The 144,179-nt window shown below is 36.0% G+C and overlaps 2 protein-coding genes and 1 long non-coding RNA gene across 6 annotated transcripts; 2 read left to right on the plus strand and 1 right to left on the minus strand.

Annotated features, from left to right (window-relative positions):
- Nucleotides 1-18,128: 18,128 nt before the first annotated feature.
- LOC126827207 (adiponectin receptor protein) lies at nt 18,129-45,837 on the minus strand. 2 transcript variants are annotated; one of them, XM_050556445.2, is made up of 7 exons: nt 45,673-45,837; nt 29,235-29,583; nt 27,711-27,990; nt 26,353-26,533; nt 24,981-25,168; nt 24,073-24,266; nt 18,129-23,230 (listed from the first exon to the last, which is right to left on the minus strand). In XM_050556445.2, the coding sequence occupies exons 2-7, from the start codon at nt 29,490-29,492 to the stop codon at nt 23,105-23,107; spliced, it is 1,227 nt and encodes a 408-aa protein (XP_050412402.2). In that variant the 5' UTR covers nt 29,493-29,583; nt 45,673-45,837; the 3' UTR covers nt 18,129-23,104. The 2 variants fall into 2 exon arrangements, with proteins under 2 accessions (XP_050412402.2, XP_050412403.2); XM_050556446.2 differs by lacking the exon at nt 45,673-45,837 and adding an exon at nt 39,693-39,793.
- Nucleotides 39,873-44,598, plus strand: LOC126827208 (uncharacterized). Its single transcript, XR_007682606.2, has 3 exons — nt 39,873-40,027; nt 43,066-43,231; nt 44,437-44,598. It is a non-coding gene; the product is annotated as an uncharacterized LOC126827208 (long non-coding RNA).
- Nucleotides 45,838-55,816: 9,979 nt separating the features above from the next.
- Nucleotides 55,817-93,840, plus strand: LOC126826686 (macrophage mannose receptor 1). Of its 3 annotated transcripts, XM_050555683.2 has the most exons (8): nt 55,817-55,994; nt 79,538-79,810; nt 80,463-80,621; nt 83,273-83,497; nt 85,270-85,506; nt 86,429-86,485; nt 89,125-89,206; nt 90,558-93,840. In XM_050555683.2, exons 1-8 carry the CDS (start codon nt 55,928-55,930, stop codon nt 90,967-90,969), a joined length of 1,512 nt encoding a protein of 503 aa, XP_050411640.2. In that variant the 5' UTR covers nt 55,817-55,927; the 3' UTR covers nt 90,970-93,840. The 3 variants fall into 3 exon arrangements, with proteins under 3 accessions (XP_050411640.2, XP_050411641.2, XP_050411643.2); XM_050555684.2 differs by lacking the exon at nt 83,273-83,497; XM_050555686.2 differs by lacking the exons at nt 83,273-83,497; nt 85,270-85,506.
- The last annotated feature ends 50,339 nt before the right edge of the window (nt 93,841-144,179 follow it).

Here is a 144,179-nt window from a genome sequence, read left to right on the forward strand (position 1 = left end):
TAAAAGGAAACAGTCTATGCTTAGTAGGCCTATAGATGAAGGTTGCACTGTATCGTTACTGAGGAGTTCAGTGATAATTTGTATTCAATTCATTCGTTATCTCTATTATTTATTTATCTTTGATCATTAAGAACGACGAATGTCTTACGTAACAAAGTGACGAAATTAACATGGTCAAATTAGTGACCCTGAACAACATCAGCAAATTTCAAGTCTCTATTATACGATCACAGGAAGTACTAGGTGTACGAAAGTGCATTAGCAATTAATTACATGTATGGTCTCATATATTAAAACTGTTAAAGAGACCACCAAGGTGCTATATTATGATCTCATGTATTAAAATTGTTAAAGAGACCATCGAGGTATACGACATGGTCTCATATATTAGAATTGCCAAAGAGACCATCGAATTATGTGACATGGTCTCATGCATTAAAACTGATAAAGAGACCATTAAACTTGGTGGTATTATAGGCCCTACCGTTGACCGTTTTTATGAAAAATCGGGGTCATTGAGCTACCGCGGGGAGTTATATTCGTAAAGAACAGCTGCTTAACAAAATGACGAAAATTGTTATTGTTATTTATGGTGTTCAGCAGGACATATTAGTGTCTTGGTATTTGAGTCTCAATAGTAAACATCATTCATGGCCGGATGATTATTACCTGTGTGTGGCTGAATCATTGAGAAGTAAAAGTTGTATAAAATCAAAAGTTTTTGACCGATTGGTCTGAAATTTGGTGTGAGATCATAGTTAACATCATGGCCGGATCATTAGCTGTGTGTGGCTGAATCAATGAGAAGCAAATTTCAAGTCTCTAGGACCACGGCAAGTACCAGGTGTACGACTACGAAAGTACATTCGCGCCATGAATTCTTTACTTATTTTGATGGCGTGTCTCATCTCAGCTCATGCAAGGAAAAATGTTCTTTTTCTTGTTTCGGATGATATGAGACCACAAATAGGGGCTTATGGGGGTCCAGATTTTCCTAGCCCTGTTCATCCTAAGATGTACACACCCAATATAGATGCATTGGCCAAGAAAAGTCTTTTGTTGAAGAAAGCTTTCGTACAACAAGCTCTGTGTAATCCCAGCAGGTCATCTTTGTTAACAAGCAGACGACCAGATACTACACATATTTACGATCTAATACATTACTTCAGAAAAGTTGGCGGTAATTTTACTACGATACCACAGTACTTTAAAGAGAATGGTTACATGACCGTTGGTATGGGTAAGATTTTCCATCCAGGAGAAGCAGCTTCGGATAACGATGATCCTATTTCATGGTCTGTTCCATATTTTCATGCCAAATCAGGTCCTTATGTTGAGTTAGAACACAGTTGGATGGCCATTCCGAGGTCGGAATATGAACAGAAACCGTTACCAGATATGATTTTAGCAGACAACGCAGTAAAGGTTTTACAAACTGTAGCACCAGCTGCAAAAAGCGGCCAACAACCATTTTTCGTTGCTGTTGGTTTTCATAAACCTCATTTACCATTTGTGTTCAGGGAAGAGTTTTTAGATTTATACCCAATGGATGATATTCGGTTGCCTGATAATGAATACGCACCTGTCAATATGCCGGATGTAGCTTGGTATGACTTTAGCGATTTGAGAAGTTTTGGTGACATTGCTAAACTTAACGCTTCTGGAGAAATTAACAACATTCGCGACATCTATAGTCAAAGATCTCCGGAGAGCGTATTACAGCGCCGTCTCATACACAGATTCTTTGATTGGGCAAGTGATGCAGGAATTAAATAATTTAGGACTTGCCAACAACACTATCGTGTCTTTCTGGGGAGATCATGGATGGGAGTTAGGAGAACATGGCGAATGGTGCAAAGAATCTAATTTTGAAAATGCTGTTCATGCTCCCATGATGATTCACATTCCAGAAGTAACGGATAATGGCATTATTACAGAGCAGTTGACGGAGTTTGTTGATTTATTCCCTACTTTAGTAGAAGCTGCTGGGTTGAAACCATTACCCCTGTGTCCTGAAGATTCAACTAAAACCATTCTATGCACGGAAGGGAAGAGTCTTATGCCCCTAGTTACCAACCCCAACATTCCCCTGAAGAAGGCGGCATTTTCACAATATCCAAGAACGGTAGGAAATCAGGCTGTTATGGGTTATACCGTACGTACACAGCAGTATCGATACACGGAATGGCCAGCATTTGATGAATCACCGATCTATAAACCGGACTGGAATAGATTATATGGTATTGAGTTGTACAACCATACAGATGACCCTGAAGAAAATTATAACCATGCTTATGATTTAGGATATGTAACATTAAGGGCCATGTTAAGTTCGCTTCTTCATAATGGTTGGCGCAAAAGTTAAGTCATAATTTCAAAAATGTTCTGTTCATCCTAAGTATCAGAACTGTAAATTTAATAAAGATAAGTCACATTTGGCTCTGGGGTTTTTTTTCAATTATGAATTCAACGGATATTTAACAGGTTTTCATTGCCTTCACTCTCTCATTTGCTTTGATATTATGATTACTTTATTACCAACAGAACGTACACAACCTTATGAAATAGAAGGGAGAAAACCACTCCTACAAGAGTATAGGTGGCATTATTTTCTGATTTAATGCGTTGAAGTATCTCAGTGGCGAATCCATGATTTCTGAAAGAGGGACTTGTGGGTCACAAAATTGGAAAGGGTCGTAGATTTTTTGAGGGATTAAATCTATGATTTTCAGTTACTGTCATTATCATGTTGAAAAGGAGGCTGCTTGAGCTTTTATTGTATGGGTAATCATAGAAGAGCTAACATATTGTACTTCAACAAAAATGATACTTTTTCAAGTAACATAACATCATCGATGAGACTAGTTCTTTTGGAATTTGCAGGTCGAATAATCGGGGGAGCCGAACTTTATTAGATCAATTTATATCCAGTTCGTCCATCCCTACCTCCTATATTCAATACAATCAACAAATTTATCAAATGATTAGCCAGCAAACTAACATTTGACACCAATTTCCGTTGGTGACCAGGAGCTAAAGCATTTTGGTAATGTGCATCCTTCTAAATTACCATAATCGTATTACCTCCGCGACCTTGAGAGTACTTGGCTTAAAATAACTGTTCGACAGATAAATAACAGTGCCCATAACCTCTCGACCACAGATAGCGTGAACGAGCACCTCTTGAAATTTATCACGACCGATTGGGATTTGCTATGCCATTTTTTTTTTTATAGAGATCCAATCCAAATGGTGCTTCTAAAATAATAATAAACAAAACAACAACAGATTTCTCGAGTCTATTTTAGATAAAGGTAGCCTATATGCATACTGATAGGAGGTGGTGATAAAGTGCGCTGCATTATTTTTTGATATCATTTATTTATCTTTACATTAATCATTTGATCTAGAACAGTGAATTTCTAATGCAACAAGGCGACCACGTTAACACATGGTAAAATGAATTCTTTACTTATTTTTATCGTGTGCCTCCTCTCGACTCATGCAAGGAAAAATGTTCTTTTTCTTGTGTCGGATGACATGAGGCCTCAAATTGGGGCTTATGAGGGTCCAGATTTTCCAAGTACTGTTCATCCTAAGATGTACACACCCAATATAGATGCATTGGCCAAGAAAAGTATTTTGCTGAAGAAAGCTTTCGTGCAACAAGCTCTGTGTAATCCTAGCAGGTCATCTTTATTAACAAGTAGACGACCAGATACTACACATATTTACGATCTAATACATTACTTCAGAAAAGTTGGAGGTAATTTTACTACGATACCACAGTACTTCAAAGAGAATGGTTACATGACCGTTGGTATGGGTAAGATTTTCCATCCAGGAGAAGCAGCTTCGGATAACGATGATCCTATTTCATGGTCTGTTCCATATTTTCATGCCAAATCAGGTCCTTATGTTGAGTTAGAACACAGTTGGATGGCCATTCCGAGGTCGGAATATGAACAGAAACCGTTACCAGATATGATTTTAGCAGACAACGCAGTAAAGGTTTTACAAACTGTAGCACCAGCTGCAAAAAGCGGCCAACAACCATTTTTCGTTGCTGTTGGTTTTCATAAACCTCATTTACCATTTGTGTTCAGGGAAGAGTTTTTAGATTTATACCCAATGGATGATATTCGGTTGCCTGATAATGAATACGCACCTGTCAATATGCCGGATGTAGCTTGGTATGACTTTAGCGATTTGAGAAGTTTTGGTGACATTGCTAAACTTAACGCTTCTGGAGAAATTAATACAACATTCGCGACATCTATAGTCAAAGATCTCCGGAGAGCGTATTACAGCGCCGTCTCATACACAGATTCTTTGATTGGGCAAGTGATGCAGGAATTAAATAATTTAGGACTTGCCAACAACACTATCGTGTCTTTCTGGGGAGATCATGGATGGGAGTTAGGAGAACATGGCGAATGGTGCAAAGAATCTAATTTTGAAAATGCTGTTCATGCTCCCATGATGATTCACATTCCAGAAGTAACGGATAATGGCATTATTACAGAGCAGTTGACGGAGTTTGTTGATTTATTCCCTACTTTAGTAGAAGCTGCTGGGTTGAAACCATTACCCCTGTGTCCTGAAGATTCAACTAAAACCATTCTATGCACGGAAGGGAAGAGTCTTATGCCCCTAGTTACCAACCCCAACATTCCCCTGAAGAAGGCGGCATTTTCACAATATCCAAGAACGGTAGGAAATCAGGCTGTTATGGGTTATACCGTACGTACACAGCAGTATCGATACACGGAATGGCCAGCATTTGATGAATCACCGATCTATAAACCGGACTGGAATAGATTATATGGTATTGAGTTGTACAACCATACAGATGACCCTGAAGAAAATTATAACCATGCTTATGATTTAGGATATGTAACATTAAGGGCCATGTTAAGTTCGCTTCTTCATAATGGTTGGCGCAAAAGTTAAGTCATAATTTCAAAAATGTTCTGTTCATCCTAAGTATCAGAACTGTAAATTTAATAAAGATAAGTCACATTTGGCTCTGGGGTTTTTTTTCAATTATGAATTCAACGGATATTTAACAGGTTTTCATTGCCTTCACTCTCTCATTTGCTTTGATATTATGATTACTTTATTACCAACAGAACGTACACAACCTTATGAAATAGAAGGGAGAAAACCACTCCTACAAGAGTATAGGTGGCATTATTTTCTGATTTAATGCGTTGAAGTATCTCAGTGGCGAATCCATGATTTCTGAAAGAGGGACTTGTGGGTCACAAAATTGGAAAGGGTCGTAGATTTTTTGAGGGATTAAATCTATGATTTTCAGTTACTGTCATTATCATGTTGAAAAGGAGGCTGCTTGAGCTTTTATTGTATGGGTAATCATAGAAGAGCTAACATATTGTACTTCAACAAAAATGATACTTTTTCAAGTAACATAACATCATCGATGAGACTAGTTCTTTTGGAATTTCAGGGTACACAATATTCGGTTAGTCTTGGTGCTTGCAGGTCGAATAATCGGGGGAGCCGAACTTTATTAGATCAATTTATATCCAGTTCGTCCATCCCTACCTCCTATATTCAATACAATCAACAAATTTATCAAATGATTAGCCAGCAAACTAACATTTGACACCAATTTCCGTTGGTGACCAGGAGCTAAAGCATTTTGGTAATGTGCATCCTTCTAAATTACCATAATCGTATTACCTCCGCGACCTTGAGAGTACTTGGCTTAAAATAACTGTTCGACAGATAAATAACAGTGCCCATAACCTCTCGACCACAGATAGCGTGAACGAGCACCTCTTGAAATTTATCACGACCGATTGGGATTTGCTATGCCATTTTTTTTTTTATAGAGATCCAATCCAAATGGTGCTTCTAAAATAATAATAAACAAAACAACAACAGATTTCTCGAGTCTATTTTAGATAAAGGTAGCCTATATGCATACTGATAGGAGGTGGTGATAAAGTGCGCTGCATTATTTTTTGATATCATTTATTTATCTTTACATTAATCATTTGATCTAGAACAGTGAATTTCTAATGCAACAAGGCGACCACGTTAACACATGGTAAAATGAATTCTTTACTTATTTTTATCGTGTGCCTCCTCTCGACTCATGCAAGGAAAAATGTTCTTTTTCTTGTGTCGGATGACATGAGGCCTCAAATTGGGGCTTATGAGGGTCCAGATTTTCCAAGTACTGTTCATCCTAAGATGTACACACCCAATATAGATGCATTGGCCAAGAAAAGTATTTTGCTGAAGAAAGCTTTCGTGCAACAAGCTCTGTGTAATCCTAGCAGGTCATCTTTATTAACAAGTAGACGACCAGATACTACACATATTTACGATCTAATACATTACTTCAGAAAAGTTGGAGGTAATTTTACTACGATACCACAGTACTTCAAAGAGAATGGTTACATGACCGTTGGTATGGGTAAGATTTTCCATCCAGGAGAAGCAGCTTCAGATAACGATGATCCTATTTCATGGTCTGTTCCATATTTTCACGCCAAATCTGCAGCTCCTTATTTTGAGAAGGAACACAGTTGGATGGCCATTCCGAGATCGGAATATGAACAGAAACCGTTACCCGATATGATTTTAGCAGACAACGCAGTAAAGGTTTTACAAACTGTAGCACCAGCTGCAAAAAGCGGCCAACAACCATTTTTCGTCGCTGTTGGTTTCCATAAACCTCATTTACCATTTGTGTTCAGGGAAGAGTTTTTAGATTTATACCCAATGGAAGATATTCGGTTGCCCGATAATGAATACGCACCTGTCAATATGCCGGATGTAGCTTGGTATAACTTTAACTATTTGAGAAGTTTTGGTGACATTGCTAAACTTAACGCTTCTGGAGAAATTAATACAACATTCGCGACATCTATAGTCAAAGATCTCCGGAGAGCTTATTACAGCGCCGTCTCATACACAGATTCTTTGATTGGGCAAGTGATGCAGGAATTAAATAATTTAGGACTTGCCAACAACACTATCGTGTCTTTTTGGGGAGATCATGGATGGGAGTTGGGAGAACATGGTGAATGGTGTAAACACTCTAACTTTGAGAATGCTGTCCATGCTCCCATGATGATTCACATTCCAGAAGTAACGGATAATGGCATTATTACAGAGCAGTTGACGGAGTTTGTTGATTTATTCCCTACTTTAGTAGAAGCTGCTGGGTTGAAACCATTACCCCTGTGTCCTGAAGATTCAACTAAAACCATTCTATGCACGGAAGGGAAGAGTCTTATGCCCCTAGTTACCAACCCCAACATGCCATTGAAGAAGGCGGCATTTTCACAATATCCAAGAACGGTAGGAAATCAGGCTGTTATGGGTTATACCGTACGTACACAGCAGTATCGATACACGGAATGGCCAGCATTTAATAAATCACCTATCTATAAACCGGACTGGAATAGATTATATGGTATAGAGTTGTACAACCACACAAATGACCCTGAAGAAAATTATAACCATGCTTATGATGTAGGCTATGTAACATTAAGGACCATGTTAAGTTCGCTTCTTCATAATGGTTGGCGCAAAAGTTAAGTCATAATTTCAAAAATGTTCCGTTCATCCTAAGTATCAGAACTGTAAATTTAATAAAGATAAGTCACATTTGGCTCTGGTTTTTTTTTTTCAATTATGAATTCAACAGATATTTAACAGGTTTTCATTGCCTTCACTCTCTCATTTGCTTTGATATTATGATTACTTTATTACCAACAGAACGTACACAACCTTATGAAATAGAAGGGAGAAAACCACTCCTACAAGAGTATAGGTGGCATTATTTTCTGATTTAATGCGTTGAAGTATCTCAGTGGCGAATCCATGATTTCTGAAAGAGGGACTTGTGGGTCACAAAATTGGAAAGGGTCGTAGATTTTTTGTGGGATTAAATCTATAAGATTTTCAGTTACTGTCATTATCATGTTGAAAAGGAGGCTGCTTGGGCTTGTATTGTATGGGTATTCATAGTATAGCTAACATATTGTACTTCCAACAAAATTGATACTTTTTCAAGTAACATAACATCATCGATGAGACTAGTTCTTTTGGAATTTCAGGGTACACAATATTCGGTTAGTCTTGGTGCTTGCAGGTCGAATAATCGGGGGAGCCGAACTTTATTAGATCAATTTATATCCAGTTCGTCCATCCCTACCTCCTATATTCAATACAATCAACAAATTTTATCAAATGATTAGCCAGCAAACTAACATTTGATACCAATTTCTGTTGGTGACCAGGTGCTAAAGCATTTTGGTAATGTGCATCCTTCTAAATTACCATAACCGTATTATCTCCGCGACCTTGAGAGTACTTGGCTTAAAATAACTGTTCGACAGATAAATAACAGTGCCCATAACCTCTCGACCACAGATAGCGTGAACGAACACCTCTTGAAATTTATCACGACCGATTGGGAACTGCTGCGCCATGTTTTATATTTATGGTGTGCCTCCTCTCGACTCATGCCAGGAAAAATGTTCTTTTTCTTGTGTCGGATGACATGAGGCCTCCAATTGGGGCTTATGAGGGCCAGATTTTCCTAGTCCTGTTCATTCTAAGATGTACACACCCATTATAGATGCGTTGGCCATGAAAAGTCTTTTGCTGAAGAAAGCTTTCGTGCAACAAGCTCTGTGTAATCCTAGCAGGTCATCTTTGTTAACTAGCAGACGACCAGATACATTACTTCAGAACAGTAGGAGGTAATTTTACTACGATAGGCGAAGCAGCTTCAGATAATGATGATCCAATTTCGTGGTTTGTTCCTTATTTTCACGCCAATGGAAGCCATTATTTTGAGCATGAACATAGTTGGGTTGCAATTCCTAGGTCAGAATATGAAAAACAACCGTTAACAGATATGATTTTAGCAGACAAAGCAGTAATGGTTTTACAAACTGTAGCACCAGCTGCAATGAGTGGACAACAACCATTTTTCGTTGCTGTTGGTTTTCATAAGTCTCATGTACCATTTATTTTTCGAGAGGAGTTTTTGGATTTATATCCAATGGAAGACATTCGGTTACCAGACAACGAATATGCACCCGTGAATATGCCAGATGTCGCTTGGTATAATTTTTGGTATTTGCGAGGTTTTGGTGACATTGCTAAGCGTAACTCGTCAGGTGAAATTAATACAACATTACCAATAAACACAGTGAAAGCTGTTCGGAGAGTTTATTACAATGTTGTTTCATACATGGATTCCCTGGTGGGACAAGTAATTCAGGAATTAGATAATTTAGGGCTTGCCAACAACACTATCGTGTCTTTCTGGGGAGATCATGGATGGGAGTTTGGTGAACATCGCGAATGGTGCAATACATTTTTATTGAAAGTGTGATTACTTTCGATCGTTTTCAGCTTATTTTCATGATACAAGAATGACCGCGCATTCACTTTCAGTGCAAATGAACCCATTTGACCTTTGCCCCCGAAAATCTCGAAAACGCCCCAACGGCGGACTGATTACCACTCGGCATCGTATTCTACGCAAAATTTTACTCTAGAAAAGTTGGGTCTGGTTTTGTGCCCATTTGATGGACACCCCCCACGCTGAGCCTCCAGACTATAATTGGATAGTCACTAATCAGGCAACAATTTAATAATGTCAATAGTCAATGGGGGTGGTGGGAGTGGGCATTGGGTCGTAATTTTTTTTTTCATCTGACACATCGTTTTAAGTCCCTTGCTTTCATAACATCAGCAAGTATAAACTTTTATCGATTGTCCTTTTAATATCTAATCTGCAGAAATATGAAGTGCTCAATGTAACTGAATATGAAATTGATCTCATAATTTTCTTCTGTTCCACCAATAATTCAGCCCTCCTAGGGTGCTACTAACTTGGAATTGTCCGGAAGCTCGTATATATGGTCTTCTAATGTACGGTTGGTGCGATATATTCAACAAAATAACATACATGTACATATGTATTGTTATGCAAGAATATTTTCGTAGATATGACAGACAACTGTAACTAAACCGAGCTCAATCAGCCAGTTTGTTGGGGGCGGTTTATATTGTGTCCTTTCTGTATTTGCAGAGTCACATTTCCTTGTATTCAAAAAAATGTATAAAGGCGCATACATATTTTAAATACTCTTATTCAAATAATGGTCCTAATCAACCTTATCGTGGTCCCATTCAGCCACATACCATTTACTTGCAACGTCATCTTCCATGAGCCTTGGAACGTGGGACATAATATGTTTTTCAAAATAAATAAAATATAATGGCCTAAATCCGAGGAGAAAAATTATGTATGACTGGAGTGCAAGGTTAACCAAGCTAGTTTCGTTTTCTCGTCATGTCATGTACAGGCAATATTTTCAAAAATGGTTGTTAAAATTTAAACATTTGCTTTCAGTAATCTCTTCCAAACAAACAGGGCCTAAAATAGGGTTTAATTCTCGTAGCACGGATTCTGTGTCCGCCGAGTTGCGGTCTGCCTGCCAAACCGACCGCCCGCGAGCGCCAGCCTAGGGGTGTGAAGCGCGCCGGCGGGGGTTCTGGAGAGCCTAGCCCAATTTTTTTTAAAAAAAAATTTAGAGCTGAAAAACGGCATCTGTGGAATAATTTGACACAGTTTAGATAGGAGTTTATTTGGCTGTATTCAGATTTTTTTTTCGCATGAAAGCTCAGCACTAGGAAGATATCACACCGCTTTTGTTACGATAATATTATTTTAATTATAATTATAATTCCAATTCAATCATAACATCAACATCAAAACTCAAATTCTATGACCACATCAACATCAAAACTCAAATTATATCAGTAACAAGTATACAAAATAATACAAAACTAATTATTGGCTTTTAAAGTCTCTTTAAGGAGTGCATCTGGAGGTCGAGACTGGAAACGAGGCGAAGTATTTCTATTTGGCCCTCCAGAAATACTTTTGTTAGAGTACTACACCATTTTTTTTCAGAGCACGGTTTTTATTATTTTGAAGCACGGATTTTTCATTTGGAAGCACGTTCGTTCTCCAAGGCACGTTATTTTAGGGCCTGATTAGGTGATTAACCATTGCAGAACCAGTGGCCAATTAGATTCTCGATCAACTTTCTCGGCCAACACCGGGAGCAAAACCGCTATCTCCAGACTAGGGATTATAACGCTAGCCCTGTTTACATCTCGTGACCTACAACCTAAAACTGAGCAAGCCTTATCATTTAGCACCAACGCGGGTCCGGATAAAGGGTGTTCGATCCCTGCATTGGCTGAGAAAGTTCATCCAGATTTTCCGGCGTGGTTCTCCCTTGTCAGTGATGCAGGACGAAGGGCCTGACGAGGACATGCTGTCTACTCGTTCGGATGGGACGAAAAACCGAGGCCCCGTGTACACATTGGCGTGCACGTAAAAGATCCCTTGGCGGTTGGAATTCGATATAAGAGTAGGCCGTAGTGCCGCTGCCCGGGCAAAATTTCCCTCATAGCACACTGTATGCCCGTCTTCATTAGCCCAGTTTAGGATCAAAACAGTAGGACGTTAAACCCCATTTCATTTCATTTCATTTTCTGTCCTATATCTAGCATGTGATCGAGGTAGTTAGTACTGCAGGGAACGAATGAAAAAAAAAATAAGCAACCTATAATTATACGTGTACACATTAAGCTAAAGTGAACAGGAAAAAGAGTGATAAAATACATTTCGTTTCGGTTTAAATTTGATTCTTCGTTTTTAATGGATTGTATAATTAATTAGGTCAAACTATTCCAACATGGAAGCCAATGGAGTTGTACACAAGCCTGATATTGGATAAGCGTGTTTTACTGGACCGTTTTAGTTTTAGTGGGTTTTATTGTTGCCCAGTGATGTTTAATTGGAAATGCTGTGACATGCGTATCGAATTTATCGATTAAGACCTTTCTTTCCGTGAGTATTTCTTCCTTCAAAATGTCAGTGGGAACTTAAACTTTACACAGTTTGAGTTACAGCGCAGGGAATCAAGATACAGACTATACTATAGTCAATATTGAACGAGAACGGCCTACATAAAGGTAGTTTTGAGTGGATGCAGTTCGAGTCGATAGTTTAATAAGAAATATTTCATGCAAGAGTTACCGTACCTTGAATGATTGACCTGCGTAACTATTTAAATATTTGATCACTAATGTAAACTGAGTGATATCTAGAATGACTTAGGCAGTTTAAGCCAAAGGCTGTCGATCAACACTTCTTAAACCTATCCTTATCCAGTGATTGTTTGTTTCTGTTCAAAAAAGGTATAGTTTTTATTATGAAGTAGATAAAGCTACAGGTTATGTGCATAATAATTTATTGTAAAAAGATGTGGAATATTAATTATTAGATACCGTATGGATTTAGGCCTACTAGTACTAGTAGTACTAAATATTTTGGACTTTCCCCTCTTAACAACAATCGGTCATAACTATAAAATAACAATGGTCCTCACATTAATTAAGTTTTGTTTTATTGAGACTGTGGTGTGAAGATAGACCCTGCCTCATATGAATTTGAAATGAAATGCAGCTACCTTAAAATCTTATTTTATGCACCAAGGGCCATGAGGTAAAATATTGCCAGGAGTGGAAACAGCATTTCCTCCTACTGTTATGGAATTTCAACTACCAAAATGTGCACACAAATATATAGGCCTACACTGGACTTTTTTTCCCTTACTATCTGAATAACTAGACATTCTTCTGGGACAGGCCCTTTGTCCTTAACCAATAAAACCAGGCTGGAAAATCCATAGGACTTTTATTCTTTAGCCTGGGACCTCCTGGTTAGTGTGTCAGCCTGTTACTCACTGAGCCGCCATTCCTCTCATAAGCAGTTGTACATGTAGTATACTGTTTGTTAGCTACGAGAACGTAGCTAAAAACGTTGAGATACATGTATACTGATGTGTTTGTTTTTAGCTACGATTGGATGCCTTTAGTTCCAAGTGGCAAACTCAATTTCTTTATTAATGCATGTAACATCTTTAAAATAGATAAGTTTATGATATTATGATTAATTAAACTTACAGAGGCCAATGTAGTGGCACAACTGTCGCCTAACTCCAAATATTCGCGTTTAAATTAATGAAGCGTTGTTTTTGTCTGACATTTCACCGCCATCGAAATCCATTCATAGTTACTGTGCTTTCGATTTTCCTTTTGATTGGCTGTTATAAAAGCCTTATATTTAGCCCCGCCTTCATGATGACAGCGTATCGTTTAAAAAGATGGCGGTCTTAGTAACGGCTTAACGCCTCGATTTTAAAAACGACGATTTGTACCCGTTTCAGGTAGGATTATATGCTTAATTGTAGTTGGGTGTTGTAGAAATATTATAAATAATAATAATCAATCGTTGTTTTGATTAAAACTATTGTCAGTTTTGTTTAAAAATGCCGGGTGTGAATCGCTCCGGCAGCTGCAACGTTATAGGTCATGGCCTCAGTTCTTAACTCGAAACACGGAGGGTTGAGAGATTAAGGTTTGTTATCTAACTGTTTGTATAAATGTATTGAGTTGTCTATGTAATATGTATTATTGAATGTATATGACTACAAGTATGTCTAAGTGTATATGTATGCATGCTGTCCTTCATGGATGTTTTGATGCAATAAACATCTTATCTTATCTTATCTTGGGCCACAGTGGCTTTGTGAGTAAGGGGCTGGCACACTAACCAGGGTTTCTGGGGTTCAATCCCAGTGTTGACTGAGAAAGTTCAGTGGTGCAGGACAATTTAATACACAACTTATATCTTATAATATATATATAGTATACCCTGCGGCTGTGTGATAATTTGTGACTGACAGGTGCCTTACATGTATATCCAGGATTGCATGTAGTGTAATATATCAAATATTTTTATTTTATTCAGGTGAAATGTCACAAGTAAAGTCATATCCTCTGCCATCATGGGCCAGATTCTATTTTTACGGGATGCATGGCTTGTTGGATGAAATTGTCTTCACAGCATTGTTCGACTTTATTCTCAAACCAGAAGGAAACTGGATGCTGAAAGGATACTCCACCATCTTTTCTTTCTTCATATATGGAAGTTGCAGTTTCTTCGTGGAACAAATTTATAGTTATTGTGTCAAGCACGACTACACTATAAAACATAGACTACCTATTTATATCCTATTTATTTATGTATGGGAGTTCACTTGTGGGTTGGTTTTACGATATTTTGATGCTTGTTCATGGGATTATAGTCATTACAGATTTAATATTATGGGATTGATAACTTTAGAATATATTCCTGGATGGCTTGTCCTTTGTCTGTGGCAAGATCTAGTCTTTTATTATTTATTGAGTTTAAGAATTAACTTGTTGTTTGCGCTACCAGACAGCAAAATTAAATCTTGCAAATCGGATTAATACTAGGCACATGGGTACAAGCTGTTCCTCCCTTTCTGTGCAGAACAAATATAATCTTAATAGATTTTGGCCTTTGGGCTAAGAAAAAACACCCTTCTCTACTAGGCATACTAGTTTCTTTGGTATATCTCTTATCTCTCCAAGGAGCACGTGCTCACGGTTGAGTTTGAATCTCTTTTCTATAGTTTGTTTTTTTAAAGATTTTTCATTAATTATCAGATTTAGATCTATTCATTTTCTACTCAGGCTATCCTAACTGAAACATGATTACACAAAGATTCTCTATAAAAGAAAATTATGTAAGAACTTCAGAAAATCATATTTTCAAAATTGTGACATCTCTTTCATTTTCCTTTCACACCAGTCCTTGCTACTATTAGTAGTATATCTCTTGTTAGTTACTGAGAGAACGCAATTATTAACACTATCATTTGTGTAACATATCATTTTTATACATGAAATATAAGGGTACATGTATATTGTCGTCATTCCGTCTGACAACGTACCACAGATCAGAAATTTTGATCTGTTAGAAAATTTTGTTACTCCTAAGGAACAACTATATTAAAAGTCAGATTTCCAGAATATATACTCTTCAAAAAAAGTAGGGGATATTCAGAAACAATACAAAACTGTGGAAATGCACTACTGTTTTTATTAGAGGTAACCAATGAATGTTCATAACAGGCCAATTGCCTACACATGAACATAAACAGTTCATATGGGCGGCTTATCTGACGGCCCCATTTCACTCGCAAAGCGATACACCGTCAAAAGTGAAAATGGACGTTTTTGATTTTTGTCTTAATAATGGGCAATTGCTCCACCAGTCCACCAGCAATTTGTCGTGGCATGCTCCTTATCAACCGTCCAATCACGACCAATTCTTGCAGTGTTGTCGGTTGACGTTGACGTCGATGAACACGTCTCCCGATCAAATTAAACGTAACACACTAAAGCAAAGATACGCTTAACAGTATATCTTATGCAAGAACCGATAGGAAAGCAAACATGGATAGATAAACCAGCACACAGCAGTTTTCATCACCCCTTCCTTGAAGTGTCAAATTTGACAATGAAACCCTCCCACGTGTATGGCGCTATTGCGTGTCGCATGTGCAGCTCAGCGGTTCTGTAGGGGGGTTAAGTTCTTCATCTGTGAACATACTCTCACAGCATGTCAAATGTCCATGACTATTTATCATATCGCAACCTGCATAGGTATTTGCATTTCAATATCCCCTACTTTTTTTGAAGAGTATATTTAGAGAGTTATTGCCCCAATCATCAAAGCTCTTCAGGACTTAATATTTACTGTTAAGAGTTATTTCCCTTGACTTTGATACTCTGGGGATGCTCGATTGTCAGTTCGGAAAGTCATAAATTGCAATCGTTTGGCGTGTAATTGAATTTGTTTCCTGTTTCAGCAGATATGGTAGGTCGAAATATTTTCTTACTGCATAAGATTCTTATGCAGTTGACACATGCGCTGTGCACTATTTTTGGGATTTTGAGAATTAAATTCCGAAAAGTTCAATCAAGTATTCCCTCTGTAAATACTCAGAATAGACGGTTGGACTTTTTTTCAATGGAGTAATAGTTGCCAGTTTTCTGTCAGTATGGATGACAAAGCTGCTGGTGTGCGTATTTTTGGTTGCCTGGCAATACTGTTAAAATATATTATTAGAAGAATTATTGACACTCAGTGATAATCATATACAATATTTATATCGATTCTTTAATCTTTTTTTTATACATTTGATATATTTACAGATATATTTGTTTTGTTGTTCACTTAATACACATTATTAATGTTTTTCATTTCTATAGTCTGTTTTATTTTGTTGTATTTGGATCGAATTCTAAAGTACATTTAGATGAGTCAGAATCTTCGTAAATATTAAGCTTTCCCTTTCCATGATTGTCACTGTTGCAGTGGAACTGGACAACCAGTTTTCAAGTCTGGTTCTCATTGTCAAATATTGGAAGCTCTAGGATTGATAAGGCAAGTGTGGAGCAGAAAACCAAGATCAATCTCGATTTCCAACAGTCACAGGTTCTTTTTCATGTGGACCCAATTTACAACTAGTAAAGTAGTAAAAGGAAATGAAATGGGTTTTAACGTCCTACTATTCTGTTCAGACTGGGATAATGAAGACTGGCACATTATGCCATTCAGTGTGTTATGAGGAAAATTTTGCATGGACAGCGGCGCTACAGACTATTCTTATATCAAATTCCAACTATCGAGGGATCTTTTACGTTCATGCACATGTGTACACAGGACCTTGTTTTTTTGTTCCATCCAAATGACTAAACAAATGTCCTTATCGGGCCCTCTGTCCTGCGCAACTTTCTCGGCAAACACCGGGATCGAACCCGCAACCTCCAGGCTAGCTAGCCAGCATCTTACTCACTTAGCTACTATAGCTCCTCAGGAGTAGTAAAAGCTACATGTAAAAGAAAACCGTCATTTTAGGATAATTTTTATTTCAAAAAGTAGCTTGCACTTTGGGTCTTTATAGCTGTGGGAAGAAACTGAAGGACTCTCAGAAAACCAACGATGTTGAACAGGCAACTTTACGGCTTGTTCTGTACAAGTCTGAAATCATCTTCGAAACCAGAGAACTTTACAGACCTAAAGTGCACTCGTTACACCACTCTTACAAGAGTTACCACTACTTGACTTGAAGTTTTTCAGTAGTGGTGTATCCAGGATTTCTGAATGAGGGACTAGGCAGGATTCTTAATCCATTTTCAGGGGCAGATCCAGGAATTTTTGCAGGAAGGGGTTTGCCTGGTACCTGAGATACATATAATGCCCCCCCACCCACTGGTCTTGAAAATTTTTGAGAAATACATAGGCTCTGTGGTCATTTTGGCGTATATACATACACACTGAGCTTTTTTAAGAGAAATCCAACACCCCCGTTTGGCGTCAATTTTATTAAGAGGCATTATGGGAGATTAGATAAAGAGTTGACTGTTATCGCTATAATAGTTAAAAAAATAGATAACGTAAATAGAATATAATGAAATTTCACTCAAATGATCCACTCTGAACCAAGATATTATCTTTTGAATTTTCAGCCTAAAGTAGTACGATAAAAAACATTCTCGATTATCCATTTTTGGATTTAATCATCAATGAGCATTGAGCAGCAAATCGGATTCAAATCCAGTGAAAATCTGACACATAAGATGACATCGAGAGTTGATTATGGTTTGAATAAGTTAATGTCTAATTAATAGTTTATATAACATTTCAGGCCTAAAGAAAGACCTGCAATATGCAGATTTAGCTCTTGTATAATGTATGTTTATGAATTATTATAACATTGTGATTCAATTTCATTAATGCAAAGCATTAATTGTGATATCACATATGCCTATATCCCACCATCTGATGATAAAGGCTAAAGCACACGACCTGACACTTTTCTCATAAAAAGTGTTGTTTTACAAATTCTTTATGTAGCTGATCCCCCACCCCCTCTGGATCTGCCCCTGAATTGGGTCAAAAGAAGTCCTGGTAGGAAATAGGGTAATTAAGCCCCCATTCCATTTAATATAAGCCTGCTATAATCAGCCGATTAAGATCCCTGGACTAGGGTACAATTTGAAGTTCATATTTTATAATCAAATGACTATTTTAATACTGTACCTGTAACTAATCTGCTGACCTGGAGTATAAAATAATATCAGTCATTAATTTTAGAAACATCAATACAGTCTATAGCATATTTCTTTTATTTAAATAAAACATAAAGACACTTGGAATTTTACATAATTTATTGTTAAATTAGAACTTATTCTGTTTTACCATATAATAATAATAATAACTTTTTTTTTTTAAAATTCAAGTTCAACATTTATACATATGTATTATCAACATCAGTCTTCAGGCCATACAAATCAAAATACTTCGGTCCAACCCTTGTTGTGTTAATTTCTAAGGTCAAATAAAATGTGGTTTGTTATAAATTTAGGATCTGAACTGTATTCAGGATGGTATTTAAGATATACAAGTCAGATTTTTCATCAATTTAAGATTAATTTTTTTCTAGCCATGCCAATCATAATTGTCAATTTTTTGTATGATAATTCTCCTAATACCTGTCGATAAACTACTTCTAAAGTTAATTACTCCCATGAAGGCAATAAGAACTAAGTAAAAATGTACACCAAAGCTTTTTTTTTCACATTTGAATCCATAACTAAAGAGTTTTTATCAAAATATCTGTGGTTTAATGAAGTGAGGGAGCTGAAAAATCAAATTAATTCATTCAACAATTTGTGATACACTTGGCATCAAGTGACAAAACATTTAAAATATTTACAGTTAATACTATGTGCATAATACCCTAACATAAACAGTCAGGATTAATTAGCTCCCTTACAATTTTATTATATTTGTCACATACAACTTCTTCTTTGTCAAGTTATATTTAGCAGACAACTTTACATCAAGCGATCAATTACACTCATGAATAAGAGCCAATAAGTTGGTTTAAAGATATGTGTGGTTATGAAGTTCTATGTGAAATTTCCCCCCTCCTCGCGCCTGTCCAGTCAATAACCAATAACCATAAATGCTTTAGTCATTGATTGGCGTATATCAATTATACGGATCCATGAGAATAGTGATTAATATTAGGTACTTCTGATTAATCAGGCCATCTGGATAAAAGAGACAAGACCAGGAGATTAGACAATGGGATAAAATAAATATACACACATATCTACTCCAGCTCTAATATATTCAAAATGTACTTATACTATACAGTGTATTTCAAATCAAATGAATCTATATAGAAATTCATTTACTGAATCTTGCTTATACATATTATGAATATATCTATACAAACTTCATGAAGGGATATATATATAATGAGGGACATAGGAATGGTATAATATTGTGAGTATTGAAGTCATTAAAAGTAGGATCATTGATGAGACCAAGACATTAAGCTGCAAAAAACACCTGACTCCAATCAACTCATATCGAATAAATGATTAAAAAAAAAAAAAAAATCTTTTTTAATATTTTTTTTTTACATGTTGCACCAAGCATAAATCAAATGACTCTCTAAAATAAAAATAAAGATGCCCTAGATTGATTTGAACTTTTCTTGTTTTTCTTTCAAGCATTAGTCATTAAAAGTAGGATCATTGATGAGACCAAGACATTACGCTGCAAAAAAACACCTGACTCCAATCTACTCATGGAACAAATGATCTAAAAAAAATTAACATTTTTTAATAATAATTTTTTACACTAAACATAAATCGAATGACTCTCTAAAGTAAGACACCCTAGGTTGATTTTAATTTTTTCTTGCATTTTTTTCAAGCAGCAAATATTTGACATTTTAATACCTTAAACTAATAAATCTTTATACAATGCTTTCTACACACAAATATATATATATATGTATATATCTTTATTAAACTTTTATTCTATATCACATGTTAATGTAAGTAAAAATTATTTATATATTTATAGACGCTAAACGAGATGCTTAAGAAATGTGACAGCAACTACACTTAAGTTTTTAAAAACATCTCCTTTGTATACCCAGTGATAGCTACTATTACTTTGTTTTATATATGTAATTAAATAGTATATACTGTCTGTTTTGCTCCTATACTATTCTACTAAAACAGTACAACTTTTGTGAGATAATGATGTCATAATGCATTTAACATGATATATTTAGTAAGTGGTTTAGGAACATATACTCTGATAATACAAATCAAGATTAAACAATTTTTCACTTTTCTGCTTTGATTTCTTTAAGAAAACTTAGGTTTCAATATTCTTAAACCGTATCTTGTGTCTGTTTCAACAATTTATATAAACCTGATGAAGGGAAAATCTTATAAATCTGTAATAACAATTTTTTTTCTTTTCATAAAAATAAAGTACTACTAAAACCATTACCACTAGATCTTAGTTTTGCAAGAATTATAATTAAAAGCTAAAAATAACGTGATAACAATCAAATTACAAAGTTATTTTAGTTTTGAAAACCGTCACCTAGCATAAGTGTTATAAAAATTGAAACATTTGATGCCAAAAGCCAACACTTTTTGTCATTTATAGCAAACTTATTTGTCTTCAAAGACTGTGTTTAGAATCTCAAATAACCATTGGAAACAGAAAAAAAAAATTCTAATAGACAAATGGTTTTACATTTCAAAGAATATAATCACCACAGTATGCTCAAAGGTCTATTTAAAAGACGAATTAAGATAAACTATATTGGATAAATCAATAATGTAATCGTATAGGAAAGATCCTAGATCAACTTTCTACATGCTGTAACTGTATTAACATCATATCTATCAAGTTTTGTTATAATTATCAAGAACAAATAAACTGAAATTCCAGTTTACCCTCGGGTATCACTTCTACAATACAATACAATACTTTCAAACAGTTAAAGATAAAAAAAAAAAAGGCAAGTTGACGTATATATGGTAAATTAAATCTAATTCTAAACTCAATTTTTTTTTTATTGCCAATTATGTACACAAGCATATCAAATCATAAGTCATCAAGTAATATTTTGCTCATCACAACTTCAAAACAAAAATGAAATCATTCAACGATTTTGTTTAAAGCCGTATCTGACCTGATATGAACACAATTTATCAACACAACCATATACAGATATATATATATAGAACTTTTAGGATATTTTCCCTTTATTTACATATCACTATTTACTATTTACAAAATCAATATATATCTTCTGTTTATTGCTAAGAAACATTAAAAGAACAAACAAACAAACTTAAGCACTATTTATAATTCTGGGCCCTTATTCACGAAAACTTAAACCAAAATACAATCGAAATTTTAAGAAATAATGCAATTCGATTGGCTGACCAATATGCAAATTGGATATATGCAAATTGATTTTACTGGTCAGCCAATCGAATTGCAGTATTTCTTAAAATTTTGATTGTATCTTAGTTTAAGTTTTCGTGAATAAGGGCCCTGACCTCTGCATATGTTGTGTATGTATCATTTCAACACCAATAGTCTGTGTACGTACTTGACTATTATTTCTGTATGTGTGTGGATTCTCTCTTCGACTTTAAAAAAAAGTCTCATTTATTTTATGTTACTCTTGTTAATGGCATCAAAACTATCAAAATGACTTTCATATAGCTAACAGTTTACCAATTAAACAGCTTTAATCAAAGGACACAAGAATGGGAAAAGCTTATCATTAACTATGCTCTCTTTAAAATGACCTTCAAACCAATGAAGAGCCCAGACAAGACTTTTTTTCTAAGAATTTCAACCAATCCATGCTCCTTTTACATAATACTATGTGATAAAAATACATTCAAGAAGCCAATCCATATCTTTGATTAAAAAAAGCAAAAAAAAACCAATTCAGTAATCCAGCTATGTTATACTATTCAACTACCATAAAAAAAAACCAGGACAAAAAAAAATATCCAAATAACTAAATTAAGAAAAAGAAAAAAGAGCATGGCATAATTACGTGTAGTCAAAATCTAAATATTTAATAGCAGTTGCTAAGCTAAAACAATCCATAGTGTACCACACGTCCAATGTCTGCATATTGATTTCACAAACATTTCTAAAGTAATCAAAAAACATACGGAAAAACACCAAGGGCAACTTCTCACCTGCTTGTTTTAGGTCAACAAAATGTCTACCAAAATAACTCAGGACAATGTACGATTATATACATGTGTAGTCATTCAGACAAATCATCTATTATGGTCATATTTTAAAAACAGATAATAAGACAAGTTTTTTGGGTTTTTTTTGTTTTTAAATTTTCAATCAAGTTCTCTTATAATGTACATGGTGTGGTATAATTTTCTCTCAATAAACCATGCACTGGTCAATAATGACGGAAAAGTACTAAACACATAATTAACTTTGTCAAACGTTGATATGGATCACAAACAGCCTTACCCAGGAGAATGAAACCAGCGTCGGTTCCAAGCTAGCTTCAGGGTCATCTGTTGCAAGTGACAATACTCAGATTTCACATTTTCATGTTTGACTCTTAACCTTGTATTACAAACTAATTCATCAGTCCAACAAATGATAAATTCTTAACCAAGAACATATTGTGTGTAAACCGTTGTTAACAAATAACCTTTTTGAAGGCCACAAAACATTCAAAAGTAAGCGCTTATTAAATAAAATAAAGATTGTGCTTTTTTTCTCCAAAACATTAATTAATCTGACACAGTATACATACAAATATAAATAATGATTTAATTTTAAAATAATGATGCATATTCTACACAGTGGTCAACTGATGATATTTTCAAAATTAATTCGAACAAAAAATGAAACAGTTCAACAAAATTTGGGGATGGATTCAAAAAGACAAAACAATTCAAAATATGTTACTGCGTCTTTGAAAATTGAATAAATGCAAATATTTCAAAATTAAATTGACCGTAATTCAAATGACATCGCTGCCATTTTCAAAACTCTAACTGTAACAAACAAACTGTATGTCATGACCATTCAGCGAAAAAAAATGAAATAACAAATGTTTCACTCCGCAAATCCCCCTGTTATACGTAAGAGTTACAATTCATATGATTATTTACTTTCACTTTTGTGGATTTTTTAGGCATTTAAAAGATAACAATATGATATAATAACAATTGATAATAATAAATATAGGTATCTATTATATATCTATTCTATCTCTGATTCAAGACAATCGCCTAATGTAAGTCTGTAGTTGGCTATTTCTGAGATGCCATGGTAATGAACAAAAGCTGCTGCTATCACAAACATGTGGAAGATTGTGTGACTCTGGAACTGAAATAGAAAGAGAAAGGTTATCAAAATTAATGTCCGAAAGCCCACACGTTTTCTTCAATTGTTGGTTTCATTGCAGTCTACCATCATTATATTGCAAATGTAACAAATTACAATATCATCATATTCTTTTTTTCCTCCAATTACCATGTAAATGTAAGCATTAAAATTAATAACTTTCTAATTTTAGCAGTGTGATTAATCACCAATACCACTGTAATTTAAGATTTATGCTATTTAAATAAAATGTATTGGATTGGAATTGTGTCTAATTTATATAATTTTCTTCTTTAATGTTAAAATATGGGGCTTAACAAATTGTAAATGAATGATATTTTCTGTATATAGTAATAGACCATTACAGGACATTTACTTTTGTATTATCCCATTACTGATTACATATCCATTACTGATTACATATCCATTACTGATTACTAATCCATATAATTACACATTACCCCAGATCTATTGTCTTCTCTAATCCAGTAATGTTTTCATTATACAAAATGTACTAAACATTATTTTCTGCCATATGTAGATGCCTGAACTAATGTGGGCACCGGATAGAAATGGCAAAATCACTTTGACCATAGTTACCAATCAGGAAAAACTCCTTTTTTTTTTAATTGACGTAGTTTGACTATACAGTTCAATCATTCTTTGCCAACCCATGCCGAGATATACATGTTGTTTTCACGGAGTTCAGCAAATACTAAAGCAACCTGAATTTCTCTGAATAAGCCAGAGCTTGTATATTAATTTATCAGGGTTTCCAGTATTTTGAAACAAACAAAATATAATCATTAATTACATTTGTACAATAATTTGGTAACATTTCTTACCCAAATATCAAACTTTCCGGGGAATAATCTTTCAGGAATGCGGAAAGCGTAAATAAGAGCTCCAGTGATGTATAAGACCGCCATTAAAACCAACCAGCCTAGAGCTGCATCATCTATGGCATGGAAGAAACCATCTGTTATCACATAATGCATAGCTGGTATAACACCACTTAATCCTAGAGCTATAAATACCCCTGTAAATAAACAACAAATATACAATTAGTCTCTTTAACTTTCGCTGCAGTCTTATCTCTTTTTAGATACTAAACCTTTATTTAATGAAATGAAATGGGGTTTAAGCCCTGTCAGGAGAAGTACAGTAGGACGTTAAATCGTTTAACGTCCTACTGTTCTACTCCTGACAGGGCTAATGAAGACGGTAAACCTTTATTAATGAAATAAATGCTGACCAAGTTTTATCCCAGTGTTGGCAGATAGAGTTCCTCACGATTTTTCTCCCAGCCTGGATTCCCCATGTCAGTAGTGCTGGTCAGAAGGCCTAGCAAGTAAAACCATCTCGTCATTTGGATGGGGACAAAAAAAACAACCTGAAGACCACCCATGACAGTCCAAGTCCAATCAAGAGTAGGTGTAAATGCCACTGTCAGGGCAAAATTGGCAAAGGGGAACCATGCCGGAAAATCCTGATGAACTTTCTCAGCCAACACAGGGATCGAACCCGGATCCTCCAGGTTAGCGAGTCAATGACCAACTCAATGAATCACTGTGACTCCTTATATGAACACAAAAGCAACAGTGTCTGAAAATTTTCATTGTCAGATTTGAAGCACTTTTCAACCCTACTTTAATCATGCTCAAAGAAAATAGCCATTTCAATCAGCAATTATGGTCTTAATTCATGCTGTTCAACAATCTTTCCACGAATAGATATAAGATAATGGACCTACCTGCTCTAACAGCTCTGAATTCTGGTTCTGAGAATTTATCCCACATAGAAACAATAATACATGCTGTTCCCAGTACGAATATAAGAACAAGATAGACAACTTTAGGTCCCAGTCGACAATAAAAACTATAATATAACCATGGTACAAATGATCCCATTGTTAATAAAGCTATACCACAATAATCCAATCTGAAAAAAAAAAACCACACACCATAATCATAAAATAAATTGTCTCCACATACATCACATTTATCAAGACCACTAAGAGAGAGAGAGAGAGAGAGAGAGAGAGAGATAGAGAGAGATATTTAACATCCACTCAACACAAACTAGATAATTTTTTGGAACCAGCATATGGCTCAATTTTATTTCATTAATTCGCATGCAGGTAAGGATCCTTTAGCAGTGGGAGAAAACTGGAAAACCTGGAGAAAACCCACGAAATTGGACAGGTGACCCGACTCCTTGTAACGTACAAGCGGGGAATCGAAACCATGCCACCTGTCTCAATGACAGACCTTATGATCTAAAGTACATGTTAAATCAATCGGCCAGCCCCGCCTCCCACCAAGATTAGCTTATAACAACTGCAACAGACAGACTAAATATAAATATAAACTTCTGCCACACTTATGCTTTTGCTCTATCCAATTGCTTGATTTTTTATAAGCACAAATTTCCGATTGCATCAGAACAGTAAACCTCTCTATTAACCAATTAGCACCTGGGTATATCAAAATGTTAATTACAAAGGTTCCTAGCAAAAACTTAAACATACATTATGCAAGAGCTAAATCTGTCTATTGCAGGTCTTTCTTTAGGCCTGAAATATTATCTAAATTATTAATTAGACATTAATTAACTTAACCAGACCATAATCAACTCTAGATGGCCTCGCTAGCCTGCGATCTTAAGTGGATGGGAGTCGATTTACTGCATAACTTTCCTTCTCGATTAAACGATTAAAATAGATAATCGAGACTATGCTGTTTGTTGTACTGACTTTAGTAATGATGACCGAGGCTAGGCAGAAATTTCATTCGCTTAGTTTTCGGTTCATAATGGATCAATCTGAAAGAAATTTTCAGCAAATTGCCTTTACGTTATCTAGTTTTTAACTATTATAGTGAGAACTGCCAACTCGTTATCGAATCTCCCATAATGTATCTTTAAGAGAAAAGTGATCTTCTTGCACAACTACAGCTTGATAGGCAGCCTCAAATGGACCAATTCACAGAACTAGCATACAGTACTTAAATAGTTCACAAATATTCACATATGTTAGGTAGTTTAATGTTGCAGTAGTATCAGGCAGTTCAAGTGCTAAATGTTTAACTTTGCCTGGGACTGATGTAAAAGAAAATAAAACTTACTTATTAAAGAGTTTGCCAACTTTTTCTGAATGACAAAATACTGTGTGGAAAATCCAAGAAAAGGTCATACATAAAATAGCTCCAGCAAAAAATGCTGAAAACACTGCTTTTTCCTGCCATTGTATCTCTAAAGATGGTCTAGTTAGGAAATAGGTTGCTACACCTATAAAGGCTATCATACCTGAAACAATGTACATATATTTTGTTATTAATCAAAAAAAATCTGTTTATAATTACTAAGACTGATTCTATTTTAATGATCAACTGACTTTTTTAAGATTTTAGAAATTAAACTAAATTTGTTCAGAACAAAATTTATAATTCTGTCAAACCATTTCTCACTGCCTGAATGGGCAGCCATTATTGACAACAATCTAAAATCTCCTCTTCCCAAAACACCAAACTAAAGTTTGACAAAAGCCAAAAATGGTACTAAGCAATCCTTATAAAAGTTACCATGATTCTAATAGAGCAAAATTGGAATCAAAAAACCCAGGAAAAAAACTGGTTTTGACATGCACAACCCCTCAAAACATTCTCACAAATTAAAGACGTTGGGCTAGTTCGACACCATTTACTCGTTAAAAAATCGAGTTCAACATTAAATGATTACATGTATTTAAAGTAAATTGTTATGTACATATGTATTGTTATATTTCCGAAGATGTATTATAATAATACTTTCAGTATTCAAGGGTACAATAATACTTCCGGTATTGAGTATTCCGTCATGCTGTGTTATCCGGTATAGTTTAATGATCCTATACAATGACAGATTCCACTGTATCAGTGTTTTTATTATTCATAATACAAAATATCTGGGACTAGTTCGTTAGCGCCTGTCATTTGTAAAGCAAAACTAAAATCATTCTTCCAGACCTGTCTGTGGGCTTTTGACACTTTAAGAGATTGAAAATTTACTTAAAGATACATTATGTAAGATTTAGATAAAGAACTAGCCATTCTTGCTATAATAGTTCGAAAGTAGAGGATGTAAAATGAATAATTTGAAAATTTCATTCAAATTACCGGTACTCTATTGCAAGTGAAGATATTAGCCTTTGAAGGTTTGACAGACGTGTGCAATAATTTCAACCACTGTACTGGTTGATCAAAGCTATTTCTCGGTCCTCCATATTTGATTAAATCAAAGTATCGCTGAACCATTCTAATCTATTTAATATCGGAGAAATCTGATGCCATCGAGTGTTAATTAAGGCCTGGATCAGTTAATTAATGTCTAATTAATACTTTAGAAAACATTTCAGGCCTAAAGAAAGACCTGCAATAGGCAGATTTAGGTCTTGCATAATGTATGTTTAACAATAATACCATTTATATAAACTGTGTCTACGAACCTAAAAGATGTGTCCATATATTGCCTGTTTCTGTATGGATTGAAAATATAGATTTAAAACAAGCAACAAACGAGTATGTGGGAGGTCTATGACCCCTGAGCAAAAAGTCATTATCTTTGAGCCAGCTTGGTAACGAATGATGATGAACAACACGCCATCCAGCTTCCCAAACTTTACGCACAAACTCTTCGGCTTGTTCAGCACATTTACTTGGCAAGCTTAAAATTTCCATCGACGGATCGTGAAACTCCTCTTCTGTGTCGCTGTCATGGGGTCGACCCTGAAAATATTTAGAAATATTATTTTTAGAATACAAATAAAATGAAATGAAATGAAATGGGGTTTAACGTCCTACTGTTCTGCTCCTATACTGGGCTAATGAAGACGAGCATACGCCATACAGTGTGCTATGAGGGAAATTTTGCCCGGGCAGCGGCACTATCGCCTACTCTTATATCGAATTCCAACTGCCAGGGGATCTTTTACGTGCATTCCAAAATATACACGAGACCTCGGTTTTTCATCTCATCCGAAGGACTAGACAGCTGTCCTTGTCAGGCCCCCCGTACTGCATCACTGACAAGGGGGAACCACTCCAGAAAATCTGGATGAACTTTCTCGGCCAATGCAGGGATCGAACACCCAACTTCCAGGCTAGCGACCCAGCGTCTTACCCACTTAGACACGTGATCCCCTTTTTAGAATACAGTTTCATACAATTAAAGAAGGTTATGGAATATATATACAAATGTGATATTGAATGTTTTGGTTTACATTCTAAATCTAATGTTTGCACTTTTATTTCTCACAACATTAATAGGCATATACATAAATCACACATCCCCATTTTTAAAATATCAACACAATATAATATATTTCTAGGAAAATAGCATCGAGACAAAACACAAGTGACATAATTAATGTCAAAGATATATCAGATCTGACAGAGCGAAAATTGACTATGGTATCTAAGGCTCATTTACACAGAGCTAAATATTTCTATTGGGAAACATGTCCTATTATTATCACAACTACGTTTAAAGCCACTTATCGTAATTTGATGGATTTTTAATCCATTGCAAACTACCCTAGTGTGAAAGAGGGATGTCTAGTAAAGGGAATATCCATCCAAAAATAGTTCAATTCTGTTTAGTAAATAGTATTTTATTGAACATTTGGAATATAATATATCTCTTGTTAGTGGTGCAGAACGGAGGGTCTAACAAAGACAGCTGTCTAGTCGTTGGGATGGACGAAAAACCGAGGTCATGTTGACACATTCGTATTACGTAAAAGATCCCTTGGAAGTTGGAATTCGATATACATTTAAGAGTAGGCCGTACATTTAGCTTGAATCAATAAAGTTATATTGTCCGAATAACGATCATCAGCTTGAATCAATAAAGTTATATTGTCCGAATAACGATCATCAGCTTGAATTAAACTGTGAAAAATGAGATAGTGTCGGAATAATGAAAGTGACGATGATCAGCTTTAATTACACATTACACTATAGAAACCTACCTGTTCTGATCTGAGAAGATGACCAACTTCTGATCGACGGACACCGACATGCATTTTTTTAGGACTACCAATATCAAAATCTTCTTCTGCATCGGAATAATCACTTTCTATTAAGTCTGTATTCATATTAGTGGCGCCATTTAAAGTCACATGTGAGTTAGCACTAGTTTGTTTCGATGTTGAGGGCTGTGTACTGATTGGTGCCGAAGTCGAGTCTGTTGTTTCAATAAACGCCGTTATAGGACCACAGTTATCCATTTTAAATGTTTATTAGTATCACTTGGATAATTAAACTAAATAGTCTTATAAATAAACAGTTGTCTTTAATCTATTTTCAATCAATGGGATCCTGAAACAGAACAGAATGTTTTAATAATACATTATTATATTTGATAAATTTAATATCATGGTCAAAGTCAACACAAAGACCTAGTAGTCAATCGTTGTCCCATGTACATGTATATCAAAACCTACGTCAAATTTGTTTCTATGGATGCAAAAAAATTGTTTCTACTCAGTAAAAGGCACAACTGTCAACTAAAACAATTGGCTGCTATGTGTACAAATTTTGAGAAAGATATCTTGAACGTTTTTTTTATGACCTTTTCCAGAAACCAAACCGTGAAGAAAGATCCCTGCCGTCACATCATTCGCCACAGGATAACAAACCAAATCATTCACCCTGCCAGTGACAGTCCGGAACAAGTCATCATTGCATTAAATTTTCACTAGAAGCTGTAAATCATTGCTTTTGTAATCGACTTGATGTTTAGGTGAGCTTCTGTAGAGTTACTGTATAATTAATTACTGATGCAGGAAATCAAGGATGTCCATGTCACAATTATTAATGTATAGCTATTACACAAAATTCAAATTATTTATAGCATGACAAAATTCATGTTGTCTCGACAAATTTACAAACCTTCTCTGGACTACTACCAGACTTCTAAAAGAATATTCGATCATATTATAAGTAAAATATCTTGGCGAAATTAAAATATCCGACCATATTTAAGTAAAATATCTTAGCGAAATTAAAATATAAACAGATAATCCAAAAGCGCTTATTAAAACTATGCTTGATCTTCTAGTTATACTAAATTAAAATCAATAAGAAAAGAAGCTCAACATTTTATAGTTAATCAAATCAAGATAAAAGCAGACAGATGTAACCATAGCTACCATTTATTCTGATTAAATCATTTTGTGAAAATAAAAACCAGCAGTATCAAATCAACAATTACTAATTGTAATCATTAATACAAAGTGCTATATATTTGTGAAGATAGAGAAACAGATCTAGGTGATGCCAGCAGTTTTGGCATGAACTGATTAGATCTATTTGATAAGGCCAACTTCGAGTTTGGTTAAAGGTCACGAGATGTACATGTAAACAGGGCTAGCGCTTATCCCAACCCTAACCCTGGACCTAGCCCTAATGCTTACCCTAACCCTAACACCTACAATCTTGCCAACAATCACGTACCCTAACCTCATTTACACTTTGTACATCTCAGCTGCTTTGATAAAAATTGAGCTGGCCTTAACAAATAGATTTAGCCAGCATGAACCAGCTCTTAAGGCTAAACCAATTTATATTCAGTTCTTTATGTTTAAAATAAAAGTTTTTTGAGAAATGCAACATGGTGCTTTTTGTTTTTAATTAAATGTTTAATTTTCAATAAGTAAATTATAATGCAAATTAAAATGTCCGAATGACGATCTGTGACTTTAATCAAGGGTAGCACTTTAAAGGGCATATGGCTTTATTCTTTTGAACCGTAAAATAGATGAAAATGGGTCTAAAAGTACACATGTGTATCAATTTAATATGAATGTATATAAAGTGATTTATATTGAATTTTTTAAAAATTTATTGCAATTTTTAATCAATATTTATGTTCAGTCAATGCTTGATAACGACTTGTGAAATCTTGTTGAAACGTCGCAGTGAAATAAACCACAGTAATTGTTATCCATAAATAGTGTGTTATTTGATTATGTTCCAATTACTAAATGCCATTTAAAGAGAATATTTATGTTCAGTGAAATTCATGAACAGCCTGAATTGAACGGCAGCTGTTTTATGCGTTTTTATTATTATATTATTGTTTGTGAATCCGCCATTAATTACTTCCATATTGTCGTGTAGTGTAGGATATGTTTTTCTTTGTTCATTACAAATGGCACCTGAAACCATAGAATACACAACTAGTGTACTGATCAAATAATGATCACACCGCGCTTAAATATTGGATATTAGGATCCTATATTTTCACGGCAAAATAACAACATCAATATGGATTGAAATGGACCAATACTGAATTCTAATTTGTGTTTTTTATTTCGAATATCATGGAAAATACTGAGTTAGAGGTTTAGCCCCTTCAACAGAAGTACCTAGGACTATTTTAAAGGTTGATCCAAGTAGCTGCCATCAATATCTATCTTCTGTTGAATATATAAACTGTTTCTATTAATAGCATGAAACCAGTGACAACAGGTATCAAGTGCATTACACCATAATATTTGTATCTGTATCAATCACAATAAAACTGCCATAACTTTAATAAACCCTATATTACTATTCTTATTATACATCTATACTTCATGACAGGTTTAGTGTCAAATCAAATTTATATTTAATTAAATAATTTCCATATCAATCTATTATTATACATAGCTGTACTTCAGGCCTAGTTTAGTGACAAATTAAATTTCCATTTAATTAAATAATTTCTATAGGCGTATCAATCTGTTATCTTGCTGTATGGAAAATTAACAGATCATCCATGACACATGTATTATGTATATAAAACAGCCACAAGTGAAATCATAACTAAAATTAATTCATTTAATGATTTTATGAATCTTAGATTAAACTGACAATACGACTGAAAAATATCATATGCATTATTTAAAGCCGCTGGGAATCATCATTTAAAACTATATTGAAACTATAAACACAACATTCTAAAACATATTGTCCAAAAAGAGTTCCGTTCAATATTTTGAAACAAAATTTAAAGATGCATTTTGTAAGATTTATGTGAAGAGCTGCCAGTTCACAGTTTCATGCTATAATAGTTTAAAAATAGGTAATGTACATGTATGACTGTTTGAAGAATAGCATAATCTCAATATTCATTACTACACTTGTTATGATACTAAATAAATTCTCGATTGTCTATTTGAAATCATATTATTAAATGGCACTCATTTTTCAATCTGTTCAAAATCACAACAATCAATCCGACGCTCTAGCTAGTTGATTATGTTGTGAATAAATGTCTAATTAATAATTTATGTAACATTTGAGGCCAATAGAAAGATCTGCAATACGTACATAGATAATTTAGCGCTAACATAATACATCTTTAATCCAATAGCTGTTATCAATATTTATTAGCTCTGTATACCAAATATAAAGTCAATATGTTTCCTAGTAACAACCAGGATAGAATAACAGAAACAATGTAGTGACAAGAGTTCATTTCAACATCTTTCCCTTAAAGTGATGTTTATAAAAAAGCCCTGAAAATACATGACATATATACACAGTCCTACACTATTAAAGAATAATTCTATTACTGTAATCCTATAATTCACTATTGTCAGTTGAGAAATTGGCAAATATATCATTTTCAAATTGAAACATCAATGTTGAGCTTTGCCAATTCCATGGTTTTATTATTAGAACAACATGATGTGTGTGGGTCGTCTCGGTCAACCAGACATTATTATCCACAGACTTTAACAATTGAGACAACTCCTGCAGATTTCCCCACTGCCATTATGTAGACTAAGTTTTCCAGTACCATTTCCAAGTACCAGAGGTAAGTAGAAAATATTTCAAATTTTCTGTGAATGTTTTTTTAAGTGCCTATGATTGCTTAAAAGTGACTGGACAAACCTTTAAGCAACAGATATAGAAATAATTATTTATGATTGGACTTCGAAAATATGCAACTATCGCTTTAACTTCATTCGGAGAAGGATAACTAGTATCATCAGATCAACCGAATTCAATACTTTATTTTGACTTGATGAAGATGGTGAGATTATATTTAATTTATCTGCTTTTAAGTAGGTGAAAGTCTGTGTTCTATTCTCCTCGACCCCCTAAAATAAATTATCACATGTCAGAGGAACATGTATCAGATATGCATATTATGCATATCCGCTTTTAAGTAGGTGAAAAATTGTGTTCTATTCTCCTCAACCCCCTAAAATAAATTATCACATACATGTCAGAGGAACATGTATCAGATATTAATATTATGCAAGAGGAACTTCTATTACATGCCAGATATAAATAACCTAATTAATATCTGGGTTGTCGGTTGTACTAAACTGATCACTTAATTAAGGTCATAAAATACTAATTTTCTTAATGATCAGTTCATCAAAATCTAAAAGTCATTTAGTAATTGAACATACATGTAATGATGTATTAACACAAGGTCGAGCGTTGGGAGGCCGAATGGTTTGACATGTGCGTTTTAAATCGTAAGGTCTCTCATTGAGTCAAGTGGCATGGTTTCGATTCCATGCATGTGATAAGCAGTACGGTCACCTGTCCAACCTTGTGGGGGTTTTCTCCTGGTTCTCCGGATTCCTCCCGCTGCTAAAAAAAATCTCTACATGTATGGAAAAGATAGGTTGCCAGGCAACGAAACATACGCCCACAGCAGCTAAATCGTCTGAGCAGTCAACAAGAATTGTCACATATTTTTACTTTTTCGGTAATGAAACATTTATAATACATTAAAATCTGATTAAGAGTAACAACTCATTAAGTAATTATCAGAAAACCATTAGAATTGGTTTGGTTTTTATAAAGTTTTGCCCCATGCTAACGTTTAGTATAGGAAACTTTTAACATCATGGATTTAGCTGTTCAAGTCATAAAAATTCATTGCAAATCAATATACAGTACTTGTTTGTCTCAAGACCTTAAACTCTGTGTATGAATCTGAAGTCAATCGGATGATAACTTTAGCTTCTAGAGAGTCACAATGTTTTTAAAAGTGATCAAGGGCCATAACTTTGGCAGTAATTATCGGAAATCGTTGAAAATCAATATTAACTTTAGCCTCTAGAGCATTTACAAGATTTTTTGAAGTGATCAAGGGCCATAACTCTGGCAGTAATTATCGAAAATCTTCGTCTCATGACCTTTAACACTGTGTATAAATTTAAACTCAATCGGATATCAACTTTAGCCTCTAGAGCGTCCACAAGATTTTTCAAAGTGATCAAGGGCCATAACTCTGGCAGTAATTATCGGAAATCGCTGAAAATCAATAGGCTTCTTCGTCTCATGACCTTAAACACTGTGTATAAATTTAAAGTCAATCGGATATTAACTCGGACCTCTAGAGCGTCCACAAGATTTTTTGAATCGATCAAGGGCCATAACTCTGGGAGTAATTATCGGAAATCGCTGAAAATCAATAGGCTTCTTCGTCAATCAGATATTAACTTTAGCCTCTAGAGCGTCCACAAGCAATTGTGGACGCCGGACCGCCAGCCGGACGGACGGGGGCAACGACAATATACGACCACATTTCAATGTGGTCGTATAATAAAAGTTGAACCACATGATGGTCACGAAATGATCTAGTTTGTGTCACTTGGACGTTAAATGGGATACACAATTACTGAATTTATTACTATTCAACGTTTTGACGAGAATACTCTCGACTTTTATCAAGCAAATGATACAAATACATCTGTAAATGGATGGTACACAGAGACAAAAATATATAGAATATGCAACAACAGTAACAATGGAATACATTTATCCTAATTATCCAGAAGTTGTGTTCAAAAACCCATTAATATTTCGCAAATATTCTGTGTGTCACAATTACTGATACAATATTCTTGTCTACCGGTTGCTTATTAAGCTTTAGTTACAGATTTTAATGGCTTGACAGATGATAACAAAAAACAATCATTTTGAGCAAAAAAGACATTTTGTCTAAATGTTAAAATCATTAGTGTTTTCCTGTTATGAAGCACACTACTGATTTCAAGCTATGTTTTTATAACTTCACATCTGAATGATATATATGTACATTTATATAATTCATGACAAAGTTTATAATATCTCAAAATTTCAAGCTATATATATATATCAGTAGATAATACCCAGCAATAAACTAGACAGGATTATGTACATTGTACAATATTTATATCAATACAGTTCAGTTTTGTCAGCTTTCTTGCTGGGATTCAGATTTTATGATCCCAATATGCAATTAGTATCACTGAAATGTCTACTGCAAGACTGGTAGAACATGGAATTCAAGACTTGCAGGAAAAAAAACAGCAGGCTAGAGATTGGTCCATGCATGAAAAAATATCCAGATTGACGACTTGGTGTAGTACAGTACAACTAGTCAGCACGTCATGCAAGTTTGTTTTCAGTCAAGATTCGAGTTTACAAGTTTGCTTGGTCAATATGAACAATGTTTGCTACTAAATTAACAGTGGAGAGACAAAATATTTGTTTTTCTGCACACTACATTATATCTGGACTCGGGAGATTCAGTGGTCAAGTATTTTAAGCAGAACTTTTGGTAGGTCACTCACCAATGCAATCATCAAGAAGGGTTGCTGAAGACCTACATGTAATCTCCCGGGCTTTGACATTGCTTAAAAAGTCCTGCTTATGAGCAAAACAATCAAATAAATGAAATGAAATGAAATGAAATGGGGTTTAACGTCCTACTGTTCTGCTCCTAAACTGGGCTAATGAAGACGGGCATACGCCATACAGTGTGCTTTGAGGGAAATTTTGCCTGGGCAGTGGCACTACGGCCTACTCTTATATCGAATTCCAACTGCCAAGGGAGCTTTTACGTGCACGTCAATGTGTACACGGGACCTCGGTTTTTCGTCCAATCCGAACGACTAGACAGCAGTCCTTGTCAGGCCCTCCGTCCTGCATCACTGACAAGGGGAAACCACGCTGGAAAATCTGGATGAACTTTCTCGGCCAATGCAGGGATCGAACACCCGACCTCCAGGCTAGCGAGCCAGCGTCTTACCCACTTAGCCACTTGATCCCCACAATCAAATAGGGGTCTAACTAGTCCTAAAAGACGTATTTCCAAGTACATGTAGATTCCTGTCCTGGATCCATTTACTTCATTTTAATTTATAGTAATTTTTTTGTTATTACTTGAATTGCAATGTCTGTGCATACGGGTAATACATACCGGAAAACACTGGAAAACACCAGCAAACTAGCGGAAAACACCATGTTATACTGAATACCGGAAAAACACTAAATACCGGACCCTAACCCTAACCCAACCCTAGTATTTAGTGTGTTTTCTGGTCTTTAGTGTTTTTCTGGTGTCTTCCGGTATTCAGTATAACATGGTGTCTTCCGGTATTGTGTATAACATGGTGTTTTTACGGTATTTTTCTGGTGTTTTCCGGTATTTTTCTGGTGTTATTCGGTGTTTTCCGGTATATAGTATTATCGGTGCATGATGTGTTTTATGTTTGAGTTTGTTTCTGCATGGCACCGTCTACTAATGTTAGTATCAAGTTTCTATAATATATAATCTGACCTACAAATATTTCATCAAACAGACATTTAATACAAAACAAATCAAGGAAAAACCAGTATTTATATCTCTGTTATAAATAGAAATGATAGTAAAACCTATAATTGAACTAATAACCCTTGTCATACCTTATCTTATCAATATAAAGACCTATATAATTTTCACTCTTTTACTTACACATGACATAGAGATGATGGTCATCTATAAAAAGAACACTTGTGTGTTCATATCATTGTTTAAAATTTTAAATGGATTCATAAAATCATTGGGTGTACATGTATGTATGTATTTATTGCCCAAAGTAAAAAGAAAATATGTATACATGTACGTACATTGTAAGCCTATATACTCTAGGCCAACAATGTATGAATTTATATTATTTGGGGTTTACCAAACTTTATAAACATGGCCAATGTACAATAATATTACCTTAAAATATAAAGCGTATTTGTTTCTTTTTTTTTTTACTCTTAATAAAATAGAAAGAAACTAGGACGTTAACGTGGGGTGACACAATCTATTTTTACTTTCATTAATTACACAGGACATCCACTGTGTACTATGTCAAAATATTTTTAAAAAAAGTCATAATATACTATACATTATACCCTACTTTATAAAGTGCTGAACAAATCACATTAATATGAAAAGACCGTTCAGGTCAGGTGGTTCAGAATGGTTTGTCTATTAGGTATAGGAATCATGTACCGTTCAGGTCAGGTGGTTCACAATGCTTTGTTTATAAGGTATACCAAACATGTACATGTACATGTAACTACAGTCCCTTAAAAATACTAAAAGCCTACCTACATCCTACAGTCATGAATGAACAATTAATACATAACTACACAGGAATTGGAGTATACATGTATTCTTTATTTACTGAATTTTGTTGTTAATTTCCAGTGTGATTGATACTGTACGTACACATATATTATAATAACATGTAATATTTACAGGCTAAACTCATCCCATTTTAAAACATTAAAGATGTATTACATGTATGCAAGAGCTACATGTACATCTGCCTTTTTTTTTTCATTTCTTCAAATTCAAATGTTATATAAATTATTAATTTATTCTCATAAAAAGCCCATAATCAACTCTCTAGAACATCGGGTGGCTGTGGTATTGAATGGATTAGAACACCCAAGCCTTTTAATAATTTAATGTTAAACTGGGTAATCAATGTTTATCATTGTAGCCATGATACATATACTTGACAATCATGACCATCTTGTCAAAACTTTGCCCAGAATGAACATAATTTGAATGAAATTTTCAATATATTAATTTTTCATAGTAGGCCTAATCTAAATCTTACAACAAACTCACCTCATTTTAAAACATTAAAATCAATGTTACCTCTCAAGTGCTACATAAATTACGCAAGAAAACATGAAAAGTCCTTATTGATTTAGTAGGAAGTTAAACCTCATTATAATTCAGTTCCAAATTGATTTATAAAAGATATCATATAAAAAATCCTCACAAACCAAATTGATTTATAAGAGATATAAAAAAAATCCTCACAAACAGGATCATTTTATAATCAAGATTTCATTAACATTTAATCAGTGGTAAGCTCATTATATATCAATTATTAATAACAAAACTACATTACTAGTGTAACCTAGATACCAACACATCTCTTACACGTACATACATGTATAACACAGAGAGAGAAATAGGGTTTAACATCCACTCAACACAAACCAGGTCATTTCAGGTCTAACATATGTTGGATAAAAAAAAATATTTAGTGTAAATGGGTACATATACATAGTATACTAGAGTGTAAAATGAGCAAAGGGTAGCAGTTTTGCCTGGACCAGTTTGAATTATTACATCGGATGTAAACAGCACACCTGTTATCGACGCCATATGATGTGACATCACATACAGTGGTTAAAGAAGGCTTTCACATTACCGCTGTGAAACAGTTTGCCATTTATGGTAGAACATCGTTACAACTGTGTGTTTACAAACTATTAGTACATATTACTTATAAATACTCATACTTCATTGTGTAATTAGTGACATCATTTCTGTAAAAATAAAATTGACTGACGTACAGTTTAGCAATATATGACAGGCATAATAAACTACTGTACAATCATTGCAACGAAAATATGTATTACGAAAAAAAATCTTTGAAAGTAAAATAAAATATGTCTACCATTATTAACATGTAAGATATGGCTTTGTTTTCCTATTTTTCCTGTCTACACAGCTGCGTTGATCAATCGGGAGAGAAGGGATGACAAGGTGTGTCCCTGTACCATATTTTAACACACTGCTACAGGAGGATAAACTATTAACTGTAACATATTAATTTACAAAGGTACCCCCTGAAGGATAATATGAGTACAATTTTAATTTCCAAGATTAATTTAAAAGATCCCATGGCTCCCTCTGTCTCTTGGGGGTTGGATGGCCGAATGGTTAGCATGTGCGCGCTGTATCATACGGACTGTCATTGAGTCAACTGGTGGGGTTTCAATTCCCCGGTTGTACGTGGCAAGGAGTAGGGTCACTTATCCAACCTCGTGGGTTTTCTCCGGGTCCCCCGGTTTCCTCCCACTGCTAAAGACCCCTACACGCAAGCAAATTATTGAAATAAAATTGAACCATGTGTTAGACCCAAAATGACCTAGTTTGTGTGAGTGGATGTTTAACCCTCTCTCTCTCTCTTTCTCTCTCTCTACATATGTTCACATGAATGTATGTATTCAAGTGGCAAAATCATTATTAACAGGATGTCAAACAATGATTGAATATGAAGACAATTGTGACATTATATACATGTACTGTATTATTAATAAGTCTATTATTATACAGATTAAGAGCAATAAGACAATTTAAAACTTACGTTCAAAATACGTAGTTTGAAAACAGATTTAAATACATCCAGCATTATCCACATTCATAAGTTACTATACACACTGATGGAGACCACCTATTTACACACTACTAATGAATATTCATAAGTTCTCAAATCATCATACGATCCAACACTAACTGCACCCACTGGTTGCCATACCACATGTAAACCCACATGTCTACATGTTTATTTTCTGGACTTTGTACCCTGTACTCTATCACTGGTGATCACCAATCAAAATTTAACATGACACAAATGAAAGAATATTCTGAATGGAAATTACAGGAAGTTGACATCACATGGCTACAATCAATATACTTACTGTACGTATACATGAATACTGTATATAAATTAATGATAAAAATCAATCATGTCTTGTGATCTAATTACGTATGTGATACAAAAATAGAAACTAAAATGAAAGTAGAGATATGGTGACATTATTAATACACAATAGATTCATGTACGGTAATTCTAAAATGGGAAAATTTCATTAAATATTGCAAGAAATGAAATGATGATACTAGCATGATAATAGTTTCTGACATGCAGGTACAATGTAGGATATAATCTACATTAAAAAAAACTTCCGATATGTGAAACTGGAAATTTAAACCGGCATTATTCAAGAGCTAAATCTGCCTATTTCTTTAGGCTTGAAATGTTATATATAAATTATTAATTAGACAATAAGGCCCATATTTTTTAACAGTGTCTAAAATAATCTGTGATTGGGTCTAATCAGTAACTAGCTAATTAGAGAATAGTAGTTGACTAAGTTTGGCATTCTCAAAAGTCAGATTAGATAATCCTAGACTAGAATTTCTCTGTTAATGATTAAAATTAAGTTTTAGAATTTGATTGTAAATCAAACATTTAAATCACTGATTTCATATAATCATTGATTAAAGAGTTTTTGTTTATCATTGACGAAAGGGACCAGTTACAGGAAGTAGATTACAAAAATATGACAATGTGTTTGAGAACAGTGTTTCCCAACCTGGCGTTCAAAGGGATCAGTAGGGTGTAAGCAGAGAGAAAATGTGGGTCCATGTAAAAAGACATCCAAGTAAATTAGAATATGAACTTTTTGGTATTGGGACAGTGAATTTCAGTAGTTCTTATCCGTCACATTTCCCAGAAGCGACCTAGTTGAGTTCACAAAGTAAATTAGAGTATGAAATGTTTGGTATTGTAGAAATTTTTAGTATTGGGACAGTGAATTTCAGTAGTTGTTATCCGTCACATTTCCCACAAGCGTCCTAGTTGAGTTCACAACGGAGGTGTAATTGTCTTCATTACAATAGAAAATTCTCTCGGATTAACGTCCAAATTTATCATTTTTTGTCAATTTTGTATAAACTTGCAATATTTCTATTTAAAGGGAACATCCTGAATTTTAACAGAGTCTCAGAAACAAATGTGTATGCATGAAATTTAAGCGTCCGGGTAAAAACCACTTATCAAGATGCATAACCCTTTTAAATTTTCAATATTTTTGTTGGGTGACTTGATAAACTATTGCCGTTCCTTTAGAGGTTTATACATTCCATGACCCATGTGCTGTACTTGATAACGAAAGGTACATTTCACCTAAACTTATTCTTATAAAATAAACATCCGTATAATACTGCTTGGGACACTGGCCTACATTTCCAGATGAATACTGGCAAGTTTACGTATCACGTATAATAAGTTAGATGCTCAGCCCAAAGGTAGAAGCTTTTAAGGGCTTTTAACACAAAATTAAGCAGTTTTATTCTCCACAATATTATTGAGATTGGCCCTTTAAATAAGACTCCAGGCATAGGGCGGTCACTTGGAAGACGAAAATGTAATTATCACTTTTAATAAAGTTGTTTGCATCGCCCCGCTTGCCATGTCATTATATAAACATAAAATGTGTCTATTTCATGTTTTGATAGAATTCAATTGGCTGTTTAGATACTGCTTTTGCAATTTTTATACATACAAAGGAATGCCAATTTCATAAGATATATGAGATATATTAAATATAATATCGTTTATTGTATAAAAACATAAACAGTAAGCTTATATTTGCAATTATCAAGTTTCAAAGACCTAAAATACAATTATTGAGTTAGTTCCGCTTTGAACTTGGCTGTTTTTCATTACTTACATCTCTTTGGCTCGCATTGTTGGGTGAGAAGGTTCATATGGATTTTCCTGCCTGGTTGCTTTCCCTTTGTCCGTGGTGCAGAACAGAAGGTACAAAGAAATGAAGTCCTGTGGACCTAAAAAAACCACTTACACTTACAGTCGGAATTTGAAATAAGAGTAGTCTGTAGTGCTGCTGTCCTTGATAAAATACTCTGATGGTTAACTGTATTAGCCCAGCAGAAGCAGATAAGAAGGACGTTAAACCCCATTTCATTTCATTTCAAAATAAATGTCGTTTCATGCTTATTTGGTACATAACTGCATAATTGAATGCATCTTAATGGCATATCCATGCTAAATCCTTCCTTCAACTACCCCGCTGAGATGACTAATAGTTGAGGTGACTTAGTCAAAGATTAAGTACAAGTCAGCGTTCCAGAATATCCCATAATTTTATGGTATTCTCGAACAATGATTAACTCAATGATTGGGCTAATCAATATTTATAAAAATCTTACGTTAAAATTTAGTCAGTGTTCCAGAATATGACTGGTCAGAAAATCAGAGATTAAATCTATGATTCGCACTAATCTACCTTCAAAAATATGTGCCTAATTAACTTACCAAGCCAAGACCATAATCAAGTCTCGATGCTATCGGATGGCTGCAATAAGTAAGTTAATCAATGATGGTAGTAATGACAATCGAGCCTAGGCTATAATTGTATCGCCAATATCTATGCTCAGTGTAAAGTAATTTGACTGAAATTTTCAGCATATTCTCTTTTCATAATCTGTCTTTTAACTATTATAGCGAGAACTGTCAGCTCTTTATCTAATCTTACCTAATGTCACTTTAACTGATGTAATATCATTAGACAGATTCTTGAATTGATAAAGATAATGTGTGATCTAATAGTATTAAAGTCATCCTATTAAAGAAATTTAATACAGACTACAGGAAAACCTACATTTGCTGTTAAAAGAAAACATACATGTATTACTAGATACGGATGGGGAACCTAATCAATTTCAAACTTAAAAGCCCCCTTATGCATCCTCCAGCAGCAAAATCTTTCAAGGTATAAAGGAGACAGACAGAGAGAGGGATGTGGGGGGGGGGGGGGGGGGAGAGTTTAGCTCCACTGAAGTCTATTCGACACAAACAACAGGTAGGTCATTTTAGTAGGCCTACTAACATATGGTTGAATTTTTTATTTCAATAATTCTCTATCTCATAGTGGTCTTTAGCTGTGAGAGGAAACTGGAGGACCCAGAGAAAACACATGGAGTTGGACAGACAACCCTACTCCATGGCACGTACAAGCGGGGAATGAAACCACACCACTTGACTCAATGACAGACCATATGATTCGGCCACCAAATCCCCCTTTCAAGCTCTAAAAGGTACCAGCTCTAAAATCAAGCCTGGACATAGGCACCAGTCATACACTTTGTCATACAAATTATATAGATATACATTATTAACATCTGAAGACACCTATAGAGGGCAGACAGCTAGCTTATGATGTGGTTGGTTTTTTACCTGGACGTATTTTTTATTTAATATACTTATACTTTATCTACTTTAATATAATGTACATGTTCAAGGTTATGTGATAATTTGTGTCTGATAAAGTCTGTGCCAGGTGCCTGATGTCCAGGCTTGTTTATATATATATATATATATATATTGTGTGATAATTTGTGATAAAATCTGTGAGAGGTGCCTTCTGTCCAGACTTGTTGCACTATGAACTCTGTCCTAGCACTTGAACAGTTAGTTAATTCTACCTTTAAAATGGTAATCTGTGAAAATTTGAGATGTTTCAGTTAATTTGGAAGGCACTTCGTGTAAACACGTTCATATCACTTCATGATTGTAATTCCTCCACTTGTTCAATAGTAAAAACAATTTCTAAAGCATGCCAAAATACTCCAGAGAGGTCTTCTTTCTTAATCGCATGCCAAGTATTCCTATTAATCATTTGCTTGATATCAACAAATGAAAGCTGCAAATAAATATATGGCCCGAGATGGCAAACATCTAAATTATCATTAAAGTACCTAACCCTTGACGTACATTGTAGCTTTCTACATTTTTTAATACAACTGCAGGCAAGTTATTTTTTTATTATCTATATGAATCTAAGGCCTTGGGAAATGAGTACCCTCTCGCCTGAGTCGCTTCATTGTCCAAAATTTATTGATATCGATCAATTCAATCTAGGTTATGGCCATTTAAAGTTTACATTATTTCCTATTGATTTCATATTTCATATTGATTTCAGATCTTCATGTCTCTTAGACAAATAAAGTAATAATAATTCTATCTTTTTTTTACAAGCCAGTCCATTAGTTCACGTTTTGTTTTTAAATAGTTGCATACTTGCATGTACCATTACAGTCTTGTTTCTAGACTTACACTGAAATAGTACTGTAGGCCTATATATTTTCAAGTTTGAGATAGGCTACATGTATACAATGTATGTGACAATACACATCTTTTAACATATTTTGTGCAATACATGTACATAATTTCTTTTCTTTATAATACATAAGCTCTCTTATTCTGAATGATGTTTTTGACAATAGTGTTGGATTTGTTTCAGATATGGAGAGAAATGAATCCTGGAAGGTAAGGACTCCAAAATAGCCTTATATCAAATGTGGGCTAGAGCGATACTTTCATACTGCACAGCTTAATACTCAGTCACTTATTAATATTGTCAACATTATTCACAACACCGATTATATCTCAACCCTGGCTTGATGTGGGGATGTAAAATTTTCACAAAAAGAAAGTTATCCTACAAAACAAATCAGCAAATTCAGTGATCGAAATTTTTAATTTTTTTTTTACCCATTTCAAATACCCTGGGGATTTTAAACCAGTATATTGTTGTGTTCACATGTACATATCCCAAACCAGTTTAACTATTAGAGTTAGCCAACGACACATGGGTAAATGTTATTTCCTAGGTAGCATATATTTGTAAACATCAGGTCAAAAATTCCGCGAAAATATATGGAACTATACCTTTCCACTAGTAGGTACTGTTGGATGGCTTCCTCTCTCCACACAGAAATAAGGAAAAGTGTTTCTCATCGCCCCTCTATTTTAATTGACAATGTCGCTTCGATGACACTTGCCCTGCATGATGCTGCCATTTTCCCAAGAATATTAGTTACTGCGCACGTAAGCGAGCTATCGCCGGGGGTTCTAAGTAAGCCTACCCATTCAGACGGCCAAGTTAAACCAGTTTATAATAAAAATCCTTCTCAAAGACGTGTCGAGAGCTGAGGTTTTTAAACTGGTTTATAACTGCTGGGCACCTTTGCGTTCAGTCGGTCAAGTTCAACTGATTTAATAGCGATCGCTGGGGATTTTACTAGTTTAACAGGAGCGCCTGAATGGGCTAAAAGAGCATGTTTCATTTGACGATCTACATGTAGGCAATACCTAGTTTATAGTATGAATTTGGGGTTCATGTTGCACACCCTGACAAAATTATTTAATATTTAGGCCTAAAAATGGTACATTTCTGACACCAGGATGTCCATGGTTTCTCTTTTCAACTGCCACATAAGATTAAGATCCAAAATCAATATAGTGGAATAACTGTAATATGTTAGGCTACCCGTTTCATTTATTTATGTATAATAGCTTTGTACGCGTAGGCTGACGTGTTAGATTTATAAAATTTATAAACGATTCCATCCGACCATCCATCCATTCAGATCATTGCCCTGGCTGATTGACAACACTCACCTCGACAAACTGCTGATGTATGCGTTTTACTCAATCTAAGTTCAACCAAATAAGAAGATAGGCCACTCTTACTTACCCTCGACTTCTATGGATACGCCATTTTTTACTCTATCTGTTCAGGAACGGTTCAATTTACTGACGTTGTTTACGTAAATATAAGAAGAGTTTTCTGTTCACTTACACCTCCATTGACCCACTGTACACATAAAATGGTGACGTCACTTACCACCTGAGAAGCAACGTAGTATGCATATTTGTCGAGATCATAATTTGCTACTTCTGAAACCCTAGAAATTAAGCCCTTACGATTAATTTGTACTACTATTTGTTTATGTCAGGTTAATCTTGAATTTCTTACTATCTTTTACATAAACGAAATAGAAAATTAATGTTTTGTTAAAGATCGTAGAATGTTCACAGCGCATGCGTACTTCCCTTTCGGAGCAGCTCAAAATCCGATGTGAGCCAACGTAACCTAACGTAACTTGGCAGTATAAATTCTACCTCCCTGGCGTACTGTAACATTTGTCAGTACAAACTATATTTTAATAATGCACTATATATACAAGCAATCAAGTGCCCTATTTGAAGAATCACGACTTTTAGAAATTACACAGCCAACATTCCGGTCAATCAGGACGGATCCGGTGTAGAACAGTAATGACCCTTCCAACATTTACACTACGAGGCACCGTTTGGAGCACAATTAAATAATCATTGTATAGTTTCACAGACCTGAACTATATTTTTATAAATCATACTCGTATTGAAAACTTTGGTTTATATTTTGTACATGCATGCCTACGTGCATTTTTCATGCATAATGTATACTTTAGGCTAGCCTACATGCTGCCCGAAAGGAATGTTAAATTAAGTATCTATCTATATACTTCAATTGATTCAATCTAGCCTATTAGCTAATATAACGATTATCGCCTTTATAATTTCACATCTGACATTAAGGACATCGAAAATACTGCATAGATAAAGCAGCCTACCGGTAACGAAATTTAAAGCGGAAATTGCAAATTTTCTAAGAAAGTCAAAACGTAATTATTTCTATGTCTTTTGCTCAATAGGTTGTCAACTCACAATTATACGATCATAGGTTGTCAACTCACAATTATACGATCATAGGTGTCATTCTCACACTTAAGATTCATTTAGACAGGAAATAATAACACAATTACCTCCCAATTACCTCCCTTGTTTTCTATTCTCCACCATGAAGTAGCGATATTCAAACGTTTGAAAATGAAGATGAAAATGATATTTTTGCCAATTTCTCAGCTGGCAATAGTGAATTATAGGATTAATAGGATTATTCTTTAACAAGGTAGGACTGTTTATGGATACCATCTATTTCCAGGCTTTATTTTCATAAATTTTAAAAATATAACTTAAAAATTTGCAATTTCCGCTTTAAGTGAAAATATTATTATTTCTTTTTGAACAATGACAATTGAAACATAGGCGTGCGAAGTGCCAGAAATCACACAATTCCGATTTTGATTTATGATGTCTATTTCTTGAATTCAAACCGCAGTTTCAGAAAATTCGCTCAGCTAGGAGCTACTTGTTATTTTTTCGAGATTTTACTCTTGCGGCTGTGACAGGCTTTTACCACCCGCTGATTCATTCTTTTGGCCGATGCGGAATTTGATTCACTGCATGCAATTCGAATTTTGCTCTCTTGTCAAATGGATTTTCGTAATTTCCAATATAATTTCATACCGATAAATGATTTTTGCTATTATAGTCTGCAGTATATTTTATTAGGATAGAATTATTGATACTTTTGCTTGTCAAAAAATTCTTAAAGGACAATATTGGTGCCAGTCATTATCACATATGTGATAGAGCTGGTTAAACACATTCCAAATATAATTTTAACACAGAGATCATTGCTACGATAGCTGAGTAATTGAATGTCATTAGATAAGAGAACACGAGAAAAATAGAAATAGTCCGTACATTCCCTTGTTTATATTCATTCTATACCTTATAAAAACATGGTAATGCACGGACTTTTTCTGTTTTTCTTTCGTGTTCACTTATCTAGTGGCAGTCACTTCTTTTTATGAATTGTCAGATATCTTCTCACAATCTCATACAACAACTGTTGGTCTTCGAATAAATTATTAGTGAGCAGAAATTCGGCCGTATATCCGTTATCACTCGTCACATCAGTCAGTTATATAGAGAGAAGACTCGGTTTTTCCTTTGGCGTTTGTCACTTCCGATTCTGGAAACCTGTATTACTCAGCTATCGTAGCAATGATCTCTGTGTTAAAATTATATTTGGAATGTGTTTAACCAGCTCTATCACATATGTGATAATGACTGGCACCAATATTGTCCTTGGAGTACAGTAAGCCACGAATTACAGTTACATAAACAACTGTTTTTAGTTGTGTATATTACAAGTAAATAAAATTTAGTTCTCTTTTATTGATGATTTAGTAATTAAGAACTTATTCATCGCAAAAGAGATATTTATGTAACATACTAAGAACCTAACTACATTTTTGGGGCACCAACCACCACCCCCCCCCCCCCCCAGTCAAAAATTTCCCCGTACGCCTATGCCGACAAATATTATTTTTTAGCTGCCATGACAGATTGAGATATTATCTTATGCAGTCGTTGGTTGTGTTGTAGCCGGAAATCACCATTTTCACTCGATTGTTTCAGAACGTTCAATCGAGTATTCCCCCCGTGTGTATTCCATGGGAGGTAACTCGTCCATCCCTACGTTGACGCGAGCTACAAAATAAAGAAACATCCCCGATGTAACCTATTTGTGTAATCCATTTGCGTTAAACTGAAAATTGCACATGTTTAAACCGAAGAGTGAAGATCTAAACTTAAATATCTGTACTAAAGATCTCTGAACAGAAGGCTCTATATTGTTGTTAACAATAATTGTATATAATTCCAGTAGATGCCGCGAGTGTGTGTATTTCAAGGGATGTAACTCGTTTGCTCTTGGCGTAGTTGTTCAGATGGACCGGAAACCTGCAGTCCACCTGTGTATACATTGGTATGTACGTAGAAGAACACGCGGGAGTGTCACCGCCCGGAAAAAAAATCACCCCACACCCTCACACCTTTGGCGAATCAAGGAATTATTGCAGGAGGGGGTTTGCATTCTCTATCGTCTTTTTCACGTATACAATACACACTGAGCTTTTTAAAGAGAAAAACCGAACACTCGGTTTGACGGCAATTTTTATTATGAATTAATACGATAACATTTTGATTCAATTTGATTGATTAGGTGCAAAGCATTAATTGTGATACCACATATGTCTATATCATTATCTCGCGCTTTGGATGCCCATCCCATCCCATCCCATCATCTGGCGATAAAGCATAAAGCAATTAATTGATGATACAAATTTGATCTTACCACACCTAATTTAAAAAATTAGAAAAATTCAACTAAATGATTTGAAAAGCTTTTCAAATGTGACTTGGATTTAAAAATATTTTTGAACCCTCTGGACTAGTACAATAGGATTTAATGGATAATTTATACAACAGGTAGGACACTAACACATCTAGTACTTAGAATAAGGCTATTTTTTATTTTCTGGAGCTGTCAAGCCAGCAAGAGTGTTATTGTCCCTTTAATATATAAATTGTCTCTTCTTTACACAAGAAAATACCAAATTGAACGTGTCTCGCTGTAGTGTATCGTTCCCCAGGGAAGGATTAAGGGGACAAAAACCTTAAATGACAATAATATTCACACACATACAAAATGTGTCCTTTTATTAATTTGTTTTTCCATTTATAAATAGCGCTTCGATTAATATGTTAATTTACTTCACTAAATCTGTTTTTAAAGAGATAATTAAAAGCTGAATCGAGTGACTTCTTTGATATCTGGATGATAACATGTAGAACACAATGTGCAGAACAATCGTTAAGCGTTTTAAAATCACCAAGTTCGACTCGCAACACTTCCGTTATCTGTGGCGACATTGTCCTTGAGAACTACGAAGGAAATAAAATTGCACGAAACGAAACCAAAACCCTTCTTTTTTTTAGCATTTGTGATACGCATATTGTGACCCTTGACCCTGTTAGACAGATAATCTGGTAAGTTTTAATGATTGAAAACTAGATAAAATACAAGACTATATCTCAGATTAGTCCGCTTATTATGATGTTTTATAAATGTATTTACTAAAATAAGTTAGACGAGTTTCAAATATAATATGCTATATATGGTTAAACTAATCAGTACACGAGTCGTGTACCCTATGGTTTCGGGTGCTATTTTGTAATGAACAAATAAAAACATATCCTACAACGCAGTGTGGAAGTAAATAGTAAAGTCTGATTCACAAACGACAAAATAATAATTTAAAAAAGGTGTAGAAGGCGTAAACGACTGCCGTTCAAACTGAACTGTTAAAGTATTTCGTCGAACATAATTGATTAGAAATTACAATATTTTTTTCTGAAATTGAATGTAAATCACTTTATATGCATTCACATTACATTAATATGTGCTTTTAGAACCATTTTTGTCTATTTCAAGGTTCCAAAAAATAGAGCCATATGTCCTTTAAGTGGCATTTACCGATTGAGGAACACATTAAACAGAACACAGTTTTTATATAGGATAACAGTAACTATGGTTTTATTCTAAAAGCACGACGTTTCGACAAGTATCCTCTTATCGTTATTAAGCACAATGCCATTTAGTAGATTAGTAGTATAAGCGGTACCTTGCTTCTTTAACGCCTGCTCTCACAAAAGTGATATCGGATGACATTTAGTGTGGAAAATATTTTTTATTTAACGTCCGCTTCCACCGAAGTGACATTTAGTTCGTTCGTTCGTATGGTTTTACGCCAGCTTCCATCTTGGGTGATATCGCAGGCAAGAAGACATTTAGTAAACTTGAGGTCAATATATATGTGTAGTAATATGGACCATATTATGTCTTAACTGATTATTGGTTCCATATATTCATATTTGACGCACTCAAATTGAATGAGTGATAATTTGGTAAACATTTAATTCTGGGTTAAAAAAACCCAACAAAATAACACGCCTGTCACTCCTGGTGGAAAGTTTCCACTATCCATATAACGGTGTTTCTCGACGTCATTAGGTTTAGTAACCAATCCTCATAATTAATTACGTAATATTTGTCCATTTAAATAATTAACAGAGAGATTTGTTCGGAGATACCGTTGGGGCTGAAAAGACACCATCTGGATTCAGAATGCCCCGTTAGGTCGTAGGAGAGCCATATGAATTAGAAATTCCGTCAGTAAGTTGCGAAATGGTGGGGTTGAGAGAGTAGATAATGACTTTTATTGTAATCTATGCTTGTAACCTATGTATCCGATGCTTGATATAAAATGTTAAAACGAACTGTTGTATTATTTTCCCTGGTAGGCTGGGATACAAAGACAATACTAGACGATCACAAGGCTAATAACATGTGTAGCAAGAGAAGAGAGTATGCGTCACACTTTGGATGTGGGGAGCTTTTGACGGCGCGCTTTCCGCATCTGACCGCTAACGCATATGTGTAGTTTAATGGTCGAGTGCGAGACATTAAGTAATATCTATTAATGTCTTGCACGTGACCATTAAACAATTTAAATAAAGACACTATCCAGCACGTGCATTTCAATGAAATATGTCACGCGCGTCCAATATTGCAGCTAGTATAAATAATGTACGCTTGAGACACTGAAATAATGGTACGCCAACATCAAAGGATGACGTCACATCTGTATTTTAATACTACATACTGTATGATGTTCATGGTGAAATCATTTACAGAAATTAAATAACAGTAACAATAAAAGATAAAAAAGATAAAAGGTTCCATAAAACATAACAAGATAATTGGGTTGCTAAATAAACAATTGTGACTAAAGAGTAATAAATAAAGGACGCAAGCCTTTAACTCAATATCATCCACAGTCTTCGACATTACAAACAAGACTTATTGGTCAATTTAAATCAACATTGATGTTGTTATCTTACCGTGAAAAGATGGGCTTCTGATATCTAATATTTAAGACAAAATGAAAACTTTAAAATTGGCACAAGAATCGCCTGCCAGAATGCTTTCGAATGCCATATGTAATGAAGCGTCTCAATGAATGAGATTACTACCGGTGTAGACGACCACACCAGTAGCCAGCCCGGGGCAAGGGGGGGGGGGTGCAACCCACGCCCCGAAATAAATTTCCGACTATAGTTCTGAAATACCTACTGTTTCTAGGCCTAATAGACAGCAGTCAGCGATCAAAATATGGAGTATTGATTTGAGGACGTGGCACCCAGTCTCACATATTGACGGATGTCCTCTTTGACCCCCTGACAGGTGCGCCCTCAACCACACAGCCCATATTATTGGTTATGTTCTGATACCTTTAATCTGTCCTGACTTGTCTCAATGTTCATTGTTCAGAGTTCGCTAGAGAACAATTCTCTGGGTTGGAATACGCGTTGGCAACCGTTCTATTTCCAAAAAAATAAAAACAAATGGAGGGGGGGGGGACTCCCGGACCCCCTCCATCCGGGGAGGAGAAAAACACCCCACCCCCTAAAATGTTTACTGCCAGCTGGCTATGGGCGTGGTCGAAGACTGCAATTCAATTTGGACTGATTAGAAATTACATCTGCAGTAAAAACAGAAACGATTGAATGTAAATCAGTTTATATACATTATTATATGCGTTGCTACCCATTTGTGTCCATTTCTGAGTGCCAAAGATTAGAGATTTAGCTCCTTTAAACTGGGGGGTCACGGTGGCTATGTGGGTAAGACGCTGGCTCGCTAGCCTGGAGGTCGGGTGTTCGATCCCTGCATCGGCCGAGAAAGTTCATCCAGATTTTCCGGCGTGGTCGCCCCTTGTTAGTGATGCAGGACGGAGGACCTGCCAAGGACAGCTGTCTAGTTGTTCGGGTGGGACGAAAAAACGAAGTCCCGTGTACACATTGGCGTGCACGTAAAAGATCCCTTGACAGTTGGAATTCGATATAAGAGTAGGCCGTAGTGCCGCTGCCCGGGCAAAATTTCCCACATAGCACACTGTATGACAGTTGTCCGTCTTCATTAGCCCATTTCGGAGCAGAAAAGTAGGAAGTTAAACCCCATTTCATTTCATTTAATTTCCTTTAACTTGAGTAATGATTATAACTAGTTTCGAGGATCTTTAAAGGATACCATAGGTTAGATGTAATTAATCATCACACTTGTAATATACTATTCAAAAAAAGTAGGGGATATTTGATTTTGGGGGCATAATACTAAAATATGCAAATGACTACGAAAAAAGTCACTATAGAACCTAACAGAAGAAACATTTCCAGTTACATGTGACGCCCAAACGCACCAATAGCTACCGCATGGAATGCAGGTGATGCTTGGGATCATCATGGGGGTCCAACCCAAGATTTGCACGACTCTGACTTTGAATGTTACAGTCATTGTGGCATTGAATTCCAGGGTGGAAACATCAGTTTAATTGTTTTAGTGACCAGAAAACAAATTTTGATATGCGTCGGCTTACCCAAAATGAAAGGTTACGTGCCCTTGGCATGCTACAGATCGGCACAACACAGGCGGTTGTGGCGCGGACGATGAATGTTTCTCAGTCTGTCATAAGCAGGCTATGGTCCAGATACCGTGATACACAATCTGTACAGGACAGACCACGCTCAGGTCGACCTAGGGCGACAACTCAAGCCCAGGATCGATTTATCCGTACCTTGGCCTTGAGAAATCGTGTCATCACAGCAAATCAGATCAGCGCTCGTCTTCAAAGAGACACTGGTGTGAGAGTGAGTGGCCAGACGATTCGGAATCGACTGCATAGGGGTCACCTTCGCGCCCGACGTCCTCGCGTGATCCCTTGTTTGAGAGATCATCACATTCAGGCAAGACGTCGTTGGTGTAGGGATCGTCAACACTGGGATAATCGACGCTGGAGCAATGTGATGTTTTCAGATGAGTCAAGGTTCACTGTTGATTTTTTGGACAGACGTAGGAGGGTGTGGCGTCGTCGAAACGAGCGCTTCCAAGACGTTAACGTCATCAGACATGATCGATTTGGGGGTGGTTCTGTTATGGTGTGGGGAGGCATCACTGTTGCTGGAAGAACGGCTTTACATGTTGTTGCAGGGCGTGTTACAGGCCAGTACTACCGGGACAACATCTTGGCAGTCCATGTTGTGCCGTTCGCACGACGTCATGGCTGCCGTTTCATCTTCCAGGATGACAACGCAAGATGTCACACTGCCAGGATCGTTACAGGTTACCTCCAACAACAGAACATCACCACATTACCTTGGCCAGCACTGAGTCCCGACCTCTCCCCCATCGAGCATGTCTGGGACATGCTTGGACAGAGGTTACGTCAACGTCAACAACGTCCTGCCAATGTCTAAGAACTTGCTGCTGCGTTGCAACAGGAATGGGACAATCTGGAACAAAATGACCTTAGACGTCTCATTAGGAGTATGCCATGTCGGATTAATGCTTGTTTGGCAAATAGAGGAGGATTTACCCGTTACTGACTTGGTTGTGATGCTGTGGTAACTTTGCTGTTTGACCCCGGGTATCATTTTACCCTTATAATGGTCAGTCTGTGCCTTACTTAGTCTAACGATCATTTGGAATAAATCGATGAATGTGAACTTCATTTCATTTTGTCATTTGTTTCTTCGTCAGTTTCATTAGGTGACTTTAATAACACTTAAAAATCAAATATCCCCTACTTTTTTTGAATAGTATACAAACCACAAGGCGTTAATTTAAATCCTAAAACTATACTAGGGTTTCCCGAAATTCACAATTCAAAATAGTTCCCCTTCCTTAAAAATGAGGTAATAGAGCCGATTATAAAATAATGTTATCAGCTTTAAAAGTTTTTAATATAATGCTTTTATATAATATTTACCTTTGCCAATATGAATTATCACGACAATTTCGATCCAGTTCTTACTTTGATACAATAAAATTCTACATGTATTCTATTTTATTTTATAATCAGTAGTGGAATACCGCGTTTTATCAGTGAAATAAAAGTGTTATTTCACTGGCTAGCAGTAGTCCATGTTGTTTTTACCTAAAATGATTGTAAAATCATAAAATAAATAGAATATTTGTCGTTTTGTCGTGAATAACATATTTTATTTCATCTCTAAGCAAGAAAACTTTATATTTTCACTCATGCTACGCATTCGTGAAAATATAAGTTTCCTTGCTTCTCGATAAAATGAAATATGTTATTCACTCTAAAACGACAAATATCCTCTATATATTATATTCTATTCTATTCTATTCTATATACAATTTTGCTTGCACAAAGTAATTCATAACATAGCTGATTTATATACCCCCCCCCCCCCACCATGCACCCGCCCTTTTACAAGTGTTCCAAAACTCTAGAATAAACTGTGTGATAAGAAATTGTATTGCTGTCAATACTTTTAAATCTCAGTTGAATTATTTGATTTTAGCATTGACAACGCTCATTTCCCGAGCGTTTTAGTGGCAAGCGCAGCGTGTTTGCTCTTAAATTTGCTTCTCTTCCATTTTTAATTTGACCAAAACTGTGAAATGCTAACCATTCGGCCATCCAACACCCCCCCCCCCCCCCGGTGTTGATTTATGGTCCCGGGGATCACGGTGGCTAAGTGGGTAAGACGCTGGCTCGCTAGCCTGGTGGTCGGGTGTTCGATCTCAGCTCCATTGGCCGAGAAAGTTCATCAAGTAATTCCGGCGTGGTTCTGCCTTGTCAGTGATGCAGGACGGAGGGCCTAGTCGTTCGGATGGGGTGAAAAACCGAGGTCCCGTGTACACATTGGCGTGCACGTTAAAGATCTCTTGACAGTTGGAATTTGATTAAAAGTAGGCCGTAGCCGCTGTCAGGGCAAATTTCCCTCAGATAGTCATAGCACACTGTATTAACTATTATGTATAGATAGTATGGCGTCAGCCCGTATTCATTAGCCCAGTTCGGAAAAGAATAGTAGGACGTTAAACCCCATCTCATTTCATTTCGTTTTACGGTCCAGTATTCTTTTGCTGTTTTGTATTGCGCATCTCTTTTCGGAAAGGACACAGAGAAGCCCGAACCACCAACTCTAGTCATTTTCTGAGTGGCGATAATCACAGAAAGGTTATCTAAAAATAGTTCAGCCAATCACAACGCTTTATGTGGGTTATCCATTGAAAACAGGGCAATAACGTTGATAGACACCAGTTGGATCAAGTCAAATATTTTAGCGATATTTTCATTCCTATAGAGAGTGAGGCCTTCCCCTCTTAAAAGAATATTATTATGAAAATGAATATATACGTTTTATCGTCCATCTTCTTCATCTGTGGATTATTATCTTCGGCAATTGGTGAGTAGTCTCTCTATGTTTTAATAGGTCATGGTATGGTTTCATTACATAACAATAATAACGGTACTTCGTCTACTTTCTACTAGGATGCTCAATGTTTACAAAATACATACATGCACGTATTAGAATTTCAATGACGAAATGCTGTTACTAATACTAGTAGCATATTACAACATACACGTACGCACGCCCAACTGCTTAAATACAAATATATATATATATGTGGTGAAGTAGCCCCTATAAATTAGTAATTTATGGGGGGAGTGAAGGCGATCACTGAAAGTGAAAACGTCAATATATATATCATAATATATGGGTGAATTTGGAGTAGACTACAAACAAATCGTTCTGTCCTTCACTCCTTGTTGAGAGTATCCATTTGTCCTACGTACAGGCCGAGACTTACAATAACAATAACAGTTTTTTAAAATAAATGATGTCATAGAACATTATCTGGTGTCAAATGGGTTTGAAACATTTTCCAAAGATCATTTATTCCTCGGGCTCATTGACATAATACTTCATAGAGACATGTCTGTACTTATATCAGTATGTGACCTATTGTAGCTTACCTAAAGATATAATAAGATAAACTTATCAATTTTAGATTTGTTCTCCAATATATCTACTACCCCATTTAAAATATGTCTGGGGTCATGTTTAATTTTTTTAGTCCACTGGATATGAATGAGATCTACTATATGTTGATAATACACACACATTTATATTCAATAAAGACAGAAGATAATATATTTGAACTTAAGGTATTTAGTTCGATGATGTGTGTGAATAATAGTTTATTAATGTCCACTTCCGCCAAGGTGATATCGTAGACATTTTTAAATACAACCTCCTTCCTCTTCTATTATTAGCCTAGTGTTTAATGTCTGCTTCCACCGGGGGTGATCACAGATAATTTGTCTCATTTTATTATGCTTAGCGCACACTCAGGGGTCTTTCCTGTGGGAGGACAACAGAGGAAACCCATAAGGTTGTGATAGTACTCCTTTACCCCTCACTCCAAGTCACATGCAGTCACACCAGAGATCAAAACCCACACCGATCAGCAGTGAACATTCACTAGGCCACGACAATCACTGATAAGGATTACATCGATGAGACTTAATGAGCCACAAATATTAACTTTTTTCCTCCGACAAATTAAATTCTAAAACATTTTTTTATGTATTAGAAAAATAAATAAAGATGTTTGACGAATTCGTAAGTAAAAATTATTTCCTATTTAGTGTAAATGGGTATTAAAATGAGTAAAAGGCTCCATTCCGCCCGAACCAGTAATGTCTTATGTAAACAATGCACCCGCCATTGAGCCAATGATTGACGCCGCGTGATGAAAAGTCACGTGATGAAGGTAGTCATCTTTTACAGAGATATTAGAAGACTTTCGTAATCCTCTGTGAAACAGATTGATCGGAACCACGATGGCAAGCCAGAGCTGACCGGCCTGCTAGAGTACGAAGCTCAACACTCTAAACCATTGTAGGTCCTCTTAAATACTACCTACATGCTTAAACATGCATTTTGCAAGAGCTAAATCAGCCTATTGCAGGTCTTTCTTTAGGCCTGAAATGTTTTCTAAAGTATTAATTAGACATTAATTAACTGATCCAGGCCTTAATCAACTCTGGATGGCATCAGATTTCTCCGATATTAAATAGATTAGAATGGTTCAGCGATACTTTGATTTAATCAAAAATGGAGGACCGAGACTTAGCTTCGATCAACCAATACGGTGGTTGAAATTATTGCACACGTCTGTCAAACCTTCAAAGGCTAATATCTTCGCTTGCAATAGAGTAATTTGAATGAAATTTTCAAATTATTCATTTTACATCATCTAATTTCGAACCATTATAGCAAGAATGTATCTTTAATCTTTATATACACTGTAGGCTATATATATTTTTATGTATTATAGGGCTACAACTGTTATTTAACAAACTTAACTTATTTCATATAATATCCATTAGATGTAAACAATAGTCCATACACTGTAATTATCGAAATAAACATCAATATTACATGTATATGAATGGTTTCACACTAATGGCTGAGCAATTAACCTAAATGACTAATATGCTTTCGCAAGATTTAGCTTTTATAGAATTGTTTCCAGCTAAGGATACTTATTTATAGTCATTGAGATTAAGATTATGAACTTAGACAATTCTGTTGCTCGTTATTATTACAATATTTATTAAATTCCATAGCTTACTGATAAAGTCAACATGCCAGTTTTACTAGGGACTAAGTAATAGGTTTCTATTAATACTGCTGACCAACCTGACAGTGTTTATTTGACAATGATTGTGTTTGTTTTGTTTTCACTTTTATTATCATAGGCAAGCTGCATTTCAAATGTTATTATACCTATATTATATAACAACTATATAACTGTCATGATGATGATGGGGTGTCAAACAGTTCATTACATCTACATGGATATACAATGAAATGAAATGGGATTTAACGTCCTACTCCTAACTGGGCTAATGGAGACAGGCATATGCCATACAGTGTGCTATGAGGGAAATTTTGCCCGGACAGCGGCACTACGGCCTACTCTTATATCGAATTCCAACTGCCAAGGGATTTTTTTTGTGCACGCCAATGTGTACACGGGACCTCAGTTTTTTGTCCCATCCGAACGACTAGACAGCTGTCCTTGTCAGGTCCTCCGTCCTGCATCACTGACAAGGGGCGACCACGCCGGAAAATCTGGATGAACTTTCTCGGCCAATGCAGGGATCGAACACCCGACCTCCAGCCTAGCGAGCCAGCGTCTTACACACTTAGCTACCGTGATCCCCCATGTATATACAAACCAGTTTATTATGTACAAGCATACAGATACAATCTGTAATAATGAACAAGAGAGAGAAATGGGGTTTGCTTGCGCATAGGGGTCTTTAGTACAGTAGTCATTGAATATGTAATTCTTGGTAATTGACTGAGTCATGTGATTTGGTTAATGTTAGAAAAAAGCTGCAAAATATAAAAAAAACCCACATGAAAACATCCTGTGACACCAAAGGGACTGCATTTAATATTTTAGTTTTTGCATGACATTTTGAAATCACGCAACCAGTTGTTTTGTAGTGCCTCATGTGATTTAATGGAAAACACATTCTTCTCAATGTTAAAAGCTTCCTGATATTTCCTCAAGTTGGCATCAGTATTCTATATATTTCCATAGTGTGCTCTATCCGGATGACAAGATCTGACATATGGAGTTATATGCCTGAATTCATTTAGACTATAAAAACATAGCATATAAATGAATGAAGACAGCTGTTGGAAATGTCAGGATATTTCCGTTGAAGAAGTAGTGTTTAATACAGTTCACTAGCATGACAATAATGAGTATTGATAAAACTATTATGTAAAGATATTGTTGATAATCTGATTATTAAGTACAAAGTACAGCTGTTAGTCGTGTGAACTTCTCAAAATAATAACAAGTGATATTAAGTGTTCAAGCAAGATTAAGCATATCTTGACTCTTACACAACATATGTCACTGTTTATTGAGTATGTTAACCATAAATTTTTCCCGCAGATTATAGCGCCCCTGGCCCTCTCTATCCACTGCATGTAGGGATGTAAAAACCTTTTACTGTATGGCAAAGGTAGTGGGCAGTTGCCACCTGGGTGTTGGCTTAAAAGAGCCCACATTTTCCCCTGGGGTCTCATGGCCAAAAACATTAAAATCATTCAGTGAAATATACCAAAAATATTTGTCTTTGCTACTGAATGCTGAGAGTCTTTGCTACCCACTGGTGCTTAAACATGTATGTAGTACAATGTACATGCACCAATGTACCCATTCTACAGATAGTCCGGTGTCAGTCGAACTCAGGATTTCTAAAATTCTGGGGATGATCCTCCAAAGTAAAAGTATTTGCAACAGATACATATACAGTACTGTATGTACCGGTACATGTAGAGTCAACCTCTCTTTGATGGCAAAAAATTAGCATTACAATTATTATGGGGTTCTTGCTGCCTTGCATGTTCATTCGAATTTAAGGAAATCACTCAAAAATACTGGGCATTGTTGATTAACATTATGTTAAATCTTCATCACAGATATTGTTGATGAACATTATGTTAGATCATCATCACAGATACCGGTATATATTGTACAGACATTAATCCTTGAATATGTACATGTGCTGTCAAATGCCATACAATTTATGTTGAAACTCGAGTTGTTGTAAATGTGGTAGTCATCTGAAGCTTAAAGCCTATTTAATGGGTTATATTTTGGGTGTGTTGAATTTTAGATAGAGCATGACTTCCGTTAGAGAAAATTAAATGCAGTGCTTTAAAGGCATAAAACCCAGTTTTTATCCCATCACGTTAACAGCAATATAATAACACACAACAAAACAAACCCACGCTATATGACACTGTAATGAGGAAGATACATGTATGTACTGGCAATACTTGAATTGCATTTAGTGATTAAAGATTCATTATGTAAGATTTAGATAAAGAGCTGACTGTTCTTTCTATAATACATGTACTTCAAATAGATAATGATAAGGAAATATTTTGAAAATTTCAGTCAAATTACTCGCTTCAGAGCGAAGTTACCAGGCTTTGCAGTTTCACTGTCAAGTATCATTGTTGCAATAATAAACAAAGTCTTGATTATCCATCTTTACGTTAAATTATTAAATGGCAATCAGGTTTCAATCCATTGAAAATTGCAACCATCTGATGGTTTATTGAATTGATTATAACTTATCATGTTAATAAATGTAATTTTTATAACATTTGAGGCCTAAAGAAATGCCTGCATTAGGCAGATTTAACTCTTGCATAATGCATCTTTAAACACAACAACTATTTACATGTAACTAGGCTATATGGTAAAACAAACCCCTGCTACATGATTCTCTAATTAGGAAGATATTATAATCTTTGAGTGGTAGTTAATGATTACACACAATTGTGTAATTGCCAAATGATTTTGTTGTCAATTTACTAACTTCCTTAAACCACAACAAACATTTATAGAATGCAATCATTGGTTCATTACATATATGGGGTGACATTTCAAATGAGAGAAAACTGGGTCATTTCAGGACTAACATCAGGACTTTCATGAGGCCTTAAATGTTATATAAACTATTAATTAGAGATTTATTAACATAACAAGACAATAACCAACTCTTGATTCCATCGAATTTTAAGTAGATTAGAACGGTTTGACCATTTAATGATCTAATTTAAAAATGATGAAGCGAGACTAAGCCTCGAAGAGCCAGTAATATGGTTACAATCAGTGCACACATCTTATCAAACCCTCAAAGGCTAATATCTTCACTCAGAATAAAGTACCGGTAATTTGAATGAAATTTTCAATATACCGGTATTCATTTTGCATTTTCTATTATTGAACTCTTTATCTATATCTTACGTAATGTATCTTTAAACTTTACTACCCAATGAGGAATATTTGATTTAACTAATTAAAATTAGTTACGAGGAATATATTTGTCTTAAGAGTTATCCTTTGGCATGCACTGCACTATTCACATGGATTTCTTTACTGTACATTATTAGCCTTATTGATCTTTGTCATCCAGCCATGACCAAAATTGAACCATTAATGGGACATGTACATGTACCACTCAAAAATTTTCTATCATTTCTAGTTTAGAAAGAATGTACACCATAAAATAGGGCCACATGGAATAAACTAGGTTTATAAACCATGTCAATTTTGTAAGAGGATATATCCATATGGCTGGAGGGATTAACCTGACACACCATGTTGTTAAAATGTTTATTTTAAGAAGCTTTTTTAGTTTTCTGTTGTGGTTTCTTCCCATTAAAATTCCATTTCTGTGGTTTGTGTTAGAGATACATGTATCAATTGTTACTGATGCTAATAGAAATGAGATTCAGTATATCTTAATGAATGTTTACCATATGTCCAGTTGTTTTACGACCAAACCGATTAATCAAAATAAACCCCAAATGTTGACTAAGATATAAATATTTCATTCTACATGATCCACATATATATAAATACATCTACATTGTATTTGACTTAAAATGTTTCAGAACATGGCTTTTGATATCCATCTGAAAGGTTACATGTCCTAAAGATGTACCAGAAATCATTAAGCAATTCTAGTAGAAACACCTCAAAAGAGAAATTTATCTTTTTTAACAATCTCACTTACATGTAGTTACTGTCTGACACCTTTCCTGTAGGAGTCGTTAATCTGTTGACATGTATTTTGGATAAAAAAAGTCTTGAGCATCTTTCCAAGGCAATTCAATTCAAATACTGTACATGTAAATGATGATGTTAGCGTGAAAACTGGAATTTGTTCCTACAACCAACCTGATGAGTTGCAGGAACCGTGAGAACTAGATAAGCCAATATTTAAGAACTTTATGATGTTTATCTATAATGTTTATGTGATATCATTTAAATGTATGAAACATTTACTGTTCAAGCTCGGTATTTGATCAACCAGAGACAGAAAATCCTGGGAAAGAGAGTTATCAAACATGTTTAATCTTGATTATCTAGTAATGCGACTATTGTTACTCTATCCTTACCCAGAGTACAGAGTTACATTTAGAAGTGGGCTGAGGGTATAACAGGAATTGAGAGAAATGGTTAACGACAGCTTGCTACTCAACTTACATTTAGTACTATTTTATTTCAATATTCGCTTACACACAAGGGTCTTTAGCAGAGATAGGAAACCAGAGGGCCTAGAGAAAATCCATGAGCTTGGAATCGAAACTGTGTCTATGGGCAGGGATAAGAGAATAGAGATTAATATAATATGGATACATGTACAACAAATAAATGCTTGAATATTGACAAAATGGCTTGACTCTGTCTTATATACATGTAAACCTACAAGTATTCTTTGAAGTGTCCTAAGATAGTAATGTAATTCCCAAGAAGGAAACTTGACAAAGACTGAGTAGAAAAAAAAGTTGTTTAATCCAGGATGTGTTTCTTTGAGTGTATGACGTGCGTAACATTGCTAGAAATAATGTTTGTTCATTAAGTGTCCCTGACTGTCAAATTGATTATATTTTCTTTTTAAAAAAACAGCTGTGAATATTGGTTGTTTATCACATTAGAGAAAATCTACGTAGTTGTAATTTGACCTTCTCTATTTCTAGATCTTTATCCACATCCTCCTCTAAGCTACATGTAGTTATTCCAAATGCATAATGAAACTAACTTCAAAACATCTGAAGAAGAAAACTACCACAGCTTGACTAGTCAATTTAAACTTATTATTGTTGTGCCGCTGTTTTATCAAATTAAAGTTAAAGGCGTTGTGGGATTTCTCATCTCTTGCAAACTTCAATATTTTAAAAGGAAATGGTTCAATTCTGATTTCAAAGATATTATTAATTTAAACATGTACAACATTCGACCTCCCCTATAGATGATCACTCACTTTATTTGTACAGATTACAATTTAGATTAATGTAGTTTTAAATGTTATTTGCATTAAAATACAGATGTGCAGTCATCCTTTGATGTTGGCAATGTACCAAGCGTACATTATTTGGACTAGTTGAAATATCGGACTAGTTGAAATATCGGACCAGTGTGACGTATTTCATTGAAATGCACATGGTGGATAGTGTCTGTATTTTAAGTTGTTTAATGGTCTCATGCGAGACATTGCATGATATATAGATATAGTCCTCATGCTATTGTACTGATGCAATATCAATATATTACCTACATGTAATGACTCACACTCGACCATATACTACACTTACGGTACATAGTATAATAGTACATGTATATTTATTTAGATTTATCACCCAATAATACATTCTACAGTAGATATCGCTTGTGTGATATATTTCATAATCTACTGCGATATCTCCTTAGGAGATATCGCTTTACATGAATTTGATTGGTCAGTTGAAAAGGAACTACTTTTTTTTTATTTTCATAGAACAGTTCATTTCTTATTAAAAGTAACTTTTTTTAAATTAAAAATGAACTATTGTTATTCAATTGACCTTGATGCAAACACTGGGTCAATATAAAGGACTTTGCAATGGTTGAATTGCTGTCAAAAAATGATGTATCACTACGCCGTGATGTTCAGTAAAAGTGAAATCTACAGCAAAGAATTATATTTATCTATTTGTGCATGTAAGAAGGGATTGGGTCATAAATAAAATCTCCTACTCCTCTTTTTTGATATCAAAGACATGTACCTTTTGTCAAGTGGACGTTAAACCCCATCTCTCTCTCTCTCTCTCTCTCTCTCTCTTTTCTTTCTCTCTCCTAAGAATATTTTGGCAGGGATGTGTATTTCAATTCACTATAATTTTAGTTCCAGTATTAAAATCATCATTGTTAAATTGTTCTTTGAACATCAGTTGTTCTCAGATCATCCTTAATTGCCTCGTGTCAACCACAAACATTAATCTGTGTCCTTTACAGCTGTAGGGTGGAGATGGAGGTAAAGGCTGAATGGTCTGACGTGTGCGTCTTAGATCATAAAGTCTGTGATTGAGTCAAGTGGGTGTTATTTCGATCCTGCACTTGAAAGTGATAATAATTAGCGTCGCCCACCTAACCTCATGGATTTTTCTCTCGGTTCTCCGGTTTCCTCCCACTGCTAATTTAATATCCCTGCACCCAAAAAAATTATTTAAATAAAATTGTACCTTGTGTTAATCCCCCGAAATGACACGATGATAGTTTGTGTTAAGTTAAGTGCATGTTAACCTCGTTTCTCTCTCTCTCTCCTCTTACAGCAAGTATCTAGAAGATTGTATTTTTGAATTAGGATCGGTTTTTAATTCTCCACTATGATTTGTTATTTGTTTTTCATCAAACTGAGTTTATTATTGTCTAATCGATAAAATGTAAAAGATTCGTTTATTGATTGTCATTAACAACTTAAATATCACCAGTGGTGTAATATCAGTAAATATATCTAGCTTCTATAGAATGTCTTCTAGTTGAATCCTTTGATCTGCCCATTGCAATAACATTTTCTTTTTGTTTCTTTTACTAATAATACACAACCATGTAATTACTTTTTTGATATGCAGAGTCAGTGCTACTTGTACATTGCATCAGTAGGGGAACTTACATGTACATGTATGTACATGTGTATGTATTATAGCTGCTGCTACGCTCATACTTGTTGAAAGCAGTTTCAGAGGGCTCCAGTACTGACCTTTGAGGATCACAGATTTATACTGATTTTGTATTGGAGAAAAGTAATTGAAGATTGATGTGTTACATATTAGTAGTTTCAAGTTCTGATTATATTTTGGATGTTGGTTTGGTAGAGGGGAGGTGCAAGTAGTGTGGCAGCGGACCTATTGTAGTTGGTACTATCTCATGTATGTTTATTGTTTTGTTCTTATAAAGTTTTGTCTTAATTTCAATTTTTCTGATGCATGCCACCACAACAAATGTTATTGGGACAACTAGGAACCAGGAATAAAAATTTGAGAAGGCCTCTTCATAACTACGATTGGCCAATAATTTTAAGCAATGTGCGTTCTAATTTTTTTATTCGTAATACAAAACGGAAATATTAGATTTTATAATGTCAACTTTTGCCGGAAGTTAGTGATAGTAAAAGAATCATATGGGGGTAATAATACAAACTAATTATGATTTCATTGTTAACCTTTACTATACAAAACGTAAATCAACTCAAAATTACTCTGAACTTTATACAACTAGTCAGGAAATCGGTCAAGTACTTCAAGAGACATGCATTTACATTAGAAGAGATACACGTATAACCAACTGTTAAGAGTAGGTCTGTATTCAAATTCTTACATAAGGGGCAGTAACTCTTAAGGTAACTAACAATTGCAGGAGATGTTCCAGAATTGATAACCAGCTGTGAAGAGTAGGCCTGCATTCATAGAATCCATCTTACATCATAAGGGGCAGTACATGTAGCTATATATGAAAGTCAATAACGATTGCGAGAGTTGTTCCAGAATTGATAACTAGCTGTGAAGGGTAAATGTATATGTAGGCCTAGAATCAATCTTACATCAAGGGCAGTAACTACATGTATGAGGGTACATATACATGTAATTACCGATCACACAATTGATACCAACCAGGACAGTATTAAAGTACACGTATGGCGATTGTGGGAGATGTTCCACAATCCAGTACAATGATCCTATGGGTTGCATACTTTCAATTGTGTCATTTTTGTTGCTAAATCCTTAGGCAATTTTAAGTGTCTGGTTTATTGTTGCTAAATCCATAATAGGGAAGTATTTGGGTTCTTGTAGCTAAAATCCTTAGGCAAGTGTCTGGGTTGGTATATGTATATGATTAATAAACGACTAAGAAAGGGATATACAGCTTGTTAAATCATACCCGCTAGCTGTTTCTCTGAAATCTTCTTTTCATTGTGATTTAAATTTGTTTCTTCCTCAGTCCTCATTAGTGGATGTTCCTGCACTTGACTGTTATCAAATTCTAAGAAACATTGTTGAAACATAAAATTTGTACATTTTTATAAGCCCACATTGAAATGTGGTCGTATATTGTCGTCACCCCCGTCCGTCGTCCGGCGGTCCAGCATCCACAATTGCTTGTGGACGCTCTAGAGGCTAGATTAATATCGATTGACTTTAAATTTATACACACTGTTTAAGGTCATGAGACGAAGAATCCTATTGATTTTCAACGATTTCCGATAATTACTGCCAGAGTTATGGCCCTTGATCACTTCAAAAAATCTTGTGACACTCTAGAGGCTAAAGTTATCATCCGATTTACTTCAGATTGATACACAGAGTTTAAGGTCTTGAGACGAACAAGTATATTGATTTTCAATGAATTTTTATGACTTGAACAACTAAATCCATGATGTTAAAAGTTTCGTATACTAAACATTAGCATGGGCAGAACTTTATAAAAACCAAACAAATTCTAATGGTTTTCTGATAATTACTTAATTAGTTGTTACTCTTAATCAGATTTTAATGTATTATAAATGTTTAATTACCGAAAAAAGTAAAAATATGCGACAAGTCTTGTTGACTCCCCGGATGATGTAGCTGCTGTGGGCGTATGTTTCGTTGCCTGGCAACCTATTTTTGTCATTCCTAAATCAGTAAATGGAGGTTATTTGGGAAACTTTCAAAAAGCTAACAATCTCCGAGCCAGTTAAGGAAAATCCTACATACTGTACATTTATTTTATTCAGTCCACATGTGTGTTAAACAAATATGCAACATGAATGTTGTTCTATTATAACATGTGGAAATTGTTTGAAAAGAAATGAGGTCTTAATGAAGACGGGCATATGCCATGCAGTGGGCTATGAGGGAAATTTTTCCCGGACAGTGGCGCTACGACCTACTTTTATTTCAAATTTCAACTGTCAGGGGTTCTTTTATGTGCACGCCAATATGTACATGGGACCTTGTTTTTTTGTCCTATCCGAACGACTATATGTTGTCCCTTGCCAGGCTCTCCGACCTACATGTACATCACTGACAATAGGGGAACCACACCGGAAAATCCTAATAAACTTTCTCAGCTAACGGAAATTGTTTGAATTATTATCCGGTTCTGGCCTCTGGTCACTTCCAATAAAAATGTCAGACGGACAAAATTTTGAAACAGAATCATGGCGCATTACCCCCTAGTTGCTTTCTTTTTAATTCTCTGGAACATTTTCGCCATAACAAAATTCATAGTACATTATAAATAGAATCAATGACAATGGAAACCGTTCAGGGAGATATTGTTTTAATCAGAAGATTGCAAGAAGAATGGTGTTAGTCATGTGATCAATTTGTCACCCTCATGGTGTGATGTTGGACTAAATCAATGATTGAAGACATGCACAATCTTCATTGGTTATTTGTCTCGCTGTCTATAGAAGTCAATACAATCAAATTGTGATTGCTTCTAGCTTCTGAATCAATCCTGTGTACATGTACATGTATGCCCAAAATGTCCTTGGTTTCTCCTTGTCAATGGTGCAAGATGCAGAGCCAGCAACTTAAAAGTGTTCAGTTACATATACATGTATTTGGATGGGACAAAAAAAACGAAGTCCTGTGTATATGCAGCACGTTAAAGATCCCTCACAGTTGGAACTTGAAATAAGACAAGGGCATAGCACTGCTTTTTACACTGTTACTTGTAACCCACACAGCCAATTTAAAAGACAAAATCATGTGTCAACAACAAAATTTGATATTCATTTATAATGAAGTCTTTGGGCTAAGAAGGCCCTGTAGTTGCTTAATTCATTATTGTTTGATAGGGGATTATTGTTACATGTACTGTACTGTATGTATCGTTTCTATTTAGGTTTCGTGTGTTGTAAATTCATGAAATTTTGCTAGGATTACTCACTGATTACAGTATTCACTACCGTATTCAATACAGTATTACATGTATGTATACAACAACTTCATGTTTGTAGGCCGATGTACAAATAAATAAAATAAAACCAAGTACGAACAATCCTAACCATTAGACAAAAACATTTTCCTAGAAATGTATTGTATGCAATTAGTCTTTATCAGTAAGGCCGATGTATAAAATATTTCCCTAGAAATGGATTTTATGCAATTCGTCATTATCAGTAAGGAAGATTTTCAAAATTAAACACACCTTACGTTATTGATATCAAAATATTTCCCTAGAAATGGATTCTATGCAATTGGTCATTATCAGTAAGGAAGATTTTCAAAATTAAACACACCTTACGTTATTGATATCAAAACGTTTAACACATCTGATAGTTCTCATTTGCATTTTTCTGACACTATCTAATTTTTTCACAGCACCGTCCAAATTAATTATTTAACATTTGATTAATATAAATTGCTTTGATTCAGTTGGATTAAAGAGAGGCTATGGCCTACTCTTAATTCGAATTCCAGCTGTCAATGGTTCTTTTATGTTCACGCCAGTGTGTACACAAGACCTCATTTTTTTGTCCCATCCGAATGACTATACATTGTCCCTTGCCAGGTCCTCCGTCATATGCCACTGACATGGGGGAACCATGCCGGAAAATCCCAGTGAACTTTCTCGGCCAATGCTGGTATCAAACACGGAATACTTCAGGTTAGCGAGCCAACGTCCTACTCACTGAGCCACCTTGGCTCCCATCATTTATGATTGTCAATAACATCTATCTTTGATTATTAATGAGACAGTTTTATTTTTTGAGAAACAGAATATTTTTTTTATATGGCCTAAGTTATAATGCATAAACATTTATGTATGATAGGGTTTGGTTTGGGTAAATAGAAGGTTGAACAATTTTACATTCTTTATTGAACTATATATTTTCTGATTCACTCTTTCAAGCATCACCGATTTAAAGTCAGTGACATCAGCTTTAATATATGTGGTAAGTTCACAGGTTCAATTATCACAAAGAATAAAAGGTGAAAATAATTCAAGGATTGGTGACTGTTAAAGAAAAGTGTCCTTTATGGTTATTTCAAAGGATGGTATATACAAAGTGTGTATTTTAATGAAAAGGAAACAAAACACTATAAAATAGGACTACATGCGTACATGTAACTCTGTAAATATTCTACTTCTTTTGACAAAGATAATATTCTCATTTAGTTACAAAATGAATCCAATCATTGTTAAAGATACGTTATGGGAGATTCAATAACGAGTTGGCAGTTCTCACTATAATAGTTAAAAACTACATAATGTAAAGGCAATTTGCTGAAAATTTCATTCAAATTGATCCACTATGAACCGAGAACTAAGTGATTGAAATTTTCGCCTAGCCTCGATCATCATTACTAAAGTCAGTACGATAAACAGCATAGTCTCGAATATCCATTTAATCGTTAAATTGTCAAGTAAAGTTATGCAGTAAATCTGCTCAATCCACTAAAGATCGCAGGCTAGCAATGTCATCTAGAGTTGATTATGGTCTGGATAAGTTAATTAATGTCTAATTAATAATTTAGATAACATTTAAGGCCTAAAGAAAGACCTGCAATAGGCAGATTTACCTCTTGCATAATGTTATTTTAATAAAGCTACATATACATGTACCATTCAAATGAATATGTCATGATTTGTTATTGTTTCAAATTTAAGTGTTTTGAACTCTGAGAATATTAAATTTAACACTGGAGATCCATTGTTTATCTGATCTTCAGATAAGCTCCATATCGCTTTTTGACCGATAAGTGTACAGTTCAATTACCGTAGCTCTATGATTCACAAGAAAAACTGATACATGTACCTGTAGCTTTGTTAATTTATCAAATAAACTAGAAGTAGTATGAGGTGTTGTAAACAATGTCAGCATACAGTACCTGAGCTACTGTTTTGTATTTGTGAGAGAGAGAGAGAGCGAGAGAGAGATAGGGGGTTTAACGCCCACTCGACACAAACTAGGTCATTTCGGGACTAACATATGGCTTAATTTTTTTATTTCAATAATTCGCTTGCACGTAGGGGTCTTTAGCAGTGGGAGGAAACCAGAGGACCCAGAGAAAACCCACGAGGTTGGATATTTTGTATTTGTAGTTGATTATATAATGCAATAGTTTGAACTTCAATCTCAGAAGATTGTTCTTTAATTCAGTTGACTAACCTTGACCGAGTTCAACCATCAAATAATTGTACATATTATGATCCATATCTAGCTTTAATATTATGTATTTTAGATATGATCGAACAAAAATGCATAATATGACTGTTGGATAATATTGTTAATACATGTAATTCTTATAACATCAAACTATTTTTATGTGATATTACATTTGTAGTTCAGCAACTAATGTACATGTACTTTATAATACATGTACATGTACTTTATGATACATGTACATGTACTTTATAATACATGCCAGCAACTTATATAATGTACATATACTTTATAATACATGCATGCCATGTATTATAAAGTACATGTACATTAGTTGCTGAACTAGTAGATTAAATTTATATATTGGTAGACGTTTATCACCATTAGCCTTCTGTTGCATATATTGAATATATTTTCAGACCACTATTTAATGTTTAGAATAATATGCTGTATTTATACAATCATGTAAATACACATACATTAAAATTGTTTTATTAACATAAGAAAATAATTTAATGATCAAGAGCCTTTCTGTTAAAGTAGCTAAGTCTCTAACTCAGTATTATCCAAAATCTTCGACATTGAAAACACGATTTATTTGTCGGTTTAAATCAACATTAATGTTGTAATCTTACCGGGAAAAGATGGCCTTCTGATATCCAATATTTAAGACAAAATAAAATTTTTACAATTGGTACACGAATCGTGTACCATAATGTGTTTCAGCGCTATTTGTAATAAGGGACTCGAAAAACGAGGCTAGGCATATTCCACAAGTCATGTCAACCGGTGACGCTATATTCTTATCTGGAGAGCATGCCCAATAAAACTATCGGTGAGACTGGAATAACCAGACGTTAGAGATTGAAATTCGATTGAGAATACTGGCGTATTTCGCCGAACCTAACTCATTAGAAATTACTGTAAAAACAGAAACGATTAAATGTAAATCAATTTATATACATTCATATTACATTGTTGTATGCATTGCGACCCATTTGTGTCAATTTCTAGGTCTCAGATATTAGCGACTTAGCTCCTTTAACTCTACATGCATACGATGTGTATAAATAAAATTGTATAAATTTGATAGAAACAAATTAGAATCCTTTGTTTATAGTCTTACCAGACAAATTTGAAATACAAACCCCAGTGATACACCACATTGATATAACAACCCCTCTACCCCACGATCACAAATACCCACAAAACATCATGAATGTTAATAAATAAAGTCAATTGGGGATATTGGGGGGGGGGGGGCGATCAAAAGCACAGCAATGCCATATGTTTTTGTTACATTTAGGTTAATGAAGAAAAATTAATATATTTATTAGTTATTGGTGATATTACTTGATACATGTACATGTACAAATATAATGCATAGTTAAATATCGATAATGTGATAGTACTCCACCTCTTGTGAATAAGTAGGATAGGCGTATATAATTACACCTATTGTTTGTAATATACTCGACATACGTGCATCCTTTTTCGTGACTAGCAACAACATTAAGGTACTTCTATTTAATCCTTGACGGAAGGGTGTCATAGAAAACCAAGAAATATTTGAAAATTTAGTCATTTGATGATATGACCATTATAGATGTATATGGTTACAGATGTCCTATCACTCTGTAATGGGAGAGAGAGAGAGAGAAATGGGGTTTAACGTCCACTCGACACAAACTAGGTCATTTCGGGACTAACATGTGGTTTAATTTTATTTACATAATTCGCTTGCGCGTAGGGGTCTTTAGCAGTGGGAGGAAACCGGAGGACCCGGAGAAAACCCACGAGGTTGGACAGGCGACCCTACTCCTTGCCACGTACAACCGGGGATTCGAAACCACGCCAGTCGACTCAATGACAGACATTATGATACAGCGCGCGCACGCTAACCATTCAGCCATCCAACCCCCCCTCTGTAATGGGATCCTGAGATCAAAGAAATATGTTAAATTTTCGTTAGTCACATATTGTGTCTTGTCACTCGATAATTAGATCCATTCTAGGAACTATCTTAAATCATCTACATTGTATGATGTGATACTCTATAATAACAGCCTTTAACTTTCCTGGAATTATATTAAATCCTTTTTGAATACGTGTTATATCCTGTCTCTCTATAATAAGATTCTTTAAGATTACATGTATATCTTGTCACTCTATGATAAGATTCTTTAAGAATTATGTTAAATTTTCTATGATTACATGTACATGTATGTCCTGCCACTCTATGATAGGATTCTTTAAGAATTATGTTAAACTAGCAGGATACCCGGCTTCGCTCGGGGGTCATAACTCCGAAACCGGAAGTGGTAGACTAACGCCACCTGGCCTATGTTACTCCCCGGTCCGAGCTACCCCTATACCCCAAATTTCAGACTCGTGGCAGACCTAGTGTAGCCACCAACCCCGAACAGACAGACAGACAAACAGACAAACAGCAGTCACAAATATTAGTATAGATTTTCTATGATTACATGTGTGTCCATTCACTCTATGATAAGATTCTTTAAGAATTATGTTAAATTTTCTATGATTACATGTATGTCCTGTCACAATATGATAATATTCTTTAAGAATTATGTTAAATTTTCTATGGTTAAATGTATGTCCTGTCACTCTATGCTACCCCCCTCCCCCCCACGCATACAAACTGTGTGATTTGATGATATATTTGGACTAAAAATGTATTCAAACTAATTAATCTATCAAAAATGTGCTTCAAATCCCTCCCTCTCAAATTTTTGTCCTTCTGCTCATATTCTACTCTATATTTCTATGAGCAGAAGGACTAAAATGACTTTACAGATTGTTTATTGACGGAAGGTTACGACTACTCACGGAGAACGGCGGAAATTACTAACGTAGAAATTTACCTGTTGCAAGGTAATATTGACATTCGGGTTCATGTTATACTTATGGAAAAGATATGTTGACATATAATTTCGTACAATATTCAAAAAATTAATGAAGCTTTTCCAGTAACCTTTAAAGTTATTAGAATCATGTTAAATTTTCTGTTGTTTTGCATGCAATACCTGTACGTAGAGTTGTCATTGGACCCAAACTCATTCCCTCCAAGTGCGGACTCGGCAAGAAACATAGTGATATATTATGTATGTGATTATACAGTATCCAGCAAGGTTCTCTAACGATATCTTGATCTATATTAAATAACATTTATATCTATATGAATACATAATCCAAAGTTCTTCATGATGGTGTATAGATGATTCATTTTGTTTATATAAATCAGTTCACTGGGTCAGATAAACTGTAACACTAATCTACTTCTTCTATTTAATATGTGTAGTGGACGCTCTTCATTTAATATGTACATGTATTACATGTATTATAATTCTTCTGCATCATTTGAGTTTGGAGCCACACGGCTCGCCACCCGGGAGGTTTCGTGTTATTTCTCTGTATGGTGTATAACCATCTTCATTAGCCCGGTTGGAGCAGAACAGTAGGATGTTATAGCCCATATTCATTTCAATTTGCAGAGAATTAACATTTTGTAAAAATAATTTGTTGAACATTCATGTAAATGTTTTCATTATTCATTGGGGGCTCTTACACAAGTCTAAAATAATGAGTATTTCAGTAGACATTTATCTCTTGAGTGCTGATCTACTGTTTTATCAATTAGCTCAACAGCTATTTACAAAAGCTGACAAAAAATTAATATCTAGAAATAGATATGTTGGTCTACATCAGTGATTCTCAATCAGTGTGTCGCGGCACATCTTCCTAAGTGTGCTGCGAAATTTTGAACGGCACACTAAGGAAATGTGAAAAACCACGCAATCCCAATTGAGTATTCATCCACTGATAAGTTCATAGCTGTGTTTTCGTTTTTTAGTTTGTTTTTATTTAGCAAAAAATTCAAATATTTTTCATATATATTTAGCCAGGTGTGCCGCTATTTTTTCATGTGTTCCAAAGTGTGCCGTTGGCAGAAAAAGGTTGAGAACCACTGGTCTACATTATCAATATTGAAATACTGTTTTCAAAATAGTCATGGATTCTATTACATGTACATTGTAGGCGAGATGACAAATTTGTGCTACCAGAAATATATTTAATTAAGACTTTGGCACCTAGAAGTGGACACAAATGGTTCACAACGCATATAATAATGTAATATGAATATTAAACTGATTTACATTCAATCACTCTTTTTTTACTGTAATTTATAATCAGTTATGTTCGGCCAAATATGCGAGGAGTCCATAATTGAATGACAGTCTTTGGCGTTTGTTTACTCCAGTCTACACTAATAGTATTCTGCTGTCGGATATTTTTATCCTTGTTCATCGAGTCACTTCATAACAAATGGCGCTCGAAAGCATTCTGGCATGTGATTCATGTGCCAATTTTAAAATTTTCTTTTCTATTGGATATCAGAAGCCCATTTTTTCTCGGTAAGATAACAACATCAATGTTGATTTAAATTGACCAATAAGTCGTGTTTACAATGTCTAAGACTGTGGATGATATTGAGTTAGTGACTTGCCTCCTTTAATATACAATCCCCGGTTGTACGTGACAAGGAGTAGGGTCGCCTGTCCAACCTCATGGGTTTTCTCTGGGTCCTTCGGTTTCCTCCCACTGCTAAAGAGCCCTACGCGCAAGCGAATTATTGAAATAAAATTAAACCATATGTTAGTCCCGAAATGACCTAGTTTGTGTCGAATGGACGTTAAACCCCCGTTTCTCTCTCTCTCTTCCTTCCTTTAATACACGTTGTTGTTTTTTAAAAGGTCGGGGAATTTTATTTCATGAATATGTACATGTAAGACACTTGAAAAATGATACATGTACATCAATCTTAAGGGGGAATAAATTTATTTAAGTGTATAGTACATGTAACTGCTAAATTTTGACAGCTAAATACTTAAAAGAGATTCAAATCGGAAACACAAGCCAAGTGAATACTGTCCGTGTTTGATGTGTGTCATGGGTTTCAGCTTGTTTATGTTTGGTTCAGCTGTTTGCACTTGTTTGTACATTGTACTATGTATGTATGTTTATCAATACAAGTTATTCACTGATTATAAATAAGTCATTCATATGAATGAAGTCTGCTGCTATTTTTAATTGTTTTGACATCAACCCGGTACATCTCCATTTCCTGTAATGACAAAGTTCTTGATAAACTCAAAACAGAGATGGTATGGAAATTGTGTCATTTCCGACACATCAAGTTAAGTGATTTACATGGAAATCGGATCTTCTGAACAGGATTTCGTTACGTATGCATGCATGGTTATCTCAATGATACTTAACTTATTGCAGAGGGCAACTGTGAATATAAAGCAGCCACACATTTCATTGAGCAAGCCTTGCGTTACCTTCCTTTCTCATACAGTGTATTTCTGGAGTGAATAATAGACTCCATACTTGACACTTGTGGCATATTAATGCAAGGAATTGACCCCGAGCGTCACCAAACCTCTGGTAAACATTAGTCTCTAAATTCAGCCAGCGTCGCGTTACCTTCTACAGTGTAGATTTCCGTCCCCCAACAATGTAAATTGCTTCCTGAAAAGTTTATAATCACACAGAAATAATCCCAATATTATAGGGGGGGTTGGATGGCCGAATGGTTAGCACGTGCGCGCTGTATCATAAAGCCTGTCATTGAGTTAACTGCCGTGGTTTCAAGTCCCCGGTTGTACGTGACAAGGAGTAGGGTCGCCTGTCCAACCTCGTGGTTTTTCTCCGGGTCGTAGTCTGTGTCGAGTGGATGTTAAACCCCATTTCTCTCTCTCCCCAAGACTCTACATGTATTATCCATTATGATAACCCTTAAGTACAATATTTTCTAGTCATATTTCCCTTATGAAACAAATAGATTTACTGTAGCTTGAATCAATTTTTATCCGAAGGTTAAATGGCCATGTGTTGATCTACATGTAGTGTAGTAAACATTGAAATCACATTACCCCCTAAAAAGTATTTGACTAGGTTTTTAGAAGATATACTTGCTGGCAGAATCGCTGGATTTATTGTTAAAGTCAACTTAAAAGGTTAAAATGGAAGAAAAAGAAAACCCGATTTCCACTTCTCAGTTGGATCAATTAAAAAGCTCTTAAAATGTTAGAGATTATGGGGGACTATTAAAATGGCTTTGTCTGTCTGTCTCTCTTTCTAATTGAGCTAGAATGTTCAAACTTGGTGTAGGTGTTTATTAGGTCAATGCCTAGATGGAGTTCGAAGATGAGCATTTTCTGCTTAGGGTAAGCAGAAATAAGCAATTTGATTGGTTGATGCTTTGGGACACAATAACTGTGTGTGATCTATTTATTTTGGGACTTCGACGGGGGACATCAGCCTCACTGTTGACTTGTTATCATCTGCCTTGTATTGATTATCCAATCATTATAATGTACGCCCACTTACACACATGTAATTCCAAAGTTGGGAATAGTTTCAAGCATTTCTAAATAGGTCCTGTTTTAATTTATATTAACTGCAATGCTTACATGTACATGTAAGAAACAAAGAATAGTGTTAAGAATGATTTGTAATTCCCTGACATTGTGATATATACATGTATATCGGCCATATCAAAAAGTAGAACAAAATTATTAGCTATGTTAACTTTACAAATAAATTAGAAGTGGTATCAGGTGCTCTAGAAGGAGCAGCCTCAGCATAATCTAATTCGTGCATGACCCCTCTCATCATACAGGGAATATCTAATTCGGGCGATAGTATGGACTTCAATATCACATTTCGGTTGGAATCTTCAGGATGTCTTGTGTTTTGATCTCTTACAAAAAGTTGGTTGTGAAGATTTAATGAAATTCAGATTTATGGCTGTAAAAGAAAACCATTAAAGCATGTATGATGTCGATTTTAGATGTTGGCGTCAGACAATTGGAAGAATCAGAACACTTTTGTTTTGCTTTAGATGTGGAAGTCCTTATGTACAGGAAATTCCACCATCATAACTACAAAAGATCGTCAGTGATGTTATTGTGTAACATGTGTCAAAGAAAATGGTTATACAATAGTTTGATTCAATAAATCTTTTATAACCAGGAATCAAAGACATCTGGTTCTGTATCCGATTCTGATGATAAAACTGGAATCGTCTGTCAGAAAAGATGAATGATAACAATACTTCTGTTCGGATAAACATCCTTCCTTCCTTCCATTCTTGATATAATAAAAAAATGTTAACACTATGTGAACTTTTTAATAATGAAAATGTTTGGTAAAGTTTCTATAGAAAGAATAAAGGAGACCATTCATTGAGTAATGTTTTGAGATAATATATTGTATGTGTAGCAAATAGCGATAGTTTGGAATTAAAATCAGACTTTAGACGCAGAAGCCCCCTGGAGCAAACCGCCTCAGTGGTACAAGTTGTGGCCCTGCTTTATAAAGACAAAAATATGCACGTAAAAGACTACATAGAAAGAGGATTTTAGATAATGCACAATTCTTTGGGGGGGGGGGTGATATATAATGTACAATGTAGGTAATTTTTTTGTATATATCGAGTGATGGGCAATGGCAAAATGGCAGAACATCCACAATGTTTTTCTTTTAAAATTCATATACTGTATTTCAATTTCCATATATTCTATGTTATATAATGAGGATGAAGAAGTCTTGTCTGGTGATATATGTATCAGTTGTCAAGGACATATATAATACTTGTAGAAATATCCAGACTACATGTGACCCATATAGGTTACAAGCCTAAAATACACCTATTAGAAAAACAAGTAGAATCAATATCAATCCATCTTCTACAAACATCTGATATTTAACATGAAAAGAAACAATTTTAAAAGAAAACTGATGGTTGATAAATTTATCTCTAATATTTGAAGTATTTTCCCACCCATATTGATTTAGAAGATGAATTGATGCATTTTGGATTAAATTACAGAGGCCTTCCTTATCTTATCCCTGACAATAATTTGTCATTTTCTTTTTTTCGGTCTCAATTGTGATCACTTTGGACAATAACATTTTAAGTATAAAGATTTGAACGTGACTAAATAATATATTATTTCTAGCTATCCTTCAAGAATTATCTGGGGATTCAGGAATCCAACCCATCTCACTAATTCTATTAGGACTTGCAATTATCCAGAAAGCAGTTAATGTCTTCTTGATGACTAGCATGTCATGGTCAAGGTTAATGCATGAGCATCATGAATGAAGGCAGCTTCCAGAAGTACTTTAATAAGATTTGTCCTTGAATAGGGTTATAAAGAACCATTATCCAGTGATGACCTTCTACTCTGTCACTAACCATGCATTTAATACACCTCGGCACTCAAATACATGTACAAACAGCTTAATGTCTCTTGAAGACTTGCAGAAACTTATTCATGGAGATACATGTACATTGTATTATTGATTATCTGAGTTATTTTCCAGGAAGATGTGTCACCACGGTAATCAAGTTGTGCATTTATTGAATAGGAGATGTTCCTGTATTTCTCTATTTATTGCATTAGTGATAGGCTGGTTGGGTGGCCGAATGGTTAACATGCGCACATTGTATCAGAAGGTCATGTGGCATGGTTTTGATTCCCCGCTTGTGCGTGATAAGGAGTTGGATCGCCTATCCAACCACGTGGGTTTTCTCCGGGTCCTCCGGTTTCCTCCGACTGCTAAAGACCATTACACGCAAGCAAATTATAGAAATAAAATTGAAATGACCTAGTTTGTGTCGAGTGGACAGTTAGTATGCCTATTCATATTAATGAAAGGAAGAAGCCTATTGAATTATACTGTCTACCAGAGATTTTGCCTTGTGGACTGCTCGGCCAACTAAGCTGCTGTGGGTGTATGTTTCGTGAACTATCTTTGTAAACAAATGAGTGTTATAGGCTTATGAAAGAACAGCTCATCACATGTTTTTATTTTGTATTACAGGTTCTGACATTGATCAATGCCCGAAAGGTGTTCCCAGAAACAGATTTTTGAGAACATTCAAGGGACAATGTTACCAGTTTAATAATTTTGAACGGAGATGGAACGATGCTCAGAGATATTGTAGTAACTACCATGGTCATCTTGTTGTCATTAAATCTGCTGAAGAACAGAATTTTATCATGAGTTCTTTAAGAAAGTTACATTGGAATAGAAATGGGGTTTGGATTGGAGCCACTGATAGGCATAAAGAGATGCATTGGCAATGGTTAACAGGTTTGCACATCTTTTATGACTTGTAAATTATTGCCAGAGTTATGGTCCTTGACTTTCCATGATTTCCGATCTATAGAACAGCTCAATTTATGACACAGTGTTACATGTTTTGTGCACTAAATGTTAGCATGCGTCAGAAAAAATATGCGAAAACCCTTGTTGACTGCCCGAATGACTTAGTTTCTGTGGGTAGGTGTTTTGTTGTCTAGCAATCTATCTCTTATGTGTTGTAGTAACCTTATGTCATCTAGGATTTATTGGTAATTGTGGGGCAAAGAGAGGATCGCAGAGAAGGTGGGCGTGTTTGATTCACGGCAGTTGGCAGGATATTAATATGTGTTCAAATTCACCTACAGCATATTTTACGATCGATTATTCCTCTATTTAATTTAAATCTAAATATAATTTAAAACTACAATAGAAGACAGGTCCATAGCTGTTAGATAACTGGAATCTTGGCTACAATGTCATGGGTTCGAATCCCAGAATGGGCCATGCAGATCCTCAACAGTTTAATAAAGAATAGGCAGAAAAGTCGGAAATGTCATAATCTTGAAATTCAAATCCTATGAAATCAAAAATTTAATTTTTGACATAAATCACAGAGGTCTGGTCTAGACATTTTAAAATGTAAACATTGTGTTTTTCTCAGGTGAAACCATAAGTTATAGTAATTGGGCAAGTGGACAACCAAGTTGTAGCTGGTTATGCATAGAAGATTGTGGTCAGCTAAGATATCGAGATGGTGGAAAATGGCATGATTATCCGTGCAACAGTATTCCTTATCTCTATAGCTTCATCTGTCAGTATGGTATGTATACAATTGTATTCAATGTCTGCTGTTTTGGTTGACAGGGGTCCGTGGAAGACATTGGGTTGCTGCCCTGGAGGTCCTGTTTTTGTTCCCATTGTTGGCCGAGATAGGAGAAAGTTCATCAGGATTTTCCAGTGTGGTTCCCCCTTGTCAGTCAGTGGTGTAGGATGGAGGGCCTAGCATTGGACAATGTGTAGTCTTTTGGATTGGGCGAAATACCAAGGTCCCTCATACACATTGATTTGCACGTAAAAGAACCCTTGACAGATGGAATTCATTATAAAAGCAGACTGGGCCAAATTTTCATTTCACACTGCATGGTGTATGTCCATTGTCATTAGCCCAGATGAACCAGTAAAATTGGGATTTTAAACTCAATTCCATTTTGGTTTGTTGACAATATTAGAAATCTGATTAAAATATGGATCCTTTTATCTGTCATTTTTTTATATTATGGCCATCAACAGTACATAAACTGAAAGGAAATTTATATCTACATGTATACATGTATGTAAAACAGATAACTGTTTTGGCCTTAACATTACATAAAACCTTTTGTGACTTTAATTGTCCTTTATTTTCTATCTTATGCACATATCAAAGCTTTATGTTTAGTTAATTTTGAGTGTGTGTTATTTATTCTCCTTTGTTGACCTTTTTCTTTGCCAACATTGTCCATCCATCTGGCGTACGCAATTAATCATATTCAATTTCTTCCTCTAAAAAAAACTGGATGGATACCAGTTTGTAAGTAATGAAGTGTCTTGTCCTCATAGGGGCTAGACTGGGGTAACGTTAAAGGAAATAAGTCTCTAACTCATTATTTTCCATAATATTCAAAATTAAAAACACAAATTAGAATTCAATATTGATCAGTTTCAATCAATATGTTATCTTGCCATGAAACTATAGAACTATAGGATCCTAATATTTAAAGGACAATATTGGTGTCAGTCATTATCACATATGTGATAGAAATGGTAAAACACGTCCAAAATATACTTTTACAACTTTTGTTCTTCGAAGGAATTATTAGTGAGCAGAAATTCGCCTATGTATCTGTTATCACTCGTCACTTTAGTCAGTTATATTGAAGGATAACTCGTGTTTTCCTTTTGCATTTTTCACGTCCCTTTCTTGAAAGCTTCACAACACATCTATCGTAGCAATGATCTCTGTATTAAAAGTATATTTGGGACGTGTTTTACCAGTTCTATCACATGTGATAATGACTGACACCTTTATTGTCCTTTAATACACAATTAACATCTTATAATCAGTACACGAGTCATGTACCCTATGGCTTTGGGTGCCATTTTGTAATGAACAAAAAAAAACATATCCTACCACACAATGTGGAGGTAATTACCGGTAGTAAAGGCTAATTCACAAACGGCAAAATAATAATTTAAAAAATGTGTAGACTCCACTAAGCAGGCATAAACAACTGCCGTTTAATTTGAACTGTTGGTACCAGACATGAAGTGTTAAAAACAATTTGATATGGAGCATATTTTGACATACAACTTTATTTAGTTCAAGAACAATTTTTTAGAATTGACAAAAGGGTATACTAATAATTTGTGATGGTCTGGTAATTGGTTTCAACATCGGCATTTGGCCGATAAATGGCCTATTGGAAGAAATCGGTATCGGCCGATACTTAGCCATATTGCCGATACCGGAATCACCGATATCTGTTTTAAAGGACTCAGTAAATACCACTAAAATATCATTAAATCATTAATTTGCATGTCACTCGGTACAATTATTTTATTTGCCATGCACGTGACTATTTAGACATAATACAAGACTCTCATTAAGGTTGTAAAGGGAAATAATAAACAGTGCAAAATCCTTACCGGTCTACGTTATTTTTTTTAATCCTTATTCACACATTGTTTGAGGGTTTGCGTTTTTTTTAAAATACTATTTGTGCGCATGTGCAAACGGACATAAACTATCGATAGTTCACCCGATAAAACATCTGACTGAAATATGTAATTAGCCATGATGACCCAAAAGATCCTCCTTTGATTATTGTCCAAACCTTACTACTTTGCGACATATTTTTCTTGTTCGTTTTATCTAACTCACAACATACAGTAGGCCTACTGGTATCGAGTGATTAGGATAAAGGATAGACGGGGGGAAAGGCGGGAGAATATCAAATGATTGCCACTGTTGACAGACGGCAAGATATCGCTTTAATGTTGTATCATTAACGCATGAACAATTCTGAACATCTGACATAAAAATAGGCCTTTATTCAGGTGCCAACCAAGTTTGGGAATTATATCCTGGTCAACATTTAATAGCTGAAAATCTCGACTTTATTTATTTTAATTTTAATTCACAATAGATGGTGTGTTTGATTCCTGAGGTAAAATAGTACCAACCGTTTTCCGACTAACAATGAAATGTAACTACATAAATTATCATGCCATTAAAGACATTTAAATGTGTAATGGTTTTATATCCACCACTATTGGTAATTGTATCTGTATCAGCCGATATATTTTGCTGTCAATATCTGATATCGGTAAAACTGATAGAAGCCTTATCAGACCATCACTACTAATAACAGATTTACTAACATTCACAGCATTTTCTCTACCTTAAGACCGTTTATTTTCAAAAATTTATAGACATGACACCAACTACAACGACGTCAACAACGACTGAAATGACTACAACTCATTCTAGTACAACTGTTGTACCTCAAACTACAACGGCAGAAAAAATAGAGATAGTCTATCAAGATTTGATGACAAAAAACAAAGGATCTTCCCTAAATCAAGTTCATAATAAAACACCCATTGTTACCACGACAACCAGAGCTAATAATGACAATATACATGTTCTTTTGAACGGTAAGTTGAGGAAAGCTTATAGAATAGCATGCTTTTCTTTCTTGCCAATAATCCTATATTTTCGGAATACTGTATTTAAACTCGGCGATCATGAGCGGCCATATTCAATTAATTAAACGAGCAGATCAAGCAAATGCATTTCCTGTTTAAGTTTTAACCAGAATATGGTTTACAAAATGTTAATAATATTCGGAAAGTCGGCGTCTAGTAGTACACATGTTGTTGTCAAATTTCATCTTTAAGAGAAAATTGTAGTTACCGTACATGAAATGTTAAAAACCTTTTTTCTTCAAAATGGCTGAATAGATTTTTTGGAAATTTCATATCAGGGTCGTAACTAGCTCAGAGCAACAAGGGGGGGGGGGGGCGGAAAGTGTTCTAAGGGGGGCTGTAATATTGACGGACAATGTATATCTATTTTTTTATCGAAAATTTTTTCACAGGGGGGGGGGGGGGTGAAACTTTTTGCCCCCCCTGTGCCCACCCTAGTTACGGGCCTGTTTGATATGGAGCATATTTTGACGTACATGTACAACTTTATTTCGTTCAAGAACACTTTGTTTCGGAGAGATAAAAGGGTATACTAATAACAGATTTTCCCATGTTTTGCTATGTTCTGACAGTAAGATCTGTGGTAAATTTCTGTTCCACCCACCTGTCTTAAATTCATATAAAGATCTAGCCAGTATTAAAGACACAATAAGCCTAGTAGTTCATGAAAATTTCAAAAAGTCTTCAAGACTATTTTAATGTAAAGATTATTCTTATTATTATTACTAATCTATGTTTATCTAAGAGAAATAAAAATGGTGTTGTGAAATTAATAGAAAGAGAGAGAGAAATGGGGTTTAACATCCACTCAACACAAAGTAGGTCATTTCGGGACTAACACATGGTTCAATTTTATTTCAATAATTTGCTAGAGCGTAGGGGTCTTTAGCAGTAGGAGGAAACCGGAGGACCCAGAGAAAACCCACAAGGTTGGACAGATGACCCTACCCCTTGTCACGTACAACCGGGGAATCGAAACCCCGCCAGTTGACTCAATAACAGACCTTATGATACAGCGCGCACATGCTAACCATTCGGCCACCCAACCCCCAAAATTAATAGAAACCAATGTTAACTTAAAATGGTCTTACATGTAACTATGTTTAGAATTGAGCCATTTAAATAGTTTTTGGAATAGAAAGTATTTTAACAAAATACACCTTATATTGTGTATGGTTCTTAACACAGTATTGAGGCTTTAAAGACTCATTATGGGAGATTAGATAAAGAGTTGACAGTTCTCGCTATAATAGTTAAAAAATAGATAACATAAATAGAATATGCTGAAAATTTCAGTCAAATTGCTTCAATCTGAACCAAGATATTAACTTTTGAATTTTAGGCTAGCCTCGATCATCATTACTAAAGTGGGTACGATAAAAAAAACAAAGTCTCGATTATCCATTTTTACGTTTAATTATTTTTCAAAAAGTGTATTCCAATCCGTTAAATATCACAGGCAGGCAATGGCATCGAGAGTTGATTATGGTCTGGATAAGTTAATTAATGTCTAATTAATAATTTAGATAACATTTCAGGCCTAAAGAAAGACCTGCAGTAGGCAGATTTAGCTCTTGCATAATGTATGTTTAAGTCTAGTACTTTTAGGATACATGTAGCTCCAAATAAAATGGATACCACTGAATGGGTTCCCATTGAAGATATGTAACCATCACAGCATTTTCCCTACCTTAAGACCGTTTATTTTTCAAAATTTGTAGACATGACACCAACTACAACAACTTCAACAACAACCTCAACAACAACTGAAATGACTACAACTCATTCTAGTACAACTGTTGTACCTCAAACTACAACGGCAGAAAAAATAGAGATAGTCTATCAAGATTTGATGACAAAAAACAAAGGATCCTCCTTAAATAAAGTTCATAATAAAACACCCATTGTTACCACGACAACCAGAGCTAATAATGACAATATACATGTTCTTTTGAACGGTAAGTTGAGGAAAGCTTATAGAATAGCATGCTTTTCTTTCTCGCCAATAATCCTATATTTTCGGAATACTGTATTCAAACTCGGCGATCATGAGCGGCCATATTCACTTAATTAAACGAGCAGATCAAGCAAATGCATTTCCTGTTTAAGTTTCAACCAGAATACGGTGAACGCATGTTGTTGTCAGCTTTCATCTTTTCTTGGAGTCCGGGACAATGGGTGATTGTTATGGAAAAGATTCAAGATTCATACACCGATACGATAGTCGCGTCCGTTATAACCAACACTTGGCTGTATTATATTCACAATATTTCTTTAGTTACTAGCGTCTTTGTAAAAACTGTTTATATGTTGTTCAAAATTTTCTGTGTTTAGACTTACATGTTTTCTTAGTAGAAGTAAATTGTCTTTGGAGTATAAATTTGATGATCTTTATTAGTTGTTATATAACTTCTGAACAATCTTTACATAAATAATGGCTGTATAATCCCATTTCCTTCCACTGTCGCTCAAAACTGAATATGACTCTGTTGAGCACTTTTAATGGTCTTGTGTGTCAAGTAACATAAAATCATTTATTAACATGACAAGACCATAATCTACTCTCGGACGTCTCTGATATTTAAGTAGATTAGAACAGTTCAGCCATTTAAAAATTCGATTTAAAAATGAAGAAGTGAGGCTAAGCCTCAAACAACCAGTACAGTGGTTACAACCAATGCACACATCTTGTCAAACCTTTAAAGACTAATATCTTCGCTCAGAATAAAGTAATTTGAATGAAATTTTCGATGTATTCATTTAGCATTATCTATTTCTGAACTAATATAGCAAAAATGGCTAGCTCTAAATCTAAATCTTACATAATGTAAGTTATCCAGGTGGAAGGTATTATTTAGTGATATTGTTGTATTATTGTAGATGGTGGTCAACAACATCAGATGTTGGGACAAGAAGAAGATAAAGCCATGCCAACAGGTTAGAATACACATTTTTATTCCTTTAAAACATTCATGTACATAGAATATATTTTGGAACAATATAATTTGCAAAGTTTCCATGTAACCAGCAAATATGCATGCAGAAACGCATACATGGAAATATGGGAGCTTACGACAGTAATGATAATGTGTATGGCAATTATTGGCATGTATTAGATCTTAGTAAATTTATCACCAGGAGATTACACGGTCATGCTGGATTATTGTAATGGCCCTTGATGTAATTTATTTCTAATTAATTAATTATATTTTAATTAATCAATTTAGTTCTTTTACTATCGTTGGAAATTTTCGAAAACTTCTACTATAATTTTATAACCTATTTCAAACTTACATGTATGTTTGAATTTCACAGATAATATTAGAGGCCCATATTTCAAAGATATAAATACATTTAATGAATAAAATGAGTGAACCACCATTTTAATCAATACAATTTAAAGAGATGTTGGCAACACTTGATAAGTCCAATTCTCCGGGGACATTTTCCTACATTCAGACATGTTAAACAGTAGCTGTGTAATCATTGTCAATTATTAGCTTTCACATGACTAAAATTTAATTTAGAATTTCTTCAGGGTGAGTAAAAGAAATTCAAGATTATTCAATATGTACTACTTTGTTGTCCCCCGCCTTTCGAAGAAAGCAGGGGACTATTAAAATGGGTTCGTCCGTCTGTCTGTCTGTCTGTCTGTCTGTCCGTCTGTCTGTCCATCTGTCTGTCCGTCTGTCTGTCCGTCACACTTTTTGGGACACAATAACTCTCTTCCTAATTGAGCTAGAATGTTCATACACCAAGTTTATTAGGTCAATGCCTTGATGGAGTTCGAAGATGAGCATTTTCCGCTTAGGGTAAGCAGAGATAAGCAATTTGATTGGTTGATGCTTTGGGACACGATAACTCTCTTCCTAATTGGGCTAGAATGTTCAAACTTGGTGTATGTGTTGATTAGGTCAATGCCTTGATGGAGTTCGAAGATGAGCATTTTCCGCTTAGGGTAAGCAGAGATAAGCAATTTGATTGGTTGATGCTTTGGGACACGATAACTTTTAATTGAGCTAGAATGTTCAAACTTGGTGTATGTGTTTATTAGGTCAATGCCTTGATGGAGTTCGAAGATGAGCATTTTCCGCTTAGGGTAAGCAGAGATAAGCAATTTGATTGGTTGATACTTTGGGGCACGATAACTCTCTTCCTAATTGAGCTAGAATGTTCAAACTTGGTGTATGTGTTGATTAGGTCAATGCCTTGATGGAGTTCGAAGATGAGCATTTTCCGCTTAGGGTAAGCAGAGATAAGCAATTTGATTGGTTGATGCTTTGGGACACGATAACTTTAGTTCTAATTAAGTGAGATTGATGAAACTTGGTGTATAGATTTATTATATGAATACCTTAACTAAGTTCGATAATGAACATTTTTTGCTGAGGGTAAGCAGAGTGATAAGCAATTTGATTGGTAGAAACTTTGGAACACAATAACTCTCCTTCTAATTGAGGTAGAATGTTCAAACTTGGCATAGGTGTCTATTAGGTGAATGTTTAAACTTGATGTATATGTAGATGTTCATTAGGTGAATGTCTTGACTGAGTTCAATAATTAACATTTCGAGCTGAAGCTAAGCAGAGCTAATCGATTTCATTTGTCGATGGTTTGGGACAAGATAATCTTGATTCTATCTGATAGAGAGTGATGAAACTTAGTGAAAAAAATAAATGTGCGATTAATTAATATGTGTCATCTATTTATTTTGCAATTTCGGCGGGGGACATCAGCCTCACTGTTGGCTTGTTTGGGACAAAATGGCTGCATCATCTATTATTCCATTACATAGTAGGCCTGTGATGGTTGAAAACTTTTAGAAATAATAATCTTTCCCGGTTCAGAGTTCACAAAGCATTCTCAGACTTAAGTTTAGAAATTACTCAACTTTCAATCACTGATTATGAGAAATATAGTTTCTTATCGATGTATTTGATATATTAAAAAAAAAAAAATTATTATAATGGGCTATATTTTACCGAACAATCTTGAGTAAATTATTAACTTAAGTCTGAGAATGTTTTGTGAAACCCCGACCTGGTTTCTTGTCATCACAATACTTTGGTTATTCTGAGACTTAGCATACTTATCTTTGTTTATATGGTCACATATGCAAGGCTAAGAGGAGAATTTTGCCTGGACAGCAATACTTTCACTCTCTCTGCATCAAATTCATTACGTGAATGCCAACATGGTTTTCCATTCCATCCGAACGACAAGGTAATACATTACTCACCGACCCACTGTGGCTTCCACTTATACAGGTGGATACATGTACCAACACCATTTTTTGTCTGAAATGTTTTAAAGTTATATTTAATAATTTTCCGGCGTGGTCCCCCTTGTCAGTGATGCAGAACGGAAGGCCTGACAAGGACAGCTGTCCAGTCATTTGGATGGGACAAAAAAACGAGGTCCCGTGTACACATTGGCATAGTGCCGCTGTCCGGGCAAAATTTCCCTCGTAGCAAACTGTATGGTGTATGCCCGTCTTCATTAACCCAGTTCGGAGCAGAACAGTAGGGCGTTAAACCCCATTTCATTTTATTTTATTTTATATTTGTGTATTTCAGGAACAACCATAGCTTTAGTTCTAGGTATTCTACTGGGTTTAATGGTTGGTGTTTGTTTTGGTGCTGTCTGTTTTATAAGAAGGTATGCATGAAAAGTCATTGGCCCAGTCCGTTTGTTCGTCAGCCACAATTTCTTGTAAAACACTATACAAACTACATGAAAAGTCATAAACACTGCACCCAATCTGATTGATTAAAACACAGATCCTATTTCGTTTCCTTTTTTATAGTCCAAAATTTTGTTTTATTTGTCTGTACTAAACTAGGATCTGGAATAGTTGTTATATAACCAGCGTTTTGGATGGCATGAGGGATTAGCTAATGAAACCATCTGTTACGGCAACTTCTTGGTGTGCAATGCACAGAACTGTGGGTAACCCACTAAAAACGTCAACGCTGATTGATTAATCAATGTCTGACATCATAGGGTCAAAAGCCGCTCTTATAACCCCCGAGACAACCTCCCTGTACAACTGGTCAGATTTTCATTTAGTGTAGGCCATCGAAAGTATAAAAAAACAAAATGAAATATAGATTTGTATTTTAATCAGATTGTCGCTGCCCCGTCCATCCATTAATTCGTCAGCCACAATTTCTTGTGAATACTATACAGACTACATGTAGCATCCGCTCTTTTTGAAATTCATATAATGTTGTTTATATTAGTGACACAAAGAGGCCTGTTGAATTTCCGCTAATTAATAAATTCTAGAGTTATGGCACTTTGTACAACCTTACGAATGTTCTAGTAATGACAGATTGTCGCTGCCCCGTCCATCCATTTGTTCGTCAGCCACAATTTCTTGTGAATACTATACAGACTACATGTAGCATCCGCTCTTTTTGAAATTCATATAATGTTGTTTATATTAGTGACACAAAGAGGCCTGTTGAATTTCCGCTAATTAATAAATTCTAGAGTTATGGCACTTTGTACAACCTTACGAATGTTCTAATAATGACAAAAGATATCATCCAATCTGTGTATGACACTTATATGCATTATTTGAATTAGTAAATTGTTGAACCGTGTGAATTATTGAAATAAAATTGAACCATGTTAGTCCTAAAATGACCTAGTTTGTGTCGAGTGTGTGTCCGTAAAGAACCCTTGATATTTGGAATTTGACGAAGCATAGTGTATGTCTGTCTTTATTAAGCCCAAAGATGCAGAACAGTAGGCAGGGAAAACCCATTTCATTTCCTTTCTATATTTAGCCGTTATGTGGCTATATTTAACCGTTATTCTGGCATGATGTGGCTATATTTCACCGTTATTCTGGACCGTTATTCTGTCATGATGTGGCTATATTTCACCATTATTCTGGCATGATGTGGCTATATTTAACCGTTATTCTAACATGATGTGGCTATATTTAACCATTATTCTAACATGATGTGGCTATAAAATAATTATATTTGTGTTTTTGTAGACGAAGGAAAAAGCCAGTAGAGGAATCAAGTGTTGGTTATGCCAATCCATATTATGGGGAAGCTGCAAATCAAGGACCATATTCTGATGATGAGACTAGTCACATAATTGATCCATCTTGTACCATGAAAGAAAATAGTTACGTTCACGACGAATCACTGCCATCTGTATCTTTGAACAATCCTACGTATGGTAAACTTGTTATGGCGATCGATGAAGAATACGATCTGCCCAAACCCTCACCATGTGGTGCTTCTAGTGACACTTATGAAAATTCTCATCCAGTCGAGGAAAACTTCTATGAAGATATAGATAGCGTTAAAGCCACCATAGCACTCAATGAAGCGAGAGAGCAAAAAGAGGAGGAGGAGGAAGATAGATATGTTGCCATGCCAACGAAAAGTACAGTATGAAGTAGTTCTTTACTGTAAGTGATATTAACTATTTCTGTGAGGACATTTAATGTGAAACTGCTAGTGGGTTTAACTAATTTATTGTTAATATCTTTATATAATTTGTTAAAATATAGTTTCATTATATATTGATAGATTAAATTGTAAAACTAAATTCTGATCGGATGTTTTTATCGAAAACCTACAAAAGTGGCATGAACAATGTAAGTGAATTTGAAGCTGTGTCAGATTCTTCTCATGTAAATGTACAGTAGAATCTGTACTGTATATCTATATATATATCTGTATGTAATATGTATATAATATATATTGTAAAATATTCATTCCTTTCATTGTATATTAATGCTTTTATAAGATGTATATATCTTGTATATATATAAATATAAATATGTTATGTATGTAATGTTTGTGCCAAATATTGTGCAATTATCTAGATTAAAGGGGCATTAGGTAAGATTAGATAAAAGAGCTGACAGTTTTCACTATAATAGTTGAAAAAATAGATAATGAAAATGAAATATGCTGAAAATTTCAGTCAAATTGCTTCACTCTGAACTGAGATGTTAGGCTAGCCTCGAATGTCATTACTTTGAAGCGATAATAAACCAAGTCTCAATGTTAAATTATCCATCACAAAATGTATTCAAATCCACTAAATATTGCAGACTAACGATGGCATCGAGTGTTGATTATATTCTGGATAAGTTAATTAATGTCTAATTAATAATTTAGATAAGATTTCAGGCTTAAAGAAAAACCTGCAATAGGCACGTAGGCTGTTGATGATTAAACCGTAAAAATAGATAATCGAGACTTTGTTTATTATTGTAACAATGGCAACAATGACAATCATTGAGGCTACAGTGTTATTAAAATCAGTGAGATTTTCAGCATATTCCCTTTACATTATCTGTTTTTTAACTATTGTAGCAAGAACTGTCAGCTCTTTATCTAATCTTCCATAATGCAGCTTCAAGAAAACACTCAAAATGTCAACGCTATATAATCTCCTAACATAAAATCCAGGGTTCACTTTTATAGACCAACCAAAATCCTGTTTATGTATATAAATTTCTATGCGTATTGTTAGACTACAAGAAATCCAAGGAATTATTTCAGAAACCGAAAGTCTTTTATGGTGAATAGCCTGAGACAACTTCACATTTTATTGACCAATCAAAACCTTGTTATGTATATTGCTACGCATATTGGCCGAGTAAATCCCAAGGTATGGAGAAGGTCAAAGAGGAATCTGAGTGGTAAAAGAAATCTAAAATAATACCCCCCCCCCCCCCTTACTTTCTTCCAAAAGAACTCTTCAATTTTATAGATATACTACTTAGAGAAAATTCTGAAACTCGAAATCTAGTCGAACGCCTTATAAGACTTGGTTCTATTAGGATCTATTCCAATTTCAGGTCTCCGGGTCCTCCGGTTTCCTCCCACTGCTAAAGACCCCTATGCGCAAGCGAATTATTGAAATAAAATTAAACCATATGTTAGTCCCGAAATGACCTAGTTTGTGTCGAGTGGACGTTAAACCCCATTTCTCTCTCTCTCTCCAATTTCAGGTTACTTATCTAGATCTCATCACATTTTGGACTAGGCAGTAATTGTTTTATAAACTACATATAATATCAATTGAGTGTAATCATCAAATGTCATTATAACAAATCTATTTCATCCATTAGATCAGTTTTAAATTTGATAGTCAATATCTTTGTATAATATTGTATATAAAATGAATTAGTCATGTTTTTTTTTTATATAGAGACAAACGAATTGTAATCATAATAAATTGTGTTCAAAGAAAATTATCAGATAATGTTTTGTATATAGTTAGAGAATTATACAATTGATGTCTACAGAAAAATGGCAATATATATTATGTACTTTTAAAACTGTAGTGTAAAATAAACTGTTGACAAAAACTGTTGCATGGTTTCAAACAAGCCATTCAATTTTGTAAAGGAGTATGTGGGTGGGTGAGGTGTGGGGGTGGTTTTTACTGTTTGTATCACAAACCTAATTTATTCTTGTTTTAGAGTTTTTTCAGTCTTTTAATTTTTATTCTATCGAGATAAGTTTTTCTCTTGTATTCCATGGATCCATGCAGTCACAGTCTTCTGGCAAAATTTCCCTCATACAAAATTGCCTTCATTAACCTGGTTGGTGCAGAAAAGTAGGATGTCATTCCATTCCAGGGGGTTGGATGGCAGAATGGTTAGCCCGGGTGCGTTGTATGATAAGGTCTGTCATCGAGTCAACTGTCGTGGTTTCGATTCCATGGTTGTACGTGACGAGTAGTAAGGTCACCTGTCCAACCTCGTGGGTTTTCTCTGGGTCCCCGGTTTCCTCCCACTGCTAAATACCTCTATGTGCAAGCGATTTATTGAAATAAAATTGAACCATATGTTAGTCCAGAAATTACCTATTTTGTGTCAAGTGGATGTTAAACCCCATTTCTCTCTCTCTTTCGCTCTCATTTCATTCTACATGCAATGATCTCTAATCGCCGGAGATCAGAATTGAGATGAGAATTCGACCGTGCTATCTCCAGGTTTGCATGTAGTTTCTATGGTAATTCTATATTATTATTACCATCCACTGTCATGTGTTTTAAACCCCATTTCATTTCATTTCATTTCTGTCATGTGTTCATTACTAAATTCTTGTGTTTCTTATGTTGAAAGAATTAAATAATATTATTAGTATTGTAATATTTTGGTTAAAATGTATTAATTTATAGTGATAAAAAATCAAAATATGTAAACAATTATTAATGTAAGTATTGCTTATTTATGCTCAATTGTAAATACACATACCTAGCTTTTTAACATGCCATTGGAATAAAAAGAAATAAACACTGAATGATGTGTTTTTATTTGCATTAAAAACCCAAATTGCTAACCTTGACCTTTAGAATGGGTACTTGCATGTTGTTTTGCCAGATATGAATGAACGAATGAATGAATGCAGCATGCATCCTGGGTATCCCTAATTATATCGTTCAGTTCTACTCCACTAATGCCTTGGTTCATTCACTGGTGGGGATCACGTGGCTAAGTGGGTAAGACGCTAGCTCGCTAGCCTGGAGGTCGGGTGTTCGATCCCTGCATTGGCCGAGAAAGTTCATCCAGATTTTTCGGAGTGGTTCTCCCTTGTCAGTGATACAGGGCGGAGGGGCTGACAAGGAAAGCTGTCTAGTCGTTCGGATGGGACGAAAAACCGAGGTCCCGTGTACACATTGGCGTGCACGTAAAAGATCCCTTGGCAGTTGGAATTCGATATAAGAGTAGGCCGCTGTCCGGGCAAAATTTCCCTCATAGCACACTGTATGGCGTATGCCCGTCTTCATTAGCCCAGGTTAGGAGCAGAACAGTAGGACGTTAAACTCCATTTCATTTCATTTCATTTTCATTCACTGGTTTTCACGAATTCAAGTTATCTGCCCTTGATCGTAGCTTGATTCTACGAACCAATCAAAAAACAGTTGACATACACGTCTTAGCACCATGGTTTACGATCACCACAATTAAGCAGTTTGTACTCTTGATTATGAGAAGGGCTGCAAGAAATTTAATGTCAGAGAAGTGACATCTGCATAAAATATTTTGACAAAGTTCGCAACACCAATTAGCTATCTTAGTTCCAATAAAATGTGAGTTACTTCCCTTCACGCAGTCGATAGGTCGATGAAAAAATATAGCACAAGTATCAAGGGTGGACAATTTGACTATGCGTCTCCTCAGTGAATGGAACCAGGGGTCCGTGGAGTAGAACGAATGATACCACTGGGGATACGGAGGATGGAATGAATAATGAATGGGGTTTAACCTCGTCCATGCCGTTCGCTATTAGGGAAATTTGACAATTGAATTGTCAAGGACTCTTTTTGGTGCACGCCAAGTTGTTCTCAAGACCTGTAGATATGAAAATTTGTCATCAATTAAGGACTATACAGTGAGTTTTCCCAGGCTTGTTTGCCCGAAGGCTACGAGTACGAAACTGGTCTTATCACCAAGATGACTGGTGTGCAGCGTAGCAACGAAGACCTGCGAAACTATAATCATATTGGTCTATGGAGTGTGTACAGTCCTTTACCCTGGCCAGCCCATTTTTCTCAATCTAGCTTGTGGTTTCTTGAAAATAATGTTTACAATGCATTGACACGGAATTATACTCAACTCAAAAAAACTGTAAAATATCATTTTTGTCCCAAACAATGTCCATAGTTAGTTTTTCAAATCACTTCGGCACTTTTCAAAGCATTTACTAAATGATTTAGCACCTTTTACGTTTGTTTAAAATAAGTTTTCTGTACAAATGTGGTCGTGGCATTAAGGAAATCTAATAAACAATCAATGTGAACCATTCTTTTGGAGAAAAAGCGCCATTATAATCGCACAATTAAAGGAACTGTTCTATGAGACAACGTGTTGAGTACTGTTGTTTATGATGTATGGGACATAACCCATTTTACACAAGGATGCAGACCACCATTGATTACAGATGCACTATGTTAGATTTAAATTGGCAAGTGTCATTGATAAACCGTCTCATTTAAATTATTGAATGGTGCGGTTTTCTAATCCATTCAACATCTCAGCCCCCTGACGATGGTCTCGAGATTTGATTATGGGCTTGTCATGTGAATAAAATGTCTAAATAATAGTTTACATAACAATTGAAGCCAGACCAACATTTTGCAGAGATGGTGGATAGAGAACAAGCTAAAAAAAAAAAGAAGCGATATTTCTTACAATCAGGGGCCATAATCCAGGAAGTTATGGTCTGAAATGGACTGAGATCTTTGGGATATAAAGATATATTTTAAGTTTCACCAAAATCGGACAAAAATTATGACCTTTAGAGGACCCAGAACCTTCGTATTACATACTTTTACACAATTTGCATACAAGGAGCGGCCATTTTGTCCGCCAGTTTCGGTCAAATTTTTACGAAATTCGAACTCAACCTTCATGAATGTGTAACGGTGATATATTGAAATGGTTTATAAAATTGAATACAAATTGTGACTTTTAGTAGGTTCACAAGCGAAAAATGCGATTTTTCGAACAATCAGGGACCATAATCCAGGAAGGTACGTTCGGATATGGGCGATTATCACCGGGAACCGAAATCTTTGTGACATAAACATAAATTTAAAGTTTCATCAAAACAGGATAAAAACTGTGACCTCTAGAAGGACCACAAGCTAAAAACGGGATTTTTCGTAAAATCAGTGGTCATAATTCGGGAAGTTACGAACCGATATGCGCGAATATCGAAAGGAACCAAGATCTTTGGGTTATAAACATGCATTTCATGTTTGTAAATCGGATAACAATTGTGACCTCTAGAGGGACCACAAGCTAAAATAATTGCAAGACAAGTTTCTTTATGGTTGGATGTGCTAAATGGCACCCTAAAAATTTACTAAAATGGTAGTCCCGGAAAGTCCCGAATTCTGATGGTAAATGTCAGGTTTTTAATCATATCAGCCAATTTATGATAAAAAAGAGGGACATTCCCAGAACATTCGCAAGAAAATATTTTTGATGGTTTCTGGTACAGATGGGGGTACTGAACGACATCTTAAAAGTTTACAAAAATAGGAGCACCAAAAAGTCCAAATTTTGAGGCTAATTAATGGTCTATATTTTTATCAGAACATTATGAAGATCGGAATTTTCACAAAAATGTTACACTAAGTTATAGGCCAAGAAATGTTATGGATTTAACTGCACTGAAGTCATTGGAGTGTGTGTGTGTGTGTGTGTGTGTGTGTGTGTTGGGGGAGGGGGGCGTCATTACTTATTTCTATCACAGAACAATTTCCAATGCAACCCACCATCTGTCATCATTGATCATTAGTTCGAAGATTGTGCATTAAAACTGAACTTTGTTTTTTAATAACCACCTTGATCACCCCACACGGTCCACCACAGTTGGCTTCCTTGTTAATAGTACATGTAAGTTATCAAACCGATCAGCAGTGAATATTCGCTTGGCAGCTACAATCACTGAAAGGGGTGACATAGGGACAAGTTATATTTTTTCTTCTGCAAATTAAATTCAAACACATTTTTTAAAATTATTTAGAAAAAAATAAATGTGTTGCAAGAATATCTGGATAAAAAAATATTTCCTATTTTGTGTAAATGGATACCTAAAATAGCGAGTACAAGGCACCAATTCTGCTCGGATCAGTTTGTGTTACTACGTCCGATTTAAACAGCTTTCACGCGTAGACCTATAATGCACGTGAATTTAGAGCTCGGTCATCTCATACAGAGTTAAAAGAAGGCTTTCGCATTACCTATATTAGTATGTTATAACTATCGTATTACTGTATGATCGAGACTTCACACCATGCCTAAAGATCATTGAAGAAGTGTTGTACAGGTTGTTTAAATAATTAAGTCCTACCGGTATAAAGAGCAATATGATTTTGAATGAGGACATCATTTGTAAGCTATACTGTTACATACTGTTTTATTATAGAATTTTTAAATATTATTATCGCATAATGATTTTTTTATATTGACGATTGGAAATTGAATAAAATACTCGTAAATACGCATGAACTTAGTTTAAAAATTACCGCAAAATATTGTAGAATCACATTTGCCCATAATTACATAATCGATAAGGAAAACCTACAACCTATTTTCCTTTTACCGGAATACAACATGCAGATTCCTCACGTAAATTCCTTAGTGTTCACGTGAACGAACCCAGGCCGTAGCTAGCTCAGAGCAATGAGGGGGGCGGGAAGTGTTCTCATGGGTGTTGTAAAATTAACGGACAACGTATATTTATATTGTTAATGGTCGTCAATTTTTTCACGGAGGATTAACTTTGTGCGGGGGGGGGGGGGGGGCTTAGCTCCCCCTTGCGCCCCCCCCCCCCCCCCTTTAGTTACGGTCATGGAACAAACCCTTGACAATTATATTTTGAAATAAGAGTAGGTCGTAGCGCCGCCGTCCGGGAAAATGGAATGAAATGAAATGGGGTTTAACGTCCTACTGTTCTGCTCCTATACTGGGCTAATGAACGGGCATACGCCATACAGTGTGCTATGAGGGAAATTTTGCCCGGGCAGCGGCACTATCGCCTACTCTTATATCGAATTCCAACTGCCAAGGGATCTTTTACGTGCATTCCAATGTATACACGGGACCTCTGTTTTTTATCTATCCGAAGGACTAGACAGCTGTCCTTGTCAGGCCCTCCGTTCTGCACCACTGACAAGGGGGAACCACGTCGGAAAATCCCGATGAACTTTCTCGGCCAATGCAGGGATCGAAAATGCGACCTCCAGGCTAGCGAGCCAGCGTCTTACTCACCTAGCCACCGTGGCTCCCCGGGAAAATGGTTCCCCATAGCACAGTGCATGGCGTATGACAGTCTTCAATAACCTGATGGGGGCCATGGTGGCTCAGGGAGTAAATAAAGTTCCCCGGGATTTTAGTTACACGCCGTTGAAACCACAAAATAAGCTAACACGTTTGAATGGCTTTACATTTAGGCATGTGGGCCCATTCTTCTGGATGGGGGTGAGGGGAATGATGTTGTGCTGTATCGCTGTATCATTTCTGTCCGAAAAATATGTCGGCAGCGTCAGAACAATTAACCTACATAACTTTATTACCAGATAGCGCTGGACAGGCAAGTATAGCGCCTAGCAGACAAAAGTTTCGGGATCTGAGTTTGAGAATTGTGATTTTCTGAAACTCTGGTTGAGAATTGCTTCACACCACCCAATGGTCAGTAGAAGTGACGGATTTCGGGCGCTTCCTTTTGCGGGACGGAATATTTTTCATATTTCTCCCTTTATATCCACTAAAATTTTATAATTCATCACTTGGACTGTGCCAAGAAAAATCGTATAATCGCCCGATACAAATTGTTTTTGCCAGACCTCAGCTGTCCGCCACCTCCCCCCCCCCCCCGGTTCGTACGCTTATGGCTCAACATATATGTCGCAAATTTTGCAGTCACTCTAATTTTGAACATGCGGAATGCCACTGTACAGTCATTATTCTACCAGCAGCAGAAAAAGATATCTAGAACGCCCACGACAGTTCAAACAAATGGGGTGGGGGTCGTTTAATTCCCATTCGAAACAATTACGTCATTTCAGGAAAGATGAACTCGTGTTGTATTGCATATGAGAGCAGTCCATTAATCTACATTTACCATACCATAATGTAATTTTGTGATGATAAACGTTTTGCCTAAAGAGTGTTAAAATATAGGCCTAGCATTTAGAGATTCCAAAAGGGGATGAGACAAGATGATACTATACTACTACCCTCCCCCCCTCACCGTTAAAGGAAGACGAGATATGAAGGACCTCCTACCCCTCATATTCATACCTCCCTGCCCTAATCTGTTAGACGGAGACGAGATGTGAGGAGCTCATACCCCCTTATTCTTTCTTACACCCCGAGATAATTAGGAGCTCCTACCCACCCACCCGACCCCTACCCGCCCACAATCTGTTAAATGGTTACGAGATATGAAGGAGCTTCTACTCCACGTATTCTCCCACACAAACTAATCTGTTAAAGTGTGGCGTGATATGAAAGAGATTCCACTCTCCTTATTCTACCCTTCTAATTCGTTAAAACGTAGTCTCCAGAAAATCTCAACACATTTATTATTTAATTTAGTGACTTGTGACACACTTTATACTTCCATTCTTTGGTTTATTACTTCTTTTAATGTCCTTTAGCCAACCAGTTTTATTTTGTTGTCATCTTGTATCGGAAGTAACATTTCAATACTTCATGTAATTACTATGATTTCCATCTCTATGGTCAACCCGCGTCTATCAAATTGTCGATCTACAACACAGGCACTTGAAGGGATTAAAATAAAACTTCTTACTACTGGTTGACTATATACTATAATATATAGTCAAGCAGTAGTAAGAAGTTTTATTTTAATTCCTTCAAGTGCCTGTGATCTACAAGTACACAAAGATCAGAAGAAAAATCTTGGTCTACAAGGTATTTCACCGACTTATTTAAAACAATATAGATTACTATTTCGTTCCGTTTATTTTGCTATAATAATCTGTTTTTATCTATCACTTTGCCAAAGAAAATAAATGTAGGCTAACTAAATTTGAAAATAAAATTCGAGTCACCTAAATATTAAAATCTTAGCACTATTACACGAGCGTTGATTAAAGTCTTTGAACACCACCATTGGGGTCTTTAGTAGTGGGCTGAAACCAGGGGACACGAAGAAAACCCACAGGTGAGGTATGCAACTATGCACGCAAAAGAAGTCTGGTATCATAACGATAGCACTTGACAGGCCTTATCAATTAAAGCGCATGCGTTAGATCGTTCGGCCACCTATAAAGCACAATAAAAGATGTCCGGGTTATAAATTGATATTTTAAAACCCTGTATCTCAGCAATGACGTAAACGTTTTGTCTCAAATAATATACAACCTTATCAACAGAGATTTTTCTTACTGACTGACACAGATCTCCAAAGTGTCAGTGACTCTTTAAAAACTTTATTTCGCCTTGACCAATCTGAGATACGGAAAACCACGTCTGTCGTGATATTAGTATTGCTCATTTAGCAAAAGGAAAATCATTATCCTCGATAGCCTTTACAGACACATTTCCTGAAAACTGTCATAACACATTGCTATTATTGTATCACCAAGAGAGACAGACTAATAGGTCAGCATAAATGGACATTGTGTGATGAACCGTAACCATGACTCTCCCGTCGGAACACCCCTGGTAATAATAGTCACATTGTCGTTCTGGTCAAATTAGTCATTTTTGATTGGCTTGAGATCGGGAGTTTTATCATTTGATAGGAATTATCTTTAGATTATAAAAATTTGTTAATGTGAAAGGGCTGAATTTCAGTCAAATAACTTTATTCTGATGAATATTTTAAGTTTTGACAAAGGGTGGGGGGATCACTGTGGCTAAGTGGGTAAGACTCTAGCCCGCTAGCCTGGAGGTACAGTGTTCGATCCCTGCATTGGCCGAGAAAGTTCATCCAGATTTTCCGGCGTGGTTCCCCCTTGTCGGTGCAGAGCGGAGGACCTGACAAGAACAGCTGTCTAGTCGTTCGGATGGGAAGAAAAACCGAGTCCCGTGTACAGATTGGCGTGCACGTAAAAGATCCCTTGGCAGTTGGAATTCGATATAAGAGTAGGCCGTAGTGGCGCTGTCCGGGCCAATTTTCCCTCATAGCACACTGTATGGCATATGCCCGTCTTCATTAGCCCGGTTCGGAACAGAACAGTAAGACGTTAAACCCCATTTCATTTCATTTCAAGTTTTGACAAGATTTAGCCTAAATGTCTAGATTGCCAAATAACAGTTCTATAATAATATACAAAGTCTCGATTATCCATTTTAACGTTAAATTTATAAATGACGAGGGTGTTCTTTACCATTTAATATCTCGGCCATCCGGTGCCCTAGAGCGTTGATTATGGACTTGTCATGCAAATAAATAAATAGATAAATAAATAATTCATATAACAGAATTTTAAAGCCATACAATAAGCAGATGTAGCTCGTGCTAATCTAACTGTAAAAAATATCATTACAGGAAGTAACACATACTAAAGATTTCGTTCCGACATTAAGTTAATGAATAAATTATAAGGCTTCCGATAACCATGTTAAGAAGCTGTAAAATAAATCTACTATAACACTAAGTTAAACATCAATACCACGTAAGACTTCATCGAAATTACTATTAAAGCTCTTGGTACTGAAGCGAGGTCATGGGGAATTATCAATCTCACAAAGTGTATTTAACTTGCACAACAAATTACGGTATGGATGAACTCGTGAGAATTGCTTATTTCAATAATTAACTTGTCCCTAAGACACGAGAGAGCTGAATTGGTGACAATCTATTAGAATTATCACATGGTCGTGAAACTGACTCTTCTTGTGTATGGCGGTATATTAGATTCAAAATTCTAACGTGCTATCGTCTAATTTCTATTCATGTAATTTCTAACCTCTATTCATGTAATTTTAAAATTAAGACAATGTATAATCCAACTTCTTTATTTGTTCAGTGTAAATTTTAATTCTGTTTCATCTTATTTCTATTATTATTGTCCCTTTACATGTTAAGCATGAACGTCGAATAAATTTATAACTTTGATACTTCTACCTATCAACTTTGTTACGGTTTTGATGAAATGAAACTATACACGAAGTTTCACAACTGTCAAAGTTGTCGAGCCCCAAAGTCTCGACCAATCAAATTGCTTATCATTCTGCTTAACCTGAGCCGAAAATGCTCATTTTTAAACTTAGTCAAGATGTTGATGTGTTGAAACTACACACCAAGTTTCATCACTCACACTTAATTAGAACCAAAGTTATCGATTCCCAAAGCATCAACCAATCAAATTGCTTATCTCTGCTTACCCTAAGCCCAATAAACACCTACACCAAGTTTGAACATTCTAGCTCAGAAGGAAAGTTATTGTCTCCCAAGAAGTGTGACAGACAGACAGAAAGGCGGACAGACCGATTTTAATAGCCCCCCGATTTCTTCGAAAAGCGGAGGACAATCTAATTAACTACATATAAGAATCCCTAGCCCTAATCCGAGGATCATGAAATAGATATATTTCTAGAAAATCTAATCTATTGTACGAAACAGACTTATGACACCACAGTACCACAAATCAACTTTGTATTTACATTTGTATATACATTTGATGTATATTATGTATTTTTTTTTTTTTGTTTTGTTTTGTAAAGCTAAGAAATACCACGAACTAAATTTCCATCATCATAGGTCAGTGCTTATGTGGAGACTTAACTTCTCCTCCAAATTATTCTTAAACCTAACCCTATCCCTATTTACATCTCGCGACCTTGACGAAATCTGCAGTTGGCCATTACCGTGTGTGAGAGAGCTTTATTTAACGCCCACGTCCACTGAAACGCCAATATAAAGTATATTTTCAATAAACCGTTCGTAACTTCTCCCAGGTTTTTATTCATGCTACAGAACATCTAAACGGACATTACCTAAACTTATTAAAACATATATTTTATTTCATCACCCTTTTCACAATGAAATTTACAATTGAGAAAATTCGTTCAGAGGCAGAGAACAAACCCTGTTTGCTTAAATAAAGATTTGGGTATTCTTGCTATAATAGATACTGAAAAATGAATGCATCGAAAATTTGCACCAAATTATTTTATTCTAATCAAATTTATTACTGTTTGAAGTTTTGACAGTTCATATTCTCGATTATCAAGAACACTCGCCGTGATAATCAACGAAGCCACAATTTCCAGTTGTAATGTTGCGTAAAAATGTATTGTTGGGTTAAAATGTGTTGGGTTGTCGTTATGTCGGGTTAACGCCTTTCCAAAACAATGCTAGAAGCGTCCTGGCGTTGGTCAAGAAAGTTCCCCCGGGATTTTGCAGCGTGGTTTCTTCCTGTCGGTAGTGCAGGAAGGCTGATCTAGTTGTGTAGATGGGACAAAAAAAAAAAAAACACAAGAAGAAATAAGGTGTCCAGGAAAAATTTCCCTCATAACACACTGCAAAGCGTATAACTATCTTCTGTAGTCCGATTGGACGTTAAAGGGACAATAACACTCTTGCTGGCTTGACAGCTCCAGAAAATAAAAAATGGCCTTATTCTAAGTACTAGATGTGTTAGTGTCCTACCTGTTGTGTAAATTATTCATTAAATCCTATTTTACTTGTCCAAAGGGTTCAAAAATATTTTTAAATCCAAGTCACATTTGAAAAGCTTTACGTCAGGCTTTTCAAATCATTTAGTTGAATTTTTCCAATTTTTTAAATTAGGTGTGTTAAGATGAAATTTGTATCATCAATTAATTGGAATATTATAAAATAGTACAATTTGTTGACCAGAATAAAGATTGGGACATATTATTCAATTACAACAAGAGTGGTATTGAGCCTTTAAAACCCATTTCATTAACTCAATTTCTGGAAAATTTTATGATATATTATACAAAAATAGAAAAGGTAATCGGGAAAATGTAATTTGATATGAATAACACTATTATGGCGCCAGTAAATTGTATATAATCGCAAATCATAAACATATATGGAATTGGGTTAACATATCTTGTCAACACATGCAATACTTCGGTATTTCGTTAGGATAATACAGTGTGCTAATCTTTATCCTATGACTGTTTGTAAAAGGCAATAAAGCAGAATAATTATTTTGCCACAGGACAGCATCTATTTGCCCATGCTTCTTAGATTTTGAACCTCCATAAGCCTAGAACTCGACATCACAACATTTCATCCCGACAATTTTACGCAAGATTACGACATTTTGTCGGGTAAAAATGTCGTATTGTCGGGTTTAAATGTCGGGTTGTCAAGTTGTCTTGATTTCGGGTTAAATGTCGCCGTATCAGCCACCATAGGAAACAGTGGGGAGTACATCTCACTTAAAGGCAACCAACAGTTTTCAACATGCTGTTTTATCATCCCTGCTTAATGTTCAATCAAATCGACACATAATAATATATACTATAATCACGATGTATATTACAGAAATAGGAGATATTTGGTGTCAAAATGTGTTTATTTCTGACTTACTACCATTTCTTTATTGGATAGTATATCCTGGCAACCAAGATTGAACGGAGCTGGGTTATTTTTATTGCAGAAAGAATTTTTTTTATACAGAGAGAGAGAGAGAAATGGGGTTTAACGTCCACTCAACACAAACTAGGTCATTTCGGGACTATTTTTTTTATACAAGCTGGCCGAAGAAGTAGTCCTAAAGAGGCGTTGGACGTTGCATGGCGTTTTCTGGTTTCAAATGTTATAATATCAATTACTATTTAGACATTTAATATGCACATTCCAAGCCTATATCAATTCGCTAGATAATCGGGTGGCTTAGATACTGAGTGGATTAGACAATATCCGCTAACGCTAAACATTAAAATGGCTGTCAAGCTGAAAATTTCCCGAAAATGCATTGTGAAAAGGCCTGACAATAGAATTTTGTACAGATTTCTAATCTTATATATTAAAAGTCTTATTTGGATAAAAGTAATATAATTTCATGCGCTGTCTGAAATCCGCTCAATGTAATCATTTATAAATTCGCTTATTTGTAACACTATTTTACTGATAACAGAAATCAGTTTGGTGAATATATGATTTATTTACACCGGGAACAGAATATAAAACAGCTACATACATTAAACAGGAACTAAACTACACCATGGATATAAACAATAACATTAACACGTTACATAATTAGACAACCATTCCGCTCCTCTGCCTAGGCAGCGGCTGAACTCGAGTTAGTTTATACTCCAGCCCCTGCTCTCCCCTGCTCGTCTCCCTCTCAGGGTCTTATATACCTTCGTATAGCTAACTGTGAAAATTCTATTTAATCAGGAGCATTGTGGAAATTATTACGTCCGCAATTAAATACATGTGTATATATGTAGTAGACAGTAGATCTTATATCGTAGATCAATAACTTATGGGGGTGGGCGTGGGGGCAGTGGGCTTGCACATGTGGAGTTCAGATTGGAAATGAAATGAAATGAAATGGGATTTAACGTCCTACTGTTCTGCTCCAAACTGGGCTAATGAAGACGGACATACGCCATACAGTGTGCTATGAGGGAAATTTTGCCCGGACAGCGACGCTACGGCCTACTCTTATATCGACTTACAGCTGATAAGGGATCTTTTACGTGCACGCCAATGTGTACACGGACCTCGGTTTTTCGTCCCATCCTGCAACACTGACAAGCGGGGACCTCCAGGCTAGCGAGCCAGCGTCTTACCCACTTAGCTACGGTAGCCCCCGGTTCAGATTGGTTCTAAGCATTTAAATAAATACTTTACATGCATGTGTACAATATTATCTTGATATAATACAAGTTATGGAGGACGTTTTTACATAGTGTACAGTAATTTAAATGCAAGAGCAGCCAGTTTATTTATCTAAATCTCGCAGAATTCATCATTAACTCGTGGACTTTGACAAGCATCAAGTTAAGAGTACGCATAGCAATGCTCCATACTTCTGCTTTTTAGAAAAATAATTTACACCACGGGACCATTATTAGTCTTAAATTATTTCTCGAAAGCTTTCGACACTAAAATTAGTCAATTACTGATGCAAGTTCCAGACAGGCAGAAATAGTGCTTCATTATTCGTCTGTTTAAAGTTCGGGTCTCATTTATTGGGGTTAGAGAATATTTTAATCGGAGGAAAATGTCCATTATATATTGACGACGATTACAGCTTCCCAAATTAAAATGTCTACCCGCCTCTATGCTAGTGTCAACCGAGTATAAAGTGGAGATTCTAATTATTGTTGGCCGTTTGGGGAGGTTCGTAACTTTCCGGAGTCCACAATGCCCGTTTTATAATTGAGTATTTTGGGGAATACTAACCCTAACCCTTTTCAGAAGACTGAATTTGGATCAAATTTACCCTTTACTCCTCTTAAAAACGTTAGGTTTAGGGTTAGTATTCCCCAAAATACTCATTTATATAGAGTATAAGTAACTCCTTGGATTATCCTCTTTTCCCGCCGTTTAATCACGGAGTCTACTGGAATTTTAAGTCTTTCATTGTTCTCACAACGGCTAGTTATTAGAACCATACATACGAAATGCTCTTTGTCATTTTCGAGCAGACGGATTGCAAGTTAGTGACACCCTTACATTTATACCAAATATGCCATACTTTTATTGGAAATAACAATACACTTCGTGGGAATGCATCTTTAAAGAAAACTCGAGGCTTCTTTATAATTGGTTTATAAATCGATATGTCTCGATTATTAAAGGCGCCCTCCCAATTATATTTAATGTCACAATAATGCTCGAGGCAACCCTAATCCGGATCATGTACAAATGAACAAGATGGTTACAGTTATTTTGTTCCCCTGGTCCATAAGAGTTTTGTTCTGTTCGACGTCAATGCATTTATCAGCAGCATTGGTCTTCGATTATCACACCCAAAGGGCAAGAATGTGGTAACGGGCCTTCTACTTTAAAATCACGAATAAGAACCTACCATTGAACTAAGCACTTGTAAAAGTAACTGATACATAAAACTAATGTACATTTGTGTACACGTAAAACGCACGTAAATCGAAAATTTTACAATACACGCCTATAACAAATCAAACAAATAATTATAAAACCTATATATTCTGGGACTCATGATTTTAGTTGAATTATTTATATAGAATTAATTAAATAAACAATTAGTTTTACTTTAAACATATATTTAATAAAATAAACAATTAGTTTTATTTGCTGTGTTATGATAAATTATATGCTGCTGTTTTTTTAAAGTACCACCTCTTAGCCGAGGCGGTTAATAGTACGTCTCTCCAGAAACACCTTATGCTGATCTAAAGGAACCTTAATCGTGTTCTAACTTATAAACAGCATAAGAGTAAGATTCATAAACTGACCCCGGGAAGCTGACCAGGTACATGCTTCACCTGACTGATCACCTGTACAGAAGCTACCCTAGATTTAAACACAATAGTCTAATATGTGAACTAAGGAGGTGAGGGCAGATGAAGGGTGTCCAGTTTTCTAGCAAGGTACTTGATAAGTCCAAATCTAGTTGTCACCCATTTGCAGGTAACGACCAGTGGCGGACTGGGTCTGAAAATATTGGTTGCCAGGGGACAAAGGGGGCCCATCCACCAATGCAATTCTATCATTTAATTTTTAAAATGAATAAATAAAAATTTTAAAAAATATGTAAGTGGAAACAAAAAGATGTAATTAGAATTTTCCCGATTTTTGTTTTCTTTATATTTTTTGATAATTTATATTTTAAATATTGTCTAATGTCTCAGAGGCCCACTTGCCATTGGTCAAGCTGACCACCTGGCCAGTCCGCCACTGGTAACGACTTCAATTACATTTAGCAAAACACCATTCCGAGAACTTAAATTACCTTGACAGACATAATATTGCAAAACCTTGTTTACAAAACGATATCTGTTACATTGGAAATTAATAAAGACTTACAAAGTACAGCTTCCTCACGATTTTCTTCGGGTATTTATATGTCTTCTTTAATTTGTTCATTTATCTAGCGTCTGTAAAAGATCCTTGTATATGTCTTTTTGTAATGTCAAATAGCTAAATTTGCGTTCACTAGGTGAGATGGAAGTGCGTAAGAGTGAGTAGGGCTGTCATGGAATCACATCTTTCTTTTAAATTAACTCTGAACTGTATAAATGTCAATTAAACCATTGGTTGCTGAAACACGCGAGAACGGGAAGTCGGCCAATATATAAATTAGAACTAACCCACTGTTTGTTTCTGTTTTAAAAAAAAAACCCAACAAAAGACGCATGGATTAGACTTGATAAAATGAGGCCGGATCATTGGCTGGATGGCTCAGTGATTAATGCGCTGAATCGATCTGTTTCACAGAGATAATGCGAATACCTTCTCCAAACCCTGTGTAAGATGACTTGAACCTTATAAAGTTCGCATGTATTCCACGCGTGGCGTCACATCTCTCACAAGCAGGTCCTGGGTTCGATCCAGGTTTACCTTTATCTGTGGCTACAGGACGAAGGACCTGGCAAGGATGGGGTCTAGTCGTTCGGGTGGGAAGTAAAACCGAGGTCGCCGTACATGTAAAATAACCCTTGACAGTTGGATTTTGAAATAAAAGTAGGCCGTAGCACCGCTGTCTGGGCAAAATTTCACTCATAATACACATAGCACACTGTGTGGCGTACGTCTGCCTTCATTAATTCAGCCCGTCCAAAAAAGTATGACGTAATAACCCCTTTCTTTATAGCTTTATATTTTGGGCTTCTTCACATGAACAGACTAACACTTTTTTTGATATAGGTGTTTTGTTTTAATTGTTTAAAATAATATCTGCTGGGCATTTTCCTATCCTTATTATTGTTAAATTTAGAAAATAAAGAAAATGTATACGGGCTTTCTGACGGATCCAGAAAGGGACCGGGCACCCTGTTTTAAAATGTTTTATTTTGTACAGGGCTCAGGATAGATATTACTTGTGGTTCTTCTGCTATTACAACAGAGATGTGTGTTAAGTTCGATACGGTAATTCTAGATCTGACTCAATGTTTTTTTTTATTAATAATTTGTCTATTCGGTTTTGTCTTCGGGATAATAAATGGGGATATCTCGTGTTTAAGTGTGTCTCGTGATAAGAGATGATACTATATACTTTCTTCTGACAAAGAACGATGCGAATGAGATAATACTTCAATAGGCAAAATATAATCCTACCTGGCACGGGTGTTGTTGTTTGTTACAAATTTAAAGATCACATAAGGTGAAAAATCTAAATTGCATGTACGTATAGCCAATGGCTACCATATACACTTTACGGCAAGTTCACACCAATCTGATTAAAATGAATTCGGCTATTAACGATTAAGTATCCGACACGCCAAAACGCTTTTCAATTTTCAATTACGACCTTGGCTGGTGACGTCACGGGGACTACACATAGTATATACATTATCTCTACAATATATCACTGTCTGTACAATATATCACTGTCTATACACACCACCAGTTGACAAGTGTGTATTGACGGTCCAATTAACACTTGCCTGATCATAATCATCGTATTATCGTCTTGCGTTGTTATAGATTAGACATGATTGGAATATTTTAGAGTGAATTTAAAATGCCGTAGATCCATTTAAGGTATCATTGTTTAAATAGGCCACGTGACAAACGAAGACGACCAAAGCAATTATAGCATTTACCGGTAATTTGGATAACCCCGTAATACTTGATATCCCAAACTATTCTCTATAAGTACAGAAATACAAATGTTTCCAGCCATTTGTCGATATATTCATTATTAGCTATATACACTCTATGATAATAATGACCATTTCTATACACAAAGAACAACTTTTATCGTAACCCCATTTGAAATTCACAGCGAATATGGAATTTTCCGATGACTATGCATAATAATAGATCGCCCTCATTTCTCAGCCAATCAACGCCGGGAATCTTATTACATACCATGTACGGTTCCATGCATACTACGGGCGTAGTAACTGAGGTTAAATTTTGCGCGAAAATTCCATGGGAGTCATAGACATGAATATCAAATACACGTGATCATACGTGGAGTTCCTGATGCCGTTTGGTGAGTGATTAAACGGTCAATGTAATTGTAAAATACCTTTATTATAAAGAAGTTAAAGGATGTTAGACATTAAAACATAATTTTATCACAATAATATATATTCAGATTTCAACGTTGTTTAAACGCCAATCAACAAATAATACGAGACTACTTTATTACAAAAACATCGGTGAAAAAAGCTAATTGATTATTGGGTTAATAATAATTATAAACAACTGATGAGTAAAACTTAATTATTTTATACAATTAACAAGTGTACGATTCTACGATTAGTTGTCGTGTGGAGAAATGTTTGTAGAAAAGTTCCCCCGTAACTTTTTTCGTTGGTTAGTGGGGTATTACGCACACTTTTCACCTAAATGTCTTTGATCTGGCCGGCGTAAAAAAGATAATTACCTAATCAGCATTCTTAATCCAACACCGAGGTGTAAATTAATTTATGACCCCATGCCTGTGCAACTTTAGTCGGGTTGATTAACGACAGATATTAGCGACACTACACTTGCCACATCATTATTAATACACAAAGATAGTTATATAACCCTTCTCAATCTGTTATTCGATTTAGATGTTTAACAACATATTTATTGTGCTGTTAATTCTAACGTATAATGAGTTATTTTTTCATATTTCAATTTTGCGGTCTTTTTCAGAGTAATGAAGTCAAATCCACATTCAGAAAGAAAGGCGCCGTACGATGGCTACAGGAAAACTAGATACAGTTGGCTACTCTGATAACGGATCGTCATTTACAACTTTTTATTCCTATACTCTTTTACTCGGGAAATTACAACACAATACTCTTCTGACGAAAATGTATCTCGAATCGTTAGGACTGTGCACACGATGGTAGGGGGACTCATAAAAAAAGTCACATTAAAACACGGTTTTAAAATCGCCGTCGTGAGAAGAGAGGGCGGGATATTATGAAACAAATGCTAAATTGGATCTTAAAATAATTTACTAAACAAATTATTCCGTAGTGAATTGTTTTATTTAATTAGGAGATTAAGGAATCAGTCAGGAGTTAATAATACACACCGGCTGTATATATAAAAGGTTATTAAGGAATAGACATTCCGAATATGCGACTTTGAGTGAAGATACCGAATTAATTTTAATTAGATTGGTGTAAACTTGCCGTAAAGTGGATATAGTAACCATTGACTATACTTACCGAAAAGTAATGTCATCCATCTTATGTGCACTTAGAAATATCATTTAAACTACGGATAAGCAAATCCACTCGGACATTTTTTAAAAAAAGGTGCTTTTGATTCGCTTGTTTGGGACATAGTTTTATGCCTGTCCTTAATTTCAAATTGAAGACGTTTCTATGACAGAACTCACAAATCGGTCAATGATCAACAAGAGCTGGCAGTTCTCACTATAATAGTTAAAAACTAGATACTGTAAAGGGAATTTGCTGAAAATTTCAGTCAAATTGATCCACTATGAACCGAGATTTTAGCGATTGAATTTTCGGCCTAGCCTCAAGCATCATTACTAAAGTCGGTAGGATAAAAAACATAGTCTCGATTATCCAGTTCATGATTTAATTATGAATGGAAGTCGAACAGCAAATTGGAACCTTATCCAATAAACATCGCAGTATAGCGATGCCATATAATCCAATAAACATCGCAGTATAGCGATGCTATCGATGGTTGGTTATAGTCTGGATAAGTGAATTAATGTCTAATTAATAATTTAGATAACATTTCAGGCCTAAAGAAAGTCCTGCAATAGACAGATTTAGCTCTTGCATAATGTATGTTTAATAATTCGGTTCAATAAGTAATCCCGTAGCAGTTATAGCGGACGTAAACCTAAGATGTAAAGCCGCGATTTAATCCTGTTTTGTAACAAGACGAGAAAGAGAAAAATGGGGTTTAACGTCCACTCGACACAAACTAGGTCATTTCGGGACCAACATATGGTTCAATTCTACTTTAACAACTCGCCTGCGCGTACGGGTCTTTATCAGTGGGACGAAACCGGAGGACACGGAGTAAATCCACGAGGTTGGACAGGCGACCCTACTCCTTGTCACGTACAATCGGGGATTCGCAACCACGCCAGTTGACTCAATGACAGAGAGAAAGAGAGAGAAATGGGGTTTAACGTCCACTCGACACAAACTAGGTCATTTCGGGACTAACATATGGTTTAATTTTATTTACATAATTCGCTTGCGCGTAGGGGTCTTTAGCAGTGGGAGGAAACCGGAGGACTCGGAGAAAACCCACAAAGTTGGACAGGCGACCCTACTCCTTGCCACGTACAACCGGGGATTCGAAACCACGCCAGTCGACTCAATGACAGACTTTATGATACAGCGCGTGCACGCAAACCATTCAGCCATCCAACCCCCCACTCAATGACAGGCCTTATCGTACAACGCGCATGTGCTAACCATCGGCCATCCAATCCCCCTTGTAACAAGACAGTTTTAGACAATAATATTACAATATAACCTCGCAAACAATCTTTGACATCAGACTTAACTTCTTTTTTGATATATGAAAACACAGGTTGGTTATCCAAAGTAACGTCAAACTATGGCGTTTGTTCATCAATTAATATCCGGTCACGTAAAGTGTTCATATTGTCACGAAAGACACTTATGTTTCCAACGTCTTATAATATCTTAAACGCTGACAGATATTGTCATTTGATTTTCAAAATGGAATAAATATTGTAGTCTCACTAACCTTGGCCTCAAATGATTATCGTCTAACCCATTATTGACTGCCATGGGCTGCCTAAGCTATAGTCCTTCGATAACTTATATGTTGCGCGTTGGCATGGAATAAATGCCTTAATAATAATTTATATAACACTTAAAGCCAGAAAGACCCATGCAGTAGGCAGATTTAGCACTTACATAATGTATCTTAAAGAAACATTATGCAAGATTTAGATAAAGAGCTGACCATTCTTGCTATAATAGCTCAACATTAGATAATGTAAAATGAAAATTTCATTCAAATTACTTCATTCTTTGCCAAGTTGTCACTGTTTTTAGTTTTGACCAGGGCACTGGTATATTCCAGTAATTGTGCGTGAAATAGCTTTATTTAACGCCCGCTTCCACCGAGGTGACATCGCAGACAAAATATGTAGTTGTGTGTGCGTGTGAGTTAGTTGTATTTTACGTCCGCTTCCACCGAGGTGATATCGCAGACAAATATGTAGTTGTGTTAATTAGTTAGTTCTTGGTGTTTAACGTCTGCTTCCACATAAGTGATATCACAGACAAGACATAGGAGAGCCGAAGCTGATTCCTGTATTTTAGAATATGATTTTGCAATCTTTCCATTTGGCCTTAGGCCATGGATTTGGTTTAGTGGGAAGTTCTTCCCTTTATTTAATATAAAACATATCGTTTGGTAGATGATCTCGTCTGCTTCTGGATTGGTAGATGTCATCGTTTGGGGTTAGTGTTGAGGTGGCAGGCCCGTCTTATCGTGGCCTCCCCTTACTCCACTATCCATCTCTCTGGGTTTGGTATCAGTTTTATTTGCGGAATAGTGTTTAGGTGCCGAGTTCGTCTGACCGTAACTCCCCCTTACTCCACTATCCTGCTAGTTTGGTAGATGTCATCTTTGTGGGGTTTGTGTTTAGGTGTCAGGCCCGTCTTATCGTGACCTCCCCTTACTCCACTATCCCACTCTGTAGGTTTGGTGTCTGTTTTTGGTGGAATAGAGTTTAGATGCCGAGTCCGTCTGATCGTGACTCCCCCTTACTCCACTATCCTGCCAGTTTGGTATAAATCCCCTATGTAGTTTCGTGTTTAGATGCCGGGCCCGTCTAACCGTGACCCCCTCTTACTTCACTATTCTACTTAGTCCAACTGCGTCCATTAGGGCGTGGATTTGTTCGAAGATTTGCAGTTTCAGATCTGGTCTCGGGAAGAGTAGGTTCTTGGTGTTGAATGGTATGTTGTTGGTCTCCATTGTTCTCACTAGTTCCCTTCTCTCCTCCTCGTATACCTCGCAGTCTACCAGGACATGGTTGGTGGTACATTCTTCCCCGCACTCACAGATGATGACTTGGTGTTTGTAGTCTCGCAGCCGCTCTTTCACCCCTAGCTTTGATATAAGTCTACAAATATCTCTTCTAGGGTGATTGAGTGTTGTCTTTGTGTAGATCTTGTCATCCAGCCGGAATCTGTATGTGTCAAGTTCAACGAGATTTAATTCCCAGATTGAATTGACCTGTCTTTTGACCATACTGTAGATTTCCGTGGTGCTGTAGTCTATGGTGCGGAGTGGTGCTGTGTCCTTGAGACCTTCATTGGCGAGTCGATCTGCCTCCTCGTTTCCTCTAATGTTGACATGTGATGGAATCCACACGAGTTCTTCTTTGCTTCCCTTCTCTAAAACCCTCTGGTACAGCTGCCTGATTTCCAAAATGACTTCTGGTCTTGAGTCCGAGTTGTCATTTTGGATTGAAATCAGACTGCTCAGAGAGTCGCTTGGAATGACGAACTTACTAGTCTTTTGATGGGAAATCCATGATATAGCGTCACGAATGGCCAGAAGTTCTGCAGTGTACACCGAACAGTTATTGGGCAGTTTCCTGCTTATTCCCTGTTCCCTGTTTGGCAGGTATATTCCAAACGAGCTGGTGCCCCTTTCGGGATTGCGTGAGCCATCCGTGTACACATGGTCCCAGTCATCAGACGGCCAGTTGTCTTCCAGGTGTTCTAGAGAGAAAGCACGTGCAGCAGTGAGGTTGTTTTTCTTGTCGGTTTTCTGTGGTAGATCTAGATTAACCGGCGGTATAGGGAGCGTCCAACGGGCGATCGCTGGGGGGTTGTGTTCATTTATCACGAGCTCCCCCAGTCGCAGTTCCTTGATTGTTTCCCTGATACCCTGGCCGAAGCTTTTCTTTCTAGGATCTCTCACATATCTTGTATTTTGTAGACTGACAAAGGTTGGGGATCTTTCGCCCAGTTGCGAGATCTTAGCCCAGTACCTTGTCGCTAGTTCTTTTCTTCTTAGGGATAGGGGCAACTCCCCGACTTCCTGCAGTTGTTCCTCTCTCCCAGTCCCTTGCCATACGCCAGTCGCAATACACAGAGCTTTGTATTGGATGGTGTCAAGCTTCCTTAAGAGTAATGGCGCGCAGTGTTCATGAAAGCCAGAGAGCCGTAGTCTAATACAGATCGTATTAGAGCACGATACACCGTCATTAGTGTGACTCTGTTGGGCCCCCATGTGCTGCCCGTTATTTTCCTCATTAAGTTTAGGATTTTGGTGCATCTATCTACAGTCTCGTCGATGTGCGGTTTCCAGGCCAGCCTCCGGTCAAAGATTACGCCAAGGAACTTGGTTTGGTCTTTAAACTCGATGGTTTTCCCGTTCATACACAGAGTCATTCTGCTTATCCCTCTATCCCTGCTTACAATTTGTCTAAGGCCTTCTGCATGTTCTTTTGTAGTTCACAGAAGTTCCTCCCTTTCCTCCACATGGTACTGTCATCAGCAAATTTAGCTAACTCAGTTTTGGCGTCGAGGTAGGAAGATTTATGTATGTCGTTGATCATGATATTGAAGAGAGTGGGACTGATAACCGACCCCTGAGGCGTGCCATTTTCTAATGTTTGCTCGGCACTCAGGAATCTGCCAACATTCACCTGTATCCTTCTATCGCTCAGAAAGCTTTTGATCCACCGAAACATTATGCCCGTTATACCAATACGTCCTAACTTGAAGAGCAGCCCGTCTAGCCAGACTAAATCGAAAGCCTTAGTTAAATCTACGAACACGACACATAACAGGTTCCCAGAGAGGAGTGCCTGCGACATGACTTGCTGTAGTCTCACCAAGTGGTCCGTTGTTGAACTCCCTTTCCTGAACCCGCTTTGATTTTCGTCGATCAGTCGGTTGCTCTCCAGATGGAACTGTTGTCGTATGTTAACCATTGTTTCCAAGGTTTTGCACAGTGTGGATGTCAAACTTCCTGGTCGATAGGACTCTGCCTTTGTTCTCTCTTTACCTGGTTTTGGAAGAGGGATGACGTTGGCTTTCCGCCATTTTTTAGGTACCTCTCCTGCCAGCCAGGATGTGTTGAAGAAGTTTAGTAGTATCCTTTTGGCATTTCTAGGCAGATGTTTGAGCATCGAGTACTTTACTTTGTCCTCACCAGCCGCACTATCCTTCTTGAGGGAAAGAGCCTTATTTAACTCCTCCTCAGCGAAGGGTAGATTGATTGGTTTAGCCCCTTCATTAGGTTCAATTTCTAATGAAGGGTGCTGTCAGTAAAAGAATTCCTTTCTCTTCAGGAGCTGTGGTGATTGGTTTTCGTCCCTGCTTGCGTCAGCGAAAGCTTTTGCAAGTAGATCTGCCTTTTCATTGCCGTTGGTAACGTACTCATCTCCATTCTTTAGGTTTGGTATGTTGAATGATCTGCGCTTCCCGTTCATGGCGTTCAGCTTCTTCCAGACGGCACCTGTTTGCGTGTTTTGATTCAACGCATTACAGAATGCCATCCAGTATCCGCTTTGTGCCTTCCGGATGGTGTCTCTTGCGGCGTAATGTAGTTGTGTGTGAGTGAGTTGTATTTAACGTCCGGTCCACCGAGGTGGTATCGCAGACAAGTTGACAGACATGTAGTTTTTATATTAAACTATTGTAATACACATAGACTATTGTAATACACAGTAATAAAGTATGTAATCGACACTGACTGGTAGTGTGTATATTATACTTACAATACACACAGACTCGTGGATTGTGTGTCACACGTGCAATACACATGGACCAGTAGGTGTAATTAACATATGCCAATTAATAATCTGAAGGACATGGTTACAGATATAGTTGCAGATAGAAGATGTTAGAGGAAATGGGAAAAAAGAAGACCAATAGTAATGTCACAGGTGTACAGGATATAGGAGATAATGGTGAAATTCAGAAGCCCAGAGATAGTTTAGTTAAATTTGGTAGATATAAACACCAGAATATATTACAGACAGATAGTACACGGAAGAAAGTCAAAATTTCTACAATTAGAATAAGTGAAGGTTACAGTTTGGAAGTTAGATAGATTAGATATGCTGGAGAATGCTCACTAGTCTGCGGGTTCATTAGTCGTTGTTTGTTAGTTGTATTTTACGTCCGCTTCCACCGAGGTGATATCGCAGACAAGGTTCATTAGTCCACCGATATCTATTATTGTAGCCCAAATTGGAAATTTCTTGGATTCTGATTGGTCGAAGAGTGGCGTCGAATGAGTATAACTTTTACAGTACTCTAAAGGAATATTTTCTGGGTAATATTTTCTGTTTGCAGTGGCCAAAAATTTTACACCTCAAAACTTTATTTAAGGAAATCTTCATGATTTTTTTCTTGTATGTCATCAAAAATCAAATTCAACCATTGGCTTATTGAAACACACACCTGAAACACACAAAAAAAACCAAAGTAAGTGAGTGTATTTGAAAGAATAAGTAAATTTCATTTCAAGGCTGGTCTGACAATAATGGTTGCTATGGCCGTTTTGTCATAATCAGACTGGTCAAAATCGAAGATTTTCAACAGGTGAATAAAGATACTACAATTTATTAAACTCCCTATGGACCGTAAACTGATGGTGACATATTTATAAAAAATATACTCTTTAAAAAAAGTAGGGGATATTCCGAAACAATACAAAACTGCGGAAATGCACTGCTGTTTTTATTAGAGGTAACCAGTGTATATGTTAATAACAGGCCAATTGCCTACACATGAACATAAACAGTTCATATGGGCCGCTTATCTGGCGGCCCCATTTCACTCGCAAAGAGATAGACAGTCAAAAGTGAAAATGGACGTTTTTGATTTTTGTCTTAATAATGAGTAATTGCTCCACCAATCCTTAGACATTCAGCAATCACGATTTGGGTCAATCTGACCCACTCCTCTTGCAGTGCCACAGCCAATTCTTGCAGTGTTGTCGGTTGACGTTGACGAAAACGTCTCCCGATCAAATTAAACGTAACACACTAAAGCAAAGATATTCTAAACAGTAAATCTTATGCAAGAACCGATAGGAAAGCAAACATGGATAGGATAAACCAGCAAGCGGCAGTTTTCATCAACCATTCCTTGAAGTGTCAAATTTGACAATGAACCCCTCCCACGTGTATAGCGCTATTGGATGTCGTACATGCAGCTCAGTGGTTCTGTTGGGGCGATAAGTTATTCATCTGTGAACATACTCTCAAAGCATGTCAAGTGTCCATGACTATTTATCATATCACAACCTGCATAGGTACAGTAGAACTTGTATTAAGCCAGCACCCAAGGGAAATTTTAAAATGCTTGCTTAATGGAAGTGCTTTGACCAGAGGTATCCAATATTGCCCCAACCCCTACCAAAAAAAATCGTCTAAAATTTCTGCCTTTCTTTTCAAAATGCCGTGAATTTGAGTATTTCCCACCCCAACTATTTTAGCGATTACGCGACCACTTTTACCTTCATTTGATAACTGTATCACTTTGACACGTTCTTCAAGTGTCAAAACTTTTCGAGTAGGTGTAAGAACTTTACAAGGCGTAGTAATATTAGACATATTGATAAACAATGTCTTATAAATGTGTGTGTTAGTTGTATTTTACGTCCGCTTCCACCGAGGTGATGTCTTATCAATTCAGACTCTTTCTTATATATCATCATGGGCTCGGATATGAATAGAATATTGATTAATGGTTAAAATTATCAGCTTGGGATATGAGTAAACATGTTAATTAGTAATAGTTAATTCAAGCCAAGCGAGTAAATCGTGTCAAGATTATAGTTAGGGAGCTAGGTTCGGGTGGTTTCGAAAATCGCGTCCAGATGTGTGGGCAGCGGTGTCTGATACCGTGAACCTCGATTCTTAAGTTGCGGGTCCCCTTCCCGTGGGGGTCAGGGGCCCTACAATACGTCGAAGTTTTGCGTTTTATTCGACTTTTGCGTACAACGATCAACTTTCGTGAATAAGTCGACCAACTCCAGATGTCACCAAAAACGCTACTTAAGAAGACTCCCGACCCTTCTTCCTCCCTTAAGAAGGCCCCCTTTACCCCCCTCAGAGATGAGTTAATTCGACTTCTGCGTACAACATTAATTTTTTCGTTAAAAGTTTCCCTATTGGTCCACTAGAAAGTAACACTAACTTAAAGAACGCAAAATCATCTTCTATCTCAGATAAGAACGACAAAAAGGGGGAGCCAGGGGTGAAATGACGATTTAATTCGACTTTTGCGTACAACGATCAACTTTCGTGCATAAGTCGACCAACCCCAGATGTCATCAAAAACACTACTTAAGAAGACCCCCGACCCTTCCTTCGTCCCTTAAGAACGCCCCCTTTACCCCCCCAGAGCACAGAACACAAAATCGCCACCTTTGTCTGATTAAAATGAGCAGAACACGGGGAAATGTAAATGAAGCTGAACAGAAATAACTTGTATGCACATACATATAAATATACTGAGCGCCATGGAAAACGCATCACTTAGTTTTTCGTATAACAAAAAGATCCTGTAAACATATCTTATTTATTTTGCTTCTTATTGTGAACAATATTCAAATGGGAACACATCAATAACAACACATTTGTACACTTATGGATGTTTAATCTGTAATCAACGGTACAAAGTCAGAGGGGTCAAAACCAAAAGTACGACACGGATGTCAGTAGCGCGTGTGTCCTCCACGGGCTCTTACGCACGCTGTGCAGCGACGTCGCATGGAATTTACCAGTGTTTGAAAGAAGGCCTGGGGCAAATTGTTCCATTCTTGGACAAGAGCAGCTTCTAAAGCAGCAATGGTGTGCATCTGTGGTCTCCGATAGAGACGGCGTCCAATCTCATCCCAGACATGTTCTATCGGTGCCATGTCCGGAGACATGGCTGGCCAGTCCAAGACATTGATGTTGTTAGCAGCCAGGTAGTCCATACTAAAACGGGCGGTATGCGGACGTGCATTATCCTGTTGGAAGTGCTGAAGTTGTGGGTGCGCTCGAAACATCGGAACAATTGGTTGCAAGACATCATCACGGTAGGCTACAGCATTAACGCGACCCCTGCAAATGTGTAGGGCGGACCCGGTAATGAAATGTGAAGCCTCCCCACACCATTGCACTTCCCCCACCCAATCCATTCGTTTCGAAGACGCAGCAGTCTGCAAGACGTTCCCCAAGACGTCTCCACACACGTTGACGGCCATCAGCGTGATAAAGATGAAAGCGACTCTCATCACTGAAGAGCACACTTTGCCAGGGCCGCCTTCGGCTCGTCCAAATGTTCGACCATAGTTCAACTAGGTCTCGACCATCCCTACCCGAACTTGAAATGGTTAGACTATAGTCGCGACCATGCTTAACCAACCTTTCGAGGTCGGTTGAGGCTGGTCAAGTCAGATTAAAAATGGCGGCTCGCGACAAAACATGTTTTGTGTTGGAATTTTTATTTGAAGATAGAACGTATGCTACCAATGTTGCTCCAGAAACTGAAAGTTATTTAACTTCATATAACATATTTAAGTAGATTCCATATTATATAAAGAGAATAATCATGTTTTGTCAATCAATTCAACCAAGACTGGTGTCAGACTGAAATTGTGAAAGTGACAGTATTATAGTGATTCGTGAAATATGTAACGCATATATCTCGACAAAACTGATGCCAATCCACAACAGTGTACTCTGACCCAATGCTCAATTCTTTCACAGTCTGTTCTATTGTCAGGCCGCGGGAAGATGCACAACTCTGGGTCCACAGGTATGTGAGACCCCAAATTTGCCAAATCTCAAGGTGCGATTTGTCGAAAAAGCTCCCCTGTCTTATACTGTAAGTCCTTATGCAGCCTGGACAACACCGACATACACCATCAACTGCTCTGCAAAATAACCCTTCGTTGCACTGAAGTTGGCAAATTGGACAGGCATGCCTGCAAAAGGCAATAGTGGTAGGAGAATTTTGAAAAAATCTTCTTCCAATCTGAATTAAATTCATTGCATCGAAATCAGCTTGATTTGGAATGTTTGCGTTAACCGCAGCCATAATAACTGTAGGCTTTATTTCCGAGAAATGACGACGACAGGCTAGCGTCATGCCTATATATAGGCTGACGTCAGGTGACAGGTGAATAATAAGGGGGAAAAATCTTTTCCAAACATAATATTTGCCCATTTTCCCCAAATGTTCCCATTTATCAAACACATGAAGGTGATGTGCACGATAGCTTGTGATATGTGAATTTGAGCTATATTATTTTTATTGGAGAAAAGTACAGAGAAAAAAAAATCAGCAGATTTAATCTTTAAGGGAAGTAACTCGTGTTTAACATATTAGGAGAGAGAGAGAGAAATGGGATTTAACGTCCACTCGACACAAACTAGGTCATTTCGGGACTAACATATGGTTTAATTTTATTTACATAATTAGCTTGCGCGTAGGGGTCTTTAGCAGTCGGAGGACCCGGAGAAAACCCACGAGGTTGGGCAGGCGACCCTACTCCTTGTCACGTACAACCGGGGATTCGAAACCACGCCAGTCGACTCAATGACAGACTTTATGATACAGCGCTAACCATTCAGCCATCCACCCCCCCCCCCCCTCAACATATTAGGACTAAGGTAAGTAACTTGCGTTTAACATTTTAGGGTTTAGACAAATAATTCTCTATAGTTTTACTTTAATGTTAAATCAATGACATTTCTTGGCCTATAACATTTTTCTTGTAACATTCCGATGATCTTAATGCTTTTAAACACAAAAGCTCCGCCATGTCACAGTCATCTAACAAAAATAGTCTTGCATTTTCTCACCACGACCTTCATAGTGACCACGCCCATTGACTTGTTTTCGAATGCGTGCCCTCTGCGTTTCACCGTAATAATACAGCAAGAAATATGGCCATGACATGCATAAACGCAAAGGCCCCAAGATCGATGGGAGGTTTGGAATCAAAGTCAAAGTCACCACGACCTTTTATATTGACCACGCCCATAGATTTCCTTTCGAACACGGGTTCCCTGCGTTTCCCCGTTTTCTGACCGAGCGGTGTGTGACCGGACCTATGTAAACGTCGATGTTCCAAGCCAAGATGATGGCCTTTTAAAATGGTTACGGGGTAAAGGTCGTAAGTCAAGGTCAAATGTCCCAAAACTGCCTTTGAAAAGTTTGAATTCAGTTTTCTGTAACATGACCTTGACCCACGACTTCGACCCAATCATCGTTTATCAAGGGCATCTTCTCTGCGTTCATCCCGGACATTGAGCTCAAAAATACAGCAAGAAATAGGGGCGTAGGACATATAAGCGCAAAAGTTCCGAGGTCGAAGGGAAATTTTAAGTCAGGGTGAGCGTCAAGGTCACATCGATATTCACACATACATGTACAGGGCCCTGTTTCACAAAAACTTAAATCTCCTTAAAATCGTCTTAAACTAAAATTCCATCCTAACTTAAGATAGATGCGTTTCACAAAACTATTTTAAGCATTTTAGATAAAATCCACTAAAATAATATTGTAAGTTAAAATTGTATCTTAACTTAAAATAGTGGCGTTTCACAAAACTATTTTAGGGACAATTTTAACTGAAATTAATAACTTATAATCACGACATTAACAAACTTTGATTAGAGCTACGTTGTGAGATCTATTGCGACATATAGATATATTTGAAATAATGATAATATTGCCAATGGCCCTGGTTATATAATTTAAACATACTATCATTCACAAAAATAATTTTCATTATAGCTGCGGCCCACCCTTTATTTTATTGTAAGGCAATATAAGCAATTAGATGACGCCCCAAATGAAAACCCCAGTAAAGAAAAATTTTTGTTACTATTTTATATATTACCATGATTCAAGAATAAATTATAATATTTTCAAATGTCTAAAAAAATATCTTTGTAGGCCTACAATTGTTTAATCGAAACCCCGTCAGTCCTATAATACTATAGTCCTATGCAAAGTATTTATGGTTTTGGGGTTATCATGCATGATTTATATAGGAGCCAAGGATATTTTTTATTGGGGGAAAAAAATCATTAAAATTTAGTAAGATAGATAAGCATTATCCAATAAATAGTGTGGCACTTTGGCAATTTCAAATTATTATTGAAAGGGTCCATGGGGTTGACATTTCAAATCTAGGCATCGGAACATTGGTTATTTCGTGTATTAGGTTAAAAGTTATTAAAAATACTTTTAAAAATCGACAAATACTTAAGTGTAGACAATTCTCAATAGCTTCTGTTGTCCAAAATACCATAAAACTTCGAAATCCGAGCGATTTCATTTATCAATACGCATTATTTCCATTGAAGCCTGCGAGTAAATCAAATGCCGAGGTCACGAAAGCGAATACAGGTTCAAGGCCAACCCACCGATACATTTCAAATTGAATAATACGCAATAAACTTATTTATTTCATCTCTCTACGACTGTCTGACCATGTGCAGACATTAATACAACGTATGAAACTCTCCTCGTCGGTATTGTAATCTTAAGTTCAACCTGGCAACAGTTTTAAGTTCCGAAGCGTATAAGCTTACATTCTAAGCGCCCTCGCCGGAATTGTGCACTGCGCGGGCGCAAGCAATTTTAACTAAAATCTATTAAAATTGCATTTTAACTTACAACTGATCTTTGTGAAACGCATAAAATTTAAAATTGCATTTCGATTTTAGTTAAACAGTCCTCTAAAGCCTGGCGCACACTACGCGACGACATAGGCGATTTCGGTCGCCGACTATGAAAAATCAAAAACTCGCCTAGTTTGCGCACTCGATCGAAGGGATATTTCGTCGCCAGCGACCATCGCTCGCCGATATCAGACTTGTTTGATATGATCGCCCAAGTTGTCGCTTCATCGGCAACAAACCGTGTAATGTGCTCACCTCGGCGACAAGTTAAGCGACAACGAAGAAAAAAATTCACCTATTAAACCAATCATTTTTGGTTATTCTTCTCGTGTGACATAACCACACACGAGATTTCTCAGAATTTTTTTCTGTTGCATGTATAATATTAAGTGACTCGGGTAATCTAATTTAGCCCTAACTAACTAATTGAAATTAAGTTTGGAATTCTGGCAAAGCTGTCGAATACATATGGTAGACAGAGTGGATTGTTCCGTCTATATAACAATGTACTCAATAATAATATAGTCCTAGGATTCATGGATGGAAATTAGAATGGGCGTTATTTTTCCAGTACCTGTAGTGAGAAAACGGAGAGTGACCGTCGATCGCCCACCTGGGCTTTTTGGTTGTCTCATCTTGGCTGTTGGTTTGGCAATGAGAGGAATGATTATATTTAGGATTCTCTGGAATATTTCTATACATGCAAGAGTCGCCCAATTTGAGCTAGTTACTTGTAATACTATAAACGCACTGCATTCGACGGGCGTTGTACTAAAACGGCTACGCCGCCTCCTGATCATCATGTACAAAACAATATAAATTGAAGTATTCAATATTCAACGCGATGACGACTAAAATGAATTTATAAAATGAATTTACAGGTGTCACATGACGAAGCACGTGACAGGGTGTTTTTTTCCGTGATCGCCAAAGTCGCCGTGTAGTGTGCTCAATCCACTTATATTGAGGCGATATTTGTCGCCAGACTCGTCGCTTAAGTTGTCGCATAGTGTGCGCCAGACTTAAAGTCTAAACAGGAGGTGTTTATCTCCTAAATATGGTTAGGGTTCATTAGTCAACGGATATCTATTATTAGGGTTAGGGTCAGGCCTGTAGCAATCGGGGAGGGGGGGCAGGGGTTGCAATGCCCCCCCCCCCCGAAAAAAAAGTTGCCGACCCTAGCTCTAAAATTGTTATTAATAATAATCTTTATTCATGTATTGAAGCCTTACGGCCATAGTACAAATTTAGCATATTGAAGTGAAAATTATGTACACTTATTTCAATTTTAACCATTAAATAATACTTTATAGATTTGAGAACGTGGATCCGTTTGCTAAGTAATTGGTTAATTGTAGATGCAAGAACTCCAAATTTAATGCAACTGTTATTTTCAGGTGATATGGCAAATATCTCACACACTGTAGGACACATACTGCACGCAGCGATCCATCTACGTCATTCTTCGTGAATAGATTACTGCCCTAAATGATGCCCATTTAAAACGCTCACGTGATCATTTTGGGGCGAGACTTTTCGACTGGACTACTGCTTTGTATACACAACAGAGTAAAAATAACCCGAAGCATGTGCTTTATGCAAACACATATGTCAGGTTGGCAAAATGTCAGTTTCTGCCACTCCGGTAATGTCATTAAAATTTCTGTTAATTAGGTTAGGGTCTGTTCACAGGCGGAGTTCGCTGTACACATGCAGCCTAAGTTTGGGATGTGTAGGACAATTACAACAAGATGAATAGTCATCACCATTCCGCGCCCGTGCACTTGTTTGGAAGGCATAAGGAAAAATAATTTCTTGGAATATCAACGGGACACAGCACTGAAGAAACTACAAAGAATTCAAAATTCTGCAGCACCGCTTGTGGCCCGGACACGTGTCCGTGAACATATCACCCCCGTTTTCATTTACTTCCGATTGTACAAAGATGTCGCTTTAAAATTTTATGTTTAACCTGTGTATTTCAAAGAACTTGTTTGTATCCAAAGACCGAAACATTTAACAAGATCATTAGCAGCTGCCAGACTCAACTTGCAAACTATGAAGTCCGACAAAATATATGGGGATAGAGTATGTTACAATTAGGAATATTAAAAAATAGCTCTTTAATTAAAATCATCTTTAAAAATGTTTTATTTAAAGAGTATTACCATCAATTTTTAAATGTTTAGCAATGTTTAAATAATTTACTTCAACTTCTATCCACAACATTGTAAAGCTCGTTGAGATAGTATTTGTATATTGTAATGCGCTATAGAAGAATAAATTATTGTCTCCGACTGTTAAAATGGGTTCGCCCGTCTGTCTGTCTGTCCGTCACACTTTTAGGTACACAAAACCGAGTTAGAATGTTCAAACTTGGTGTAGGTGTTTATTAATCATTACACCCTCGGTTAGGGTAATATTTCTCATACCTTGACTAAGTTCGACAATGAGCATTTTCTGCTCAGGGTAAGTAGAGCGAGAGCAATTTGATTGGTCGAGACTTTGGAACACAATAACTCTCCTTTTAATTTAGTTAGAGTGTTCAAACTTAGTGTAGGTGTTTATTAGGTGAATGCCTTGATGCTTCGTATAAGCAGAGATAAGCAATTTGATTGATTGATGCTTTTGGACACGATAACTATAGTTCTAATTCAGTGAGAATTTGGACACTGTGTGTTTAGTTTTATCACATCAATACCTTGGCTAAGTTCGATAAGGAACATTTTCTGCCGAGGGCAAGTTGAGCGATAAGCAATTTGATTGGTCGAGACTTTGGAACACAATAACTATCCTTCTATTGAGGTAGAATGTTCAAACTTGGTGTAGGCTTTCATTAGGTGAATCCCTTGATGGAGTTCGATGATGAATACTATCTGCTTATGGTAAGCAGAGATAAGCAATCTGATTGGTTGATGCTTTGGGGCACGATAACTTTGGTTATAATTATGTGAGAGCGACGAAACTCTTGAGTATAGATTCATTATATCACTACCTTGAATAAGTTTGATGATGAGAATTTTATGCTTAGGCTAAGGAGCGATAAGCAATTTGATTGATCAAGAATTTGGAACAGAATAACTCTGCTTTTAATCGAGGTAGAATGTTTAAACTTGATGTAGATGTTCATTAGTTGAATGTGTTGACCGAGACATTTGTTAGATTATAAATGTGATTAGTAGGGTTGATATTGTAAAATAATCGACTGTTGTACATGTAGCATTATATGGTATAATATACTAAATTATTCGATTTATGTGTGCGTATAATTGTATTGTACAATACAACGGAGAGCTATGTTCTAAAATATTCGATTTATGTTGTACGCAGATACCCTTATATAACGTAAAGCTGTTCTAAAATATTCATGTTGTACGCAGATAATATTCGGATATAACGTAGAGCTACGTTCTAATATATTCGATTTATATTGTTCGTAGAGTGATAACGTAGAGCTATATTCTAAAATAATGTGATACAATTAGGGTTACGTGTGTCTTATGTGTGCTTTGTGGTATTATATTCGTCTTGAACAGTAGCTTGTCCTCATATGTATATTTCAACAATTCCAAGAAGACACTCTTCCCATCCTAAAACCATTATTAATTATAAAGTCTAGAAATTATATGCCATTAAATGGTTTTAAGTTTAGTAGGCATTTCAATAAAGAAATGTCTGCTACGTTGTAATTTTCAATTATAGAATAGAGAGGACACTTAAACACCAGACCTAACGTCCGGCATCATTCAATTTCCTAGACAAATATGACATAATTATGTAATGTCATTATATGTTTAAAACCAATAAAACAAGCGATTGCCACGCAAGATACGCCCACATTTTGCAAAGGTGGCGGGGCGGGGGGCGCAGAACAAACGGGGCCATATTCAAGGAAGTTTCTGTCCGTCTGTCCGATATGAGGGAATAATAAATATAACCGAGATTGCACAATAAATATAACCGAGATTGCACTATTTCACGAAATTCAAACTTGCGGTGATATATTTGAACGTTTTTTTTTTAATTCGGATAAATATTATGACCTCCAGAGGTAAGGGCCCACAACCCAGTAAGGTCCGAATGGGCCAATATCAAAAGGAACCGAGATCGTTGAGTTATATACATACATTTTAAGTTTTATCAACACCGGTTACAAATTGTGACCCCTTGAGGGTCCACAACCTTGGTATTACATACTTTTATGCTATCTGCCATGGGGAGCGGCAATTCTGTTGGACAGTTTCGGTCATCTTTTTCACGAAATTTGAACCGAATCGGCATTAGTGTATACCGGTGATATATTTGAAGGGTTTTTAAAATCTTATAAAAATTGTTACCTCTAGAGGGTCCACAAGCTAACAACGCGATTTTTCGTACAATCAGGGGCCACAATCCAGGAAGTTACGATTCGATAATGCGTGAATATCGAAAGGAATCGAGATCTTTGGGTTATAAATATATATTGTCAATTTTATCAAAATCGGATAAAAAATTTGACTTCTAGAGGGTCCACAACCTTGGTATTGCCAGGAGCGGCCATTTTGTCGGACAGTTTCGTTCAGATTGTCACGAATTTTGAACTGAATCGTCATTAGGGTATAGCGTTTTTTTAAAATCGGATAACAATTGTGACCTCTAGGGGGCCTACAAGCTAAAAATTCGATTTGTTTTGTAAAATTAGGGGCCATAATTCCAGGAAGTTGCTGTCCGATATGCGCAAATATCGAAAGGAACCGAGATCTGTGGGATACAAACCCATATTTCAAGTTTCGTCAAAATCGGATAAAATTGTGAACGGACACACGGACGGACGGGCGCACAGGCTCGACGACAATATGAAAATATGTGAGCGTAAAAAAAAATCTCGGCATTAAAGTCATTTGATTATATAGTTAAATTAGGCATGTACAAAATAAAACATATCTGCCAAGTCATCACTTCAGAAACATTTATTTGTCGTACAAATTGCTTAGCGGTTTTCAAAATTAATAACAACATTCCCAATCAAACTTACTATTTGGCTCCGAAAAGTAGATGACACTTGTAATGAGGGAAGAAGAAGATCACCAACAATTACTTGTATTGTTTTGTAGCCGTAAACATAAAGTTCATGAGCATTGACAATATGTATATAACATAGATTCAATAAGGTGATGGAGGATGGACATATAGTATTTCATTCATATATTATAAGATAATAATAATAATTACCTTTAAATATTAATGGTCATAATTACATTAACTTGTTTTACTTTTGTAACATTAAAGCGGAAATTGCAAATTTTTAAGTTATATTTTTAAATTTATTAAAATAAAGCCTGAAAATAGATGGTATCCATAAACAGTCCTGCCTTGTTAAAGAATAATCCTATTCATCCTATAATTCACTATTGCCAGCTGAGAAATTGGCAAAAATATCATTTTCCTCTTCATTTTCAAACGTTTGAATAGAAAACAAGGGAGGTAATTGTGTTATTATTTCCTGTGTAAATGAGTTGTAAGTGTGAGAATGACACCTATGATCGTATAATTGTGAGTTGACAACCTATTGAGCAAAAGACAGAAATAATTACGTTTTGACTTACTTAGAAAATTTACAATTTCCGCTTTAAATAAAGATATCGACCTAAATAATTTACAGTGTTGATATTGGTACTTTTTAATAGCAATGCCAATTTATACATTGATGGTTTTAACCAATAGTATTTTTCGATATACTTTTCTCTGATGTACTTATAAGATGGACAAACTAACAGAGCATGAAACTCGTCTTCAATTGCATCACAGTTACAACAATATTCACCCCAGAATAGAATTTATAGAAGTTTTAAAATTAAAAAAATATATATATATAACTATGCATATAAATATACAAAATACACACAACTAATGACACAAATATATATATATTTATATACATTGTATATATATATATATATATTAGGAGAAATAATGTATGGTCTAAAAAGAAATACCTACCAATCAAGAATATTGAAGTAAGGGAGGTTGCCAAGGCTAGATTTTGAGAAAAACACACACACAAAAAAAACCATTTTAGTATAATTGCATTCTTAGCTGGGATTATATTTTACAGATAAAGTTACTACTATGCATGTAAGAAATAATTCTACCAATACCATGATAAAAATAGGGAGCCAGGTATTCTAGTATAAATACTTTTTCTAATATCCACCATCAATCAGGACAACTCGGTTAGCCGAATCCATTACGTTTGGTTGTCTTTAAATAAAGGGACAAAATTCCATGACCTTAGGCCGCAGATGGAAAGATTGCAAGACCATATTCTAATATACAGGCATTGAGCTAGTTCTTGTGTGCGATATCACTACTGTGGAAGCAGACATTAAACTACAAGCTATTGCCATAACTACAATACGCGCCTGTATGCAATCAATTATTAATGCCAAACTTCCATTTGTTCGGATGATGGTAATCACAAAAAAAGTTGAATGCGTCTAGGGAAAGAGACAAAAACGAAAGTACCGAGTTCAAAAAAGAAAATTGTGCGTGACAACAGTATCTTTAATTTCGCGCCGGTGTTATATTAAATGTGTGCACAGGTGTAAGTACTAGTGTTAATTGGAAAGTTAAAACCAGTTATACAGAAATAAAACACAAGCTGGTCCATTGTTTATTTAATGGCTAATAACCATTGTTAAATATATGAAAAATACTTACTAACTAATAAACCCCCATTACCACTTAAAATTCTTCAATGGGTTAAAGATTTTTTATTTTTAGAAGAAGAAAAAATAAAATACATGAAAAATTGATATATTGAAATTTCAGCCAATGTACGGTTAACTATTCACAACAAAACACATTTGTGAACGTTTGGGGTTTTGACAAGAAATATACATATTTGGCAGATGGGAACTCTGTCCACCGTTCGTAGTCTCGATTGTCAAAGACTCTAGCCCATTTTAATAAAACAAATTGCGATTGGCAATCTCCAGCCATATTAGCGTTTAGCGCAAATACAGTGGTAATCCGGTGGCTGAAGGGGGGGGGGGGATTGCCACCCGAGCTGTGAATTTATGAGACTAAGTTTTTCTAGACCAGTTTTTTGCGTAGATTGGCAATCTCCGGCCATATTAGCGTTTAGCGCAAATACAGTGGAAGTCCGGTGGCTGAAGGGGGGGGGGGGGGGATTGCCTCCCGAGCTGTGAATTTATGAGACTAAGTTTTTCTAGACCAGTTTTTTGCGTAGATTCCGAATCTGGGTGGTGTTCAGGCGTTTGAGGGGGCGTTTTCGAGATATGGGGGGGGGGGTCCAATGTCTATACAATTGGGGGAAAATGTGTTTATGTTGACATAAATGGTGATGATGTTATATATAAATAAAACATAGATCTCGAGGACTGCCCATCTCTAAATAAGTGTATATGATGCCTGGACAACTGTTTTGATTTGTGGGAAGGTGGGGCGGGTGGTTGCAGGTGTACTTGTGTGGAAAGGGGGGGGGGGGTGAATTGGCGGGAAATGAATTCACGTTGATTTAAATGATGATTTTCTTAGAAATATGTGTATAAGATTCCCAATGTGTGTGTGGGGGGGGGGGGGGGGAGGGGGCGACAGGAATGGGTGCTCATGGGGTGGGTGTGGGGGGGGTGTGGCAACATGTATCTTTGTGGAAAGAAATCATTTGGTTCAATATTGACCTTAAAAGTGGTTTTTCGTTAGCTTTTCGTTCAGTACCTATTTTTGGTCATTCTAAATAAGTGTTTATGATGCCCCTGTTCAACTGTTTTAATTTGTGCCGAGGTGGGGTAGGTGATTGCAGGTGTGCGTGTGTGTAGGGTGTGTGTGTGTAAAATTGGCGGGAAATGAGTTCACGTCGATTTAAATGATGATTTTCTTACAGCTTGATAAAATCATTACTTTTTTTAATTCCGCTGCACATCTCTAAATATGAGTATAAATTCCCATTTAATGGGGGTGTCGGTTTGGGCAAAATGTGAACAGGCGTTTGAGGGGGAGGGGTACAATGTCTACAATTGAGGGGAAATGTCATTATGTTGACATAAATGATGATCATGTTATATATTAATAAAACATAAATTTCTAGGACTGTCCATTTCTAATTAAGTGTATATGATGCCCCTGGACAACTGTTTTGATTTGTGGAGGTGTGGGTTGCCGGTGGGCGTATGTGGAAGGGTGGGGGGATAAAATTTGCGGGAAATGAGTTCACATTGATTTAAATGATCATTTTCTTAGAGCTTGATAAAAACATTACTTTTTAATTACGCTGCACATCTCTAAATATGTGTATCAGATTCCCATTGTATGGGGGGGGGGGGGGTAAAATGTATTTTTGGGGACAGAAACGACATGGTTCAAAATTGACCTACCTGAAAAGTGACTTTTCGTTAGCTTTTTGTTCGTTCAGTACCAATTTCGTCATTCAAAATATTAAATTATAATGCAATCTGATTAAAACACAGATCCTATTTTGTTCCGTTTTTTATAGTTCAAAATTTTGTCTTCATAACACTAGGATCTGGAAGAGTTGTTATATGAGCCGCGTTCTGGTTAATGTGAGGGATTAGCCAATGAAACGGACTGTTACGGTGAATTCTTGTCAACGCTGGTTGATTAATCCATGTCTGACGTCATAGTGTCAAAAACCGATCGTATGACCTCTGACGCCACCTCCCACTACAACCGGTCAGATCTTCATGTAATGTATGCCACCGAAAGTGTAAAAAACCGAAACGAAATATAGATATGTATTTTAATCAGATTGAATATAACAGTACTTTTCAAGAGATCTGGAAAAAAAAACCCAGTAAACAAGAGACATGTTTAGATGTTAGTTTATTCTTATATTCTTCATCAGAAGATTCAAAATCAAATTTCATAATATGAGCGGGATAAATATCTTCTTTATGGGTGATCAACAGCTCGCATAATATATCCTTTGGATATACTTCAGATACCCATTCGTATAGTAAAATTCCATTCCAGCCTTGTATTGTATCGCAAGGTGATCTTGTTTGATCATTTAATGTGCAGCAAAAGACTAGCCAGGCAAGATAGTAATAAAGAAAGAAACAATTAAAACTCCTCCAGAAAATCTTTCTTCTAATGTCATCTACTGATGTAAGTCGCCTTCACCGTACAAACAATTATTTCTATTCCAGTAATTACGTCATCAGAAACATCATTTGCCTGTCCCTGCTCTTTAAAAATTGTTAGAAAGTTGGAATTATCTTGTAAAAGAAAAACAGATAGTCAATTAATCATTACCACCGAAAGCATGCAGGCCTAGATATTCCTAGACACTTATATCAAAATTAGTATTGAAAGTGTCGAGAATATCCTAGAACTGACAGCAAACCACGAGGATACCAAAATGGCTTACCTACTCCTTTTCGCATTGCAAATTAATGGAAGCGCTGAAATAAATTGTATTTTGTGTTCTTGCTCGGGGGAAATAGACATCCAAATCGTCCTCCTCGCAAACGATGATCCAAAAATACACCTTTTGATCGATAATGAGACGGGCAAAGGTAGAAAATATTCCGGAAGGCGACTTACATCAGTAGATGACACTAGAAGAAAGATTTTCTGGGTGAAAAATGGCTGGAATGAAGATTTACAATGTGAACTGGTATCCGAAGCATATCCAAAGGACATATGCGAGCTGTTGGTAAGCAACCAAGAAGATATTTATCTCGCTCATTTGGTTTTGAATCTTCTGATGAAGACTAAGAATAAACTAATATCCAAACATGTTTCTGATTTGCTGTGTTTTTGATTTACATTTCCAGATCTCTTGAAAAGTACCATCATAATTTAATATTTTGAATGACCAAATATAGGTACTGAACGAAAAACCTTCGAGAAACCACGTTTAAGGTCAGTATTGAACCAAATAATTTCTGTCCACAAAGATACATGTTGCCCTCCCCCCCCACACATATTTGTAGAGATGTTTCATCAAGTCCTAAGAAAATCACCATTTAAATCAATGTGAATTTATTTACACCCCCCCCCCCCATTTCCACACAAGCATACCTGCAACCACCCACCCCACCTTGCCACAAATCAAAACAGTTGTCCAGGGGCATCATATACACTTATTTAGAGATGGCAGTCCTAAAATTTCTGTTTTATTTTTATATAATATCATCACCATTTATGTCAACATAATCACATTTTCCCCCAATTGTAGACATTGGACCCCCCATATCGCGAAAAGGCCCCCTCAAACGCCTGATCACCACCCAGATTCGGAATCTACGCAAAAAACTGGTCTAGAAAAACTTGGTCTCATTTTAAATTCAGAGTTCGGGTGACGATTTCCCCCCCCCCCTTCAGCCACCGGACTATGGACTTGTCTAAACACTCAATATCTAGAATTGATGATGGGCTTGTGTTAATAAATGTCCAGATAATAATTTATATAACATTTTAAGCCACAGCAACGACCGGCAACAGACAAGTTTAACGCTCGCATAATGCCGTTTTGCCAAAATGATATAGATCTATGTCTCTAACAAGAGCGGCCAGTGAAAACATTGCCAATATTATAGTTCGTGATCAATGTCCTTTAAATACATACTACATGTACCCATGAAATGAGAGACAGAAAGAAATGGGTTTTAACGTCCACTCGACACAAACTGGGTCATTTCGGGACTAACATATGGTTTAATTTTATTTCAATTATTCTTTAGCAGTGGGAGGAAACCGGAGGACCCGGAGAAAACCCACGAGTTTGGACAGGCGACCCAACTCCTTGTCACGTACAACCGGGGAATCGAAACCACGCCAGTTGACTCAATGACAGACTTTATGATACAGCGCGCACACGCTAACCATTCAGCCATCCACCCACCCATTTGTATAATGCATGCGCCACTATAAAAGATACATTAGTTAAGAGTTAAATATGCCTATTGCTAGTCTTTCAAATTTTATAGAAATTATTAATTAGACCTTTATTTACATAACAAGCCAAAATCAACTCTCTAGATCCTCATATGGCTTGGATAGAGTTTGGATTTAAACAGTCGTCTATTTAATAATTAAATCATTAAATGGCTGATCAAGCTAACATTTACCGTTATCGCTGACGTCACTCATGGAGACTGCCGATGATAGGACTGATAATCGAGGATACCCTTATATTCTTGAAGCAATGGCCCGAGAATTCCCTCGCGGGCTTTTACTGGGTTGGCTTTCGATATTTGAGCTTTTGAGGGAGTGTGTCTATTCTCCCCGTTCAATCAAATCTATTCCAAGTATAGCAACATGACAGCCCTTCGTTCAATCTGGGGTCTTTCCTAAAACTTTGGACAGTGAAAGTATTGTTCTCCAAACAGTATTGTTTATATTGTATTCGTATTGATAGCCTCGTTTGTCACACAATTAGTTTTTTTCTGTAATATTCTGCTGTGCACTGGTTAATGGGCATAATGAAATTGTGAGTCATGACGTAACGTTATGTAAACATATTTGGTCCAATTCGGAGCTCTGTTTAAAGCGTAATGATATTGTTACGCAGTTAGCTATTGGTTGTTAATTGGACTATAGACCAATCATAAATGGGGACAGAAATTTGCTTCCATTACAGCAGTGTTAAGTGGGATTAGCTCTAATCAAACGAAACACAGCGAGGAGTATGGGGTACCGTAGGCATTGAGAATATTACTTGATAATCGAGAATATGTGGGTGGAGTTATCGTCTGCCAATCAAACGATCAATCTGAATAAACTACAGATCTATATTTCGTTTAGTTTTTATACTTTCGATGGCCTACACTACATGAAGATCCGATAAGTTGTACTTGAAGGTCGTGTCATCGGTCGTTCGAGGGGTTTTTGACCCTATGACGCCAGACATTGATTAATCCTTCAGCGTTGGCGTTTCTAGTTGTTTACCCACAATTCCGTGCATGGCACACCAAGAAGTCGCCGTAACAGACTGTTTCATTGGCTTATCCCTAACTTCAACCAAAATGTCGGTAATATAACAACTCTTCCAGATCATAGTGTAGTAAAGACAAGTAAAACGAAATTTTGAACTATAAAAAACGAAACGAAATAGGATCTGTGTTTTAATCAGATTGTCAAACGATCGGCAACAATTGTTGCCTATTTTTAATCCAAACTTTTAAGGTGATAACTTCGTTCAGAATAAAGTAATTTAATTGAAATTTTCTTTTTTATCATCTATTTTTAAACTGTTTTATCCAGAATGGCCAACCCTTTATTAAAATCTTAACTAATGTATCTTTAAGTGCAATCCATAATAGTTTCGCGAAATTTTTTTGTTTATTCATCAGTACATAGGGTTTATTAAACCTCTCTCATTTACTGTTTGGTATTGATTAGATAATATGTTTAATACACCCACATCAAACATAGCTAAGTAATTACATTTGTTTATTTTTGGTCAAGGAACTACTAATTTCATAGAATATTTGGCAAAATATCCTTTATCGGGCTAGCTCGGCTCGTCAAATGTATTATTTGAGGGGTTTGTTTTAGCTTAAAAGCATCTCTGCCAAGGTATTTGCTTTTAAATATTGACCCAGACCTGTGGAATTGGACTACAAATAGAGCAATTTTACTTTTCTCATTAATAATTCCCTGTCCATATCCATAAATATAGCCCAGCACTCACTAGTTAAGACTTTACTTTATGATGTACCCATGACGAAGTCCATTCACTATTACGCACCTCGTCATCTATGTATTTATGGACTTCCGGTGTTATTACCCTTTCGAATCGATGATACTACATTTTATTCTAGTAAGATTATCTGAGTTCTAGATATCGAGAGATTGGCATTTTCCATCCAGTAACTAATTAAATCACCTTTGTGCTGATTTATTATGTATTTTAGTTTTTATAAACGCCCAACACTGTAATGTACACCGGATGTCGCCTAGATATTAAAATCTGTATATTATACAAACACTACAATATTGGCTAAAACATTTACTTTCTAGATTATTATACACGTATAGTCGCCATCCCGCTTGTCCTTCCGTTCGTCGACAATTCGCTTGTGAACGCGATAGACTCTACAGTTTTTGACATTTTGCTTTTCAAATCTGATGTGAAGCACTGGATGCAATGCAGGAGAGTCCGAACACTCTAAATATTCAGTGTTCCGCGACCTACCGTTCCGGAGTTACCCTCTTATAAAAATAAACATCCATGTTTCCTTTCGAATATGTGGACGTATTTCTACGCTTTGCTTGACTAGAATCCTTCTAAATGATGTTGATCGAGTAATGGATTTGTTGTTAGATGGTCTATTTAAAGGGACAGCCCCAGAAAATAAAAATAGCCTTATTCTAAGTACTAGATGTGTTAGTGTCCTACCTGTTGTGTAAATTATCCATTAAATCATATTTTACTTGTCCAGAGGGTTCAAGAATATTTTAAAATCCAAGTCACATTTGAAAAGCTTTACGTCAAGCTTTTCAAATTATTTAGTTGAATTTTTCCAATTTTTAAAATTAGGTGTGTTAAGATGAAATTTGTATCATCAATTAATTGGAATATTGTAAAATAGTACAATTTGTTGACCAGAATAAAGATTGGGACATATTATTCAGTTACAAGAGTGGTATTGAGCCTTTAAAGTGTATTATATCGGTTAATATATGAGTCTGTAGATTTAACGGCGTGGGGTTACCTTTGTTTGTGGGTAATATCTTAATTAAATCAGCAATGGCCCAATAAAGTGTAACATAGATATCTAACAAAATCAGACACGCCATCCCAGTGCGCCATAACGACACCTTACGCTGGTTTTAGCGAACGATTATAGCATTTGATTACCGCAAGAACTATAGGACTTAATTAGTTTTCAGCGAACACTTTTTAATGATCATATTTTTATATGCCTTATATCAACAAAACAAACAAACCCCAAATCAACAACATGTATTTATATTTAATTACAATAAATACAAAAAACCCACATTGATCTTACAAAAAATAAGAGAGTTACATTTAACTACAATAAATACAAAAACCCCACATTGATCTTCCAAAATATAAGAGAGTTATATTTAACTACAATAAATACAAAAAACTCACATTGATCTTACAAAAAATAAGAGAGTGGTTACTATAGCTCACGAGTAGGATGTTTTGTTGCAGTAAAAAGGTAATCTTATGTAAATCTAAAGAAATACATTTAATTTGTCTAATTTCCTGTTCTCTTCCAACTAACGAATAGACGCCTATGACAGTAATTAGAAATCTGTTACATGTTACGATCAAGGACATTCGAAAGATGCGTAAAGGACTATACGATTGGCAGTGTACAAACAAACTTCGCCAATACGTGTGTGGATGTGTATGTGTGTGGAAAGTAATTATTGTTTTTGATGTTATTGGGCTTTCTCTAATCAACAGTATTCGCTAGTAATGTTTGACTCTAATATGTTTGAGATTTATCGTGGACATTCTCGAATTTCCGGAGATTGTCTTTAGAAGATTATGTGCCTGTCGATATAGAAGGCGGTACTGGTGTGAAGGTGGTATTGATTATCAGGGCACTGTTTCCAAAAACGTAAATCTCCTTAAAATCGTCCTTAACTAAAATTTCATCCAAACTTTAGATAGACGAGTTTCACGAAACGATTGTAAGCATTTAAGATAAAATCCACTAAAATAACATTGCGAGTTAAAATTTTATCTTAACTTAAAATAGTGGCGTTTCATAAAACTATTTTAAAATCAATTTTAACTAAAATCAATTTTAACTAAAATCAATTTAAACTTTCATTCAATTTCATTTCATAGCATAGAAAATACAGCTACGAGCCACCCGTTTGGTTTTTTTTTATTGTAAGGCAATTTAAGTAATTAGATGACGTCAATTAGAACCCCGAGAACAAAAACCCCCGTAAACATAACTCTTTGTGACTGTTTTATACATTACCATATGATTCAAGTATAAATTATACTATTTTCAAATAAATAAAAACCTGAAAGGAAATTTGGGCTCACTTCATATTCAATGTCATGGAAAGAACACTCTTTAAATAAATACCTTCGTGTAGGCCTATAATGGTTTTAATGGCCCATTTCTTGGTATTAGAAAGCCTAAAGTCCTATGATACTGAACATGTCATACGAAAAGTATTGACATGGTTTTGGGGTTATGATAATTTGTAAAAAGATAAATCAATAATCTCAAATTGCTTATTGAAAGATGTTATAGACCTATTTGAACTTTATTTTAATATCATAAATTTATTACTATTTCTAAAACATACATTATGCAAGAGCTAAATCTACCTATTGCAGGCCTTTCTTTAGGCATGAAATGTTATATAAACTATTAATTAGACATTTATTAACAAAACAAGACCATAGGATACTCGAGATTTTAACTAGATTGAAACGGTTCGCAATTTAAAAATTTAATTTAAAAATGGGAAAGCGAGGCTAAATCCCGATTATACCAGTGCCCGACTGCGAATGAAGTAATTTGAATGAAATTTTCAATATTTTCTTGTTTTATCATCTATTTTTGAAATTTGAATTTTTATAGCAAGAATGACCAACTCTTTATTAAACTCTTAACGCGATAATTTCATATTTTCTAAGAAAGTCAAAACATAATTATTTCTATGTCTTTTGCTAAATAGGTTGTCAACTCACTATTATACGATCATAGGTGTCATTCTCACACTTAAAACTCATTTGACCCCGGAAATAATAACACAATTACCTCCCTTGTTTTTCTATTCCCCCCATGTAATAGCTATCTTCAAACGTTTGAATTTGAAGTTGAAAATGATATTTTTGCCAATTTCTGAACTGGCAATAGTTTATTATAGGATAAATAGGATTATTCTTTAACAAGGTAGAACTGTTTATAGATAAAATCTATTTTAAGGCTTTATTTTAATAAATTTTAAAAATATAACTTAAAAATATGAAATTGCAACTTTAACTAATGTATCAAAAATGCCAAGGTCACGAAAGCGACATGCAAGTTCAATGCCAACCCTTTGAAACGAATAATACCCAATAAACTCATTTATGTCATCTCTCTACGATTGTCGTACCATGTGCAAACACAGCTACAACGTATAAAACTATCCCCATTGGTATTGTAACCGTTAGTCCAACCTGTCAACAGTTTTCAGTACAGATGCCCGCACCGGAAATGTGCATTGCGCGGGCGAAAGCAATTTTAACTAAAATCTATTAAAATGGCATTTTAAAAGAGTTTTTACGAGATACGGATTATGACTAATCGATTTGCAAATCCCATTCAATCACGTTTACGGGTATTTACCACATCTATTATTTAAATCTTCCAACTTGCTCGCCTGCCGGTTTGACGATTCGATTTCCCAGATGGTGTCCTCCATAAGCGACACGACGTGGCTGACGTTAGTTCATTTTCTTTTAAATTTCACGTTAAATTATAAATTTTGTGGCCATTCCTAATACGAATACGGGACATTTGGGAACAGGTAAAATTCGCGTTTTTATTTTTGGGTGGTGTCTTCAAGAACAGAATAAAGAAAAATGATTTTTGAACATTTTCCTCAATTAGGCCTATTCAGTCTTTAGTCATCTTGCGAGGCAACAAACACGTTGCGTTTACGAGTACCGATTCGAATACCAACTCGAGACCTACGTCATGTACAAAACTAGATAGGTAATCGAAACCGATTTGTTTTCTCGTTAAAGCGCCCCATGACGTTACAATCGATCTTCGAGAAACGCATACAATTTGAAATTTTATTTTGATTTAGTTAAAATCTATTTTAGTGATTTTGGGTTAAGTTATAGTGAAACAGGGCCCAGACACATGTTGACCGTACCGTGTAGGGTGGTGCAAAAATTGTGGATTTTTGCGTCGTAGTCTTTTGACCACGCTCCGGTTATAGCGACCATCATGTCTTTTGGATGCACAGGGCCCTGTTTCACAAAAACGTAAGCTAAAATCACTAAAAAATTATTTTAACTAAAATCAAATTTTAAGTTCTATGCGTTTTACGAAGATAACTTAAAATGTAATTTTAATACATTTTAGCTAAAATTGCTTGCGCCGATGAGAGCACTTAGGGTGTAAGCAAATACGCTTCGGAACTAAAATCTGTTCACAGGTTGAATTAACGGTTACAATACCGACGGGGAGTGTTTCATACGCTGTAGCAATGCTTGCACATAGTCAGACAGTCGTAGAGAGATGAACTAAATGAGTTTTCATGACCTTGGCATTTGATTTACTTGCAGGGTTCAAATCAATGAAAATAATGCGTATCGATGAACTAAATCACACGAATTTCCTAGTTTTATTGTAGTTTGGATAACAGAAACTATTGAGAATGGTCACAAACATATATTTGTGATTAAAACGACTACTCCAGGCTGTAAATTATTGTTGTATTTTCAGTCTGATTTAAATACAGATTTATATTTCGTTTCGTTTTTTTTTATACTTTCGATGGCCTACACTACATGAAGATCTGACCAGTTGTAGTGGAAGGTCGCGTCAGAGGTTATACGAGCGGCTTTCGACCTATGACGCGCGTCCGACATTCGATTAACGAATCATTAGACGCAATACGAAGCCAACGACCACATATCAGTATGGGCGCCCCATAAAGCCGAGTAACATTGGTTCGGCTGTCACCGGCTAACTACGGGCCTGCCAATTAGCGTTGATGTTTCTGGTGGGTTACCCACTGTTCCGTGCACCTAACACCAAAAACTCGCCGTAACAGATGGTTTCATTGGTTAATACCTCACATCATCCAGAACGCGAGTTATATAACAACTCTTGAAGATCCTAGTGTAGTAAAAACAAGTAAAACGAAATTTTGAACTACAAAAAACGAATTAGGATCTGCGTTTAATCAGAGTGTCGAATTTTAAAAGCCTTTAACAACTTTTAAACTACCCGAAATAGCCAATGTTCCGATGCCTAGATTTGAAATGTCCGCTCCATAGACCCTTTCAATGATACTTTGAAAACGCCAAAGTACCACGCTCCTTTTTGGACAATGCCTATCTATCTTTCTAAATTAAAATGATTTTTCCCCAAGATAAAATGAACGTAAGACTTCATTAAGAAAATAATATTAAATTTTTGATATTATAATTTAATTTCAAATAGATCTAAAACATATTTCAAAAACAAAATTTGACATTATTGAGTGATTTATCTTTTTTCAAACCATCATCACCCTCGACCCAAGAATAAATACTTTGCATATGACATGTCTAGTATTATCGGCCCTTGGGCCTTCTAATACCAAGAAATTGGCCATTTAACCCATTGTACTTGTAGGCCTACACGATATTTTATAGATAATGAGTGCTCCCATGTCCATCATATTAGATATGAAGTGAGTTCGGGTATACTTTTAGCGGTTTGTTTTTCTGTTGTTTTTTTGTTGCCTGGCAATTATTTGAAAATAGTATAATTTATACTTGAATCATATGGCAATACATGTATATATAAAACCGTAATTTACTGGGGTTTTGAGAGTTTTTTGTTCTTGGGGCGTCATCAAATTGCCGTAGCTGTATTTCCCATGCTATGAAAATAAATTGAATGAGAATGAATTGTTTTTGTGAATGGTGGGATGTTAAAATTATGTGACCCGGGCCATTGGCAATATTATTATTGTTCCAAATCTATCTCTATGTAGCAACAGTTCTAACAACGTAACCCTAATCATGCAATGTTTGTTAATTTCGTGATTTTAATTTATAGGAGAGGGTGACGGCTGTCCTGAGTTAAAATTATTTTAGTTAAAATTTTCCTAAAATAGTTTTGTGAGTTTTAACATACAATTTTAACTTACAGTATTATTTAGTGGATTTTATCTAAAATGCTTGAAATCGTTTCGTGAAACTTGTCTATCTTAAGTTAGGATGAAATTTTAGTTTAAGACGATTTTAAGAAGATATAAGTTTTCGTGAAACAGGGTCCAGGAAATGTGCTTTCCACGAGATAGCACACACCTTTCGGTTTGTGCCATGTGAATGACTTTATGTTTTGATAGAAGTCCTTTAATTATAAAGGGAGCCACGGTGGCTAGGTGGTTAAGACGCTGGCTCGCTATCCTGGAGGTCGGGTGTTCGATCCCTGCATTGACCGAGAAAGTTTATCCTGATTTTCGGACGTGGTTTCCCCTTGTCAGTGGTGCAGAACGGAGGGCCTGACAAGGACAGCTGTCTAGTCCTTCGGATGAGACGAAAAACCGAGGTCCCGTGTATACATTAGAATGCACGTAAAAGATCCCTTGGCAGTTGGAATTCGATATAAGAGTAGGCGATAGAGCCGCTGACCGGGCAACATTTCCCTCATAGCACACTGTATGGCGTATGCCCGTCTTCATTAGCCCAGTATAGGAGCAGACCAGAAGGACGTTAAACCCCATTTCATTTAATTTTAAAGCCCATGATAAGGCTTTCGTCCATTTTCGTAAAGTGATTTTTTATTCCAAAACATACCACCGCTTGTTTGTGCTTCACCCTCGAACTATCAATACATGCGCTTGTTTGATATAATTTATGCTTCAAGATTATCATACCAGCACTGCGGCGGGGATAAAGGATACACCTTGCAATGCCATAATAATAGAGCAATACAATTCAACATTTTTGAGCCACAGCGTTATTAGATTTTATCCCATGAAAAGTTGGGATGGCAAAGTTAGCTGGACTCGTTGTCCTGATTTTCCTGTTAGTTGGTGTGGTTCTAGACTGCAGTGCGCTTTAAACACATGTCACACTTAAATCACTCGCGACCACGTTATTGCCACCTTCAAAGAGTGAACGTTGGAGGAAAGTCGCATTATTTGGAGTAGTGGCGCGGTATCTGAATAGAAAGGGAATTTAATGGCGTTTGTGTTTTTATTATTACACTATATATGCTATACTGTCAACCACGGTGGCTAAGTGGGTAAGACGCTGGCTCACTAGCCTGGAGGTCGCGTGTTCGATCCTTGCATTGGTCGAGAAAGTTCATCGAGATATCCGACGTGGTTCCCCTTGTCAGTGGTGCAGGGCGGAGGGCAGCTGTCTAGTCGTTCGGATGGGACGAAAAAACGTACATTGGCATTCACGTAAGAGATCCCTTGGCAATTGGAATTCGATATAAGAGTAGGCCATAGTGCCGCTGCCCGGGCAAAATTTCCCTCATCGCATACTGTATGGCGTATGCCCGTCTTCATTAGAGCAGAACAGTTGGACGTTAAACCCTATTTCATTTCACCTTCCACTTAATTAGTCAATTAAATGTGAAGTTCTTTTTCTTACATGATGCAACATGTGGATTAAACAGTCTACTGTGGCTAACTATAAAATACATGGATAAAAAACAATGCTTAAAAATTATATTAC

Source organism: Patella vulgata, chromosome 7 (genome assembly GCF_932274485.2).
Source record: "Patella vulgata chromosome 7, xgPatVulg1.2, whole genome shotgun sequence".
NCBI classification, from domain to species: Eukaryota; Metazoa; Mollusca; class Gastropoda; family Patellidae; genus Patella; species Patella vulgata.

Excerpts from the sequence above, each read along its gene's own strand:
- LOC126827207 (XM_050556445.2), bottom strand. The coding sequence starts at position 29,492 with ATGGATAACTGTGGTCCTATAACGGCGTTTATTGAAACAACAGACTCG. Across the intron at positions 26,534-27,710 it reads TATATGGACACATCTTTTAG|GTATGATAGCCTTTATAGGT; the intron begins GTTCGTAGACAC and ends ACATTGTTTCAG. Across the intron at positions 23,231-24,072 it reads CCGGAAAGTTTGATATTTGG|TTCCAGAGTCACACAATCTT; the intron begins GTAAGAAATGTT and ends TTTCTATTTCAG.
- LOC126826686 (XM_050555683.2), top strand. The coding sequence starts at position 55,928 with ATGAAAATGAATATATACGTTTTATCGTCCATCTTCTTCATCTGTGGA. Across the intron at positions 80,622-83,272 it reads TAGCTTCATCTGTCAGTATG|ACATGACACCAACTACAACG; the intron begins GTATGTATACAA and ends AAAAATTTATAG. Across the intron at positions 83,498-85,269 it reads TATACATGTTCTTTTGAACG|ACATGACACCAACTACAACA; the intron begins GTAAGTTGAGGA and ends CAAAATTTGTAG.